General features: G+C 39.2%; 1 protein-coding gene, 1 long non-coding RNA gene and 1 pseudogene across 5 annotated transcripts; 2 read left to right on the plus strand and 1 right to left on the minus strand.

Moving 5' to 3' along the window:
- Positions 1 to 5117: 5117 nt before the first annotated feature.
- Positions 5118 to 13050, plus strand: LOC106005057. Its single transcript, XR_001178205.2, has 5 exons — positions 5118 to 6132; positions 8155 to 8213; positions 9571 to 9806; positions 10989 to 11117; positions 11546 to 13050. It is a non-coding gene; the product is annotated as an uncharacterized LOC106005057 (long non-coding RNA).
- A 20363-nt stretch (positions 13051 to 33413) lies between these two features.
- Positions 33414 to 33495, minus strand: LOC123390856 (annotated as a pseudogene).
- A 14680-nt stretch (positions 33496 to 48175) lies between these two features.
- IL6ST (interleukin 6 cytokine family signal transducer) lies at positions 48176 to 102168 on the plus strand. 4 transcript variants are annotated; one of them, XM_004744639.3, is made up of 18 exons: positions 48176 to 48414; positions 50190 to 50282; positions 66947 to 67033; positions 71963 to 72039; positions 76867 to 77172; positions 78022 to 78142; positions 82202 to 82368; positions 82880 to 83034; positions 84973 to 85132; positions 87002 to 87084; positions 87708 to 87918; positions 88375 to 88557; positions 90413 to 90514; positions 90694 to 90840; positions 91127 to 91267; positions 94437 to 94533; positions 96685 to 96766; positions 97499 to 102168. In XM_004744639.3, exons 4-18 carry the CDS (start codon positions 71976 to 71978, stop codon positions 98234 to 98236), a joined length of 2757 nt encoding a protein of 918 aa, XP_004744696.1. In that variant the 5' UTR covers positions 48176 to 48414; positions 50190 to 50282; positions 66947 to 67033; positions 71963 to 71975; the 3' UTR covers positions 98237 to 102168. The 4 variants fall into 4 exon arrangements, with proteins under 4 accessions (XP_004744696.1, XP_004744695.1, XP_004744697.1 ...); XM_004744638.3 differs by lacking the exon at positions 50190 to 50282; XM_004744640.3 differs by lacking the exons at positions 50190 to 50282; positions 66947 to 67033.
- The last annotated feature ends 22546 nt before the right edge of the window (positions 102169 to 124714 follow it).

Here is a 124714-nt window from a genome sequence, read left to right on the forward strand (position 1 = left end):
CTGAATCCTTTTTAAAGAGGAATAATGTCCTGTGGTATGTATATCCCACATTTTATTTATCTTTTTATCCACTGATGGATAATTGAGCTGTCTTTGCTATTGTGAATAATACTGCTGTGATCCTAAGTGTACTAATAACGGTCAAGTCCTTCCTTCTCATTCTTTTGGATATATAACTAAAAGTGCAATAGTTGGATCATATAGTAACTCTGTTTTTAATTTTTGGAAGAGCTCACATAGTGTTTTCCATAGGAGCTACACTTGCGATGGCCAATGCATAAGAGTTCCAGTTTCTCCACTTTCTTGCCAACACTTGCTGTTTTCTGAGTTATTGTCCCCTGATTTTTCATAGCCATCCTAACGAGTGTAGGTGGTCTCTTGCTGGTTTTTTTTTTTTTCCTTTTTTCTCGCTATGGTTTTGATTTGTATTTCTGATTACTGATGTTGGGCATCTTTTCAAGTACTTAGTAGCCATTTTTATATCTTCTTTGGAAAAATGTCCATTCAAGTCCTTGCCTTTTTTTTTTTTTTTTTTTTTAAAGAGAGAGAGAGAGAGAGTTGGGGAGGGGCAGAGGGAGAGAGAGAATCCCAAGCATCCTCCACCTACAGCATGGAGCCCAGTGAGGGGGAGGTGCTCAATCTCGAGACCCTGAAATCATAATCTGAGTTGAAATCAAGAGTCAAATGCTCAACTGACTGAGCCACCCAGACACCCCATTCCTCGCCCATTTTTTAGTAAGATCGTTTGGGGATTTTTGTTGTTGAGTAGAAATATATATTTAGATATTAATCACTTACCAAGTACATACATGATTTGCAAATATTTTCCATTTCTGTGAGTTGCCTTTTCACACTTCTGATAGTCTTTTGATGCACAAAACTTTTAATTTTAATAAATCCAGTTTATCAACTTCTTTTCTATGTTCTTATAACTGTGTGACAGTTATCTCAAATTTAAAAGTTGAATCCGACAAAATATGCAAATCATTCTTAACTCACAGATCACACAAAAACAAGCAGCATTTGCCCCAAAAACAGTTGTGTGCCAATCCATGCTACACAGTAGACATTGGAGTTATTCCCGCTGTTTCTCTGAAGTCAGAAACACCATCCAACTAAGCCCTCATCCTGCTCCTAACCCCCTACTTTGGGAGCTTAAGTACTCAAAATACTTAAGCCACATGCATTGCTATGTATATAATACATGTTATGCACATGGTTCCATTTTATTCCAAATATCAAGGGATTATCAAAAAAGTAGCTGCACTTTCATATTTAACTTTGAGAAGCCAACAAGGTTGGCTTTTTTTTTTTTTTGATAAAGGTTTTTAAATGCCTTTTGAAAGATTTGCTCTTAATATATATGTTCTATTCCTTGCCTTGAAATTCTTAGGATTTTTAGGATTTGAAAATTTTAGGGTTGACACCTTTGACAAGTCACTACCAGCTTTTTCCCTTCCTAGGATATCCCTCTTCCCCGCCCCACATCCTTATCCAGACTGCAGCCTGGTCTCCTATGGCTTCCCCAGGCAGCCTCTCCTTTTGTGTAAAAGCTCTGATTGTTAGAAAGTCCTGGTATCACTGCATTCCAAGGAGAGTTTTGAATCCCTTTTTAAAATTCAGCAGAGTGGGATTCCTGGGTGGCTCAGTCTTTTCTTTTCAACTCAGGTCATGATCTCAGGGTCCCAGGATCAAGTACCACATTGGGCTCCCAGCTCTCCTTCTCCCTCTCCCTCTTCTTGTGTTGTTTCTCTCCCTCCCTCAAATGAATAAATAAAATCTTAAAAAAAAAAAAGAATAGAATAAAATTGAGCACAGAGCCTTGTTTAAACGAGGTTTTTATAATGGTAATGTTCTAGTCCTGAAATAAGGAGATGACTACATACTTTTCTTTATGTGCTAGAATTTACCTTAATGTTACATGAATTCTTTTTTATATATTGAGTATTTTTATAATAACAAATCTGAAAAGGAGCAATTCATCATTCTTATTTCTATTAGAAATATTGTTATATAAAAGGCCTCCACACAAACTAACTCAGGGCTGTCTGGGGGATAGAAGAGAATATCTCCAAGACTACAACCCAGACCCCAGCCCCTGGGGAGTTTTCCCTGGCAGTCCAGCAGGCTCCCCACAGTCATATGCGCCCCCCCCAATCTCTTCTCCACAGGGCAGCCAAACTCATTTTTTTCTGAAAGTCCTATCTGATTATGTCCCTCTCCTGCATAAAACATTTTAATAGTCTCTCAACAGTCTGAGTAAAGAGCAAGCTGTCTATCACAGGCCACAAAGCCTGACACCAAGTATGTCTCTCACCTTGTCTTGTTGTCTGTCCCTGCCCTCCGTGTTCCGTGTCCTTAACTCCTCCCACGTGTCATGCTCTTGGAGGTGCCATTTTGTCTGCCCGAACACTGTTTCCACTGCACAAACCACTCCTTGTCGGGGGTATATGTTTTCTTTTCTCTTAGGTAAATATCTAGGAGTGAGATTGTTACGTTATATGCTAAGTATATGTTTAACTTTATAAGAAACTGCCCAGTTGTTTTCCAAAGTAGCCATACCAGAAATGGACAGCAATGTACGAAAGCTCCAGTTGCTTCAAGACCTTGCTAGCATTTGTCATTGGTAGTCTCTGTTATATGTTATATTTTTAACAAAGCATAGAATGATATCTGATGATGAGGTTCTACAAAAATGCATAGAGGATGAGTAACTCCTTTGAATTCATTTCAGTGAGAGCGCTTGATCTCCCTCCTAAGCCTTCATTGTAATAACCTTTCACCAAGCTGCTGTGAAAACACGGGGATTTAACATGATTAACCACAGAGATTGTTTTTCAGACTGAATAGATGAAGTACAGCAGCTTCAAAGTCTTCACTTAACATTTCTATAAAGCCCTGACCACGACTTGTCTGTTGGAATCAACGTGGTGAGTGTGAAGGTCACATGTGTGGAAATGTCACAAAGGGTGTGAAGACTTCCGGGAACGGAAATACTTTTGAAGGTTGGTTAACATATTTTCCAGATCATCTTCTGGTTTAACTCCTCAGAAGACTACCAGTGAATTCTTTTTTTTTTTTTTTCCTTAACACAAAATCTAAATGTTCATAAACACTTTAAGATGCAGGTACCTTTGACAACTCTAGTTTACAATGCTGAGTGTAAGTGTGGCTAATATTATACCAATTAAACGGCTGACATGCACATTGCTTGGGGTGTTTTATAGACAATTTGCTTTTTATGTCATCAGAATATTCCAGTGAGAATGTTTTTGACTCAGAGGTAATAGAAGCCTGGCTCTGGAGCTAGCCTTTGCTAAGGTAACATATTAATGAGTCATCAGAAGCTATAAATAGAATTCAGCATGAACTTCTGTCCACAAGTACACCACTGTTCCCACAAAAAGAGCTTTTACTAATGACAGGACATGGTCTGCTTGCCACTGTTGCAGCTAGGGGAGGGGAGGGTGGACATAGATAACCACAATCTTGTGGGAAATGTGCCTTGAGGAATGATTTGTCAAGGTGTCATTATGTACTTTCTTGATCTCCCTTACAGGCAGTGAAGAAGCACTTGTATTTTTTTCCTTAGGGATCATCACTGCATAGGCCAGCCAAGATTTTCAATCTCTCTCACATGGTAACTCCCAGGCGATAATCACCTTAAGGCATTTATTTATCTTCCTTCTCTTTGTCTCTTACCCCCACCCAGCATATAGTATAATAATCATATAGAGCAATAACGTGTGCCCAGGAGGGCACCATAATTATTTATTGAATGCATAGATGGATGGGTAAGCGTGTTAGCTTTATGCCTCCATTTAATACTCTGGAATTTTGACCTTTTGCATATACAAGTCAATAGAGTCAAGTCAGTTTCCTATGTAACACACATTATGTTCCCCCATTCAAAAATATATCTCCACAAGACTTCCTACCAAATTTTCTCACACTTTTGCCCTGCTGTTTTCTTCAGGTAATAGTGGGGATAGGATATAATATCACCTGCAAGTAGAGAGAGGGTGAACATGTTAAGATTCTGCCATTCACCACAATTTCACACCAGTTCTTAAGGGAAGATAGGATACAGGAAAAAGAAGGTTGAGGAAAGAGGAGTGGTCAGAAATGATGAAGTACATAGTCTTGCTGAGGTAGACAGCCACAGAGCTCTACACCCTGAAAGTCTAGAAAGGCACCAGGCTCTGGGGAAGAAGTCCAGGAAGGAAGTCAAAGTCTCCATACACACCCCCGCCCCCAAGTTGTCCCTCCTCCTCATGACTAAGTCTGTAGTATCTGCTCCTGGGCCTGCTCCTGCTCCTCAGCCTGAGGAAGCAGGGGTGACAGGAAAGGCAAAGTGTATGTGGAAGGCTGTAAATCCCTTTTTGCTCATTATCAGATGCAGTCTAGGTGGACAGGAAGTTTAGTCAGTGATTTCTTCCTTACTGGTTCCAGTCTGAACTGTAACCTCCTTGTGGTCCAACCCCCAGTTCCCACACCTCTCCTTTCCTCTTCCCAACATCATACAAAATAAACTTCTTCCAGGCCTTCCTTCACCTCTACTTTATTTTAAGTACAGTCTTGTCTGCCTTTCTTGTCTTCATGTTTCAGCTCATGAAACCCAATGGGGAAAAGGCAATGATGGCCAGGCAAGTGGAGAAGACAAGTGTCAGAAATCTGCAATATTGACACCAATTTATCTAAAGAGGTTTCCATTACAGGGAGAAAGGAAAGGTAGAGAAAAGACTCCCCTGGCAGACTGGGGCAGGATCCCCTGGAGCTAGTAATAAGAAAGCTGAAGTATGTGTTTTTCAGATTCTAAGACTTAGTACTCCCAGAGATTCTCAGAGCTTGGAATGACACGTGCCTTTTTTTTTTTTTTTTAAAGATCTTATTTATTTATTTGATAGAGATACAGTGAGAGAGGGAACACAAGCAGAGGGAGTGGGAGAGGGAGAAGCAGGCTTTCCACAGAGCAAGGAACCTGATGCAGGGCTTGATCCCTGGACCCTGGGATCATGACCTGAGCCAAAGGCAGATGCTTAATGACTGAGCCATCCAGGTGCCCTGACACCTGCCTTTCAAAAGGACTCCTTACAGCCCACTGGGGTGGTGGTTGAGGGAAACCCTGGGGATCTGAGCTCAACTCTGAGCTCCACTTCCCAACTACCTTCTTCTGTTGGCTTGTTCCTTCATTGACAGAGCAGCTGGGAACACCTGAATCCTGGAAGAGGTTCATGTAGGAGTATCCTTTGGTTTCAAGTTGGCTAGAAATACAAGAGACACAGAAAAGACAAAAACAGAAAGCATAAAGATATAGGGATGTCAAGGAGGGAAGCAGTCTAAGGCAGGATTTGAATAGGGAATGGAGGACCAGAGAGACCCAGAGAATCCTCTCTCTGTCTCCCCACTTCAGTGCTTACAGTGAAAGATAAATCCAGAACTAAGGTCACACATTTCACTCTCATATGCTTTGGACATAGCACTGGCGGGATGGTTTGGCTCATATCTGCAGGGCCAGCCATATGTTGGCTAAGTCAAGGTTATGAACATAAGGTCATCTGTGGCACATCTTGTGCCAATGTAATGAGGTGTGATCTATTCAAATGTTGCAAAAAGCAGTTTTATCTCTACTGATGAAAAGTAAAAACCCCAGAGGGGTAGGAATTGATAGCCACTCAATCCCAAGCACCCAAAATTATTCTGTACAATGTCTCAATAGACTTTGGGGTTGGTATGTCCTTGGTAGTCCTCCTTGAGAAGAATCTAGCCATACTGCTCTACTCCAGGAGAAGCTGACCTGGGCTTGATGTCAGTTCCTTAGAGCTCTGGTTAGACCAGAACAGAATTGTGATGACCTAGAATTCTAGGTCCATTTAAACTAGGAGCAGTCTCCAAGAAGGTAAACTACAGGTTTACCTTCTAACCACCAAGAATTATTAAGACTCCCCAGACTTTCTAAAGAGAATTCAGTCTGTTACAGATTCATGAGTTGAAGATGGGGCCCAAGTCTCAGTCTGTTACCCAGCCTCTAACAAGTAAGACATCTTGAGCATGAAACCCATCCAGATACAGCCTCCCAAGATCAAGACTTCCAAACTGAGAAACACCTGGGGAACATCCTTCTTAATTGAGGTAAAACTTACATAACATAACATTAGCCATTAATTACTTTAAAGTATACAGTTCAGTGGCACTTTGTACATTCAGTTTTGTATATCCATAATGTGTATCTCCTTCTAAGACATTTCCATCACCCTAAAGGGACACTCTGTAGCCATTAAGAATTCATACCTGAAAAGTAATCAGAGAGGGAAACAAACCATTAAAGATTCTAGGGTCCAGGAAATACACCGAGGGTTGCAGAAGGTGGGGGAAAGGTGAATGGGGTGTTAGGTATTAAGGAGAGATGTGTTGTGATGTGCACTGGGGGTTATATTACAGCTGATGAATAGTTGAGCACTACATCAAAGACTAATGATATACTATATGTGGGCTGACTGAACATAATAAAAAAATAATAATTCATACCTGCGGAGCATTTTAAAAGGCTCATGCTCTACTGACTGAGCTATCTGGGTACTTCTGAGGAGCATTTTAAAAGTAAATATCCCAGGACCCCACATCCAAGAGATTATAATTTAGTGAACATAGAAATATTTTCCACAAGATTCCAGGTATCCCATTCCTAGATATTCTCATCCCAGAAGAAACAAAAATGTATGTCTACCAGAGATCATATAAATGATTATAGCAGCTTTATTTACAGTCATTCAAACTTGCAATAACATAAATATCTCTCAGTTGGAGTTATAAAAACAAACTGTGATAAATCCCTGTAGTGGAAGGGTTCTCAACAATTAAAAGGAATAAATTTTTGATACAAAAATAAGGATGAGGGCAGCCTGGGTAGCTCTGGCTGTTGATTTCAGCTCAGGTCATGATCTCAGGGTTGTGAAATCAAGCCCCATGTTGGGCTTCAGGGAAGCGTGGAGTCTGCTTAAGATTCTCTTTCTCCCTCTGCCCCTCCCCCTACTTATGTGTGCACTCTTTCAAATAAAACAAAACAAAAAAACCAAACCCAAGGATGAATCTTTAGTGCATTATACAAAGTGAAGGAACCCACTGGCCAAACTATATTCCATTTATATGACATTCTGGAAAACACAGATTAGTGGTATTTTAGAGTCTAATAATGGAGAGCAGGTGGTTTTGGGTATAAAGAGACAGCACAGGAGAATTTGGGGAGGGGTAGTTAAACAGTTCTGTATCTTGACTGCGATGGTAATAACAAGTGTTTGTCCAAATGCATAGAACTTAACACCAAAAAATGAATTTTCCTCGATTTAAAGATTTTTATTCAGGGGAACCTGGGTGGCTCAGTGGGTTAAGGCCTCTGCCTTCGGCTCAGGTCATGATCTTGGGGTCCTGGGATGGAGCCCTGCATTGGGCTCTCTGCTCAGCAGGGAGCCTGCTTTCCCCTCTCTCTCTGCCTGCCTCTCTGCCTACTTGTGATCTCTCTCTCTCTCTGTCAAATAAATAAATAAATAAAATCTTTTAAAAATTTTTAAAAATTTTTATTCATTTATTTTGAGAGAGCATGCTTGTGAGCACACACAGGAGCAGGGGTGGGGGCAGGGACATATAGACAGAAAATCCCAAGCAGTCTAGTCTCTAGGGCAGAGCACAGAGCCCCATGTGGGGCTCAGTCTCATTACCCTGAGATCATGACCTGAGCTGAAACCAAGAGTTGGATGCTTAATCAAGTGAGCCACCAAGGCACGCCTTACTTTCTTTAATTTAAAAATAAATTAGAGGGGTGCCTGTGTTGATCAATTGGTTAAGCGTCTGTCTTCAGTTCTGATCATGATCTCAGGGTCATGGGATCCAGCCAGGTGTTGTGCTCCCTGCTCGTTGGGGAGCCTGCTTCGCCCTCTTCCTGTGACTTCCCTTGCTTTTACTCTCTCTCTGTCAAATAAATAAATAAATTCTTTTAAAAAAAATAAATTGGGTAACATTTATGATGTGTAGCCTGTTTGGGAAATGAGTACATAGATAATGCTGGTCAACCAAGTTATTCTATAACCCAATCAAATTGCACTTTGGACACCTGGGACCAGCCAACTTACCATTATATTTCTCTGGTTCTCATCACAGTATTTGGACATATCGAGCAAGTAGAAGTACAGGAGTATATTGCCATGCCCAAGAGTATGGTATGTATCTGAGTATTGACAAATCACAGGACATAGGCTATGTAGTGGTTCTGTTGCATGGTTTGCCAAACTAAAATCCCCATACCAGGGACGCCTGGGTGGCTCATTTGGTTAAGCAGCTGCCTTTGGCTCAGGTCATGATCCCAGCGTTCTGGGATTGAGTCCCACATCGGGCTCCTTGCTCAGCAGGGAGCCTGCTTCTCCCTCTGCCTCTGCTCGCTCTCTTCCCCCCTCTCTCTGATGAAAAAAAAAAAAAAAAAAAAAAAAATCTTTAAAATTCCCACACCAAATGTGGTGACTTTAGAACTTTCTTTAAAAATATAAGCTGTACTTTATCTCTTAGATTAGTTGTAATCAGAGTATTATAGAAATCATTTCCAGTAATGGAGATTAGAATGCAATCTATGAATTTTCCAAAAACATCATACTTGACAACTGAGACATTATACTTAACAAAACATCACATTTAACAATATATTTTTAAAATTAACCCAGAACCAGAAACCAAAAACAAGTTTTCATATGATCAATCACATGATCCTAACCAACTCCATGGTAGGCCATTTGGTTATTTTCCTAAAATTTGATGCCTGTTTCATATAAAGGAAAACAATGACAAGCACACTGTCACAGAGTCCTGGATCCCTTTATTTGTGAAAAAATCTATGGAAAACAAATGAAAATCATGGGCAGATGTTTATGTAGGACACCAGCCCTATTAGTTGTGGGACTAACCTGTGCTCAGTTTCACTTGAAACACACACACACACACACACACACACACACACACACACACACAGAAAACCCATATCCTGCTGTGGCTGATCATCTACTCAAACAAGGTGGCTAAAATACAAATAGAAACTCCCAGGTATAGGAAGAAAAGAAGCAAGAAGTAGGCAATGGTTAGATTAGAAGATAATGCTAATTGCAACTAGGAGACCAAAGGGGGAAAAATACCACAAAGCAAAACATGTAGTGAGGTAGATCCTATCTGGTATGTCTATCCCCGTAGAATATATTTTCTAATTTGCAAATCTCTTTGTCTGCCCTAATCTCAAGCTATTTCTAACACTATTGCTTCCTCATCAGTTTGCAAACTCTAGCTATAGCTCTCTCTGAAGCATTCTGTTCACATTGCTTCTTTTTTTAGAGCTGCTTATGCCCGAGAGGGAGGAAATGGAGCTACAAGTGTTTCCTTTCCATTTAAAACTGGCACTTTCTTGTAGTGGGGGAGGTAGCTGAGACTAGCAGCTTGCTCCCAGCAGCTTGAGATAACACTGAGTTTTCTTTCCTATAAGCCTCTCTTGAAGTCCTTGTGTTATAAATAATTTATAAATTTTATCACAACCTCCAGGAAGCAAGTTGGACCAATTTTCCTGATGCCAGATGGCTCAGCAGACTTTTCAGATGTTGCTACTCTGTTGTACATACCAGCTTCAGTTGCTCCACACCCCAAAAGTACATCCAGCTAGAAAGTGCATGAAAAGGTCATTATTTCATGGATTCCTCAGGCAAAACTTCCTCCATGAAGAAGGAGTTTGACCCTTCCCCAGAGACTGAGAAGAGGGAGTGTTCCTTCATTTTTGCCACGTAAGCACCTCTAAATGGGGAGGAATAGGTACAGGTCTGGGCACCTCGCTACAGGTGGGTGTTCAGTTATATATATGATCTATAGATACATGATGCAAAATAAAAATAATGTTGGGTAGTTGTACAAATTTGATGGTAAACAATGACTCCTCAGGAAAATTGCCATGTATGCTATTTAAGCCAGAATTCTTTTGGGTGTAAGTGACAGACATATGTGAACTAGGTCAGAGAGAGAAGGGCATCTATTGGTTCATATAACCAGGAAGGATGAGGAAAGGAGTGACTCAGAGGCCTGAAACCCCCAGTTCACTTTTCCTCTCTGCCTCTTGTTTCTGCTTTTCTCTTCAAGTGAAGGGCAAGGCAGGATTTGGGGCCCCACAGTTCAGTTTCACCAGCAAAGAGGAAAGAAAGAATGTAGCATGCTTGTGTACACACACACACACACACACTCCAATTATATTTGGAAGATTTAGACAGCATATTGGAGCAATGGGGTGCAAAGGAACTCTTCCCCCAAAGAAGAGGGAAAGCACACATATGGCTCTTGTGGGAATTGTGCTGAGCCAGAAATAGATTTTTTTCTCTTGAGGTTCCATATTCTCCAGAATACATTAACGTCAGTTTGAGAAGCACAGACATATGTCATATGGTATCTCTGATGGCCTCAAATCTGAAGACCCATAAAGATTTCTGTGGTGAAACACTCTTTGTTTTCTGGTGGGACATTTTGATGGATGGCAAAAGCATCAGGAATTTGTGGGAGAAAGAGTTAAAAACCCTTTTTAGGAAAAAAAATTAAACTCTGTTGGGTTTTGGGAAGAGAGAAAAGGATGAAAAGAGTAAAGTGAGAGAGAAATGTCGGCATGAACCTGGGCATCACATTAAAATATCCCCTATAGTGAAAAGACCAAAGAATCCCTAAAATTAGAAGATGTAACATTAAAGTTGAAATTTTTTGTGTTTCTGTGGTATAGATCCTATGACAATGAAAAATTAGGTGTTCTACAAAATACCATTTTCTTCCTGGGCACAAAACTAGACTACATTTCCCAGCCTCTTTTGCAGTTAGGTACAGTCATGTGACTAGTTCTAGCCAGTGGAATGTTGGCAGGAGTGATGCCACCTCCAGGCCTGGCTTACACAACTACCACCTTATGCTCCACACTCTTCCCTCTCCTGCAGGCTGGCTGCAGAAGATCGGGTAGAGGGCTCCATGACCCCAGCAGATGTTAGAGCCACCAGATGAATGAAACCTCTGTGAAGGACTGTAAGGATCAGACTCCTTGCCATCTCCATGGGACTATGATATGAGTAAGAGACTATCCTTTCGCTATTGTTAAGTTTATGCAGTAGAGACTTGTTATAGCAGTTGACTTATCCTGACAAGTGCAGACTTCATCCCCTACCCCCTCAGATCTTCAGAATACATTCAAATGCCCTGTGAGAGTGAGAGTTCTGTGGCAGTCATAAAGGAGGCTGAGTTTCACATGAGGGTTAGCATGGCATGGAACAGAAACCGCATTTACAGGAAGCAGTATATTCCATAATGGAAACCCATTGCAAAAGCAGGTGTTTGAGGCCAGAGGTGACCGTGAAAGCATAGACTCCCTGTGAATTTGCAGAAGTGCTGGAATGGGCTTTTAGTTCCACAGAGCATGGAATGAGGCAGGCTTTAGGAAACTTACCAAGATCTGAAGGGAATAACATGTGGATTATGTTGTTATTTTTTTGCGGTACAGGTACTAGGAGTGAAAAAAGTTTTTGAATCACATGTCAAGGATGAAAACTGGGTGGATGGATGGAAACTGGATGGATGCTTCTGACCACAAAATCCTGAAATAATACTTAAATCACTTGGATGCTTACAGAATCATTTTACCTAGTGAAATCCCTGATAGCTGAGTGGGGTCTGTTTAACTGGCTGTGAAACAGCTCCCAGCCTAAATTAGAAACTCCCCATTTTTGTCTCGCATTGTATGCTGTGGTTTTCCCTTAAGACATTAATTGGGTATTTATTATGGCATTAACTTTTTCAGTGTGTCTCCCCTGCTAGACTCTAAGCTGCATGAGGACAAGAACTGTGTCTCTTTCGTCCCCCAATATATACCTGGTACCTGGCATAGAGCCTGGCAGACATTCATGAATATTTGTTGCAACAAAACAAAATCTGTACCTGTGAGATCCTCAGACAAGCACCTGTTAGCCTCCGAGAATTCACCTTCTAACTTAGGTTGAAAATCAGATATTTTTTAGCTATTTGATAATTTGAAAATGTATTATTATCTTTATGTAAAGAAAAAATGGCATTTATCAAAGATGAATATGATAAGCGTTCTCATGTGAATTTTGTAACAGTGATAGCTATGTAGGTTGTTATTATTATTATTGATAATATCTGCTTCTCCCTAGAAAATATGTGAATCCGTTTCCCATGGTTATAGTCTAGTCTGAGTTTCAAACTTAGAATGTCTCTTTCCCTTCAATCCTGGCAGCACATTATTAAGTAAATAGCCTTTCTGGCTGAACCTCAGCTGACCTGCCTACTGGAACCTTTCTTATCAGAGTTCCAGGAATGATCACTTTTGTTTTTTAAGAATAAGATACTGAAAGAGCATAGTGATATCCTTTTTTTTTTCCCCCTGATGGCTTTGTATAAGTCTGGCAGTTCTTCCTCAAGTAGTACAGCTTAAACTCATAATTGTGTTTTTCCTCATCATTTCCCCCCTTCCCCTAGCCACTGGACTCCAATGTCCAAACTCCTACCTTCGTACCTTTGTAGAAGGTTTTAATCATTTTTGCAAAAGTTTATGTTCAATATACACTTACCCCTTTTCCTTTGTTTGCTTATAAGCTTTTGGGGCAGATTTCAGCAAATACCTACCAATTTTCTTTATTCCTTCATTCTGACATTAAGTCCCCAGGGTAATTATTGTTTTTTTAGAATAGGAGAAAACAATGAAGAAGAGTATCTTAGTTTCTGACACAAAGAAGAAGATGCAGATCTGTGGTTGGAATGCTTGGGATTTAATTCCGAGGTGACACTTGATCAAATGTTCAGCACAGTTAGCCCTCGGTAAGTAGTAGCTTCTTGTTAACTTGATGACTTTCCAGAGCCTAATAATAAGGAAGATTATAAAGACATTTCTAAGCTCAAAGGGAAAAAATGCCGTAACCTATAATTCGTATCACTGTGGGTCAGAGAAATGGGACATCTTGCTCTGGATCTACAGTCTAATAAACTTAAGCAAGCTCAGAATATCTTACTGAGTTGGTGAAGTTCACAGTGAAGCTGAACAGAAGTGAACTTTTGATGACTTTAAACATTGGTAGAGTCTCCAAATGTCATTTACTGCCAGTAGTGGCACTGTGCAATCCTGGAGCCCCCAGCAACATGTGGCAATTTTAATTCATTAAAACTAACTGAAATTTGGGGTGCTTTGTTGGTAATCATAAGAGCATGAGACTCTCTCTTGATGTCAGAGTCATGAGTTTGAGCCCCACATTGGGTATAGAAATAAATAAATAAACTTAAAAAAAACATAAATGAAACTTAAAATACAATTCCTTACATTTTAAGTACTTGGTAGCCATGTGTGCTATTGGCTTCCCTGTTGGATAGCACAGACCCAGAACATTCTCATCATCTCAGAAAGTTCTACTGGACAGTGATGCTGTCTAGGAACAAGTAAGTTAGAAAATTGTGCTAATGCTTAAAGTACATAAACTTATATGTAGCCCACAGTATCAGTATTTTACAAATGTTTAATTAGTATGTACACTTTTGTTTTGTTTAGTGTGCACACTTTTCAGCCCTTGAAGAAAAATGTGTTGAACTGTCCCTGTGCTAGCCACTGAATATTTAAAGCGGGCTTTGTGGTTGAAAGACTATGGCTGGTTTCACTTGCTGGGGAATCAAGTGCAGAAAGATGAAAATCAAAAGATTAACTCTTATCTTCTTGCAAGTGATAAAAAGAACTAGTCATCCTAGTTAGGGTTTTAGAGGCTGAGTAGGTATTTAGGGTTTGGGAGCTAGTCACTACTACATGAGCAACATCGCTAGCAAATATTTACCTCACAGTGAACAAACTGGAGCCATTAACCACCCTTTCTCAGTGTTCTGTGCGTAGAAATGAATGAGGCTGATAAGCAAGTATTTGTTGAGCTCTTTTTGTGTGCCTAGCTATATGAAGATACTAAGAAATTTTTAAAACACTTGCAACTGTATGTCTTGCATGAATAGACTTTCATCCAAATTTCAATAATTAGAAAAATTGTGTTCAGCCTATTCTGCTCATTAAGATTTAAAATAACAGTAATAGCCCCTAACATTGTTCAGTACTCATTATGTGCACCATGGTCGGTACTTTACACACATCCATTTAACCCTGGAGACAACCCTGTAAGGTATTTTTATCCTTTAATAAATAAGGCAGCAGCATTCAGAGGCATTGTCTTGTCTTCTGAGATCACACAGCTGGTCAGAGGCAAGTTGGCACTTGAGCCCAGATTTGTTCAACTCGGGAACCTGGTCCTTTAGCTGCTCCTGCATGTTATCCTTCCTATCCTTAAAGGCAGAAATGCTTCTAGCTAATTATCAGTTGATCAGAAAAGTAAACCAGCCCTTCCTTCCATGCAGTTTGCTTCTTGGGATTGCTTTATGTTACAGACTTACTATCTCAATTGAGCTTCTCAAAGGCTCATGTCCTCTGACCAAGCTGAGAATATACTCCCATATAGACTGTCTACTTTGGTGCATATACAATATGTGTAGGAATAATGAAAACAGTGTTGCCAGACTTAGAAAGAAGAAAAGATTCCCAGTCACATTTGGCTTTCAGATAAACAACAAATAGTTTTTTAGGATAAATAAATCTCATGCGGTATTTGTGTTTTTTCCAGCAACCCTAATTAAAGATAGATAGATAGATAGATAGATATAGACAGATAGATATAGACACAGAGAGAGATTCTACACTAAAGGAGTGAGTCACCCTATCATGTAATTTATAATAAATTTTAACAAGAACATGCCAAATTAAAGATGGCCACAAATGCTTTGCTTTTCCTCCCATTGAGAAGACCACTTTATTCCCCTCCTTTTGAATCTATGCTGGCCTCAGCGACTCCCTTGACAAATAGAATGTGGCAAACGTTACATTCTGTGATTTCTGAAGCTAGGTCACAAGAAGCCTTGCAGCTGCCAGCTGGGTCCTTTTTTTTTTTTTTTTTTTTTTTTTTTTGGTCACTGTTCCAAGATTTATTGTTTATGCACCACACCCAGTGCTCCATGCAATACTTGCCCTCCTTAGTACCCACCACCAGGCTCACTCATCCCCCTACCTGCCTCCCCTCCAAAACCCTCAGTTTGTTTCTCAGAGTCCACAATTTCTTATGGTTCTTTCCCCCCTCCAATTTACCCCAATTCACTTCTCCTCTCCATCTCCTAATGTATACCATGTTATTCCTTATGCTCCACAAGTAAGTGAAACCATATGATAATTGACTTTCTTTGCTTGACTTATTTCCCTCAGCAGAATCCCCTCCAGTCCCAACCATGTTGATACAAAAGTTGGGTATTCATCCCTTCTGGTGGCTGCATAATATTCCATTGTATATATGGACCATATCTTCTTTATCCATTCATCTGTTGAAGAGCATCTTGATTCTTTCCATAGTTTGGCTATTGTGGCCATTGCTGCTATGAACATTGGGGTACATATGGCCCTTCTTTTCACCACATCTGTATCTTTGGGGTAAATACCCAGTAGTGCAGTTGTAGGGTTATAGGGTAGCTCTATTTTTAATTTTTTGAGGAATCTCCACACTGTTCTTCAAAGTGGCTGCACCAACTTGCATTCCCACCAACAGTGTAAGAGGGTTCACCTTTCTCCACATACTCTCCAACACTTGTTGTTCACTGTCATGTTGATCGTGGCCATTGTAACTGGTGTGAGGTGGTATCTCAATGTGGTTTTTGATTTGAATCTTCCTAATGGCTAATGATGATGAACATTTTTTCATGTGTCTCTTAGCCATTTGTATGTCTTCTTTGGAGAAGTGTCTGTCATGTCTTTTGCCCATTTTTTGACATGATTATCTGTTTTTTGGGTGTTGAGTTTGAGGAGTTCTTTATAGATCTTGGATATCAGCCCTTTGTCTAGAGTGTCATTTGTGAATATCTTCTCCCATTCCATGGGTTGCCTCTTTGATTTGTTTGGCTGTTTTCTTTGCTGTTCAGAAGCTTTTGATCTTGATGAAGTCCCAAAAGTTTGCTTTTGTTTTCTTTGCCTTTGGAGACATATCTTGAAAGAAGTTGCTGTGGACAATGTTGAAGAGGTTACTGCCTATGTTCTCCTCTAGGATTTTGACAGATTCCTGCCTCACGTTGAGGTCTTTAACCTATTTCAAGTTTATCTTTCTGTATGTTGTGAGAGAATGGTCGAGTTTCTTCTTCTGTACATAGCTGTCCAATTTTCCCAGCACCATTTATTAAAAATACTGTCTTTTTTTCCATTGGATATTTTGCCTGATTTCAAGCTTTATTACAAAGCTGTGATCACCAAGACAGCAGGGTACTGGCACAAAAACAGACATATAGACCAGTGGAACAGAGTAGAGAGCCCAGATATGGACCCTTGACTATATGGCCAAATAATCACCTGGGTTCCTTTGAATGCTCTGTCTAGAAACCCTGAGCCACCGAGTAAGAAATCCAACCATCCTGCACCTTCCATGCTAGAGAGGACACATGTGTATTCCCTGGCTGGCAGTCCCTGCTGAGCCCAGACTTCTAGTCAACCCTGTTAAGACACCAGACATGTAAGCAAAGGCATCCTAGGCCCTCTAGACCAGCTTACCCAAGAGGTGAATAGCACCAAGTGCCTCAGTTGATACCACATAAAGTAGAAAAAACAACTGGTCAAGTCCTGCCCAAATTCCTAGCCACAAGATCATGAACTATAGTAAAAGGGAATTGTTTTAAGCCACTAAATTTTGGGGTCCTTTGTGATATAGCAATAAGTAACCAGAACAGAAGAAAACAAAACTATTTTATTAGTTAATGTTTTAATAATTAAGTGTACATAATGCTACAAGTAGGGTGTTCTTTCACATTAATAAGTGTGATCTCATTTAAATCAATGCCAAGACCATTCTTAATGGTGAAGCAAAAGAGATCTATCCATTACTATCATAAATGAAAGAATGATTACTCCCCAAATTACCATGTAGGTTTTCTAGAATTTTAGGCATATCTCAGTGAGAAGCAACTTTGGAGTCATTTACTTGTTTGGGGTTCTGATTCCTCTGGTGGCCCAGCCTGATATCCTCTTCACTCACCTTTTGCCCCATCCACTGCTGAGCAGTCTGTTTGCAGGTGAAACCTGAGATCACCTGCTTCAGCTGCTCCTCACCACTCTAGCTCTTCTGCTCTGGACCTGTGCACACAGCACAATGCCTGCAGCAGGCTGCTCGGCTTGGTACTGAGGACATGAAGTCTTGGCCATGAAACCTATGCTGTGGCACAGGGCCTGTGCTCAGAATGCCCCAGGCTTGGTGTAGGCTCATATATCACTACCTTGAATTTTTTAATACGTTTCCAACAAGGATTTGTAATTTTATTTGATCCTGGGCCTCACAAATTACGTATCTGGTCCTGCACCGTACACCCATGGAAAGTAATCCCTTGACTAGAGCTGCAAATCAGATCTGGTGGGTAGACACCCCTTTCTCTGTCCCTTGAATGGACAGTTCTGAGATTTGTTCTCCATAGTTGCATAGAAGATGTCCATCACCATGATCCCTAGTCTTGAATGGTCCCCTACAGTGGCCACATGAGAACAGTCATTTGTATCAGTGGCATTCCTCCTTCCCTGGGATCATTTCCCAAAATGCATGCAAGCCGGGGGAGCAGACTCCATTTTCTAGGAAGAAATCACGTTGTTCATGTCCCTTCCATGCCACCATCCTAGATACCAGGGCTTCAAACAGAAGCACAAAATGTCCTGACATCTTAGAGTTTACATTCCAGGTGGCAAACACACAGAAGATAAGTAAAGGATAAACAAAATTAATGTAGATTGTTGTGCCATGAAGAGCACAAATAAGATGCTGTGGCTAGGGCAGGGTAGGGATTTACGTATTGGATATGAGGCCTGAATAATGAGGAAGTGAATACATGCCAAGGACTGGAGCAAGAAAGTTAGGCAAAAGGAGTAGAAAGTCCAAAGGACTTGAAGTGAAATGCTCGTGGTATGTTCTACGGACAGAAAAAAGGCAGAGTGATGGGAGCCCAGAGAGCAAAGGAAAGAGAGGTGGTACAAGATATTGGAGTTAGGAAGGGACCAAGCACATGGGACCATGTTAAGGAGTGTATGTTTTATTCTAAGTAGTACGGAGAGCCACTGAAAGGTTTTTAATAAAGGAGTGCATTCTGATTTTGGTTTTTAAACTATTAGCCTGTGAGGAGAATGGATTGGCAGGGAGCCATTTAAAAAGCTGTTGTAGGAATCAAAGTGGGTGTTGCTGGTAGCTCCAAGGAAGGCAGGAGCAGGGAAGATGGAGGGGAGGGAGGAACTACATCAAGGAAGATGCACTAAGGGCCCTAGCACATGATTCAGGATCCTACCTTTTGACCAAAGACCAATAAGTTCTTACAGGAACAAGAAGCATGTTAGCAACTTCTCTCCTCATTGCAGAGGCTTTGGCCACTGCCTTGTCCTCAGGGAGGGAGGAGGGAGAGAAGGAGCAGGACTCAGGCAGAGGGAAAGGGAACAAGGAAGGTTGCAGATTACTGACCACAGTCCATCTGGAACCACTCAGGACCAAAGAAACTGCTACCCAGAGGCCTTCTATGCTGTTCTCAGAAAAGCACCATCTCTCTCTGTGCTCCCCTCCCCTCCCCCACTCTGGTTATTGTCAGAGTGGAGGGAACAAGGAAGGACAGATTGCTTTAGACATTGTGTCTTACACATATTTTCAGCAAGTGACAATATCCATAAAATAGAAATAGGAGATTAGTTTATTTGAAAAAAATTTATATTATTTCCAGATGATCTGATTATGTACCCAACTAACTCAAACAGAAACCATAAACCTTCTGCAATTCCTAAGAAACTTCTTCAGAGCTATCGAATACAAAGTATCCAGAAATCTGTCTATGCCCCATTTACCAGCAACAAGTTGGAGCATATGGAGGAAGAAACAAGTCCATTTATAATACAAAAATATTAAAAGCTATAGAAATAATCCTAGCAAGAAACATATAGGCCTATGTGAAAACAATCACAAAAACAAAAACAGCAAACCTGTAAAATTTTTAAAATAAAATCGTAATCAATGAAGAAATATTCCATGTTCCTGAAACAGAAATTAAATGATAGGTTTAATAAAAATTTAATTAAAAGGGTTTTTATGTGTGGGGACATGATAACATGATATTAAACTAAAAGAATAAGCATTCAGAAACTTCTAAAAAAATGGAAAGAGAAGAGCTATCAGGTATTAAAAACTAGAATAATTAAAACACTCAGGTTGATGCAAAAAATGGAATATTTAGTGAATCTCAAAACAGACCTTAGAACATGTAAAAACTCAGTTTATGAATGATAAGTTATGTGTTATAAACCAATGTGGGAGGAGGGCTGGATTTCTAACCATAAAAGCAATAGAAGAAATGTCAGAGAAAAATACTGTATTTGACCACATGGAAGTTTAAGCATTTAGATCATGAAAAAAAGTCATAGACAAACATTAAAAGCCACTTACAAACAGGGAATAAGATTTGCAGTATAGATGACATGCACGAGGTTAATATCCTTAATACACAAAGGACTCTAACAAATCTCTAACAAGAAAACACAAACAAGTAGGAATAGACAATTCATATACACACATACAAATTGGCCAATAAGCATAAAGAACTTTATCATCATCGGTAATCAAAGAATATAATTTAATGCAACAATGAAATAGTTTTTCACATATCAAATTGGAACATAATTTTTTTAAGATTTTTTAAAAATTTATTTGACAGAGAGGAAGATCACAAGTAGGCAGAGAGGCAGGCAGAGAGAGAGAAGGGGAAGCAGGCTCCCCGCTGAGCAGAGAGCCTGATGTGGGGCTCAATCCCAGGACCCTGAGATCATGACCTGAGCCAAAGGCAGAGGCTTAACCCACTGAACCACCCCAGTGCCCCAAAGTGGAAGATAATTTTATTTATGATAATAGACCAGCATTTATTGAGTACTTACTATATGACAGGCACTCCTATGTTTACTTGTAATATATCATTTAATTCTACAAAATAAGTACTACTGCTATCCCCACTTACTGGAAGAAAAACCAAGTCACAGAGCAGCTAAGCAAGTTTTCTCAGTCCACACAGCTAGGAAGTGGTCCATTTGGGGTTCAGTTCTAAATAGTTTGATTTGGGAGCCTATATTCCAGTGAGAAACGATTAGGCAAAAATCACTCTTGAGTAGATGTGTGGAAGAGGCACTCTTGACACCACCAGTGGTGGAACGAACTGGTAACTCTTTGAAAAGTGATTTGACTCCAAATATCAAAAATCTTTAAAAGTTTTGTGGTCTTTGGTCCAGTAACTCCACTTTGGTGATTCAATTCTAGGAATATTAGAGATAGAAATAGAGAATCATGTTAAGAATATTTGTTACAGAATTCTTCCCCCCGCCCCCAAACCCTTTACTATGGAATATTTATAAAACTGAAAAATTGGAAGCAAACCCAAGTGTCCAAGAGCAGAAAATCATTTAAATAAGTGGCATGGAGTCCTGGGTGTTATACGCAAACAATGAATTGTGGAACACTACATCAAAAACTAATGATGTACTACTGTATGGTGACTAACATGACATAAGAAAAAATAATAGATAAATAAATAAGGTAAGTAAGTAAATGGTAGTACATCCATAAAATATGGATAAATAAATAAGTGTGTGTGTATAATCTTTTAAAATTCCAAATGACATGGGAAAATGGAGTAAAATAGAATGTTAAATGAAAAAAGTAAGGTATAAAATATTGTATATATAGTATGGTCTGAGTATTCTAAATGTAGGACAGACAGACTTGAGGAAACACATCAAGATGTTCACAGTGATTATCTCAGAGAGGTGAAATTACAGGTAAACTTGATTTTCTCTTTATACTTTTCTGCACCTTATAAATTTTCCACAAGGATATCTGTAGAACTTTTTCTTGTAACCAGGAAAAAGCCAGTGGACATTAAACGATGTTTTAACAAAATTATTTGGAAAATTATTTTGCGTACTTTTATTCCTTTCAGGAGATAAACTGGATACTGGTTGAGACCTTGTCTGGTCAAACCTAAGAGCATCAGCTGTTGCCCTTGATCGTTTCTGTCAAAGGCAGAGCTGCAGAAGGAAAAGGACCACAACTCCACTTCTGGAAGTTAAAGTGAGGGCCTGGAACTACTGGATTGCCCAAGCTTTGAACAAGGGATGCCCACACTTAGAGGCCTATTGAGACAAAACAAAATAGATTTATTTCCTAAGCGCAGCCAAGGTCCAAATAAGATAGATTCATACTCTAGCTGTTTTCTTTTTTACTCAAACTTCAGAGGAATTGAAGCCAGAAGACATGAATTCAACCCTTCTTTTATCAGCTGTATGACTTTGGGCCAAGCATTTCATTAGGCTCTCTGAATCTTAAAATTGTCACTTCTCAAACAGGAATAATAAAAGTGCATGGCCAGTCAACTCAAATGTTTTCCATTGTGGGGGAGTCATTTGAAATTGAAATTACCCAGATGAAGGGAGATTATAATATAATTAGACCTTTCTCTCTGCCTGGAAGGACTGTCATTGTCTCTTGTCATAGGAAACACAGAAACTATAGAGAACTACAGGTGTGCTAGATACCAACACCATGTCCTTAGACTGATCTTCTGAAGTTCCACCACCCTTCTCCCAATCCCTTGGGCCCTCAGGCATGTGAGAGAATGTGAACACCGTTACTGAGCTACATACAGCTTGGCCACCTCTGCCTAGTTTCAGAGTGCTTCCTTCATGTGATCTGAATAGAGTTTTAATGCAAATAAGCATACTGTTTGAACCTCATTGGACTATGTTTGCTGTTAGTCACATGTTTGTCTCATTGGGGTGAATAATAGTTTGTAAATATCCAAAGCCTCACTCTTGAAATGTTGTTATGCCCTTTTTCTTTAGTTAATAAGTGTGAAGAGAAACTACTTACAAGGCAGCTGTGTATGTTTTTTAACCAAATGATTTTGCCCTATCAAGCCCAGATGGAGCAGGATCTAGGCTGCAACGGGCAAGGGTTCTTCAAGCATTCTCCAAAGTTGTCCCAGCAAATTCAGGAGGCCTGTGCCAGTTAATACACAAATTGAGAAACTTAACCTAACAAATGAAAGGGTATTGCCTAAGATTTTAGGGAGACAAGGTCTAGGCAAAGAGTTATTTAAGTCTGTAGACCTCAGTTTCTCCAGCTATAAAATGAAAGCTAGATGACCCTTAGGGTAATTTCTTTCTTTCTTTCTTTCTTTCTTTCTTTCTTTCTTTCTTTCTTTCTTTCTTTCTTTTTTAAGATTTTATTTATTTATTTGACAGAGGGAGTGAGAGAGAGAGAGAGCACAAGCAAGGGGAATGGGAGAGGGAAAGGCAGGCTCCCCACTGAGCAAGGAGCCTGATATGGGACTGGGTCCCAGGACCCCGAGATCATGACCTGAGACAAAGGCTCATGCTTAACTGACTGAGCCACCCAGGCACCCCCCTTTAGGGTAATTTCTAAAAACTATCAAGGTCCACTTAGTTTTTGACCCAAATTCCCACACTGAGTGTCTCTATCTAGTCAAGTACAATAAAATTCAATTTCTCCACTTTTCCCTGAGCTCTTTCAGGGAAAGGTGATCATCCTTGGGAGCTTAAGGGGATCCTTGCCCTAAGGATGTCTCTTTAAAGGTCCTCTAGCTTTTGTCTGCCTTCCTCCACACAGGTCAAGGAGTCTGCAGGCCAGAGGGTGCACCCACCAGGAGCCCACCCCATGCTCCCTATATTAGTCAGTTTGGACTGTCATAACAAAATATCACAGACTCAGGGGTGCTTAAATAACAGAAATTTAGTTTTCCACAGTTCTAGAGATGAGAAGTCTGAGATAAGTAGTGTCCCAGCATGGATAATTTCTGGTGAAAACTCTGTTTCTGGCTTACAGATGATTGCCTTCTGTCTATGTCTTCACATGGTCTTTCCTCTGTGCAGAGAGAGGGAGAAAACAAGCTCTGTTGTCTCATCTCAGAAGGACACTAATCCCCCAGGGCTCCAGCCCACTATCTTGTTCTACTGTACTTTCTTAGAGGCCCCACTTCTAAATAAGCCATAGTAGGAGTTAGAATTTAATCTATGAATTTGGGAGTTGGAGGCGTGGGACACAAATACTCAGTCTGTAATGCTCCGCCTCCTGAATGAGTTCCTGGTACCCAAGACAGTGGAATGTTCTGCCCAAAGAGCTCAGGCCACATTGCAGAATATCTACCTGAGATTTTCTTGAGCCAGGTGGCACACTGCCATCATTGGGATGGGTATGGAGTGGGGGTTCTTGGGTTGACCTTGGACACTGAGGTAGAAAGAAGAAGGAGAAGAGGGGAGGAGGCTAGAGGCCAGGGCCTGGGGGCCAGGGGCTGGACACTGGCTTTCTCTGTACCTCCAGGTTCTTGATTTTACCCGTCTTAATGATATGGAGCTCTGAGAATTCTGGATTCCAACCTGAACTTCCAGGTTGTTGAGAAGGTATATTTATATACCTTATATATGAGGTATATATTTATATACCTCAACAATCAATAGGAGGATAGAAAATTTTTAACAGTTTTTAACCTGATAACTTTTAAGTATTTAAAATATGGTAGGTAGGCTGCATAGTTTTTTTCTCCCAGTGCCCTACAGATGTGAGGGGCAGAGCTGATGGCAGGTTGTCCCACTTCCTTCTGGACTCCTTTTACAACTCCAGCTCTGATTAACTAGCCAGTGTTAATCAGGTAATGAAGTTAAGGAGAGTATTATTAGTCTGATTCTACTTGAGATCAGGTTCTTACCTCACTACTTGTTCTTACAGGAATCCTATGTCATGATACTTACATCATACTATTAACTAATAGTTAATCCAGGCTTGCCATGTGCCAATTACTGTTCTAAGCATTTTACGTGTGTTAACTCATTTGATTCAGCAACCCGTAAAATAATATCATTACTATCTTTGTATCATACAGAAGGATGTAGAAACACAGAGAGATTAATAAACTTGTCTATGGATTTGAACCAGACAATTTGGCCTTAAAATCCTGCTCTTAACCATTATGCTATAGCTTCCTCAAATAAGAGCTAGTATTTATTGAATACTCCATGTATACCAAACCCTGTGCTATTGCTAATACTCTGAGGTCATTACTGTCATTTCCTCATTTTGCAAGTGGAGAAAGTACTTTAGGAAGGTGAAGAAATCCCTCCAGGTATACACCCCTAACAAGCCGTGTTGGTAGACTTGAACATGGGTAATCCGGTCCCAAGCACATACTTTTAAACAGACCCATTCTGCTTATTTGATGACCTTTCCTTGAAGAACTCACAGGTAGTGAGGAAAGGCTGGACATATTATTGGGTCAAATGGTGACAGTTACCACAGAAGAAATTCATCTATGCTCAATGAAGAAATAGGCTGTTTTAAGTAATACAGCAATTTGAGGAAGTTAAATGGATTAAGATTGCAGGTCATGTTTCACATTGGGAAATACACTTGCATTTTTAGTTCCTGTGGCTTTGATATGAAATCTCAGAGTGAATCATTACCATCACATTCTGACTTTAAGCATGTCTTCAGTCGTAGTAAGAGTGATTTATTTCTCAGGAATTTATGACCTATTTGAAACAGGTAGGCTCTGAAGCAACTTAACCTTTGGGTCTCTGATATAATGGCTTCTTCCACAAGAAAGAATTTTGAATCTGCCTTTGAGTTTATCAACCAGGAGGCTTTTCTTATGATACCACAGTTTTCCTACTTTGGGACATTGCTCACATCTTCACTGATGTGATTGAAAGCTGGAAAGAAGATGATATGGAGAATGTTCCAAAATACATATCATCCCTCCTCGGTAGACTCATATCTAAAGATTCTCTCAAAGCCACAAAGGTCATTGAGGGTCAAAACGGATGACAGCACCTCACTCTTCTGCCCCAACTCTCATGACCACAACAGTCTGGCATGACATCATTTATGTTATTGTTGCATGGGTGGTTCAGTGGTAGAATTCTCGCCTGCCATTTATGTTATTGTTGTAATTGAGAACCCAGTGGATTCCCACAAGACTCCCATGAGACATCTTGGGTCAGGTGGCTTTGAGTGTTTTCCAGTCCCTTTGGCTAGTGTAGGGCCGTGTTTGTTGATCTTTATTGTCTTTGAAAACATTATTTGATTATGGGCAAGAGCCTGCCTAGAGTAGGTTAAAATATAAACTTATTGTCAATGCAAGAAGAGCGTTAGCTCAAGGTGAAAGGATGGCTGCCTGTATGATGTGATTTCCTGAGAAGGAGCCTATTTCACAGAACAAAAGTACAGCCTCTTCCCTCACACGCAGAGTCCTTCCTGGTTAATGTCTGACATTTCTATTGCCACACTTAACATCTTTAGCTAAATGGAGCCCTATCTATACTCAGGTTTATACCTTTCTTTATCAGAAAGGACAGGTATCTAAACAGTTATGTTCAAGTTATAAGTTTAGAATGCTATAGGTTAAGTTAGGATTGCAAATTTTACTGTGCATCAGAATCACCTGGAGGGCTTTTAAAAACATCAATTCGTGGACTATAACCTTGAGAGCATGTCTAGAGTTAGGCCTGAGAATTTGAATCTCTAATAAGTTCCTAGGTGATACTGATATGCTGCTGGTGTGTGAAACACTTTAAGAAAGACTGGACTGATGGCTCTCATGCTTCCTTCTCCACATTAACACTCCTGGTGGAGGATGCTGTCTCCTAGATCACCAGGACAGTGGCTCTGGCTGCATATTAAATGCACATGGAGATTATTTGACCGTAGAGTTGAGGGTCCATATCTGGGCTCTCTACTCTGTTCCACTGGTCTATGTGTCTGTTTTTGTACCAGTACCATGCTGTCTTGGTGATCACAGCTTTGTAGTAAAGCTTGAAATCAAGCAACGTGATGCCCCCAGTTTTGTTTTTCTTTTTCAACATTTCCGTAGCAGTTTTGGGTCTCTTCTGGTTCCAAATACAAATTTTAAGATTGTTTGTTCCAGCTCTTTGAAAAATGTTGGTGGAATTTTGTCAGGATGGCATTGAAAGTATAGATGGCTCTAGGCAGTATAGACATTTTAACAATGTTTATTCTTCTGATCCATGAGCATGGAATGCGCTTCCATCTTTTTGTGTCTTCTTCGGTTTCTTTCATGAGTGTTCTGTAGTTCTTTGAGTACAGATCCTTTACCTCTTTGGTTAGGTTTGTTCCCAGGTATCTTATGGTCCTTGGTGCTATGGTAAATGGAATCGATTCTCTAATTTCCCTTTCCATTTTTTTTTTATAAAAAAGCAACTGATTTCTGTACATTGATTTTTGTATCCTGCCACATTTCTGAATTGCTGTATGAGTTTTAGTAGTTGGGGGGTGGAATCTTTTGGGTTTTCCATATAAAGTATTGTGTCATCTGCAAAGAGAGATAGTTTGACTTCTTATTTGCCAATCTGAATATCTTTTATTTCTTTTTGTTGTCTGATTGCTGTTGCTAGGACTTCCAGTACTATACTGAACAACAGTGATGGGAGTGGACATCCTTGTCATGTTCCTGATCTCAAAGGAAAGACTGTCAGCTTTTCCCCATTGAGGATGATATTCGCTGTGGGTTTTTCATAGATTTTATGAAGTTGAGGAATAAAATATACAGTGGAAAAAAGATAGTCTTTTCAATAAATGGTGCTGGGAAAATTGCACATCTATATGTAGAAGAATGAAACTCGACCATTCTGTTACCCCACACACAAAGATAAACTCGAAATGGATAAAAGACCTCATCGTGAGGCAGGAATCTGTCAAAATCCTAGAGGAGAACATAGGCAGTAACCTCTTCGACATTGGCCACAGCAACTTCTTTCAAGATATGTCTCCAAAGCAAAGGAAACAGAAGCGAAAATGAACTTTTGGGACTTCATCAAGATCAAAAGCTTCTGCACAGCAAAGGAAACAGCCAACAAAACAAAGAGGCAACCCATGGAATGGGAGAAGATACTCACAAATGACACTCTAGACCAAGGGCTGATATCCAGGATCTATAAAGAACTCCTTAAACTCAACACACACAAAACAGATAATCATGTCAAAAAATGGGCAAAAGATGTGGACACTTCTCCAAAGAAGACATACAAATGGCTAACAGACACATGATTATCATTATCATCATCATTAGCCATTAGAAACATTCAAATCAAAACCACATTGAGATACCAACTTACACCAGTTAGAATGACTAAAATTAACAAGACAGTGAACAACAAGTGTTGGAGAGGATGTGGAGAAAGGGGAACCCTCTTACACTGTTGGTGGGAATGCAAGTTGCTGCAGCCACTTTGGAAAGCAGTGTGGAGATTCCTTAAGTTACCGTATGACCCTGCAATTGCAGTTTACCCTGTAAATACTAGATATTTATCCCAAAGATACAGATGTAGTGAAAAGAAGGGCTACCTGTACCCCAATGTTCATAGCAGCAATGGCCACAGTCACCAAACTGTGGAAAGAATCAAGATGCCCTTCAACAGACAAATGGATAAAGAAGATATGGTCCATATAGACAATGTAGTATTATGCCTTTATCAGAAAGGATGAATACCCAACTTTTGTATCAACATGGATGGGACTGGAAGAGATTCTGCTGAGTGAAATAAGTTAAGCAGAGAGAGTCAATTATCATATGGTTTCACTTACTTATGGAGCATAAGGAATAGCATGGAAGACAATGGGAGATTGAGAAGAGAAGTGAGTTGGGAGAAATTGGAGGCGGAGACAAACCATGAGAGACTGTGGACTCTGAGAAACAAACTGAGGGTTTTGGAGGGAAGGTGGAGAGTGGGATGAGCCTGGTAGTGAGTATTATGGAGGGCACATGTTGCATGGAGCACTGGGTATGGTGCATAAACAATGAATTTTGGAACACTGAAAAAAATAAAAGAAAAAAAAGCATATGGAACTTAAGGAAATACTTTAGTCAGGATTGTGTCTCAGACCAAAGAACCCAGAAACCTGGAGGTGGGGCCCAGGCCTGGGTAATTTTTTTTTTTTTAAGATTTTATTTATTTATTTGACAGACAGAGAGAGAGAGATCACAAATAGGCAGAGAGAGAGGTGGAGGAGGAAGCAGGCTCCCTGCCAAGCAGAGAGCCCAATGTGGGACTCGATCCCAGGACCCTGAGATCATGACCCAAACTGAAGGCAGAGACTTAACCTACTGAGCCACCCGCACCTGACCTGGGTAATTTTTTAAAAAATTCCACAGGTAATTTTATTTGATTATTTTTTTAAAGATTTTATTTACTTATTAGAGAGAGAGAGAGAGCACTAGCAGTGGGGAGGGACAGAGGCAGTGGGAGAGGGATAAGCAGACACCCTGCTGAGCAGAGAGCCCAGTGGGTCTCCTTCCTAGGACACTGAGGTCATGAGCTGAGCCAAAGGCAGAAATTTAACCAACTGACCCACCCAGGTGCCCCTCTGTAGGTATTTTTAATGTGTAGCCAGGGTTAGGAATCTTTGCTCACATGAGATCCTTTGGTGAGGGCGGGTTTGGGGGGGGTTGAATGTAGGAGGCAGAAATTCGTGTTTTAACACCCTTCCCAGACATATTTTTGATACATTCTGATGCGGTAATACTCCTGCCCATTTTTTAACCAGGTTGAAAATCTCCAGATGAAAATGTCCCAAAAGTTAAGACCTGGACATGGCATTCCCAAAAGTGAAATGGTCGGGGACACATACCTAGATTTCTTTTGTGATTATCATTTTCTCCCCCCACCCTCTACGCCCATAATTGTACAGGAGAAGGTCACATATCCAGTTGCAAGTTGGGAGCTGCAGTAAGATAAAGGAGTTGAAATAAACATGGTTGATTCCTTCTGTATCCTCTTCTCCTGCCCCTTTACTCCTCCTTCTTCTGTACTTGCTGGTACCTGGACCAGATGGAGAAACTCACTGGCAAAGACAGCCTCTAGCTCCCTGAGAACTTCTCATATCTGAGGCCTTTTGATGTCAATGACATGAACTCCAGAAACAGGTGAGGTCTGAGTGGGTATGATAGTAAAGGCCCCCTTGGGTCCCAGGGAGGCCTGGAGACAAAGGTGTGTGACCTCTTATAGTAACTGGATCAGAGATTAGATGTTGCTAGACAATGATGCTAAAACCCAAGGTTTCCATTCCGGTATTAACACTCCCTAAGTGACTAAGGGTAAGCCATCTGTCTTCTCAGAATTCCCCCCACGTATATGGTTAAGAAACATGTTAATTTATCTACTAGAGAGATATTGTAAGATCAGCCTACATGTTCTTACATAATCATAAAGCAAAAAAAGAAAAATGCTCATATTCTTTGGATTAGAATATTGGATCAGCCATATTCTTTGGATTAGAAATACTGCCATTTTTAACTTCATGATGTTTCTAGATGTCTAATTCCACCTTTGTAAACACCCAGGAATTCTAGAGTTCGTAATTCTGTAACTGTACTTGCAATACATGTACATATGATTCAGATTTCTGCATAACAAGCACTCCATAAATATTTGTTGTCTAAATGGTGGGTGATTAATCAATTGATTAAATGAAGACATTTTCAAAATCAGATGTACCACTAATAAATAAAATCACAAGCTGATTTTCTAAATGAGTAACTCAATGAATACTTCCTCAGCTGAATTAATTACCATGGTCTACAACAACTCTACATTAGAAATATTAAATATGTAAAATACATAATAAATTTCCAAGTTAATCAGTTTACCATTCATGCCTAGACTAAAATGGTTGCGGTCATACACCCAGAGTTGAGACCGCAGAAACTGAAAAAGCGACAGCTATGTTGGTGAGACCCAGTGATTCCTGCTGTGTTGTGACTGGAAGAAGGTAGTCCCAACACGCCCTTCCCTGCTCTACTTTTTCTTGTTTTTTTTTAATAGCATTTAATGCCTGCCAACATAGTATATAACTGATTTTATATTATATAAACCAACTAGTCCTTAGAGCTCACATTTGTATAGTGAAATTTCAATTTTCTTTCATCTTCTACATTTTCCCATATGTTCTCATACTTGATAATAAGAGCCTTCTGAAGGGCCCAGAAAGAAGCTCATCTTAACAAAATGCAAATTTTAGGTGGCCTTAAGTTTAACTGGCATACAATGTGTTTCTGAAAAATCAAAACCAAAATTGTGTTATGTATGGTACATGAGGATATATGGAATCTGGCTCACAGAAAAAAAATGTTTCCGTGTGTTCTGCATTGGTCAGAATGAACTTAGAATATTCTGTGTTCTGTTCTAGACAACATTATTTTGATGAGACAGGCACAAGCTGGAGTGATCTCAAAATGGGCAGTCTAGACAGTGAACTGGAAATGTTCTCACTTAAAGAAAAATTGAACTCACTGTGAATTTTCATTTTAAAGACTGTGTTAGAATGGGCATGACAGTTGATAGCTCTGGTATAGAAAAGGCAAGTACATGTAGTCTTGGCCAGCTCAGGCTTCTGTAACAAAATACCATAGACTAGATGGCTTAATGGAAATTTATTTATCACAGTTATGGAAGCCAGAAGTCCAACATCAAGGTGCCAACCTATTCAGTTTCTGGGCAGTGTTCCCTCCCTGGCTTGCAGATGGCCCTCTGCTCACTGTGTGCTCACATGGCCTTTTCTCAGCACTTGCAGAGGATAAAGACACCATCCCTACTAAACTAGGACCCCACCCAAATAAACTCATTTAATTTTAATTACCTCCAAAAATCCCTTTGTCCAAATTCAGTTACATTGTGGGTTAGGGCTTGAACATACAAATTTGGGGAAGACACAGTTCAGTCTACAGTACAGTCTGTTGCCCTCTAAAGTAAACATTTTGGGAGGCATGTCGTAACTCACCATAAGAAAGCTTTCTAACTAAAGCTGTTCAACCTTGAATCCAGTTGCCCACCCTCTGAAGCCGTGACCTTCCTATCACTGGAAGTCAGAATTCAGTTCAAAGAACCATTCTTGTAGTGATGTTGGGGAGGAGATTCCTGTAGTGAATGGACGTTTAGAACAGAAGACTGCTAGGGGCTCTACAATTCAAAAATTCTAGTATTTAAACTTTTAAATGTTGCTGTTCTACTAGATTTACCCCAAGTTGTCCTTCTCTTGAGGGATTGAAACCATATGTGGTTATTTTGGCATAATAAGAAAAGTTCAGTAAAAGGCTTAAAACAGCAAAAGTCAAACAATATTGGATTAAGTAAAGTTTCACAGTTCTTGGTTTTGCAGAAAGCAACAATATATCTATGATCCTCATCTGGATTAGGTGTGGATTTATGATTTTGTATGGGGTTGGGAGGAAGTGATTTAAGTAAATTCTTAAACTGCATCCCAATCACTGAGAGTTACCAGTTTCTTAAGAAACTCAAAGAGATCATTAGTGGATTCCATGAATAAGCTTAGAGGTGTCTAATGTGTAAAATCATTTCATACCTAGTGATTGGTAGCCTTTAGGCAGAAAAAGCCAAGAAAAAGAAACTAGATTAAGAAAGAAAAATAAGAATATTCTTTCACTGCTTTTCTTCCAGAAATTACATGGCCTCTTAGTATGACTGCCACATGTAGTAAATTTTCAATAAAAACTTTCAGTTCTGGATGAGCCAAAAATACTTGGCAATCAACACTATGTATTAATTCAGAACTCTGTTTTACTATGAGCTGCATTATGGTCAAAGTTTATAAAATATGGTATTTTACCTTAATATAAAATATGTTTTGTGTTTTCCTAAAAATTGTGTCAGTGAGCATAAGACAAATGAGTTAGTTGCTGTCGATGCCTTACTGTTTAGTAAAATGAGTTATACTCTTAAGAATGTTTAGCAAAACATTCAAAAAATATCCAAAAAAGGATATCAAAAGTTGTATTTATCATGAGGAGAGAATAGTTTCCATACAAATTAAGAGCAATGCTTCCAATACACATCAGTCAGGATCCAACAGCATAAAACATGGTTCATAGTGATGGGTTTTTTCCTCTCTCTCTCTTTTAGGTCCTTGGATGCGGGACAAAGATCTCCAAATTGGTACACATATTTTATTGATGAGTCCTAGTTCATTAGCCTGTGTTGACTTATAAAGAAGAATCTTTGACTTGAACTTGATCTCATGGCCTCCAGTAGTAAGGTAACCATGTAATTTATATGTGAAAATGACCAAGGCACTTTTGTTTTTTTTTTTTTTTTTTTTTTTTTTTTTTTTTTTTAAAACGAGATTCTTTTTTTTTTTTTTTTTTTTTTTTTTTTAAAGATTTTATTTATTTATTTGACGGAGAGAGATCACAAGTAAGTAGAGAGGCAGGCAGAGAGAGAGAGGAGGAGGAAACAGGCTCCCTGCTGAGCAGAGAGCCCGATGCGGGACTCGATCCCAGGACCCTGAGATCATGACCTGAGCCGAAGGCAGCGGCTTAACCCACTGAGCCACCCAGGCGCCCGACCAAGGCACTTTTGAAAGTGAAAGGGGACATAATTACACTAGTTTAACAGGGGTAAAAAGAAAATGTGTGGGCAAACCAGAATATTTGGTAACCATATCATAGGATACATTACAGGGTGATACCCCAACCTCTATTCTACCCCAAATGATACTCTAAGATAGTAGTCCTCAAAGTATAGTCCCAGACCAGCAGCACTAGCATCACATGGCAACTTGTTAGAAATGTAACCCCAGACCTTTGGAATCAGAAACTCTGAAGTAGACAGGGTAGCATTGTGTGGCTTTTAGGATTCCTCCCATTGATTCCAAGGAATGTTAAAGTCTGAGATCCACTGGTATAAGCCAGTCATAATATTCATTTCCTTCATCAGGGTTTAGAAACAGGAAGGTCTAAAGCGAGTTTGAGCCAATGAAATATAAAAAAAAAGGCCAGCTGGAGATTTCTGGAAAAGATAAATCAATCTATGTCTTGTTGAACAAGGGATTATATTGCCTTACGGGTTGAAGACAAACGATCTGGGAACTGTAGAGGAGACACTTGAAAAGACATTGGCTCTGTTTGGCTGCTGGATCAAGCTATCCAGAAGTCTTGGATGTGGAAGAATTCACTGGTTGAAGCCATTTCTGTTTCAACCAGGGGAAAGCATCCTTCCACACCAGCACTCATTCCCACTTGTCTTGAACTAGCCTTTGCAGGTTCTTCTCCTGCCTTTGCAGATTATCTTCTCCCACAATGCCATCCTTTCTTTCTTTTCTCCCATCTCTCCCTACCCCTTTTCTCATGTCAGATCCCCCCCCTTCCTTCAAAGTCCAGTTCACTGCCTCCCTCATAAAGACTCTACCCCAACTTGTCTCTTCTTCAGAATTCAATTTCAATTAGCAATAATCGCGCCTCGGATAAACCTCATTGGCTACGATACTGCCACTGCGCAAAGCTTCAGAATTCAATTTCACTTGCTTTCCGAAACACTGATCTGTTTTCATCATATACTACCTCTTACTACTGTGTCTCCTGTCAAAGCTCCTTATCATGTGCAAGGACATGGCCCCTGGCATTGGGTGTGACACTCCAGGATGCTCAGGAAATACTCAATGGAGATGGTGATTCCTCTGGTCAATGGAGATGAGGGACTGGCACCAGTTTCTGCCTTTGTTAGCAGGTACCATCCCCAGGTCATAGGTGTTCCTTGATTGTGACCACCACATCAAACCCTGCCTTGATTACAACTTGATTCCTACCTTGGCTAAAGCTAGAGTTAGACACCTTTATGACATCCATGAGTCAGAAACCCCAGGAACGAAAAGAGATAGGTTACCAGGTGAATGCTTGGCTACCTGCACAGAAGAGGACTTGAGGTCAGGTCTATGCAGTGAGTAGAAAATGGAGTTGCTGGACCATCCTTAGCATTGTTCTCGGGATTTGCTCTCTTCAGAAACTGGATACCACCACCTGAGTTGCATTGGTGGCAGGAAGCTACGAGTGAGGACGGATGTGAGCCAGAGATTACTCTGGCTCCTAAGAAGGCAGCATAGTTTACCGTGTGAGGAGGTGGGTTTTAGAATCAGAGCACCTAGATTTGACTCTTTGTAGAGCCTGCTGTCTACATGTAATCTTGGGCAAGTTATTTGACATCTCTGTCTCTCAGTTTCCTCATCTGTAAAATGGGGATACTAATCATACATTTTCTGACATGAGAAATACACAGGATTGTGTGTCTAAAACACTTAGCTTCCCCCCTGGTATACAGAAAGTGCTCAGTCCATAGTAATTCTTAGTGAGCCAGGCTCTTCAGGGCTCAGTGCTGGCTTCCCTCCTCCCTGTGAGCATGGGGGAGGAGGGCCTGACACTTCCCTGTTCAGAGGCAGGGCAGTGGGTGAAAGGTGAAGAGAGGAAACTGGAATCTCAAGGGCAGTTGGAGAAAGCAGGCTTTGCCCTGCCTTTCTGCAGCACTGAAGCTGTGGTTTAGCATCTGAATCTAAAACTGACCAGTATCCTCAGCACAACACTTTTCAACCCACCTTCCCCAGAGGCACTGGCACAGAGAGTCAAGGGCAAAGAGCGGAAGTGCTGGGGTTGCTACTAACTCCTTGCGTTACCTAGCACTTCCCAGCTTAGAAAGTTCTTTCCCATCTTTTCTCTCATTTGGCCCTCAGCTGGTCCTCATGCTGTAGCCAGGGATTTCCCTTCTTAGGCCCATTTTACCCATGAGGAATCAGAGTGATTGTGTGACTTGCCAAAGGCCGCGCAGTCAGGAAGTTACAGAGCCCGGACTCAGAGATGTTCTGACTCCAATTTAGTCATCAGCCCATCCCCTGCCCATATGCCCTGCACATGCAGTCAGTTTTCTAAAGAAAAGCATAATTCGTATGTTCTGCAGGTAACATTATTTGAGCCAGATTGTCAAATACTGAAAAGCTTCTCACCTCTCTTTCCAGGATCCTTTGCATAATGTTCGAATATGAATCTGGTTCCCAAGAAAAAGAGTGGACAGGTCTGCTTTCAGTTACTTAGTTATGCAGAAAGTATTTACTGTCATGCCTTAACCTGAAGGAGGAACCAAATCCTATTTCACTTGAGTGTTTGCCCAGATCTCTATTTCTTATGTAAGAATTCATAATTCTTTTTTTTTTTAAAGATTTTATTTATTTATTTGACAGACAAAGATCACAAGTAGGCAGAGAGGCAGGCAGAGAGAGAGAGGAGGAGGAAGCAGGCTCCCCCGATGTGGGGCTCGATCCCAGGACCCTGAGATCATGACCTGAGCCGAAGGCAGAGGCTTTAACCCACTGAGCCATCCAGGCGCCCCAAGAATTCATAATTCTTAAATAAATTCATAAATTCATGAATTTCTTATGTTAATTCAAACCCAAGTCCCCATATTTGACTGTCATGATTCTTTTCTTTCCCTTCATATTTAAGGAAGGAACCTGAAGTGTTTATGAAAATTGCAAGAGGACAAAATCAGATGGGAAGGTTTAGAGATCTAGGGTCAAAACAGTGTGAATTCACTGCAACAGGGAAGGATTCTAATAGAGCACTTGTTTGAAACAGAATCTTGGTATGTGAATCATCTTAAGCAAGCAACTCTGGTTTGGGACAGCTGATTCTTGTGCAGCAGTCTTGTTCTCAGACTGGCTAGGAACTGAAAATGTGGCCACCCATGGAAGAACAAGTCTTAGTCTCTTAGCCATCCATACCCACTGTTGTAAGTGGCATAAAGAGCCTGGACTTCAGGATATTACAGACCTGACTTAGAATCCTGCTTCTGAAATTTACCAGTTCTGTGGCCTTAAGTAACTTCCCTAGCTTTTCTGAGCTTTGATTTCCTTCTTTCTTTCTTTTTAAGGACTCTGTTTATTTACTTGAGAGAGAGAAAGAGAGCAAATGAGAGCAAGAGCCCAAACGAGGAGAGGGCCAGGGGGCGAGGGAGAAGTAGATTCCCTACTGAGCAGGGAAGTGAATGTGGGGCTCAGTCCCAAGACCCTGGGATCATGACCTGAGCCAAAGGCAGATGCTTAACCAACTGAGCCACCTAGGCACTCCTGAGCTTTGATTTCATCTGTAGAACAGGAGAATAGTACCAACCTTCCAGATTGGTGGGAGGATTAAGTTAATCAGTTTAAGTAGATAGAATACCTGGCACATAATGGCTGATTAGTAAATGGTAAGGATGACTTGTTTGTGTAAGCAGTTAACAAGAATTATACCATGGCAGTGGTTTCTAAACCATATCCTTACAGATAATACAATTGAATGATATCAGAAAAATGACAAAAATCCATTGGTTACACTCAGCCTGAACAATAATCCCTCTCTGACCTGATGCATCAGGCTTAGCCAGTTACTCAAGAACCTCACTCACTTGCAGACAGAAGATTCTGCGTCTTAATGTGACAAGATCACTTCAGGATTTAACATCAGATCTAGGCTGTTCCAAGGCATTCATTTCTGTCTCACATTTACTTGATGTGATCAGCTCTTATCATCCCTCTTCTGGCATTGACTATTTGTTCGAACCAAGGACTAATTGGAACTAATCGGCAAGTTCTAATTTTCTCAACTGCAAAGAAGTTTGGATATACAGTAAATTTTCTTTTTCTTTTTTTTGTATTTTTTATTTTTTACTAACGTATAATGTATTATTCGTTTCAGGGGTACAGGCCTGTGACTCACCAGTCTTACACAATTCACAGCACTCCCCATAGCACATACCCTCCCTAATGTCCATCACCCAGTCACCCCAACCCTCTACAGTAAATTTACTCTTTTAAGCTGTGATTCTGAAATCTAAAGAGAGCCCTGCCTTGACTACTTGCCCAATAGGTGGCAAGAACTAGAAAGGTGAAAAAAATCTCCTCATCTTTACAAAGGGCACCTACTAAAAAAATTGCTGTGTGTATGTCTGTATCTCTGTGTTTGTGTGTGTGCGCGTAAAGATCTGACATTTATGTTTTCATTGTTATTTTGAGACCCTAAACTGCAGACTCCTGCTTATCTATCATAGTTTATTAATCAGTATGTAGGCCATTCTGTGACTGAATTTAATAATAGTAATAATCATATAGCAATAATAACATATCTTCTCATTTATATTATTTTTCCACATAAAGCAACTTTTCATATATATCTTACTTAGATTTCATAATAACTTGCTGAAATAAATTGTATTCCCATATTCCAGATAAGGAGGTGGCAGTTTAGATGAGACAAGTAACCCACCTAAAGTTATAGAAGGAATAAGTGGCAGAACCATGTGGTCTTCTATCTCCTCATCCCCGGATTCCTCTCCAACCCATCGTCTTAAACAACAAATCGTTACTGATTGTACAAGGTGTCATGACTGCCTCTAGTTGCCTAACTGGTTGCTTCCACCAGAACCAGTAGCCACCCATCCCATGATCAGTGCCGTGCACTCTTGCACATAATGTGATGACTGGGAGTCTCAGAGACTGACACAAAACGTGAAGTCATCGGAAGGCACAAAACAGTAATTAAGAATTCTCTCTATTGGTGTTATTCCTTTTCTTCTGGAATGTTAGCTTCATAAATGCTTTCATAGATTTTCCTTTAAGGCAGCTTTAATGATGTGATCCATTTCCTTATGTAAGAAAGGCTCAAGAATATTGGAACTCATTACTTGCCTCAAAGAAGAAAATATTTTGTTTGGCACAATGTCGACTGTTGGCCCACAAGTTCAACCTGACTGTTCTACTTAGAAGAAGCACAAATGAGTTTAGATCTACAAATTCAGGATCTAAAATATTTTGGCCAAATGCTACAGAAATTGCCCCCTTACAAGTGAAAATTCCAATCAAAATGAAAAACACTTTGCATAGAGGCAACACTGTACATTTTTAGAGATGATTCCAGGGCCTGCTGAGGGTTTTCAAAGCTGTACAAGGGCAGCTTTTTCCATCCATGATCTGCCATACTTCTAATTAATTTTTCCCATTGTTTGGTCTTTTAACCCAAGGTAGCAAGTTTCTTATGTCATGAGGGAACATGTGTTGGTGTCTGAAGTTTTTCTGTTAGGGAATGTGGAGAGAGGGCCAAGTGGGCCAGATACTTCTGGCAAGTCTGAGCCTTCTGTCCCCTCTTCCTCTTCCTTACAAGCCAAACCCCAGAAGCCACGCAAAGAGGGGCTTGAGGCATAGCTGTAGGAAAAGCAAGAGTACCGAGGAGCAGTCTCGTATCTGACTCTTTCCAAGACCAGACCCAGGCTAATGTGAAGTTATCACACCCTCCAGCTATGTCTACTGCCACAATCTATATCTGTGGAATCTGTTGGAAGATTTCATTGAGCTAATAAAAGCATTATGAGTGTAGTCAGTAAAATGAGCTTTTAACAACATGGGAAATTGCTTAGGCCATAATGGTAAATGAAGAAAACAACACAAAAGGGATCTAGAAGTAAACAATATTCTTAGAAAATAAGATTTGAAGAGAACACACCAAAATGTATAACACTTCTGGACTGATAGCACTGTGGGCTACTGCTGTATCCTGCCCAGGATACATTCTCCCTCCAGGAAATAATCCCCTGTATTTGCTTCAGTGAACCAGCCTCCCCTCTTTCTCAGACAAGTGTCTTGGGTAAGCTGCAGAGGTGGGATCCAATGGACTAAAACTAATCATCTTATCTCATTCCCTCCACCATGGTTTGCACATGGACATGTAGCTGAATTCGAGTCAATGAGACATGAGGAAATGTTTGCTAGAATTTGGGGGAAAGGCAGACTTCACTCTTCTCTTATTAAAATGGTAAGTGATGCTGAATTTCAAACTGTACCAGTCATTCTGTTACTGTAGAGTGAAAGTATGGTAATAATGCTGGTGACCCCTGTGTAGAGCCCAAGGCTCCAGCTATACTGTCCAGTCTGAGGAAGGAGATGGAGAGAAGCCAGGTTTTTGGTGGCATCATTTGAGCCCATGGATCAAATCTAGCCTGGAGTCTCTGGAGTTCTCAGAAGTGGTATTGGGTTATTTTGTCACTTATAGTATAAGAAGCTCTAATTAATACAGAAATTGATACTGTTTTATTTTATTATTTTTTTGATACTGACAGTAATTTAAATTATAAAAGTAACTTTTCACTCTGTTTTTATAAATAGCTGTTCCCATAGTGTTTTAAGAGCACAGTCTTGGGATTCAAACCCCAGAGTCTTTAGTAGCAACAATGAGACCTTGGGATAGTAGCTTTACCCACTCTGGGACTCGATCATCCCCTCTTTAAAAGGGGGCTTGTATTTCAGCTGTGCAATTCAATTGCATAGAATTGTTGTGAGAATTGCTAATTAATCTATAAAACACTTAGAAAATTGTCTAGCACGGGGTGAATACTTAGTGTTTGTTATCACTCTGATTTTCACACACAGTAATCCCCAATGGCCGAGTATGATGGATAGAAAAGATTTTTCTTCCAATGCTCTCTATCCCATTACATTTTTGACAAGCTCAAAATATCAAACGTCATTAGAAGGTATTTGTGAAACAGGTGGTGAGGTGACAGTGTGGCATAGTGAAAGAGCATGATTTTGAAAGCAGTTAAGACAAAGGTACCAGTCCCTGGAAATGAATTTCTAGCTGTGTGGCCTAGGGCAGCTGTTGAAATTCTCAAAGATTTTGCTTCCCCATATATAAAATGGGAATGACAGCACTTTCCACACTGGTTTATTGCAAAGATTAACTGGGATATTAAGTGCCTATGATAGTGAGTTCCTGTCACACAGCTGGCACTCAAGGAAGGGCAGTATTATGAGTAGTTCTTTAAGCACTGAAAGTTTGTCTCTGATCAGTTAGAGCAAATGGCGTAAATTATTCCTATCTGGAAAAAAAAATCACTTTCTCTTCTTCTTAAAATCAAAATCACAGTCAAATGATTTGGAATCATTTTCTGTATATACGGTTGGATCATTCAGTCCACTGGGAGCCAGAGACCCTAGAGGTTTAAATATATACTGGGTTTCCCTTCTCCCACCTCCTGCCATTACACATAGACACATGAAAGGAATTGTCCATTCTTTCATTTCTTGTTTGGCCTTCATACATGCAGAGAATGGCATGGCTGAATTCTAATAAAACTATTTAATAAAATAGGATGCATGCTATATTTAGTCTGCAGACCCTCTGTCACACAGCTCTGCAGGCAGAACCAGAGCTGGACACACAAAGTTCAGTGCCAGGCAGCTTTTAAATGTTTTTCCCCCTTTATTTACCACAATCAAGAGTGTGGGCTGCCTTGAATGTCCCTGGAAATTTTCTACATGACCTCTGAGACTCCGTTCCCAAGTCACTGAACCCTTGGGGAAATGCTTTGTTTTAAGCTCTGGCCCGGGTACTTGAAAACAAGTTTTCATTGGGTTGATCTCTCCCCTCTTCTCATTCTTTACACAGCAAAAATCACGTTAAGGACAGCAGATACTCTGTATTCTAATTTAGGGTTTCTTACCTATGACTGTAATGGCAGATGTGAGAAGAGGAAGCATAGATTTGGGAGAGCTAAAAAACTTCCTTCTAGTATTCAACTATTTTAGTAAAGTTCATTCCAGATTATGTTTTTTCTCTTTGTACTCTTCATTTACTAACTTTTCCCCCATTGCTTCAGAAAAATGATCACAGCATTTGTAGGGAATAAAGGTATCAAACTCTTGGCTTTCAAATTCCAAAGGCTTGGTCAGGTACAAGAAGGATCTGGGCAGAGTGTTTGCTCACCAGTGTTCATTGCCCCTTCTGGTAACACCAGCCTCCCACCCATATCCCCCTGCAGGCCAGATAAAGACTTCCCTAGTTGGGGAGAGCATAAGTAGATAAATGAGTGTAAGCAAGGGAAGTAGAGAGAGTGAAGAAGAAAAGGACCCTCTACCATGTCCTTTACCTTGAGGTTAGTTCTCAGGTGGGGGAAAATGATGGAGCCTCATGATGATATTGGGGATCTGTTACTCTATGAAATCCTGGGAAGCAACAGCCTTGAAGTGTTTCCTAGCACACAGTGTTTTGACAGTAGTAAGTTAAAAATGGCCACATAGAGTGCTATTGAGTAGGGAAAGCTTAAGGCAGCCCCTCTGAATCTCCAGCAGCCCCAGAGAGGCACAGGTGAAGAGCTGAATTGCCCCTGGACCGTCAGGAAGGGCACAGGATTTAACTGACAAAGGGCGCAAGGGGTCTTATAACACTGAGTCACGAAAGTAGAAAGTGGCGTGGACTATGCACACCATGAGTCCAGGTGGGTCAAAGACAGAATCTACTGTGGTGGCCGTGACACCCAGAAACCAGAGGGGTGCCATTGTTGGTCGTCTCAACAGATTGTCAGGCCTTGTCAAGACTGAGGACAGAAGCCCTTTCCTACTGCCCCAGAAGTTAGCTCACTCTGGAGAAAAGAAAGTAGAGGAGATCATCTGGAATCATTTGCATTCTTTTGCTGTGAGTTTCTCATGGCCCAAAGCAGGGAGAAGAAGTCAGATATATTTTGGGGGGTGGAGATAATTCCCAAGATGAATATTGAAATATGGTAATCAAGTTGGGCAATGAAAGTAAAGAAGGCAATGATAGGGCAAGGGAACAGAGTAAAGCTGTCTTTTCTTGGCATAGGAACAGGAAACAGTATATTGGAAACTAGCCCAGGAACCATTAGCAAATTGGTAATATGACAGCCTGGAGTTGGAGGTTATGATAAAGATAAGTTTGGAGAAGTAAGTAGAGGGCAGGTAATAGAGGACTTTTATGACACACAAAAGTGGCTTAGATGATAGAAAGGCATTGAAAGAGATGATCAGATTTTCAGCATTGTGCATGATGGGTTTGAGGGTTTCATTCTGGTTGTTTATTCCTCCCTGACAAAACTTAATAATTTAAAATAACATTACGTATTACAGTTTTGGAGGTCGGGAGTTTGGGCAGGGCTCAGCTGGGCAATCCTTCTGCTCTGTGTGGCACTGATTGGCACCACAGTAGTATTCCTCTGGCGGTCGATCTGGTATGGGTGTTACAAGATGTCCTTATATTCATGCCTGGTAACCGGGCAGCTGGGCCCCTGTCCCTCGCCATGTCATCTCAGCCCTTGCCATATGGTCTCACAAGGAAGTTGGGCTTCTTCATGGTGGCTCAGAACTTCCACGGATCAAGGTGAAAGCTTCTCTTAAAGGTCAGCCCCTGAACTGGCATAGAGTCCTTTTTCTGTACTGTGTTGATCCGTGCCATACTCAAGCTTAGCTAAATCTGCTAGGCAGGGAAACAGACTTCACTCCATCCACAGAGAAGTATCAAAGAATATCTGGCCTTTTTTAACCCACTGCAGGGTGAGAGGATGTGAGACTGGGGTAGAGAGAAGTACAAGAGTTCTTAGAATCCCCAGTTCCCTAAGTATTCTTGTGCGAGCACTTCCAGATGTTCTCTTAACACCTTTCTTGTGGCACTAGGACATGGCTGTAATTGCTGGCTTATTCACCTCTTTCTCTCATTAGACTCTGAGATTCTCAAGACCAACACATGTTTCTTACTCAGATCCATATCTAAGTGCCTGGCACATAGTAGATGTTCAGTAATTATTTATGGAATAAATGAACTGGATAAATTGGACCAGTTGGGGTCCTCTCAATTCTTGGGTCTTGGAACACCAGAGCAAGCTCCTATTTGATATAATCCCCTTCTCCAGATCCAGATCTTCTTATTGACTTAAGAAATGCTGGATTTGAATGTATAAAGATAGCATTCAGTATGAACACATATGTAAATAGCTTTCAGCTTTTGCCTCCTGTGTTAGTTTTCTTTTGTGGTACAACAGATACTACAAACCTAGTATCTTAAAACAACACACATTATCTTCAGTTTCTGTGGAACAAGAGTCTGAGCACAGCTTGACTGGGTTCTCTGCTTTGGGTCTAAAAAGGCTCCAGTTAGGGGCACCTGGGTGGCTCAGTGGTTTAAAAAGGCTCCAGTTTGTTGGCTGAGGATGTTATCTTATCCGAGGTTTGATGTGGCAGGATCTACTTTTGTTGGCCAAATTCACTTCCTTGAGTTGTGAAGACTTCAGTTTAGTACTAACTGTTGGCCAGAGGCCATCCTTCATTTCTTGCTACATATCTAACAGCTCACAGTATGGCAGTCTGCATCATCAAAGCCAGCAAGGAAGAAAGAGTCTCTTCCCAAGAGAAGTATTATAATTTCATACAACATAGAGGCCAGCACATGGCAATTTGATTTGTCAAAGCTACAAAAGGAAGACACTAGTAAGATGGGCACTGTCATCTTACATAACATGGTCCTGTGCATCCCTTCTCTCATGGAGAAGAAATCACACAAAGAATACTGAGAAGCCAGAGGTCATAGAATTTATATTAAGAGTCTGTCTGTCATGCCCACTTAAAGCAAACTAAGGATTCTCATAATTTAAAACATGAGCTAGATTAGCTTTGTTCCCAGTTTCATTTGACTCTGACACTAAATTCCATTTATTATTTGTTGATCCTGGAAAATGATCAAACCTTAAAATTCTAAAGGAAAAACAGGAAGGACAATTTTCAAGAAATTCCAGCTATCTCAAGAAGTATATTTATTTAATTTTTGCCTTTTCAGTGGGTACTGCCAACTCCTCTTGAGGAGACAGACACACATTTGCCTAATCCAGTATTTAATACAATTAGTACCAAATCTCTATCCAAATTCTAGGCAAAAGCCTGGGAACTCTTGGCCATACAAGTCCATAAAATAAAATATTTTTTTTAGAAGTTCATGTTGGGGGGTACCTGGGTGGCTAAGTGGTAAAGCCTCTGCCTTCAGCTCAGGTCATGATCCCGGGGTCCTGGGATCGAGCCCCGCATTGGGCTCTCTCCCTGCTCGGGAGGGAGCCCGCTTCCCTTCCTTTCTCTCTGCCTGCCTCTCTGCCTACTTGTGATCTCTGTCTGTCAAATAAATAAATAAAGTCTTAAAAAAAAAAAAAAGAAGAAGTTCATGTTGGTACTTTCTTATCTGGTTTATCTGGTTTTAGTATAAGTATCAGACTTGGAGCCAAGGAATCTATTTTGTAACTGAAAAGTATTCTTGCCTATGAGGGTCAACAAAGGAAGAACCTTTGCTTCTCTAAAAGTTGTGTGAGAGTTAACAAAAGCAAAGTATGATGAAAATCCTCAGGATGACACTCTGAAGCTAGCCTGGGCTATTGCAAAGTTACAGTCCCAGTACCTGACTTCCTTTTTTTTTTTTTTTTTAATTTTATTTATTTATTTGACAGAGAGAGAGAGAGAACAAGTAGACAGAGAGGCAGGCAGAGAGAGACAGAGACAGAGAGAGAGAGAGAGAAGCAGGCTCCCTGCTGAGCAGAGAGCCCAATGTGGGACTCCATCCCAGGACCCTGAGATCATGACCTGAGCCAAAGGCAGCGGCTTAACCCACTGAGCCACCCAGGTGCCCCAGTACCTGACTTCCTTATCCTGTGTATGTGTCTGGGAAAACTATTGCATCTCACTGCTGCTCACACTTCTGCACCGGCCTTTCCTGCTCCCTGAAAGCCCAGGGCTATCTGACAGGGTTTCCCAGAGGTCTAGTGTAACAAGAAGCTAAAAGCCCTCTGCTTCAGTTTGCATCTATGTTTAACCTTTATTCAGAGTAGTATTTATTTCACTTCTAACTCTCTTGCTCTACTAGTTGTCCATTACAATGAAATAAAATAAGAAAATACTTATAACATTGAGAAGTTTCTGCTTAAATTCTCAATTTTAAAATAATAGCCATAAAACTGTTGTGTTAGAAATCAGAATATGGGTCACCAGCGGCTTTGTAATAACCAGAAGGAAGCAGGAGGGGTTTTTGGGAGGTGTTGGTCATATTCTTTTTCTTGATCTAGATGCTCATTATATGGCTTTGTTTGGTTTGTGAAAAACCTCCAAGTTGTGTTCTTACTGTATGCACAGTGATTGTGTGAAATTTTTGAAGTGGGGTCACATTATTGTTTAGTTTCATTGCTGTGAAGTGAGTTTGCCGTGTTTTTGAGCTTGGAAATTTAGTTACAACTTGATTTAAGTTCATATTTCATCCCAAACTTAGTAAGTAGATTATAGTATGGCTGAAACTGCTTCATTTTGAAATTTATTTTGAATGACTTTTCATTCTGCTTGGTGAATTAGATGCTATTAGGTTATAAAGATTTTAACACATACAAAACATTGTCCCCAATTCAACATTGATTAAATATTTAATTGAAAAAATTTTCTAAGGTATTTTATGCTAATAATGATAAATATAAAACTAGGGGACTGAAATTGGTAAAGAGTGGGACCAAGAATGCAGAGGTGGAAAGCTTTTAAAAGAATAAGGCAGTAGGAAAAGAAGAAAAAGGTATACACTTGCCTCCTAAGTTGGAGAAAAGTGAAGATTGCTCACAAATGATGCTACTGGGTTTTTCCACGGAATAATGAAACAGAACATCTAGAATAGATTTTGGGGTGGGGCCGATAGTTCAAGGAAGGAAAATAGTTAGGAAATAGCATTGATAAGGTAAACATGACTGAAAGTCAAGGGAATTGAAAATACTAGTGACAGTGCAGTTTAAAAAGTTGATAAAAGGATTCCCACAATTTAGGGAGATAAGCAAAGGTAGGAAATAACTGATAAATTTTCAGAACAAAGACTGGAGGTCACACTGAGGACAAACCATAGACTCAGTGGGAGAGAACGGGTAAAAGAGATACAAGAGTAGGTAGTTGTGGGTAGAAAATCTTAACAATTGAAAATGTTGCAGGCGGAGTAATTTCATTTGAGGACTGGATTCAAGGAGTGACTACATCTATGGGCTTCTGACAGAGATGAAGATGATTGGAAAAGAAAGATGAGAAATCGTGAGGTCAGGGTTCTGAGTCATGATCATGGATGCTGAAATCATTAGGCTGGGGCAGGACATGCAGATCCTTCCAAGGCTGACACAGAGTTTCAGAAACACAGTAGGGCACAGGCAAGGAAGTAAATGGCTGTCTTGGTCACTGCCAACTGTATGCAAATAGTGAGCAGGCAGAATTGGTCTTCAGCACAGATTACCTTTGTTATGTAGCATTTTTTTTCCTGGCTCTGTTCACCTGCTCTGAGTAACCTCACTGTCCTCATATTGCTCTCTCACTGTACACTTCCCTACTCTCTGCTTTTGATATATGTGAAATCCAAAATGATCCTAAGGCATACATGGAAAGTTCTTGATATGTCACTTTTCCCCACTTACTGTTGCATCTTGACAAGTTTTCTCATGACAAATCCTTAACTGAAAAGTGGTCATTTGAGGGCCAATACCCTAAAGAGGTGCCTGCAAACTAATAATTCCAGCCATGGGGGGAAGGGCTCTTTCTGTTTTGAAAAATCTTTCTCCAATATTAATTCATCCTTTTAGCCCACGACTTTAGCCATCCCCACAAAACGTGAGTTTCTTAGAAGTTAGGCTGGGTTAGGCCAATACATAGATACCCACAGAAGGAATGACTCAGTTGTTTGCTCTCTTGACCAGCGCACAAGACAGACTAGTGTGCTGTGAGATATTAATTCCCTCCATCTTTATTCCCTGTACTGGTGAAATATCATCATTTTCATTATATGCTTTGATGCAAAAGGTTTGGGAAACACTGACGTAAGTCATCCACGAACAGCTGATATTTATTGAGCACCTACTATATACTGAGAGTCTCATGTATTTTAACTCATTTAACCTTTGCAGCATTCCCATTAGGTTGAACCATTATTCTCATTTTGCAGATAAAGAAACCGAGATGACCTGCCTGCCATCACAGACATAGGAAGTGGCAGCACCAGGATGCAAACTCAGGGAATTTGCAACCAGAAAGTTAAGTACACTTAACCACTATACATTCCTCTAAATAAATGTTTGCTAGATCTAAATAAACAATTTAAATTTTATACGTTTGTTTTAAACATCCCTGTAAATGGCCGACCTAGAATACAGTCCAATCACACTGTAGGTTAGCGTAGCATGACAGGGAGCACCAAGAGCTGAATACAGTGTAGCTTTGTCGGTCTTACAGCACATCCCCAGGTTTGCTTAGGACTCCTTTATCACTAGACTCGCTTTTCCGTTTTTTTTCAAAAGTACTTCATCAACAACTAAGAGATCATAATTTGTTGTGTTTTCCTCTTTCTGAATCCTGAATATAATGAAAAACTTTGTAATTTTGTAATTGTTTAATTTATGGGTATAATTTGTTCAAGTCCATTAAGCCATTATTGCCCTCCTACAGCGTGCCATTCTTCCACAGGAGGCCCTGGCCTCGGGTTAACTGACACTGACACACACACACACACACACACACACCCCACCCCCGACCCCCCCACTCCTTACAAGTTTGTCATCTTGCTTTGGGGAAAAACAAACAAACAAAAAAAAAAAAAAAAAAAAAAAAACACAGCGAACCTGAAAGTCCATTCTCAGGCAGGGTATGTATGTAATGAAATTAGTTTTTGCTAGGTATTTTTATCACAGATTGGGAGGTACAAACCGCAAAGAACTAGTTTCTTGGCGTGTCACACCACCTCTGGGGTTCACTGATCAATCGCAAACAAACTCATTTAGTAACTTAAATATATATATATGTATCCTGGCAAGGTTCATTTATGCATGCCTTGGACTGAGGCCGCCGCCACCACGATCTGCAGGCATCTCGTGTGAAGTCACGACCATCGAGTCCTTCACTTCCCCCGAGAAACTCCCACGCCTCCCCTGTCCCCGAGGGAGCCTGGCGGTCCCTCGCGGCTCTGAGTCCCTCGGGGAAGGCCGCGAACCAAGGCCGCGGGACCGCAGCGAGAAGGGAGAGCGGCAGGCGTACAAAGTACCCGGGCCCCAGTTCACGACCCCGTTATTCCACGGAAAAATGGAACATTCCGCTCCTTCCGCCCGCGGAGGAGAGGTGGGGGGAACCCTTCGATCCGGTCTAGGAAAAACGACGCGGGCGCAGCCGCCGGAATCCCGGACGCCAGGAGCAGCGTTACGGGAATTGCAGCAGACTGGAGTCCCGCCCCTTCGCCGTCGGGTTACCGCCTGGCCAATATCCTAGCGCGCCAGGTCTCCCTGGAGCCAATCAGCATACAGTCCCTAAACCCGGGGGCGGGGCGCGGCGAGGGCGCTGCGGGGCGGGGCCGGGGCACAACGCCCCGCCAGGGGAGGAGGGCCGCGTGCCGCGTCTGCGGGAGGGAGCCGGGAGCGAGCCGGAGCCGAAGCGAGGTCTGGAGTGGCCCGCGGTTCCGCGCCGGGAACGCCCGGGCGCAGCTGAGCCGGGGGCCGCGACTGGGCGGCCGACAGACCCGTTCCGGCCTGGGACGGAGGGAGTCGTCGCTCTACAGACGCGGATGAGCGAGGCGCCGCGGCCTGAGGTGAGGAGATCCCGTGGCCGAGTGAAGGGCCGCGTAGAGGGAGGGTGAGGGCCGGGTCGGGGGTATTGGGGCCTGGAGAGCAGGCACTCGAGGGGGCCACCCCTCCCGGAAGAGGGGCACCCCAGTAATGTGCACGTCCCAAACTTGTTAGTCCAGCTGGGAAATCCCCCACATTCCTCCTTCCTTTCCGTGTTCACACACCTCTGAATTTGATTTCTACAAGTTTGTCACCTATATTCCTCAATCATAAGCGCAGACCTTACTTAAGCGCGCTCACACACACCCACACACCCTTCTTTGGCCCACGCCCCCAAATCTCCACTTTTTGCCCTTTTCTATCTCCCCTTAATTTGCACTAGCCTCTTCATATTTTTCTACCTGTAAATCAGTATCTCTTTACCAAAGCCATCTTTTAATCGTGAAGTTACAATGTTTCAACATGGTTGAAAGTTCGTTTTAATTAAAATATTTTAAACTAAACGCGTTTTTTTCTCTTTATCTCTTCTGTATACCTTTACATGTATCTCTTACATGTATCCCACGTAGCGCTGTATTTGAGAAGCACCAAATCCATCTTTAAAAGTTTACCCCTCCCCCTAGCTTAAAGGTTATTCCAAGTGGCAAGGTTCTTCTGTTTTTCAGTAGATGAACAGCATTTTATTCATAACTCCAGCTGAAAAAAATATCGCAGGTTAGAATTAAGACTTGCCACTTTGGTTTTTTGGGGATTTTTCCCTTCAGAAGAACACCCATTTTGGTTTAATTTGTGTAGTATTGGCATTTTCAGCAGTTACGCTGCTAGGAAATAATTAGTGATTAGAATGCCAGGGTGACTTCTAAAAGATTGGAGTCTTTGGTTAAGTCACTGCTGTAAACAAACCCTTTAGACTGTGTGACTGCCAGCTTCAAGTTGGAACAACTGTTAATTTGAAATTTCTGGCTCAGATCATCATCTGAGCTGTTCGCCATTATCTTAATTTCTTAGATTACTGATAATTTTCACTTGGAAGTATTTTTTTTTTTTTTTTTTTTTTTTTTTTTTTTAGCTATAAATGGAATTACACGTTTATGGAACCAACTTGATACTAAGTTGAATCGTGTTTTCCAGCTGCTTCTTTTGAGGGGTTATTTTGAACACTTGTTTTTAATCACAAGTGGAAGAAGAAAATTACAGGATGGAGAAAGTGAGAAAAAGGATAAGTTTTATAGTGGAATTTTTCCCTCTTCTCAAGTCTAATTGGCAATGCTATACATGTTTGTGTCTTATAGGTAATTTAGAATATTATAAATACTGCCAGCTAAGTTAATATATTTTCCTATGTAATGAAAAACATGCCGTGTTCTTTCACGTTTTCATTTATGAGTTGCAGTGTTTTCAGTTTATTTAAAATTTTTTTCCAAGGGAATTTGAGCTTCAGTTAATGTTAGGTAAGTGTTGATTATTACATATACCCGTGAAGTAAAAATTTGCAGTATTCTTTATAGAGAAGGAAACTGAGGGGCTGGGTCCCTGTGATACCTAGATCTGTGTAATACTAAATCCTGTAATCTCAGTTGATCATTTTGTCATGCTGATGAAATTCTTGTAAAGGATCCACCAGTACACTTTGGGAACTTGGGGACTTGATAACTGATCCTCAGAGAGGGTTTTTTCCCTATAGAAGCTAGAGTTTTCCATTTTAACATATCAGGACTCCCTAGTTCTATACATTTGCACTATCTCTCCTGGAGAAGTGTGGAATGTTCTCACAGTCTCCATTTCTTTGATTGCAAAGGTTGTATGATCAGAATTGAAGTTTCTACTCTTCTTACACAACAAATACTAAGGACTTAACTGCGGGCTACAGGAATTCACAAAGACATATAAGGTATTCCTAGGTCGTTTATAGAGTTTACAGAAATTGGACTGGCAGATACATGAAAAATTATGCAAGGCAGTTTTATTTAGAATGATGCAGAAATGTAGAATGTAGAAATGTAGAATGATACAGAAACTGCTATAGGTAATTAAATTAGGGAGTGATTATTTAAAGGTTGGAATAATCAAAGGATTGAGCAGAAGTCAAACTTGAAACCTTCGTGAGATTTGGATAGAGAAAAATGAAGGAAACTCAAGCCAAATAGAGGTCTATGTAGAAGGTATGTTAATTAAAATAGCCAATAGGTATGTAATACTTAATTTGTGCCAGTCATGGTTCTGAGCACTTTGCCCATATTAATTCTCTCAGAAGGCAAATGCTATTATCTTCCTTTTACAAAGAAGCCAAAACAAAAAGAGGTTAATTTGTCCAGTGCCACACAGTTAATAAGGGGTCGATCTGGAATTCAGGCACAAATAGCCTGGCTTCAGAATCTGAGCTCTTAACTGTGATGCATGTGTTTATTTCTTCATATAGTGTACTTGAATGGTGGTGACTCAAATAATACGCCAATTCTAGGAGGTCTTTTAAAACACTCTCAATTGTGCTCTGTGTGCCTCAAAGTATGTAGATCTGAAAATTTCAAGACATAGAAACAAGTAATCCAGTACAAGGTTAATCAGTCCTGTTACGGAACTGTACACAAGTGCATTGGGAGCAAATGTGTTTGTGGGAACTGGGAAATTCCACAGGAGAGATGATGTTTCATTGGAGTTACACAGTTAAAAAGCAGAGTCGGGATAGTGTATGTAGAAGCACAGACTCTGAAATAACAAAACATGTTACAGAAAGTCCAGTAGTTTATTGTGGCTTGAGCTTAGTCTGTAGGAGTGAGTTTAGTCTACAGGTGCAGGGAACGATAAAAAGTAGACCAAAATGTGAAATGGCATGATGAGTTCAAGGCAAATAAAAGCTTAAATATTTGCTTTGCATTTGGGAAGCTGCATAAATAATTTCACTGGATTGTTTGCTATTCTATTTAGATGTACAATGGAGGAGTAGCTTGAGGAAACAATAATTGAGTAGAGGGTTTTTTTAGAATAGACTTGATTGTTCATTGGTTGGTTTGTTTGAGGTGCTCTCTACACCCAACATGAGGCTTGAACTCAAAACCCCAAGGTCAAGGTCACTTGCTATATCTGATGAGCCAGCTAGGCCCTTCTAGAATAGATTTTTTTATTTTTTTCAAATTTTTATTTTATTAACATATAATGTATTACTTGTTTCAGGGGTACAGGTCTGTGATCATCAGTCTTAAGACAATTCACAGCAGTCACTGTAACACATAACCCTCCTCAGTGTTTTATCACCCAGTCACCCTATCCCTCCCCCCAACCCAGCAGCCCTCAATTTGTTTCCTGAGTCTCTTATGGTTTGTCTCCCTCCCAGGTCCCATCTTGTCTCATTTTTCTCTCCCTCTCGCCCCCAAATTCCTCATATCAGAGATCATAGGATAATTGTTTTTCTGTGATTGACTTTTGTTTAGCATAATACTCTAGTTCCATCTGCGTATGGCAAGATTACGTTTCTTTTTTATGGCCGCATAGTATTCCATTATATATACTTTTACATACACACACACACATACACACATACATATAAAATAACCATTCATCTGTTGGACATCTAGGTTCTTTCCATAGTTTGGCTATTGCGGACATTGCTCTTATAAACATTTGGGTGCACGTGCCCCTTGGGATCACTACATTTGTATCTTTAGGGTAAATACCCAGTAGTGCGATTGCTGGGTAGTAGGGTAGCTCTATTTTCAACTTTCTGAGGAACCTCCATACTGTGTTCCAGAGTGTCTGGACCAGCTTGCATTCCCACCAACAATGTAGGAGGGGTCCCCTTTCTCTGTATCCTCGCCTGCACCTGTCGTTTCCTGACTGATTAATTTTAGACATTCTGACTGGTGCAACGTGGTATCTCCAGGTGGTTTTGGTTTGTATTGCCTTGATGCCAGTGATGATTAGCATTTCTTCATGTGTCTCTTGGCCATTTGGCTGTCTTCCCAGAAATGTCTGTTCCTGTCTTCTGCTCATTTCTTGATTGGATTATTTGTTCTTTGGGTGTTAGGTTTGATAAGTTCTTTATAGATTTTGGTTACTAGCCTTTTGTCTGATACATCATTTGCAAATACCTTTTCCCATTCTTCGGTTGTCTTTTGGTTTTGTTGACTGAGTTGCAAAAAGCTTTTTATCTTGATGAAGTCCCAGTATTGCCCTTGCTTCCCTTGCCTTTGGCAATGTTTCTAGAGTTGCTGCCGGTGCTCTCCTCAAGGATTTTGATAGATTCCTGTCATATTGATGTCTTCCATCCATTTTGAGTCTGCTTTTGTGTGTGGTGTAAGGAATGGTACATGCTTCGGCATGTAGATATCCAATTTTCCCAAAATCGTTTGTTACAGAGGCTTTTTTCCATTGGACATAGAATAGATTTTAAGTACTGGAGAAGATAGGTTAGACAGGCACATGAAGCCAATTTTTTAAGTTCTAAAATAGCTAAATATTTGGCATTATTATTGACCCTTTAAAAGCTTTTGAAGATAAGAGTGACAAGTTAGGTAGGTTGATCCACCTGTAACCTCAGACTGATTCGGAGGATGGAAAGAGACTGGAAGCAGGAAGGCCATTAAATAGTAAGGTGATCCCATGTGCAGAAATGATGATCTTCATGGTAGAAGGTAGAAAAGAGACAAGTAGGAAAGACATCATGAAAGATGATTAGATAAGCTAGAATAATAGATAGCTAAGAGGCGGTGGTGGACCCCATTGATTTAGGTTGTTCAAAAAGGTGATCTTAGGTGGGGAAAAAGATAATTTTTTTCTTCCAAGTGAGTGCATTTGTGTCTGTATGTGTATAGCATGTATGTTATTTGTGTATTGTTTTTAGACCTATTTGAGTCAGAGGCAGAATATCCAAGACAAGGATACATAACTGGAATCAATGATCCCAGCCAGAATTTTTTGTTTGTTAAAGATTTTATTTGTTTGACAGACAGATCACAGGTAGGCAGAGGTGCAGGCTGAGAGAGAGAGGAGAAAGCAGGCTCCCTGCTGTGTGGAGAGCCTGATGCGGGGCTCAATCCCAGGACCTGAGCCAAAGGCAGAGGATTTAACCCACTGAGCCATCCAGGCGTCCCCCAGCCAGAATTCTTGAAATTATTTTGTTAGAAATAGTAATAGTTGAAGCTCTGTATCTTCATATGTTGGTATTTTTAAAAAGCAGTAGATTCCAAATACTTGGGTACTTCCATAGCCAGGAGGTAAACCCTAGGAGAGAATTCAGTGAAGGAGACATAAAGTAAGATAGATGAACAAATTCATCCACATGATACCATTATATAGAAAACAGGAGAAAAGAGAAATTCAAAAACAGACCTGGTCAACCATGTTCAGAAACATGATATGTTACAATGTCTAGAGTCTCTCTGATTCTGTGTCTTGTCTAGTATATCTTAATGAGATTTAATGAGAAATTAGTTAGCTAATCATGACTAACTAAGATAGCTATGTGTTTTGCAATGTGGCTGTAGTATAGGTTATTATTTTAAAGCTGCTTGTATACATACCCCAGAGCAGGAGCTTTATTTCTTTCAGCACAATAAATCTGTTGGCTCTATTAAAAATTTGGATGTTCTGCCTCCCAAGTTTTCATTTTTCGTTTACTCAGTTTCATTCTTTGCTCGGAAGTGGATTTGTTTCATCATTACTTCTGAAGAGTGCATTTCATATTGGTTGTCTCCACAGTCTGTTTTTGTTTGGATGTTCTTTGTTTGTATTCCCTTACCTCCATTCCCTAACAGAAAGTAAACTCATCAGAGCTGTGTTTCAGATATGGCAGCTCTGGTTTGTACACTGGCCTGTGCTGGAATTTTGCCATTGATAATCTTCATTTGACATTTAGAGTCAAAGGTGACATATAGCTCATGTGTATGCTATGTTCTCTGTTTAGAAAGGCCTTTATTCGCGTTTCATTTCTGGGCCTTCCTGGGTCCTTTGTGAATTGGGCTGTTCTCTGTGCTTCTGTAGCATTCTGTGCATGTTCTGCCTCTCTAAACTTTAAACTTAAGAGCAAGACCTGTTTATTTGGCTTCAACTGTATGAGTTATATTCCTTAAGCTGCAGTGAGAATGTAAATAGTCATCAAAATATTTTTTAGCCTTTTCATTTGTATGAAACAAGTCAGTGATAATTTGTAGGAGGACTTGCCTAACTCTGAGGTCTCTCTTTCTTCCAATAGTCAGAATCTAAAGATCCTTAATCTGGAGTGTATGTATGTGTAATGAAGTAGAACTCTCTATCTTTTTGCTTGTGGAGCCAGTTTTCCCAGTACTGTTTTAAATGGTCCTTTTCCCCCAGTGATAGGCGCTTTTTTTTTTTTTTTTAATCGGATGATTAAATTCTTAAGTATCTATGGATCTGTTTCTGGACTTTTTTTGCTTTATACTATTGATCAAAATATTCAGATGCAATGCCCCGTTTAATTACTATAATGTTGCATTATGCCTTAATAGATGAGTAGAGCAAGTTTTCTCTTCATCTCTTGAAAATTGGCTTTTGGTCATTATCTAATATTTTGTGTGACATTTTAAATTGGTTTGTAAAGTTCTATAATAAATGACTTCTTTGTAGTTTAAGTAAAAGTTGTGTTGCATTAATACAGTATTTTGTGAAGAACCAGTGCCTACCATGTATATTTTCTTTTCCATTTCATGGTATTTGACTAATGAGCTTTTAGTAAGGGTTTATGGTTTTCTGTATCAGGTTATTACATATCTCTGATTAGTTTTTTTTTTTTTTCTTTATTACAGTTTTTGCTGCTGTTGTGACTAGGATTTTTTATTTTAAATTTCTAACTGGTTATTACTAGTATGTAGGAGAACTATGTTTTTTGATGATCTTTTAATTCTAAGTAGTTGTGGTAGTTTGTCATTTGATTCCCATTCTATTCCTTAATAGATAGTATCATCTGCAAGTTTTTCTTTCTCCATTTTTATATATCATTTGTTCTGTTTTTGGTTAAGCCATGTAGAACAGTGTTAAGTGATGACTCCAAATATCTTGTTTGAATTCTGACTTCAATAAGACTGATCCTAATTTTTATTTTTTACTATGTTGTTTCCTGTGGGTTTCTGATAAAAGATAGTGGCAACAGCAACAAGAGCTGCACTGATAACAGGTTACCATTTATTGAGTACATACTGTGAGTCAGGTAGATTATAAGTGCTTTATATTTATTGACTTAATCCTCACAAAAGCTCTGGGTAATATGTGGGGTAGGTAGTGGTGGTATTCTTATTTTACAGATAAGGAGAATGAAAGGGAGGGATAGTAAATAACTTGGCTAAGATGTTTTACAAAAAGAGTTCGGATTTGCACACATTGGGGATTTGAACATAGGCTTGAATCCATCATCTTTGTTATACTTCATGAAGGTAAGGATGGTCTCTTTCAGTCTTCACTTTCTTACACTTTGTTACTTTCAAATTTTAAGTGAACAGTTGTTGAATATTATCAGATAATTTTCAAGCATCTTTTGGAATGATTGTATAGTTTTTTCTCTTAATACAGTGAGTAATATTGTTAATCTTTTGCTTAATGGACCATGCTTACATTTTTAGGTTTTTATTTTTTCTAAAGATTTTTAAAAATTAATTTATTCAAGAATAAAATTAATTTATTCAAAAATTAATTTACTCAAGAACATGAGCAGGATGGGGGGAGGGGGAGAAGAAGCGGGAGAAGCAGACTTTCTGTTGAGCCTGACTGGGGGCTCCATCCCAGAATCCTGGGATTATGACTTAGCTCAAGGCAGAAGCATAACATACTGAGCCACCCATGTGCCCTTTATTTTAGGCTTAGTACTATTGGTATTTATGGAGTTTTTGTTGTTGTTTTCATGTATGTCATGAAAATTAATTTGCAAATGCTTTGGTTAGGATTTTTCACACCTATATGCACAATAGTTTAACAATAGTTTTATTACGTAATTCCTGTTTGATTTGGTGTCCAAATGACTGCAACTTGCACTTAAGACCAAAAACAGGATAAAAGGAGGTAAGATTTACTCTCTTGACTGATAGAACCATAAAACAAACAAACAAAAAACCCACATGAAACAGTGATAATCAAGACACTTGACACTGGATAATGAAAAGCAGTGGTCTTGACAGATGGGAAACAAGTTAGATGAACCCTGTGATTGCCCTAGCCTACTACCTTGAGAAAGTTTCCAGTCCCTGGCACAGGTAGGTGGGGAATCCAGGATAAGATCCATGGATTCTCTTTGACCTGTGGAGATGGCTGGGATTACCAAAGGAGCTAGAATTCACAAAACAGTACTAGAGGGCTAAAAAGCTTCAGAGGTCCTGCTAAACTATTCATCTGAGTACTGACTAGTGCATGCATGTAAAGAAATTACTACAGACCAGGGAAAGAACCTTCTGGAGGGGTTGAAGATAGCAGTGCTTGGTGCTTCCATTGGATCAGGAAAGGTTCCTGTCCCCACCAGCCAGGTTTGGAACCATTTGACTCATGGGACGTTGGTTAGAGACACAGAAGGACCCTGGCTCAGTAGTAAATAAATTGGCCTGGAATAAGTTAAGTGCTGCTCCAATTCCACCCAGGGTATCTTTTTTTTTTTTTTTTAAGTTTTTTGTTTAAATTCCTTTTAACATCCAGTGTGAAATTTAACTTCAGGCGTACAAAATAGTGATTCAGTACTTTTATACTATACCTGGTGCTCGTCACAAGTGCACTCCTTAATCCCCGTCACCTGTTTCACCCACCCTCCCCTATGCATCTCCCCTCTGGTAACCATCAGTTTGGTTTTTATAGTTAACAGTCTGGGGGGGGGGCGTTGGGGTGGCTCAGTCAGTTAAGCTTCTGCGTTTGGCTCAGGTCAGGATCTCAGGATCCTGGAATCAAGCCCTGCATTAGGCTTCCTGCTCAGCAGAGGGGCTGCTGCTGCCTCTCCCGCTGCTCACGCTTTAAACTCAGATCTTTTTTTTGTTAAGAGTCTGTTTCTTTGTTTACATCCTTTCTTTTTTAACCTTATTTTGTTTCTTAAATTCCATATATGAGTGAATACATTGTCTTTCTGTGACTTATTTTACTTAGCATCATATTCTACAGTTCCATCCACGTCATTGAAAATGGCAAGATTTCATTCTTTTTGATGGCTGAGTAATAGTCCAGTGTGTGTGTGTGTGTGTGTACACATAGATACACACAACACGTGTGTGTGTGGGTATGTATGTATGTATATATATACCCATACACACCTGTCATCTTTATTGACTAATCAGTTGATGGACATGTGGGCTGTTTCCATGATTTGGCTATTGTAGGTACTGCTAATACAAACCTCAAGGTGCATGTATTCCTTTATATTAGTAATTTTGTATTGTTTGGATAAATACCTACTTAACCAGTATATCTTAAAAGGAAGACCTAAAAGAACCATATTGTTTCCAGGTACTTAACTGTGAAGAACCATATTGTTTCCAGGTACTTAACTGTGTCCTAGAATAAAGTTCAAACGTACAGACATAACAGAGACACCTTTGCTTGAGTTACTGGGTTTTGGCTCAGGTCTTGATCTCAGAATCCTGAGATCAAGCCCTATGTCAGGCTCATGAGGTGTCTGTTCCTCTCCCCACTGCCCTCATTCTTGCATGCTCTTTCTTGCTCACTCCAATGATAAATAAACCTTCAAAAATAAATAAATAAATAAATAGAAGGATTTAGAAATACAAAAAAAATCCAGTACAGATCCAGTAGCAAAAAAGGTGAAAGTCAGTGTCCATCATCCAAATAGGAATTATCAGGCATGTGTAAGAAGCATGAAAGTACAAAGTATAATAAGGAGAAAAATTAAAAGTAATGCAGAGCTCACATTAGATGTTAGAATTACCAAAGAAATTAGAAGTTACTTTAACTGTGTCCTATATGTTCAAGAAGTTAGTTACAGAATACATGCAAAAGACCCAGTTGAACTTCTAGAGATAATAAATATGTGTGAGATGAAAAATATACAAGTTAGGATTAATGTCAGAATAGATATTGCAGACGAAAAGATCAGTATGCCTAAAGATACAGCAGTAGAAATTATCATAAAACAGAAAAAACGGACTGGACACAATGAGCAAGGGGAACTACTTCAAGCATCCTAATAATACATGTTAGTAGAATTCTCAAGGGTTAGGAGCAAGAGGGTCAGAAATAAATTCAAAGAAACAGTGGCCTCAGTCTTCATAGATTTGATGAAAAATGTTTAAACCAGCAGATGCAAGAAGTTCAACAAACTCTTAAGTGCCAGAAACATCATAAAAACTTGACCAAGGTGCTTTATAATCAAGATTGCTCAAAATTGGTGATAAATAGTTAAAGAAAACTGACATGCATCCACAGGAGAAAAGAGACCTTTCATACAAAAGAAGAAAGATAAGGATGATAGTGGATTTCTCATGAGAAACAGTGCATGCAAGAACTTAATAGCTACATTTTTAAAACACTGAAAGAAAAATCTGTCAATTGAGAATCTATACCTAGTGAAAATACCTATGAAAAATAATAAAGAAGTTATTTTTAAGTATGTAGAAACAAATAATCCATCACCAGCAGACCTGCGCTACAAATAATAATAATAATCCTTCAGACAGAAGGAAAACATCAAATAGAAATGTAGACCTTAGATAAAAGATGAGAAGCTCTGGAAATGGTAGTAGACATAGGTATATACACAAGATATTTGTATTATAATCTCTCCTTTAAAGCGATTTTTAAGGGGTGCCTGGTGGCTTGGTAGGTAGAGCCTATGCCTTCAGCTCAGGTCATGATCCCAGGGTGCTGGGATCGAGTCCCACATTGGGCTCTCTGCTCAGCAGGGAGCCTGCTTCTCCGCCTCTCTCTGCCTGCCTCTGTGCCTACTTGGGATCTCTGTTGAATTAAAAAAAAAAAAAATCTTCAGAGTGATGATTTAAGCAAAAACAACAGTAGGGTTTACAACATGTATAAAGTACATCTGAAGTTTATAAACTATGTAAAAGTAAGTTGTATGCCAAAAATAGCATAAAGATAAGAGGGGAGAAAGAATTTATATACTCTTGTAAACTTCAATGTGCATGAGGTGCTATAACATCACTTGTTACAAAGATGGGTAAGTTTACGAAGTAAACTAGAAATCTTAATCACTAGGATAACAAAACAATTAATAGTTTACAAGCCAAAAAGAAGACAAAATGGAAATCCTAAGAAATGTCACCTAACACAGATGACAAAAATAGAAGAAAAGGGAGAAAAGAGATAAGTAGGTAGAAAAGAAATACAAAGCTGTGAGCTTTACCTACCTATCAATAATAATAAATGTTGGTGGCCTAGATTACTAATAAAAGCAGAAATTGTCAGATTAGATAAACTATATACTCCCTACCAAAACAAAACACAGCAACAAAAAACCCACAAAGCTTTAAATATGAAGAAAGAAACAGGTAATATACAAAAGAACAGGGAAAGAGTGTACCATAATAATACTAATGGAAGAGAAGATGAGAGGTCTATAATGATGTCAAAAGTAGATTTCAGAGTGAAGAATATTACCATTAGTAAAGAACATCATTGCACAATGATAGAAGAGTCACTTCATCGAGACCTTACATTTATGTTCCTAATAAAGCTTCAAAATAGGGCAAAATCTGAAAGAACTGCAAGAATAAAGGGATTATCAATACGCCCCTTTCAATATTTGATAGAGGAAGTAGACAGAAAATGACTAATGATATAACAGAAGATTTGAATAACACTATCAACCAGACTTGACTGACACTTAACACTGCATCCAGGAGCAACTGTAGTGGTTTTTTTTTGTTTTTTTTTTTGTTTTTTAATTTTTTAATAAACATGTATTACTAGCCTCAGGGGTACAGGTCTGTGAATCACCAGGTTTACACACTTCACAGCACTCACCATAGCATATACCCTCCTCTATGTCCATAACCCCACAACCCTCTTTCTAGCCCCCTCCCTCCACCCCCCCCAGTTTGTTTTCCCCCCAGTTTGTTTTGTGACATTGAGTCTCTTATGGTTTGTCTCCTTCCCGATGCCATCTTGTTTCATTTATTCTTTCCCTGTCCCCCAAACCCCCACATTGCATCTCCACTTCCTCATATCAGGGAGATCCTGTGATAGTTGTCTTTCTCCAATTGACTTATTTGCTAAGCATAATACCCTCCAGTTCATCCATGTCGTCCCAAATGGCAAGATTTCATTTCCTTTTTTTTTTCCCAAAGATTTTATTTATTTATTTGACAGAGATCACAAGCAGGCAGAGAGAGAGGAAGGGAAGCAGGCTCCCTGTTGATGTAGGTTCTCTCCACAGTTTGGCTATTGTGGACATTGCTGCTATAAACATTTGGGTGCACGTGCCCCTTTAGATCACTGTTTGTATCTTTAGGGTAAATACCCAGTAGTGCAATTGCTGGTTGGTAAAGTAGCTCTATTTTCAACTTGTTGAGGAACCTCCATGCCATTTCCAGAGTGGTTGCACCAGCTTGCATTCCCACCAACAGTGTAGGAGGGTTCCCCTTTCTCCACATCCTCACAAGCATCTGTCATTTCTTGATTTGTTAATTTTAGCCATTCTGACTGGTGTGAGGTGGTATTTCATTGTGGTTTTGATCCGTATTTCCCTGATGCCCAGTGATGTGGAGCACTTTTTCATGTGTCTGTGGGCCATCTGGATGTCGTCTTTGCAGAAATGTCTGTTTATGTCTTCTGCCCATTTCTTGATTGGACTATTTATTCTTTGGGTGTTGAGTTTGCTAAGCTCTTTATAGATTTTGGATACTAGCCCTATATCTGATATGTTCGTTTGCAAATATCTTCTCCCATTCTGTGGTTTGTCTTTGGTTTTGTTAACTGTTTCCTTTGCTGTGCAAAATCTTTTGATCTTGATGAAATCCCAGTAGTTTATTTTTTGCCCTTGTTCCTTTGCCTTTGGCAATGTTCCTAGGAAGAAGTTGCTGCCGCTGAGGTGGAAGAGGTTGCTGCCTGTGTTCTCCTCAAGGATTTTGATGGATTCCTTTCTCACATTGAGGTCCTTCATCCATTTTGAGTCTATTTTCATGTGTGGTATAAGGAAATGGTTCAGTTTCATTTTTCTGCATGTGGCTATCCAATTTTCCAAACACCATTTGTTGAAGAGGCTGTCTTTTTCCCATTGGGCATTCTTTCCTGCATTGTTGAAGATTAGTTGACCATATCTGGGTTCTCAATTCTGTTCATTGATCTATGTGTCTGTTTTTGTGCCAGTACCATAATGTCTTGATGATCACAGCTTTGTAATAGAGCTTGAAGTCCGGAATTGGGATGCCACCAGCTTTGGCTTTCTTTTTCAACTTGGAGGTCTTCTCTGGTTCCATATAAATTTTAGAATTATTTGTTCCATTTCTTTGAAAAAATGGATGGGATTTTGATAGGAATTGCATTAAATGTGTAGATTGCTTTAGGTAGCATAGACATTTTCACAATATTTATTCTTCCGATCCATGAGCATGGAACATTTTTCCATTTCTTTGTGTCTTCCTCAATTTCTTTCATGAGTACTTGTAGTTTTTGGAGTATGGATTCTTTGCCTCTTTGGTTAGGTTTATTCCTAGGTATCTTACGGTTTTGGGTGCAATTGTAAATGCGACTGAGTCCTTAATTTTTCTTTTTTCTGTCTTACTGTTGGTGTAAAGAAATGCAATGGATTCCTGTGCATTGATTTTATAGCCTGACTTTTTACTGAACTCCTGTACAAGTTCTAGCAGTTTTGGGAGTGGAGTCTTCGGGTTTTCCACATAAAGTATCATATCATCTGCAAAGAGTGATAGTTTGGATTGGATATTTGGATGCCTTTAATTTCTTTTTGTTTGATTGCTGAGGCTACAAATATTTCTAGTATTGCTAGAAATACTTCTAGTATTGCTAGAAATATTCTGCTAGAAATACTTATAGTACTATGTTGAATAGCAGTGGTGATAATGGACATCCCTGCCGTGTTCCTGACCTTAGTGGAAAAGCCCTCAATTTTTCTCCATTGAGAATGATATTTGTGCTGGGTTTTTCATAGATGGCTTTCCACCTGTGGTTTTTAACTACACACAGAACACTGATTTTCAAGACTTTCTTAAGTAAATATTTTTAACAATATTTTTAAGCAAATAGATCAGTGGAACAGAATAGAGCAGAAATTGGGTAGAGCTCCCAGGTGAAATCAGAGTGCCTCCTAATTTTGTAAAGTATTGTTAGAACATAGCCACACCCATTTGTTTATGTTTTATCTATGGCTGCTTTTGTCTGCAACAGCAGATGGTGTAGTTCAACAGAGACATTATGGTCTGCAAAGCCTGAAATACTTATTCTCTGGCCCTTTACATAAAAAAGTTTTCCCAAGCATGGAGTAGAGAGTATATAAATAGACCCACATATACACGGACAACTGATTTTTGATCAAAGTGTAAAGGCAATTCACTTGAGAAAGGACAGTTTTTCTACAAATAGTTCGGAAACACTTGGGTATTCCTGTGTAACAAAATGAACTTGAATACCTACCTTTACACCATGTATAAGAATTACCAACATAGTTGATAGACCTAAATATCAAACCTGAAACTATAAAACTTCTGGCTAGAAAACATAGACCCTTGAGACTTGGCATTCAGCAAGGATTTCTTTGATACAGTATCAAAAGGAGTAGTAAATAAATTGGACTTGATTAAAATGAAAATTTCTGCTGTTTAAAAAAGCATGGTTAAAGAACGGGAAGATAAGCCACAGATTGGGAGAAAATACTTTAAAAGGATTTTCTAATAAAGACTTTGATCTAGAAACCTATTTTTTAAAACTTCTAAACATAATGAGAAAACAACACACCCAATTTAAAAATGAGCAAAATATTTGAACAGACCAACATCACCAAAGAAGAACATGAATATATACCTACCATAGATACAACCTGGCTTGTCTGTTAGGTATTGTCCCAAGAGAAGTGAAAGCTTCTATCCATGCAGACTTGGGACTAGTTAGATTACACTATATTTATTTCACTAATACATCATGCACCTGCTTATAGCAAGAAAGTTGATTTAGCAAAGATACTGAGGTGCTCACTATGCTGGGTGTGATTCTTGATGCTAGGAATATAGAAGGGAACAAAGCAGACAATTTCTTACCTAATTTGCTAACATTCTGTTTTAGGTACACAGATAATGTTTTGACAATGTACTGGTTTCTCAGGGCTGCTGTAACAAAGTGCCACAAACTGGGTGACTTAAAATAACAGGAGTTTATTTTAAGGTTCTGGAAGCCAGAAGTCCTTCTGGAATTCTGGATAGAATCTGTTCCTTGCCTCTTCATAGCTCCTAGTGGTAGCCTTTAGTCTTGACATTTCTTACCTTACCCCTATAGTCTCTAGTGCATGCCTGTGTTGTCACATGGCATTGTGCCTATGTGTGTGTTTTTCATAATTTCATACTGTATTAAGGGCCCACCCTACTCCTTTATGGCATCTTAACTACATCAGCCACAGCCCTATTTCCAAACCATCATATTATGAGATACTGTGGATTAGGACATCAGTATATCTTTTGGGAAGAAAACACAATTCAACCCATAACAGCCAATAAGATAAGTAAACTATTTTACTATAGTCTGCAGACCAAATCTAGGATGCATCCTATTTTATTAAATAGTTTTATTAGAATTCAGCCATGCCATCTGTTCACATACTGTCTCTAACAAAGTCTACCTAGTTACAACAGATACCTTAATTGTGACAAAACCTAAAATATTTATTATCTGGCCCTTTACAAGAAATGTTTGCCAAGTCATTTTAGAAATTGTAAAGTGCCATTGGGAAAAAATGGGAAGGGGAGATTAGTAGTACTGGGTGGTCAGGGAAGACCTGTATGAGAAGGTTGAATTTGAGCAGATGCTATAAGGAATTCATCTTTATGTATTAACTTAGAAAGACGTCCAGATGTAGTAAGTGAAAAAAGCAAGTTATGGCACATTTTTGTGATCCAACTTTTGTAAAATAAGAAAGTATGTATTTATGCAGTATAATGTAATATATGAATAGAAAATTTTCAAAATTACCTACCAAATCGTTCACATTAGTTACCATGGTGGGATTATAGGGGACTTCTACATGATGTATTTTCAGCTTCCGTTCATTTGAAAATTTAAAAATTACTTCCTTTGCATTTTAATATCATTGTAAACTTAATTTCTTACATACTATTAAATTACATCAAAGGCTTAATATGTGTGAAACAGTAATGGAGGATTCAAAAGGAGTTGAACCTCATTGCCTGTTTGTTTTTTTGTTTCGTTTTTTGTGTGTGTGTGTTTTTTAATATTATGGTAGTCACCATACAATACATTATCAGTTTTTGATTAATTCATTGATTCATTGTTTGTGTATGACACCCAGTGTTCTGTGCAATACGTGCCCCCCTTTAATACCCATCATGGGGCTAACCCATCCCCCTACTCCCTTCCCCTCTAAAACCCTCAGCTTGTTTCCTGGAGTCCATTGTCTCTTATTAAGGTCTCCCCCTCTGACTCCCCCCTTCATTTTTCTCTTCCTTTTCCTAATGTCCCCCATGCTATTCCTTATGTTTCAGAAATAAGTGAAACCCTATGATAATTGACTTCTCTCCTTGACTTACTTCACTTAGCATAATCTCCTCCAGTACCATCCATGCTGATGCAAAAGTTGGGTATTCATCCTTTCTGAAGGCTGAGTAATATTCCATTATATATCTGGATGATATCTTTATCCATTTGTCTGTTGAAGGGCATTTTAACTCTTCCCACGGTTTGGCTGTTGTGACATTGCTGCTGTGAACATTGGGGTGCATGTGGCCCTTCTTTTCACTACATCTGTATCTTTGTAGTAGAGCAATTGCTTGGTCATACGGTTGCTCTATTTTTAACTGCCACACACTTTTTCCAAAGAGGCTGTACCAGTTTGCATTTCCACCAACAGTGTAAGTAAGAGGGTTCCCCTTTCTCCACAATCTCTCCAGCATTTGTTGTTTCTTGCCGCCTTCATTTTGGCCATTCTAAGTGGTGTAAGGTGGTATATCACTGTAGTTTTGATTTGAATTTCCTTGATGGCTAATGATGACTACTACTTCATGTATCTGTTAGCCCTTTGTATGTCTTCTTTGGAAAAGTGTCTGTGTCTTCTGTCCATTTTTTGACTTGATTATCTGTTTCGTGTGTGTTGAGTTTGAGGAGTTTTTTACAGATCTTGGATATCAGCTGTTTGTCTGGAGTGTCATTTGTGAATATCTTCTCCCATTCCATAGGTTGCCTCTTTGTTTTGTTGACTATTCCCTTTGTTCTGCAGAAGCTTTTGTTCTTGATGAAGTCCCAAAGGTCATATTTGCTTTTCTTTCCCTTGCCTTTGGAGACAAGTGTGTCTGTTTCTATGCCTGTACCATGCTGTCTTGATGATCACAGTTTTGTAATAGAACCTAAAGCCATGCATTATGATGCCTCCAGCTTTGGTTTTCTTTTTCAACATTTCCTTGGCAATTCGAGATATTTCAGGTTCCATACAAATTTTAGGATTGGTTGTTCCAGAACTTTGAAAAATGCCATTGGTATTTTGAGTGGGATGGTGTTGAAAGTATACATGGCTCTGGGTGGCATAGACATTTTAACAATGTTTATTCTTCTGATCTATAAGCATGGAATGTTCTTCCATTTTTCTGTCTCTTCTTCAATTTCAGAACGTAAGTGTTCTGTAGGCTTCCTTCACCTCTTTGGTTAGGTTCATTCAAAGGTATCTTACAGTTTTTGGTGCTATTGTAAATGGAATCGCTTCCCTCATTTCTCTTTCTGCAGGTACATTGTTGGTGTATAGGAGGAGAGCAACTGATTTCTATGCATTTATTTGTATCCTGCCACATTACTGAATTAATGTGTATGACTTCGAGTAATTTAGGGGTAGAGACTTTTGGGTTTTTCATGTCATCTGTGAAGAAAGAGAGATTTCTTTGCCGATTGGGAGGCCTTTTAATTCTTCTTGTTCTCTGGTAGCTGGGGCTAGGACTTCTGGTACTGTGTTGAAGTTATCCTTTACATTTCAAAGGGGAACCACCATTAATTATACTAGAATTTAACTTAGTACTGAAATTTAACTTCAATTTTTATAATGCCTGTGTGCATAAAACAGTATGGTAGTTGAAAAGCAGTAGCCTTAACTGCTAGTGAAAGGTAAAAGGTATGATTCTCCTAAAAATTTGCTTTGATTCCTTTTGTCAAATTCAAAAAATGTCCCATTCATGTTTCTGTGACATTACATGAACATCAGGAAAGTTTGGAGTAGGCATGGGAGGGGCTGATAATGTTCCTAAGTATTTTTCAAAACATCAATAGGATGTTTAAATATTGTTATACCAGTGTTTATGGGATCGTTTTAGACTGAAAGTCAGAAGGTACCTGAATGAGATACTTTCAGGAAGGCTTATCGCAGGCAAGGATTTAAGAGGAATGCATGTAATAAATATTACCAAAGTCAGCTTTCTGAACAAGGCTCTCCTCTCTCTATAGTGAGACTTAATGAAAAGAGCATGACTTTTGGAGGCAGAAGACTTAGTTTCAAGTCCCTGTTTCTTCACTTCCTAATTTTGTGATTTGGTAAGTAACTTCACCTGTCAGAATTTTTTTTTTTTAACCTGTCAGAATTAATCTTTTGTGAAGTTTCAGTAATTAATCCTTGCCATTCGAAACCTAGTGTATATGTACAACACAATGAGTGGACCGTAAGGTAAACTACAGACTCAGTGGAGGTTAAAGTGTGTCAGTGTGGGTTCATCCTTGGTAAAATATACTATTCTGGTGAGTGATACTGCTAAATAGGAGAGGCTGTTTAGCCTCTGTGTGGGGGGCAGAGGTGTGTGGGAATTCTCCATACCTTCCTCTCAATTTTGTTTTAAGCCTGAAGCTCTTTATTAAAATACTGATTCCTGCCCTACCAACCTCCTATTCTAGGATATTCGGATGATCAGGTGAAGTAATTTATATAAAAGCAGTTGTGTAATGTAAAATAGTATATAATGTACAAGTGTTACTATGAATTAACAATTAGTAATAATGGAATAGAGCAGAGTTGGATCATTTTTAAAATAATAATATAATGTAGGTATAACTGTCTCTCTGAAAATTTATTGAGTATGGTATATACTCTGTATATAGTATATATATACTACAGTATATATAGAGTATACTATAGTATATAGTATAGTATATAGTATATAGTAACACTATAATGTGTATACATCCTACCGTATTGGAATTTTCTTCATCCTGATCCCTGCCCAGCTTACTTAGTCAACAAACATTACTTTGCCTTCTGTTTGGCAATCGTAGTTCATCTACTATTTTAATTACAAGAGCAATGTTACTATGGTAACTAAGTTTATATTGACATTCTTCGCTCCAATGAAATCTGTACCTAAATGTATTACTCATGCCTTTTCTTTTGTTTTTTTGTTTTGTTTTGTTTTTATTTCATTTGACAGATCTCAAGTAGGCAGAGAGGCAGGCAGACAGAAGCATGCTCCCTGATGAGCAGAGAGCCCCATGTGAGGCTCCATCACAGAACCCACCCTGAGATCATGACCTGAGCAGAAGGCAGAGGCTTAAGCCACTGAGCCACCCATGTGTCCCTACTCACACTTTCTCATTTTGTCCTTGGGTCAAAGTAAAAAGAAAAAGACACTCAAAGATCACAATCCATAAGTAACAAAGAATTTATAAAGGCCAGAAGTATCAAGTATTTATCAGTTATAACTCCTGTACATTTTCTCCCACTTAAGAAATCCATGGGAATGAAAATGAACAAGAATGATAAACTATAGGGATAATCTTGATCTGTTCTAATTTTTTAAAATCATTTGTAAATTTTATTCATTTAACAATAATAGTGAATTAGTTCTGATGTGCACTTTTCAGCACATTACGTGTTGAACCATCACAGTTGAGGAATTGCCACTCTAGAAGAACCACTCATTGTGGAATTGGAATAGCCTTGCCTATATCTGTGGTTAGCAGTTTCATAGAATCTTCTTTGTTTGACAGATGAGAAGTAGGCAAAGAGGCGGTGGGGTTGAGGGGGTCGTGGGAGCAGACTCTCTGCTGAGCATGGTTTCATAGAATCTTCTAAAATAAGATGCAAATTTCAAGAAAAATTGTATGCCATATGTGGTTATAATATATGCATGGAAAGTTCTACCAGAGATGTAGGAGGATAATGCTAATAATGGAATTTTAAATTTAGTATGTACTGTCAACAAAATGAGAGGAACAGGATGCCGTGTACTATCAATTCTGTCCATTTTAAAACAAATAAGCCCCAAAATGAAGTTGACTATATTGCGTTTAATATTTTAGGTAGTGCTACTGTCTCTTAGGTTGGGACTATGATATTAAGTTCCTGAAGAGATGTTTCTTCATCTGATCTCAATGACAATCCTTTAAAAATTAGGACATTACTTTAGGGCGCCTGGGTGGCTCAGTGGGTTAAGCCACAGCCTTCGGCTCAGGTCATGATCTCAGGGTCCTGGGATCGAGTCCCGCATCGGGCTCTCTGCTTGGCAGGGAGCCTGCTTCCCTCTCTCTCTCTCTGCTTGCCTCTCCGTCTACTTGTGATTTCTCTCTGTCAAATAAATAAATAAAAATCTTTAAAAAATTAAAAAAATAAATAAATAAATAATAAAAAAAATAAAAATTAGGACATTACTTTAAAAAAAAAATTTTTATTATTTGAGAGAGCACACAAGCCCGGGTAGGGGCATAAGGAGACAGAGAAGTAGACCCCACTGAGCAGGGAGCCTGACTTGGGGCTCAATCCCAGGCCCCTGCATTGTGACCTGAGCCAAGTCTAAGGCAGATGCTTAACTGACGGAGCCACTGAGAGGTGTCTCAGGAAACATTACTTTCCAACTTCCAACTACTAAATTGTGAAACCTATCTTTTTGCCTGTTACCTACTGTGTTTCATGGCCCTGCTTAGATAAATCTAATCACTTTGCGGTAACTGTAAATACCTTTATGGGATCTCTTGTGTCAGTTTTGTCATAAGAATATAGTGCATTCATAGAAAGATTGCCAGTCTCTACAGTGTGAACAAGATACTTGATTGGTATGGGTGATCATTGTGTAATTGCATACTGCTCTCCCAACATGATCAGTTATTTTCTTCATTTTGTTTTGATGAGCAGTTGAATGATGTGGATTTTTCTAATATGGGACTATGAAAGTTAGGAAGTAAGAAATAAAACCAGTGGAGGAAAATGGTTCTTGAAATTTCATTCTTTTATCATTTACCCTGTAACAGTTGTTTAAATAGTTCATGAGCAGATTATTATAGAGTGACTTAACGTTGTTAGGGAGTACATAAAGTAAGTTAGTACTGAGATTTAATAAAAGAACACTGTATCCCAAATGCAGTACTGTGAAGCCCTGTTAAGAAGTTCATGGTTTTATTTGGGGGAGAGAGTTTACACATCAAGTATTTTTTAATGCAAATTTAGTTTTTGACTAAGTACTGAAGTCACATGGTACAACATTGGAAAGGTACAGAGAGTATATGGTAGTGTCTCCTTCCTACTGTGGAATCTCATCCAGTAGCAACCAGTCTTTGAATTAGTATCCTCCTTGAGGTATTTTATGCATCTATAAGGAGATGAGTGGGGTTTTTTTTTTGTTCCTCCCCACAAATAAATACACTGTTCTCTACTTCAACAGTATTTTATTTTATTTATTTATTTTTGGATGCCATTACACATCTCTAGGTAGTGATCTAGAACTTACTCATTTTTTTGGAGCTACATGTAGGCTGTATTTGGATATACCATTATTTAACTAGTCCTTACTTGTGCATTAACCTTTTTTATTAAAAACAAAGCTATAGTGAATAACCTTATGTGTGTGTTGCTTTGCTCAATTCTGTAGGATAAAATACTGGAAGAATTATTAGATTCAAACATAAAATATTTAAGTTTTGATTGATAATGCAAAACTGGGCATATATCTTGTCTGGGTTCTTTTTTTGTTTATAATTGAGCTCTGATTTACAAAGAATTCAATTTTTAACTCCTAGTTTATTTGGAAGGTTATGCCGTTTACACACTGTAAGTGCAGGAAATAAGAATGCCTTTATGTCATGGTCTCAAAATATTGTGTTGATAATTTTTTACTTTTCATTATATTTTTGCCAAATCTAGAAATGATATTGGGCTCGTTTTTGTTTTGTTCACTGTTTTTACTAAGTATAACTTACATGCAGTAAAGTCCACAGATCACAAGTTTATAGCTCAGTAAATTTTTAATGACCATCTAGTTTATAGAACATGCCCAGCATTCCAGAAGTTCCCTTCTGCTCTCTTTCCCCATCCCCCATAAAAGATAAGAACTGTTCTCTATCACCACAGATGACATTTGCCTAATTTCGAACTTCTATATAAAGGGAATCAAGCATACTTTGTGTCTCATTCTCTTTTCTCTTAATAGGAAATTGAGTCATGTTGTTGTGAGTACCTGTAATTAATTGTGATTGAGTTACTTGAATTTTTCTGTTCTACTGTGTTCGTGTTTGGTTGCTTCTACTTTTCAGTACTTAAACTTGTATGAACATTCTTGTACGTGTCTTTCAGAGGAGTGAAGCACTGAACTTTTTTTTTTTTTTTTTTACTATGTACCTTGCCTGGGTAGATTTTGTTGGTTTTTAATTGAGGTCTAATTTATAAAGAATAAAAGTTGATAGTTGGGTGGTTTTTAGTTTGGGACTGTTACAAATAAAGCTGCTATATGAACATTTGAGTATAAGTCTTCATGAGGACATGTATTAGTATTTTTAGTTCTCTGGACACATTCTTAGTGAAATATGTATTAACTACTATTACGTACATTTAACTTGGTAAAGAACTGCCAAATCATTTTCCAAAGTGTCTGTATCATCTTGCATTCCTTTCTGGGGTAGTTTTAATTTGTATCTCTCATTATGAGTGGGGTTGAAAGTACCATTTTTTAATGTTTTAAATAATTTGTATTTTCTTTCTTAAATTACCTATTCAGCTCACCTTACTGCTTCTTCTAGGTGTTTGAATATTTTAGTGATGTGTAGGTATTCTTCATATAGTAGGGGATTTTTTTTTGGTCATGGTATTATGAATTACAAACTTTCTTTTCCATTTTGGCAAATACTTTTTGAGATTGCTTTTGGTGGGTTTTGCCGTATGTCTCTCTGAAGTACTGTCTCACACAGTCTTTACTAATAATTTACTAATAATGTAAATCTTCACATAATAAACAAGATTGCCCTTTTAATTAACCTTAAAGTATAAATTGTGTTCCATCACTTTTGTATGTAGCCATGACTCTGTTGGGAATAAAGAAAAACATTCTGATGACTTAGATTTGTTTTCTGCATGCTCATAAAATTTTACTACCTTTTAGAAGAAGATGCCTATCCGGTGAAAACAAGAGCTTTAGGAATTGTGTCTTTACTTACTATGTGTAATAAGAGAAAAAATAATAAAAATAATACTATGTGTGTCTTTTACAGAAATTAATGCAAGATGTTGACATTGCAAACTTGGATAGTGCACGTGTTGTTTATTTTCTTCACCACTGAATCTGTAGGTAAGGTTCATGAAATAGACTACCTCCCAACCTCATAAATTTGTTTATGTATTTTTGTATAATTATATAATTAAGCTTATGCTTCATAATTACGTAATTATATTAATGTTTCTATTCTTTCTAGGGTCATTATTGGGATAATAATGCTGCTGTAACCTAAAATGATTGTGAAATGTAAAAATATTCCTGATAAATTATAGTACGAGTTGAAACAGTCTCCCAGTAAAAATGCTGTTTAAGTATACTAACGATAACTTTAAGGTGGGGGGGAATACATTGCTGGTTTTTTGGGCATTTTTTTTAATACATAGGAGAAAATCTATTAACCTTCAGCACTTCACTTTTTAATGGCCAAAGGTGTCACTGAACCGCACTGTGTTAGTGATAGGTCTGGAATCCACAGCCTCATCCTTGAACTGGTTGTTACTAGTAGACAAGAGATAAGTACAGAAATTAAGAGTAAATGTTTAGAATCTTTAAACAGTTTGATGTAGCTATGACATCCAAGCATGCCATCACTGGACTTAAAGATATGGTATAGAGCAAAAGTGTAAGTCTGTGAAAGATTGGGGGTAAAAAACCAAACCGATCTTTAACCACTGGTAGTTTTAGAAGCACTGCTGTAAATGAACCCCTTTCAAAATCTAGGAATGCAACTTCTTTTTGAACACTTTAAGTGACATAAGACTTAACTTTGAAAATTGTTGTTATTTAGAAAATCTTTTCCTTATTTTTGAGCCCAAATTTTCCTTGTAACTTTTTCCCATTATCCCTAATTCTGGAGTAGTTCCACTTTTTCTTCCCACTGTTCAACTTTTAGAAAATACTGAAGGACTGCTTTCATGTGTCTCTAAGGCCTCTTTTGCCCAAACTAAACTTACCAAGTTGTCCTAAAAATTCTTCATAGGACTTGGCTTCTAACCCTGTACATGTTGATTACCCTCCTGATTCTTCTCTTGGTTGCTCATAGCACATTCCAAATACAAGACCATCACACCTCTCATACTTACCAGCTATAGGACTTAGGCCAGTTACTTGATCTGTGTCAGTTTCCTGATGATTTAAAAAATCACCATAATAATTGTTCCTCTCTCCTAGGGGTATTGTGAGAATTAAATGAGTTACTATACACAAGCCATCTGAACAGTGCCTGGCCCAGAGTAAACATTATAAAAAGGATAGTAATTATGTAATTGTTACTGAGGTTTTAATGAAAACATACTTATGAAAAAAAAATTAGTTTATGTACCAGAACTGGACATGGTCTGAGTAGAGTGATTTTATTTTTATTTTGATCTGAGCATCATTCTTACTCAGCATAGTATTTGGCCAGCTAAGATAAACTGTAGTTTCAGTTAAGTTACTTGTCAGTGAAAAGTCTTAGGTTTTCACATGAATTCCTTCAAGCCATTTCTCCCTTACCCTATATTTAATCTCAGCCTAAATAAGAGAGATTTTGCTCTCTAGCAAATTTCATTATATTAGTTTTGGCCTTTTGGTCTAATCATATTAACATCCAGTGTTAGAGATCTTTCATAGCCTTGTCCTTTGCTATTTGGTGTGTGTGTGTGTGTTCTGCCAGATTATTGAAAAAAATGTTCAAAATAACAGAAGTAACCTTACTGCTGCCTCACAAATTACTCTAAAACTTCATGGCTTTAAATGACAATAATTTACTACTACTCACAGTTTGTGTGTGTTGGGAACAAAGTTGGGCACAGCTGGACTATTTCATCTTTGCTCTATGATGTCTGGGGTGGGGAGTCACTTGGAATATTCAAAGATTGGGGACTAGAATCATCTGAAGGCACTCTCATTTATATGTCTGGTATTGATTCTGTCTGTAGGTTAAGGGCTTTGCTAGGCTTATTGGCCAGAACACCACATGTGGTCTCCCCATGTGGCCTTGGCTTCCCCTGCAACATGTGACTGAGTTCCATGGACAGATGTCCAAGAGAAAAAGAATGCTGGTTGAAAGTTGTATTCTTCTAACGATCTAGTTAGTCATACAGCACATTCCATTGGCTTGGGCAGACCTAAGCTCCCACACAGATTTGAGGGCAGGAAGGGAATATTGAGCCCATTTCTTTGTGGAAGGAGTATCAATCACATTGTAAAAAAAAGTGGGATGCGGTAAATACATAGGTGTGACCGTATTTGGAAAATAACAGTCTGCTGTAAGGACTGAAAACAGGTACTTCGGCATACTCCATTGAAGACCTCTGTCTCACTGACTTCTTTTTTGTAGAAGTTTATATATGAGTAATCAATTAAGGATGTCTTTTTTGAACCTATGAAATTTCTGTGTGTGTAGATCAGTAACAGTCAGATACCAGCAGTTCTGTCGTGTTCAGCTGTTACCTGTTAAGGTATACTAATCCACATTTCATCATCTTGTCTACATGGTTCCAACTAAGTTTATCAAATGGCTTTTTTAAATTAAAACATTTCTCTCTCTACAATTTAATCTCAAATAGCCTGGTACCCCTGTAAAAATGGGATTAATTTGGCATAGGACGCTTTTAATGAGTCTTTGTTTTCACTCTGGAACATCTGCTCATGTCTAGTATCTCTCTCATTCTGTGTGATTAAAAATGAATACTGAGTCTGTAGTTACATCTTAGGTTATTTAATATTCTAAAATATATTTCATATTTACTATTCTTTATTACTTTAGAGAAAGTAAGTAAAACAGGAGTGATTTTACCAAGGAAGAAAGTGAAGTCTAGGGATTTGGAAGGACTGGCCCAGTATCACAGGGTAACTTAATAAAATCCCACAAGATGAAGCTCCATATATTTGGAAGTGTAAAGAAGTATGTGCCCTGGGCACATATTAGACATATTAGACATGTATAATAATAGCATGGTCATATAAACAGCCCACCTTAAAAGTTTTGAAACAAAGAAATCCACATTCCTACTCTGGGCATTATAGATTTGATGAGATGTTCCAGGATTCCATTGGAGAGTAAAGTTTTGACTGCAAAGAAAAAAAAAACTTAAAAGTACAGTTTTTAATTCTTCCTGCTGACTTTGAAAGAATCTTCCATACCCTGTCAGCGTGACTTGATTGTCTTGGAGAGTAGTAATAATTGTGATAGGCTTATCATTACTACTGGTGGACTTTCAAATACCAGGCATTATAATAGGTGCTTTATGTAAGTAATTTTAATCTCAACTCTTCAAGATAGCTTTTTTATTACCGGTGCCTGGGTGGCTCAGTCTGTTAAGTGTCTGCCTTTAGCTCAGGTCATAGTCTCAGGATCCTGGGATCCAATTGCACATCAGGTTCCCTGCTTAGCAGGGAGTCTGCTCCTTTTACCTGCCATTGCCCCTGATTGTTCTCTCTCTCCCTCTCTCTCTTTCTCTTTTTTATTAAAAAGATAATAACTTCATTTTCCAAGTGAAAAACACTGAACCTCAGGATAGGTTACCACCCAGAAACCCTTGGCAAAAGGATTCACTAGGGAAAGTTGCCTTGTGTTTCTGGGCAGTGAGGCTATAGTCAAGCCAAGTAGTTAGGATTTTATCTTGATGGTGTAGGCAGCCATTAAATAATTTAAAACACGGAAATAGTATGATCATTTTGAATAGTAACTCTGATAGCAGCATGTAAGATAAACTGGAAGGAGGTCAGACCATGGTATAATGGCCTCAGCTTCAGCAGGCAAAAGGGACTGGTGAGAGAAAGGTTGACAGACATCTTAATAGAACCAACCAGACTGAGTGCAATACTATGAAGTTGGAAGAGGTATTGAAGGCAACTATAAGATATCTGGCCTCGATGACTGGATATAAATAGTGCTGTTAGCAGAGGTAGAGAAATAAGAGTAAGTTTGAAAGGGATTGTGATACATAGAAGTTTTAGATGTGTTCATCTTTTTTCTGTTTTTTAAGATTTATTTGAGAGAGTGGGTACCTAGGGGGAAGCGCAGAGGGAGAGAATCTCAATCAGACTCCCCACTGAGTACAGAGCCTGACGTGGGGCTCGATCCTGCAACCCATGTGATGACAACATGAGTCAAAACCAAGAGTCAGACACTCTTAGAGTTGGGCTGCTCAGGTGCCCTTTAGATGTATTTATCTTAAAGTACTTAGGAAGGATTTCAAGTGGATATGTCTTGCAAGTTACTGAAAAGAAGAGGAAGTTCGAGCTGGAGATAGGGATTTAGTTGCCATCAGCATGGAGTTAGGTGATAGTTGAAGCATACACTTCTGGTATAGTTCTTTCTACGCAGGCTGATTTTGTTTTGTTTTTAATACGGGATTTTATCCCATTTATTGTTAAAACTAATTTATTTGGCCATCTTGTTCTGTATTCTTTATGTTCTTTGTTGTTCTGTTGCTCTATCCTTTGTTGTTTGGAATTTTGATAAATGAACATTGTCTACTACCTTCCCTGACCCCATCCATACCCCCAACACCATTCGGAACTGGAGAGAACAGAGCCTACCACTGCTGCTTTGCTGGAAGGTGTAATTTAGACCCTGAGTCTGAATCAAAGAATGGGATTGGTGGTAGAGTAAGTGTGAATCACGCTGCAGGCAGTCTGTGTTTCCTAAAGCAAAGTCAGAATGTTACGCAAAAAAAAAAAAAAAAAAAAAAAAAACCTGAGGCTTACAGAGGTCTTTTTTTCATCAGCCTTGTAATTTGTATATTTACAAATTGAGGCACTGAATTCTGGCTATATTATTTTTTCACTGTGTAATTCTTCTTCGCTGGCTTTAAGAGATATTTTAGTGAAGATTGAGGACTGCATTGATAAATACCATTTTATACCAGAATAATTCAGTACATTTTTCTATTTTCCCTTGTTCCCTTTCAGGTGAACTTCTAGAGCCATGTGGTTATATCAAACCGGAATCTCCAGTTGTACAGCTTGGTTCTAATTTCACTGCGGTCTGTGTGCTAAAAGAAAAATGTATGGATTATTTCCATGTAAATGCTAGTTACATTTTCTGGAAAACAAACCATCTAACTGTTCCTAAAGAACAATATACCACCATAAACAAAACAGCATCTAGTGTCACATTTACAGATACATCTTCATTAAATACTCAGCTGACTTGCAACATTCGTACATTTGGACAAATTGATCAGAATGTTTATGGAATCAGAATAATTTCAGGCTGTAAGTTTCATTTTGTTTTTGTCTTATTTCAAACTTTGTTATGACTGTTGAATTCCACTTGTAATGTCTCTTAGTCTTTATGAAATGCAGTTACTTGTTGGCTTTATTGACTTTGAACATGCTTTTTTTAAAAAATAAGTTTCGAAGTGGAAGTCCATTTGCATTACTGCTGTACAAAAAGCTTGAAGAGTAACATATCCTGAGAGTCAAGTATCTGTTTCCTAGAAAAATGTTTTTAGATGAGACCCACAAAAAACAGTTCTTGAATTGAAATTTGTCAGTATATCCATAGTAATTTTCAGTACTCTTTAATTGGTGAGGAGATCACATACAAAGCAACTATCTGAAGGTGAGTAAAGACTGGAGAACGTCCTGTTGTGTCAGAGTAAACTTAGTCTGATCTAAGAGAAGCTTGTCAAATTTGTGGATCCCAAGACCATAATTTTGGTATTTGCTTTTCCTCCAACAGAGTTTAAGAAAACAATAGGAGGATAAATAAAAGTAAATCATTTGGTTCCATTTAAATGCTTCTTACTAACATGCAGTAATACTTAATAAAATACACTTCATGGGGAATTCAATACTCTTAACTAGTTACAAATGAAAGTTGATTTTGTGTAGAAAATTAATCTGAAACATGCTAGTTAGTTACAGAAAATGTATATAAATATAAAAAGTACGAGTTTAAGTAGAAAAGATGAATTTTTAGTCCCTAGTCTTTCACTATGTCTGGGGGTGTTTTGTTCATTTTTCATCTAATTTAGTTTGCTGATGTCTTGGGTAGTATATAAATTACATGTTATTTGTGGGTAGAAAGCTTTTGAAAATTGCACATTTTTTCCCTTTTAGTGCCTCCAGAAAAACCTAAAAATTTGAGTTGCATTGTGAATGAAGGAAAGAAAATGATGTGTCAGTGGGATCCTGGAAGGGAAACATATCTGGAAACGAACTTCACTTTAAAATCTGAATGGCAAGTTTTTAAGTTTTTTGTATGTTGAACTCAATAATTTGTCATTTGTGCTAGAGTTTCTGTTTCTTAAGGTAGAAATAGTAAATGCAGATTTTTGTCTAAGCTTTTATTTTAGAGCATCTGAAACAAAATTTGGAAAGAATAGTATAATAAATTCCCATGTGTTCATCATCCAGCTCATGACCAGTCTTCTGTATACTCCACCCCAAATTATCTTAAAGGAAATCTGAGACATCATATCATCTTACCCATAAATATTGTAGTTCATACCTCTGAAAGATAGGGATACTTTAAGACACGTAACTGTATACCATTATTATACCAAAATATAACTGAAGAAACTTCGATAGATTGTCCCATTTTCAGTTAGTTTCATGTTTACTCAGATGTTTCATGAATATATATATAGACATAATTTTATAAATTTTTTTGAGTATAGTTGACACATAATGTTAAAACAGTTTCAGCCATACAGTGTGGTGATTGAACACTTGATCTTAGGCAGTGCTTACCACAAGCATAGCTTCTGTCATCACATAACACTTTTAAAATGGCATTGTATTCCCTATGCTGTGACACAAATATTTGTATATATTTTTACGAGTCATCAAATCACAATCTCCATGCATTACAAATTGGTTTTTATTTTTTAAACCGTAGATTCTGCCTGGTTTTCTTTTACTTTGCAATTCAGTCATTAAAGTAACTGTTAACACATTGTTTAACATAGTCCTCTTTTTTTTTTTTTTTTTGGCCTTAGAAATTTCTATTCAGTCTAGACACTTGATCAGATTTAGGTTTTTTGTTTTGTTATTCCAAAAGTAATTCGTTGAGTTCATTTTTGTGAATCATACAAGATAGGGGATAATTTCATTCTTTTGTAGGTGAATATCCAGTTATCCCAACACTGTTACGAATTCCCCTGGGCCCCTTGTCAAATATTTGGCATAATCAATTGAATTATGCTTGGGTTTATTTCCAGGCTTTTAGTTCTTTCCACTGGTCAGTCTATTTTTAATGCTAGTACTATATGTTTTGATGACTCTTAACTTGATAGTATAGACCAAAATCAGGAAGTGGGATGTTTTCCAGCTTTATTCTTTTATTCCTCAGGATTTTTTTTTTTTTTGACTGTTCAGTCATTTGTGTTTCCACATAAATTTTCGAGTGTTTTTCTTTACTTTTGTAAAAAATTACCATTACAATCTTGATAAAGATTGCATCGATTCTATAGATGGCTCTTGGTGGTATTAATGTTTTAGCAAGATTAATTCTTGGAATTTGTGGGCATGGGGTACCTTTCCATTTATTGTGTTTGATTTCTTTCATCAATGTCTTAGAGTTCAGAATAGAGATCTTTTACCTCCCTAGTTAAATGTATTCTATTTTCTTGTTTCTGATGCTTGATAGTTTCAAACATTTTGATTTTTGATTTTTAGAAAATTCATTGTAAGTATATAGAAGCACTACTGATTTTTGTATTTTAATTTTGTATTGTGCAACTTTACTAAATGCACTCATTAGATCTAACATCTTTTGGTTGAGAGCTTTTGTTTTTCTGATACTAAGATGGAGAAGTGGTTTCAGGTACTGTTGTCAGCTTGATCCATTCTTTATAAAAGTTTCCCTTTTTTTTTGTAAAGACAGGTTTTGTTTATTGGACTTGGCTTTGATATGATTGACACACACTGCAGTACATAGTACAAATTGATCTTAAACAGTTCTTGACTGCAGTTTTTATCAAAAGCTGGAAGAACTTTGCAGTGAATGCTTATACAGATCCATCTTTAGATCCTATAATTAACATTTTACTGTGTTTGCTTTATCACATATGTGGTGTTTATGCATACTTCTCTCCACCTATCCATCTTTTTTTTTTTTTTAATGTATTTCAGAGTGACTTGCAGGAGTTCGTATATTTCACCCTTAAACACTCCAGCATTTACATTATTAAGTAGATGTAATTATACATTTACAGGTATATTTTTGGTTTTTGGTAAAATTTATATGCACCTTTAAATATAACTTAGATACCTGAAGCGTTATCAGTCAGTGACCCTTGACTAGTCTAGTTACGTAACTTAGACCTTACCAAGATACAAAACATTACTCATACCCCAGAGAGTTCACTCTGCTCCTTCCCAGTCAGACCTACCCACCACCCTATCTCACCCTGTCCCACAAAGCAACTACTGCAGTGATTTTTCTCCACTATAAATTCTTGTTTGTTCCTACTGTCATGTAGATGTAATCATACAGCATGTATAGTCCCTAGCATCCTCCAAAGATGAGGGTTCCCCCCCTTCATTACGAATTCATACTGAAACACATTTTACATGTTCAGTCCATTACTATGAACTTTCCTTGATGCTTACATTGTCCCATCTTTGGATAGGAACCTGCTCAGGTTGGCTTTTCCTTTTGACTTCACTCACTAGTCTTTGATAGCTGTCTTCGACAGCTTCCTTCCTTTTTGATATGACATGACTTTGCAGATTCATCTTAGTATATATGTCCTTCCCCAGGCCAAGAATCAACCATTTCCCAGGTAGCCATGGTTCCATTTAATAGAAAATACTGATTAGACTTCAGTCAAGCTAGGGGAGCTTACTGCTATGGGGTTGTTCTAGGGTTTTACAGTAGATACAGCTAGGCAATGTTTTTAAGGTAAAATACATCATGCACTAATACTGATATTTCCAGTTTAAAATCTGGACTACCTGTTTTTACTTAATTTCATCCATCTAACATTACACCTTCTGTGCTGAAAACCTTAGTCTCCAGCAGCACCAATATAGTAGTTCTTTGCTTTATCTCATAGTAAGCAGCACCTGCAGAATAGCAATGCCAATATCAGCATGAACAGTGAATACTAAAATGAATTTTAAGATTGTTTTTCTTCCCCTAAGGATATAGTTAAATTACTTTTTTTGTGTGTGGGTTTTTTTTTTTTTTTAAGATTATTTATTTATTTATTTGATGAGATCACAAGTAGGCAGAGAGGCAGACAGAGAGAGAAGGAAGCAGGCTCCCCGCTGAGCAGAGAGCCCGATTCGGGGCTTGACCCTGGGATCATGACCTGAGCCGAAGGCAGAGGCTTTAACCCACTAAGCCACCCACGTGCTCCTTAAATGACGTTTTAAAGCTACTTAAAGGGGTGCCTGGGTGGCTTAGTCGGCTCAGGTCATGCTCAGGTCATGCATGATCCCAGCGGCCTGGGATCACACTCTGAATCAGGCTTCCTGCTCAGCAAGGAGCCCGCTTTTCCCTCTCCCACTCCCCTTGATTCTGCTTGCTCGCTCGCTCTCAAAGAAATAAAATCTTAAAAAAAAAATTACAAAAATTAAGGCACTTAAAATAGTTTGTGTGTTAAAGCACCAACTCAGTACAAGAGTTCATATGTTTCATTTTGCTTTTGATTTTTAGGAATTCTTTAATTGAGAAATAATTGATCTACAATATCCTGTTTATTTCAGGTATACATCATAGTCATTCATAAAAGTTAACCTGTTCGTGGTTTTGACTTAACCTCCTACTTTAAAAAAAAAGTGTGTATATGTCTTTTTAATTGATGCATAATTTAAAATTGAGTAAATAGTACCACTTGAAACTTTTTTCATGATAGAAATCAGAAAGGGTTTGACTGGAAAGAGACTAAGGGAGTTTTCTGGGGTTGACAGAAATTCTGACCTTGTCCTCCTATCACCTCCTAGTATATTGTGCTTAGAATAATCGTAACTGCTTGAAGAAGGACATTGAGGGTCCAGTAAGGATTGTTTCAGGAATGGAAAGAAATAGTAGTAAGGTCACAGGAAATAGATGATTTTTAGAGATGGGTCATCGGGGATAGTGCATATTATTCTAAATGCAATGTTCTTGGTGTAAAATTTTGAAAAAAATGTTTTAAGATACAGCTCAAACTCCATTTTAAAGGGACGCCTAATAGTTCTTAAGAAATTTTATTTTAAGCTGTAACAGTCTGGGCCTCATCAGGTAACCTTTTTCACAGTAATTTTTTAAAATCTCTTTTTAATGCAGTTCTTCCATTTTTGTATTTAGGGCAACAGAGAAGTTTGCTGATTGTAAAACAAAACGTGACACCCCCACCTCATGCACTGTTGATTATTCTCCTGTGTATTTCGTCAACACTGAAGTCTGGGTAGAAGCAGAGAATGCCCTTGGGAAAGTTACATCGGATCATATAAATTTTGATCCTGTAGATAAAGGTAGTTAGAAGCCTGAATTTGAGAATTTACTGGGGTATATACAGTGGCCTTTTTCTATATACAGAAAAAGGGCTAACTCTTTTAATGATTTTTATAAATTTGCTTTAATAACAACATTGAAAATCTGGAAAAATAATAATACAGCTGTACTACAGTGTTTTTGACTTAGAATGTTACCTGCTAGTATTTATGCAATTATCAAACGTTTTACAACATAGCAATTAGAGTATACATGTTTTGTTTTTATTGTCTCTGTCTTTACATACATCATAAATCTTTGTCTTTTGATAACTGAACCTGAAAAGATTAATAGGCACATAATAACTTGACAAAACTACAATTTCTTTAGAAACCTTTTCATTATAATAGTATGACATTGCATTGTTTTCAAAAATAATAGTTCATTTGGTAAGAATAAATATGAAACAAAAATAAGTAGTACGTTTTGAGTTTGTATAAGAAGTTGTAAAAATGAACCATGATAAATATTCGGATTTATTTTATTCTTCAGTGAAGCCCAATCCACCACATAATTTATCCGTAAGCAACTCAGAGGAACTGTCCAGTATCTTAAAATTGACATGGATCAACTCAAGTATCCAGGATTTTATAAGACTGAAATACAACATTCAATATAGGACCAGAGATTCCTCAGTTTGGAACCAGGTAAATTGCAAGTTACTGTTTATGCAAATAGTCTCGCAACCCTCTAACCTAAAAGTCTGAATATCCTAAGGTTGTGGTTACATGAAATACTTTGCTTGATACCTCTTCTTGATCTGTGTTTCACGTAGGTGCAAACAGGAAGACATTCAGATTGAAAATACAGTTTTGCAAAAAAAAAAAAAAAAAAAAAAAGAAAAGAAAATACAGTTTTGCTTAGTACGGTAGCTTTGAAGTATGGGAGTGATACCAGGTGGTAAGGAGTAGTACTTTCGATGGGAGGTGAAAGGAACACAAAAAATGAGCAAATAAAGGGGGGGAGTACATAAAGAGATTATTTGGCTAAGTAGAGCAGGGGTTGGCAAACTAAATCTGCAAGCCAATTTCAGCCAGCCATCTGTCTTTAAAAATAAAGTTTTAAAATATTGTCTTTGGCTATTTTGTGCTGCAGCGGACAAGTTGAGCAGTTGGAACGGAGACTGTCTGGCCCACAGCCTAAAATACTCACTATCTAGTTAGCGCGTTTTAGAAAGCATGTCAACTTTTTAGTAGAGGAAATAGTAGTTGGGGAACTTAAAGACTGAAAAGGAACAGAAGAGTATACCAAAGATGATGCTGCCACCAAAAGAAGTACTTGGAACTTTTAAAAAAGACAATCACCATAGCTTGTGCTCCCCGTAATATTTGTCACAACTTCATTTGTCACTAACACCGTGCTTTTTCTTTCTCTTGTTGCAATAATGAGCTCATAAGGATTTGAGCTCATGATTTTAATACTTCTGCTCTCCATTCCACTTACAGAAGGACTGGTCAAAATAAAATTAGAAAAAGCAACAAATGAAAATGGATTAATGCTTCATGTTAGACAGTATACATACCTGAACTTAAAAGTATTTTTTGAGGGCGCCTGGGTGGCTCAGTGGGTTAAGCCGCTGCCTTCGGCTCAGGTGATCTCAGGGTCCTGGGATTGAGTCCCACATCGGGCTGTCTGCTCAGTGGGGAGCCTGCTTCCTCCTCTCTCTCTGCCTGCCTCTCTGCCTACTTGTGATCTCTCTCTGTCGAATAAATAAATAAAATCTTTAATTAAAAAAAAAGTATTTTTTGATATCACAGAAACTTAATTCATTAATAATAACAAAAAAATGATACCTGCTTTGTATTCACTATTGAAATATCATAGTAATGAAATTCCATAGTAATAGAATTAGTTATTATCTGTATTCTCTCTTCCTGAAAACAAGTTTTGTTTTTCTTGATTGGGCTAGATACCTGCCTTTTTCCTATCCAGAGTTGCACTCTGCTCTTCCCTACTGTGCTTACTCTTATCTTGGAATGCTGACCTGTATGGATTTCATCTGTGGGTTCACATGCTCTCTGGTTTCTTGGTGAATATGGTTAAAGGAAGCAGGGGATCTGGCAAGAGAGAAAAGTGAGATCAGCATATTTATTTTCCCTGCTTCCTCCTGGAGCTGCCCATTCTCTCAGCCTAAGGTCACTGCTCTACTAAAGTTAATCCTGTCTGACCCTCTTCTCCCAGTTGCTGTTGCCAGCCCTTTTGGCCTGGGGGTAATAACAGTTCCAAGCCCCTGAGTAATGACCACTATCTAAGGTTTCCCTATACTCTGCCCATACTTGCTTTTAAAACCCTTCTTGAATTGAATTCTAATTGGAGTATACTATCTTTCTTCTGCTGAAACTCTAAGTGTTACAGGCCCAATGGAAGAAAAATAAATAAATGAAGGATTAATAATAGATGTTTCCATACTTTGAAATATACTAACTTCACTAACTCAGACAGCTTTTTGATTTGCATTTATATCTCTCCTGAGCTTGAATTTATTAGTCCTGTTTCATTAAATGAGTTTCCAAATGTTAGGGAATTTAGGACAGTTAAAATAAATACATGGATTTTTTTAATTAGTTGATCTGCTTTGATTTCAGATTCCTCCTGAAGATACAGCATCCACTCGATCTTCCTTCACTGTCCAGGACCTTAAACCTTTTACAGAATATGTATTCAGGATTCGTTGTATGAAGGAAGATGGTAAAGGCTTCTGGAGTGACTGGAGTGAAGAAGCAAGTGGTATCACATATGAAGATAGTGAGTAATTAAGATACATGAGGAAATAAAGTTTTTGGAATTAGGGCTATGAATTGTATCTGGTTTTAGTAATGTAGACCACTCCTTATTTTATGACCATTTTATTCAAACTTGTATTTTACACTTCTGTTCTAACATCAAGATGTAAAATGTGCATGATTGTGTTAATACATGATTCCTCATAAAGAAGATGCCCAGGAATGACCATGAGAAAACCACTGAACTAACAGTTAAGTCCAGAACACTTTATAAAGGATGGTAGTTCAAAGATACCCCCAAAAGAGAATCATATCCTAACTTCATTAAAGTCATACTAACAAAATATACCATAGTCACTCACTGTCAGAAATACATGTGTACTATTACTTGTTCGTTTCTACCAGCACTTAATAAACCCCTGGAAAAGAATCCTAGAGTTTTGGTTTATTTTCATTTTTCCTTTCCCCACCCCCCACGATCATACGGGGCATAGAACATAGAATCCAAAAGTCATAAAAGGGTATATAGGATCCAAGGTAAGATCTCCTGCCCACAACAGTTAAAATTAGTAATTTCTTTTGTAGCAGTCAAGAATGTGGCATACAGAATTTTTTCTTTTTGAACAGTTTTATTCCATAGTTTCATCCGTCAGGTGTCAATGGCAACAGCTCTGGGTTTAAAACCTCCTGTACCACCACTGTCCCTTCACTTCCGCTTCACTAGAGGTTAGATAGTGAAGAGAGAGTATCAAAGGCAGAAAAGTAAACTGCCTTTTCCTCTAGATTTTCTCTTATTCTCATAAGTGACATGAAAGAAAGTAGTTCTGCTATTGCTGATTTGAGGGTCTTCAACTGGATTTCTTTGTCTTGGCTAGGAATTCTTAAACTGGGATCCATGGGGCTTTGCAAGCTGGTGGGTCAGTTGCAGAGGGGAAGTGGGGAGGGTGGTTCCTGAACTCAAGTGTGGGCAAAATAATAATGGCTAGTGCCTGTGTGTGTTTTTTTGGGAGGGGAGATGGTGGAAATCATGAACCATTAGATTAAGCAATTCTTCAATTTAATGAGTGATTCCTCTAGGTTCTTTTTATGTTAGGAAGTCTTTTTGGACTATAACACTTCATTATAGTTTCTTGGTCTTGATTTTGTATACTCGAGTTGTGTATCTGTACTGGCAACCTTGTCCCCAGCCTTGTGTCCTTTTCTCTGTTATGTCCTCCATAATTACCTCTTTATAGTAAATCACATCATTGCTTAGACTTCCTTTTTTACTCTGTTGAACCATAGCTTAAACTTGAACCATACTGCACTTAAAAAATTCTAAAAAAAATCAGTTGATTGCATAGGAATTTTTAGAACCTAATTTATTAGCATTTGATACTTGTTTTATAAAGTGGATTTTCATTTCTCATGTTGGTGATTATGACGGCAACACTGCAAATTCATTTTTATTGTATCTTGTCAACAGTCCTAACGTAAGGTAATAAACTTAGCCCACATTTATTCCATTTATGTTGTTTTATATTCATACATATACACACAAACACACACATTTAGGAGTTTAAAGTATTTAAACATAATTTTTCAGTTTGAGTTTCAGCAGTAAGAAGTGATCCATCTTGGGTTGTACCTTAGAATATGTATGTAGTTTTATAATTTCATGACTAGAAGATATCTAAATATAATCTAAATTACCAGTATAATCTAAATTACCAAGTGATCTATTATCCTGACTAAAGGAAGACCCAGGCATAGCATTCTAGAATGGGGAAAATGGTAGTTTAAACAGTGACTAAAGGGCAAGAATATTAAGAACAAAGTAAGAGAATAATTTCCAAGATAATACTTTATTGTTAAAAACTTCTATTTTAAAAAGTTCATGTCATTTTTTTAGGACCATCCAAGGCACCAAGTTTCTGGTATAAGATAGAGCCATCCCATACTCATGGCTATAGATCTGTACAACTCATATGGAAGGTAAAAAAAAAAATTGCATGTTTATCTTTTGTCACTTAATGTAAATACATTTTATATGACATATGAGTGTAGTTTTTTAACTTAAATTTTGATTCATCTCAGTATCAGGAAAACATTTGACAAATAGAAACACAAAGCTTTGTATATATTACATAAACTGCAGGTTATATCTGTTAAGCATTTGTGAAAAGTTCTATGAGAAGGATTTTGTCTGTCATTGAACTTTCCTGAGTGTCTCATGGAAAACAATTTTTAAAGGTTTTGAGTAATCAAAATGTATTGCCAATAATAATTGTTCTTAACTCTGTAAGGCTGCAAGCATGTCCATACTAAAAAAAAAAAATACTCAGGAATAAAATACAATTTAGAGCCAGATAGCCACAGTGTAGGTACTAGATACAGAACTAAAAGCTAATGAAATCGTGCTACTTTTCTTCCTAGTCAAAGTTACAGGTTTATTCTTTCTTACTATGTAGTAGTTTACTTAAGGTAGTGAATTGTAAATGAGATTGCAGGTACCTTTTTTTCAGTTAAACATTTAGAGGTTTTACATAACAGCAGAATTTGTGAACACAGAGAAAACTGATTAACTTTTATTAAATTTTTAAAATATTTTATTATAGACATTGCCTCCTTTTGAAGCCAATGGAAAAATTTTGGATTATGAAGTGACTCTCACAAGGTGGAAATCACGTTTACAGAATTACACAGTTAATGAAACCAAATGGACAGTAAACATCACAAATGATCGTTACATAGCAACTCTCACAGTGAGAAATCTGGTTGGCAAATCAGATGCAGCTGTTTTAACTATCCCTGCTTATGACTTTAAAGGTTTGTGTCTGTGAGATGGCATCGACTTAAGGATGGGAAAAGGTGGTTCTTAAAGTAGAAGATACTCTGAGGCATAGTACATAGTTAACTTACGTGAACAGCCAAGTAATTTGTTTTATTCTTAGGTGGCTCACTTAAACTTTGAAGTAAACTGCTTAATTCATTTCAGTCTTTTCTGATTACTTGGTTTTTAAGACTATGGGATCCATGTATGAATATGACTTAAATATATTGTTCATAGCTTTCAAAGAAGGAAAAGGCCATTTACATATAGAAAACACTTGAATTTTGAGAAAGGAAGAATTTTAGTTGCATAAATTGTATGTAAATTATAATGTGCCTTTATTCATGGAAATCCATATTATCATATGTTACAAAAACTGATACGTAAAATACCAAAATTGCAGATTTTTAATGCTCACTTAACCATATTGGTATTCAACCTTTGTTTTAAAGCTACTCGCCCTGTAAGGGATCTTAAAGCGTTTCCCAAAGATAATATGCTTTGGGTGGAATGGACTGCTCCGAATGAATCTGTAAACAAATACATCCTTGAGTGGTGTGTATTATCAGATAAATCGCCTTGTATCCCAGACTGGCAACAGGAAGATGGATTAGTACACCGCACCTATTTAAGAGGTATTCCTGGTTAGAAAAAATTTAAGTTGATATCCTTATGTCTTACTCTTCAGACAGATTTTTCTTCTACGTATTTTTTGTGCGTTACAGATGCTGTGGTCCCCTGAAAAGTTAAATCTAGTTTGCCACATGTGTGACTCTCACCAAGTCACATCAAACCTCGTTCAGTTGCAGGGTCTTTTTATGGATAGAGTGGGGTTAATAGTATTTCTCTTTATAGTTAAGGAACACTTAAATTGTAAAGAGAAATATTATATGACCTCTGCCTGTAATTAGTTGCATTCTTTCTGTACCTGATTTAACTCCCTCATCCTGCAGTGAGAAAATACTTTTCCGTAGCCTCTGAATGACTTAACTCTTAAAGCTGTTGAATAGGGAAAGCGGAATTAGAACAGATTACTTTATGTCTTTTAACTGGAAGTTGTAATGGACAGAAAGTAATGATGTTGTAGAGCTCCAGAATGGTGGATTACCCTGTGTTTTAAGGTACAACTTAACTGTGTGGCTTTGAAGTGATAAAACAGCTTTAAAGAGAAAACATTTAGCTTGCATGTGCCACGCCTCTTCCTGCAAGTACCGCAGGATAACCATTAGAATTCAGCTGTGAGTAATATGATTAATTAGAGAAGCTATAAACAAGGACGTAATCAATCTGCCATAAGGTTTGTGAGTTTGATTTATAAAACAGGCTATTTGGCTCTCCTTACCCTCTTATTCAATAAACAATTTTAATAAATGTGGTTTCTTCTCAGCCTTATCAAAAGCAAGGTAGAGCTAAGAGGGAAGACCTACATTGGTAATAACTAGACAATAGAAATGTTTTTAAGATAGCATAGCATAATCTGCAGAGACAGGTTGCATAGGGAGCCCTGATAGTTCATAGCTCTGATAACATCACTGTATTAAAGCAGAATATAACACTCATCATCTTGTTAATACTGAGTCATCAAGAAAAAGTAAAGTTACTCTGTTTAAGAAAGCAATGGACCATATAATAACTTTACAACTTTACAAGTAATATTTAAGGAAATAAAAGTTCCTATTGAATGATAAACTTCAGTAAAATAAATATTTTCTGATGTGGACAGGTCAAATTCTGTAAAAAAAAGAACTTAAAAATTTTTAATATTGTGTATCGGTAATAGATTATTTTGTTAATTTGAAGAGATCAAAAGAATTTATAAATAATAAATAATTTTTTTTTAACTTTTGGGGGGAAATAGTACTAATTCTTTTTTTCCCAGTGACCTGACAAACCAGGGCCATTTCCCTAGCTCTTAACAGTGGGTCTTCAGGTAGTTCTCCAAGAATTAGTTAAAATATACAAACACTGTCGAACTATAAGACCAAGGATAATTTGAAATCAATGTTTTATTGTAAGTCCTGGATAATAATACAATAATTACTTTAACTGACAGTATATTTTTTTATTTCCATGATACTGGCAATAAAAGTAAGCTTTTATTTAACTTTTACTCTGTTAAGCTTGAATCCAGTACACACAAATCAATGCTTGATTTAAAAGCTGCAGTTCTAGGGGTGCCTGGGTGGCTCAGTGGGTTAAAGCCTCTTACCTTCAGCTCAGGACATAATCCCAGGGTCCTGGGATCGAGCCCCGAATCAGGCTCTCTGCTCAGCAGGGGAGCCTGCTTCTCCCTTCTCTCTCTCTGCCTGCCTCTCTGCCTACTTGTGATCTCTGTCTGTCAAATAAATAAATAAAACCTTAAAAAAAAAAAAGAATTAAAAACTATAGTTCTAAAAGTTTAATAACCATGAAATTATAATGTAAAAATAAATAATGGAATTACACTTTTATTATGGTGGAAAAAATGTTTCTCTCCTTTTCTTTCTTTAGGGAACCTAGCAGAGAGCAAATGTTACTTGATAACAGTTACTCCAGTATTTGCTGATGGACCAGGAAGCCCGGAGTCTATAAAAGCATACCTTAAACAAGCTCGTAAGTCCAAACTCATTTTCTTTGAAATGTGTTGTTTGCTATTAACAAAGGTGTTTTTTCTTCTTAAAATAAGGGTATGTGTTACAGTGTTCAAATAAAATAACGAAATTCTAGTGAATTCTAGTAATATACTGAATTGTAATGATTCTCAGTTATCAAATACTTTTCTTCTATTCTAGCACCTTCCAAAGGACCTACTGTTCGGACAAAAAAAGTGGGGAAAAATGAAGCTGTCTTAGAGTGGGACCAACTTCCTGTTGATGTTCAGAATGGATTTATCCGAAATTATACTATATTTTATAGAACCATCATTGGAAATGAAACCGGTAATAAAATTATCAGTTATTAAAAATTACTGGTTTTTTTCTTAAGCTTTCAAATATTAAGTCTTTCTTAGAGTATATTATCATCAGAAAAGAGGCACCTGAGAATTTGTCTAATGGTTGCTTTTGTGGTCCTATTAAAGAAATACTGTGTTGTGCTTATTGGAGAAGAGTGTGTCAGAGATATGAAAATTATTTTCTGAATACTTTTTGCGTTTTTAATACTTTTTCAAAAGCTAAATCAGAAACACTGAGCAGTTGAATAAACCACACTTACGATTTCTTCTAGCTGTGAATGTGGATTCTTCTCACACGGAATATACATTGTCCTCTTTGACCAGTGACACTTTGTACATGGTACGAATGGCAGCATACACAGATGAAGGTGGAAAGGATGGCCCAGAATTCACTTTCACTACACCAAAGTTTGGTAAGTAATGTTGGCTCTTTCCTTCTTTTTCGTTTTAAAGTTTGATCAGGCTAAAAGCAGACTTAGATTCATAGAAAAAGCATTTTTCATAAATTACGGTTTTTGTCTTTATCTGATTTTGATGGTTTCTTTAAACTATTAAAGCTCAACCTCTGTTACTTCATTAACAGCTTCTCACTCCTTTCATCTATATACTCCCTAAATGCTGAAAGAATTTTTGTATCTTTCTAAGTGGGTTCATATTTTCACTGGCAAAAATCAAGTGTGGTCTTTCTTCCTTCTCTTAATCCTTTCTATAGGCAGATTGCTGGAAAGATGAGTCCACCCTTCCACACTCTACTTCTGTTCCTCCAGCTCAGTCTTTGACTTCCTTAAAACCAGGCCGCCAGCTCCCACTCCACTGAAATCTCCCTCACATCCCTCAGGGATGTCTTCTTAGTTATGATCTCCCTGGCATGCTTTTTAGTCTTTTTTCTGTACTTCTCAGCATTTGAGTCTGTTGGCTTCTCCATCCTCGAAACTGCCTCTTGGTCCTTCTATGGAATAGCGCCCTCCTGAGTCTTCTCCCGCTCTGGTACTTCCCTTCTTGGCCTCCTTTTCACTCTTAAAAACAGTATGTATTTTCCAGAGCTCTGTTCTCCGCCCTATTTTATTATCTGCCTATTCACACTCCCTGTGACTTCAGCAGTCCTCTCTCTCCTTCACAAATAACATCTCTTTTCCCTGACAAAACCATCCAGGTCTTTGCCAAAGCCAGAAATTTAGATAAGGTTGTAGTAAATTTTCCCCTATCTTTTTTGCTTACATAAGCCAAGTATAAAGTCCTGTTGATCATGCCTTCTAAATTACTGCTTTTGCATGCCCTTTGATAATCTCTTCCTTGACCCTAAGCTTCTCAGGATTTTCTCCCATCTTTTTCTGTCTTTTCCTAATGTGAGCTTTTCCTATGTGAGCTTCTTACCTTTTGGCTGTTCTTTAGCTTCCCTAATGCAGACTGAAGCTGCATTCATTCTTTTTTCTACTACATTTTGAATCAGTATAGAAATTATTATAATTGTATTTGTAATGTCCACCCCCAAGTACCACCACAGTGATTGATAAGTAGAAACTTAATATTCCTGATTGATTGCTGAATGAGAAAATGAATGAGTAACTACATAAAATAGATAATAAAAGATCTGAGCTTTGCTGTGATATCCAGTAATATACATAGTTTCTGGAATAAGGTTTGTGGTGATATGTTAATAAAATATATGTAACAAGTAATAATTGAAATTGATCTTCAAAAAAAAAAACTTTTCAAATACTACCCTATTTGTGAAAGTAACATTCTGTAGAGCAGAAGAAAAATCACTCCTAATCTCTCTTCTAGAATAATCTTCTAACATATTGTGTATCCTTCTAGTATTATCTGTGCATACATTTTTTTCCCAAAATTTAGAGCATAGGATTTACTTTATTATCTACTTTTTTCACTGATCTATCTATTGTTTTGATTGTGGAACTATTATGGGTTCTTACTATAACATGTGGCTTGCTCCCAAAGGACCTTACAGTGTATTTGAAGAAATGCAGCATAAGCAAAGTAATTGAATGGAAAGGCATTTGGGCCATGTAGGCAGTAAACAGAGGAGGAGGAGGTTAAAGGTAATTAGGGTGACTTTTATCATCAAAAATTTTATAAAGGAGACAGTACTTGAGCCTCAAGGATAGGATGTGAACAAATAGGAAGAAGAGTGCATCTTAGGACAGAATGAGCAAAGGCCCAAGACATAAAAACATAGTAAGTTAGCAGCAGTACAGAAGAGGTTCTGCTTGAATTTGATTTGGTATAGATACGAATATATGAAACCTGAGCATACAAGTAACTAGTATTTGCCAGTCTACGGTTTTTTCCTGAGCATTGATCTGACTTACTGATTTTTAAAGTCTTCCCATGAAAGACTAATTAGGTGGAGACTGGAGGAGTTAACCAGAAACAATTGTAAGGTCAATCATTAAAAAGTAACTCCAATATAAACTATCCAATTAGTGATTCATTTGATTAAGTAAGCCCTCTTTAAAATGCAGATTAGGGATCATCTGCTAATTAGAAATCTTAGGCTTACTGATTTTTAGGTGATAACTATTCCTACTATTGCCACTCCTTGTATTTAAGATTCTTTTTTTAGTATATGTGCTGCCGAAAGTGAGCTCAAACTTTTCTTGTGTTGTATTTAAGATTCTTTAAAAATTCTGGGTACCGGGGTGACTCGTTAAGTGTCTGCCCTTGGCTCTGATCATTATCCCAGAGCCCTGTCCAGTCCGGCCTGCTCTAGCTCAGAAGGGAATCTGCTCTCTCCCTCTGCCTTTCCGCACTGCTCGTGCTCTCTGTCAGAAATAAATAAACAAGATCTTTAAAAAAAAAAAAAAAAATTAAAAAGTACAATTCCTTAGCCATTTATCAGATATGCCTTGGTTGTTTTTGTTTTGTTTTGGTATTTATTTATTTATTTATTTATTTGAGAGCGCACACAACGGGGGAGGAGGGCAGGGGCACAGAGAGAGGGAGAAAATATCTCCAGCAGACTCCTTGCTGAGTGCAGAGCCTGACTTAGGGCTCAATCCCAGTGCCCTGAGATCATGACCTGAGCCAAAATCTAGAGTTGGATACTTAACCAAACCATACAGGTGCCCTGATGCCATCTTTTTGAAAATAGTAAATAGCTACTAAAATTTTTGCCTGAACCTTTTATTTTTATTCCTTACAGAGGAGCACATCTTTAGTTCAGTTACTAAGATCGTTTTACAACTTCTCTACTTCTCCTCAGTACTCACAGATCTCAAAGATAAGCTTTTGTTAAGATTGTGCTGAGGGCAGATCATAAATGTAATAAATGGTTAGGTTTGGGAGCTCTAACTTACTGAGTAGATTATCTGTCCACTAAACTAAACTTAAAGTCATTTCATTCCCCTAACCAACATACAGTTCATGCTTACCCTGTGGCCAGGTTACTGTGTAAGGTATAAAGGGCTAGAAAAGCAGGGAGAAACCAGCCTTTTAAGTTAAAAACGCTGTAAAAACCAGATGGTATTTCATCTGTTCAACAATCCTCTGGCCGGGAAGTTGCATTATTTGGGTCAACATAGGCATTGACCATTATTTTCTACCTTATCCCTTTGTTTTTAGCTCAAGGAGAAATTGAAGCCATAGTTGTGCCTGTTTGCTTAGCGTTCCTATTGACAACCCTTTTGGGAGTACTGTTCTGCTTTAATAAGCGAGACCTGTAAGTACCCGTTTTTATTTTTACAGTTTTTCCGCTGGATTTATGCTCTGTCTCCTCCCTCAACCTCTGGCTCCAAGTAATTGATTTGCCTTCTGTGACTGTAGTTCTGTCTTTTCTAGGATTCCATATAAATAGAATCAAATAATACATAGTCTTTTTATATTATGTCTTGCATTTCACCTGTTCTTGAGACTTAGTGTTGAATATACTTCTTTTTCCTATTTATTGAATAGTAGTAATGGGTCTTTTCATGTGCCATTGCTATATATTCTTTGGTGCAGTAAATCTTCTGAAATCTTCTGCCAGTTTTTACATTGGGTTGTTTGCCTGAATGCTGAACTATAAGAGTTCTTTACATACTCTGATTACAGAATTATTCTCAAATGTGTTTTGGAAAGTCTGGTCTTGTGGCTTTGCCTTCTCATTTTTTCATTGTGATTTTAGAACTAAAGTTTCTAATTTTGATGAAGTTTATGTTCTGCATAGGAAATCTTTGCCTAAGTCAAGTGTCATGAATGTGTGTTTTCCTTTGTTTTCCTCTAGAACTGTAATCACTGTAGTCAAAAGTCTATGATTTGTTTTTGTGTATGGTCCGAGGTCAGGGTCAGGGTTCATTTTTTCCCCCCATAGATTCCAGCCTTACTTAGTGAAATTTACTTACCTACTTTTTGCCCCATTGTATTGCCTGGATATCTTTGCCAAAATCAGTTATCCATGTATGTCTGGATTTATTTATGGACTCCGTTCTATTCCACTGATCCATACATAGGTCAGTTATCCTAGTACCATACTATCTTGTTACTGCTCTGTGGTAAGTTTTGAGAGCAGTTAGTGGAATTCTTCTAATAATCCATTTTTCAGAATTATTTTGGCTAGAGTAAACGGATACTGATCTGAAAAGGAAATTTCCTTGGGGTGGAGGGGAACCCAGTACATGTTGACTGAGATTTTACTGAATCTGTAAGTCAATCTAGGGAAAAACTACAATCTGAACAGGCGTTTACATCTGCATAAATCACATGTCTTTCAGGGGTATATTGGTTTTAATTTTCTTTTGCAGTATGTAATTTCCAGTGGGATAGGCCTTACACATCCTACATTAAATTCATTACTAAATATCTTTTATACAGTTGTAAATGGCATTTTTATCTTCTAATTCTTCATTGCTAGAAATAGAAAGCAATTTTTTAAAGAACTTAGTTCTTGTATACTTAGTTCTTGGATATAGTCAACTACTCTAGGACTTTTTTGGATTTCTTAGCATTTTTGCTGCTCACCAGTGAAGATAGTTATTCTGATGTTTTCAGTTATTTTTCTTGTTATACTGGTTAAGTAAAACTTTGCATTATCACTGGTTTTGGGTTTTTTTTTTTTTTTTTTCCATTATCACTGGTTTTAAGGGAGAAAGCATTCAGTCTTTTAGGATCACATGGGATGTTGGTTTTGTCAAATGCTTTTTTTGTCATCTATTGATCATACGATTTTTGTTTAGGATCTTAACTTTATTGCTTTTTATATTATACACACATTTTATAGTTGTTTCCACAGGAGAGTCAGTCAGGACCTTATTACTCATCTTTATTTTTATATTTGAACTTATTCTCAAGGTGACTCACTTCCTGTGTACTTATATATACTTAAGGATCTCTCACTTAGGGTTAGAAACTGTATTAAGGTAAATAAATACTCTGGTGAAAAATCAAGTTTTTTCTGGTAGCTATGTAAAAACTTATTAAGTGGTTTAGTTGGAAATTGAACATTAGCTTTTGTTGTTGGGGAAGGGGTATACTGTAAAGCTTTGTGGCTTTCCTCAACTTTTGTTTCTTTAAATTGAACACTTAACAGTTTTTTATTACAGCTAACTTAAACTCATGTTTAGCATATATGCTTAAAACATACGGTTTTAGGGGCGCCTGGGTGGCTCAGTGGTTAAGCCGCTGCCTTCGGCTCAGATCATGATCTCAGGGTCCTGGGATCGAGCCCCGCATCGGGCTCTCTGCTCAGCAGGGAGCCTGCTTCCTCCTCTCTCTCTGCCTGCCTCTCTGCCTACTTGTGATTTCTCTCTGTCAAATAAATAAATAAAAAAATCTTTAAAAAAAAAAAAAAAAAAAACATACGGTTTTACAAACAGCGTATTTCTTTTCTCTTTAGAATTAAAAAGCATATCTGGCCTAATGTTCCAGACCCTTCAAAGAGTCATATTGCCCAGTGGTCACCTCACACACCTCCTAGGGTAAGATAAAATGTCTCTGACTTGTTTATACATGGGCATGTTAGGGTAGGTTTCTAGAGTTAAACCAAATGGTGAGCCCAGATTGAGAAATAAATGGTAATAAAGTATTACACAACATATTCTGATACTCCCTACTTCTGTTTACTTGATGGAACTTTGAAAATAGAAAAGTTGATGTGTAAATACTGCTCTCTGGTAACTGTGTTGTAAGGCAAGCATTTTATATAGGCTATTAAAATGAAATTGAACAGTATACCAGTTGAATAACTGCTGAAAAGATTTCTAGACACCTGAACTCTTCTAACTACCTTAAAGTTGAAATGACTTAACATAAAATTCAACAATTATTAGAAGGTAGTAAAGTTAAGATCTAGAATACATTTTATGAGATTTAAGTCATTTGAGTCTGTCTATCCTGGTAATCCTAGGCTCCATAGTCTAGTAAGAGAAGTAATCTTTGTACACCAACCTGTAGCTTATCAAAATTGAACACCTGTATTGATTAGGAATTCTGGTAAAATACATTGATTGATTCTTCTCAGAATTACTCCCACAGTACCTGCAGTTCAGCTAGTTGACAGGACCTAGTGACCCCAAATTATGTCTATCCCATGGGAATTTACTGAGAAGCTTCAGAGATGCATTTCTCTGTGGCTTTAGACTTTTACCATATGTTTCAGAGTTTGAGTAAACGTATGCCAGAGTTACTAATACAGTTTCTTTCTTTCTTAGCATAATTTTAATTCAAAAGATCAAATGTATTCAGATGGCAATTTCACTGATGTAAGTGTTGTGGAAATAGAAGCAGCAAATGACAAAAAGCCTTTTCCAGAAGATCTGAAATCACTGGACCTGTTCAAGAAGGAAAAAATTAGTACTGAAGGACACAGCAGTGGTATTGGAGGGTCTTCATGCATGTCCTCCTCTAGGCCAAGCATTTCTAGCAGCGATGAAAATGAGTCTGCACAAAACACCTCGGGCACCGTCCAGTATTCCACAGTGGTGCACAGTGGCTATAGACACCAGGTTCCATCGGTCCAAGTCTTCTCAAGATCTGAGTCCACCCAGCCCTTGTTAGATTCTGAGGAGCGGCCTGAAGATCTACAACTGGTAGAGAACACAGAGAGCAGTGCTGGCAGTTTCCCCAGGCAACAGTATTTCAAACAGAACTGCAGTCAGCGTGACACCAGCCCAGATATTTCACATTTTGAAAGGTCAAAGCAAGTTTCATCAGTCAATGAAGAAGATTTTGTGAGACTCAAACAGCAGATGTCAGATATTTCAAAGCCCTTTGAAGCTGGGCAAATGAAAATGTTTCAAGAAATTTCTGTAGCAGATGCTTTTGGCCCACATACTGATGGACTGGTAGAGGGATTTGAAACAGTGGGGATGGAGGCTGCAGTTGATGAAGGAATGCCTAAAAGTTACCTACCACAGACTGTCCGACGAGGTGGCTACATGCCTCAGTAAAGACTAGTCCTGTTACAGCTTCAGCAGTACCTGTAAACTAAAGCTGATTTTATCTGTTATTTCAGGTAAAAATAATCTTCACTCACTGAAGATGATCATTTGCCCTTGAGGACAACAACAGACTGTCCTTCCCCCTGGGCAGTTTCCCTTCCAGAATATCTGGGATGATTCTTCAAGCACTACATAAACTGACTTCATCCTCTGAATAGCTGAATGATACTGTGCTGTTTCAGGATGTTTGCACTGAAGAAAAACAGAAAGCTTGTCTCAGATTTGCAAAGTAAAACTTTGTTTTGATAGCTAGGAAACAGAGGGTATTTAAATAATAAGCAGTGATAAACTTAGTACGGCTACTGATTCTAGTGAGAACAGGCACCAAATAAAGTGGCTGAGATAAGATAAAAAAAATTAGAAGAGTGAGATCTAGACACAAATGACAGTGTAGGGAGAGCTATGGGCGGCATAATTATATGAAGCCGGCATTTTTTGTCTGACCAAAACCAGTCAAAATAGTGGGTCTAATTAGAATATTGCCAACAGGAAGTAATAGACATTCTCTTCCATTGGCAATGATGCTGCCTATTATGAGACAAAGGGAGTACAAGTCTGAATATTTATCATTAAGCAGTCTAACAGATTTTCAAGATCTGCTTTTTATCATTCATAAATTCAGCAAAGTGCCCAGGTAAGAGCTACGAATGAATGCCAAACTATGTTAGCCATTTTAAAAATTCTTTGCCATTTATTAAGACCTTAATTGTTTTTTTAAAGACCTTCATTATTTAACATTCTTCTATATATATGCAAACATGACCCTTTTTGTTAATACTAGAGAACTTGGTTGATGAAGCGCTCTATACAACGTTACATTAAAACATATTTTAAGGTGAAGACACATACTTTGTTTTTATTTTTAAGTAGGCCAAGATTTGAAGGTTTTTTTTTTTCTTCAGTGTTTGAAGCAAACTAAGAGGAGATGGGCACTACTAACAAAATAAAGCATCATCCAAAAACACAACATGTTGATGTTAGTAAGTATCACAGAGCATACCCTATTGTAAAGGCACTTAAATGAAGGGACAGTATTTTAGTATCTGCCAGTTCTGAGGTAGATGGGACTGACTTCTTCTACACTGTGATTTAGATATTAAACCTGCTTTCCGGCAAGTTCTGTTCTTCCCAGAGCAAGGTAAGCTAGGGCTCCAGATTTTAGCACTTAACCCCACTTTCACATTTTTGCCATACCCTGGCCACCACATTTGACAAGGAGGCAGGGCTAAAGACAGGAACAAGAAGTTATGAAGAAATTTTCATAAATCATTAGTGGTCGACTAGTGGTGTGTAGTACATTTTCAGAAGGTATGTTTGGTTTTCTGTATTTGTCACCAAAACCAGGCTAACTTCAAAAGAAGGAAAGTTGCTATACATTGACAGTTGAAATCTAACTCTACTCATTATGCTCTGAGAATATTGTTCATAGTAGACCTACTGTTCGTTAGACGTTATCTTTGTATTCTTGCCAGCTGTGTTTCAGAGCACTTGCACACACACGGTCTTTTTGAGATGGGGGAGAAAAGACCTGGGATTGGCAGAATGACAGGATGAGAAATACATGAGGAAGACCGAGAGAGGCCGAATAGGGACAGAAGGACCCCAGCGTCACACTACAAGATAATGGCACCATGACCATTTAGATCTCGTCAAAGCCTGATCCCATCTAGGACATTTATCTTGCTAAGAATCTGTCCAAAATTTATACCAGTTTTATTTTTCATTCTCTCCAAGTAAATAGTCCTATTTGTAAAATTGTCACCTCTGCCAGTTTTAAAAAGAATTCTGGTGTGATGTTTGTATTTGGGGGCACAGGGGCAATTAGAAAACGTAAGCTTATAATCTAAGGGAGTAAGAATGAAGTCCTTGCAGAAAGAACACTGACTGTAGAAACAAATCTATTGAAACTTGCATAGAACATGGTGCCCTGAGTGCCCCCCCACCCCTGCCGGGTGCAAGAGCATTTTAGACATTTAGTTAAATAAACCTTGAAGAAATAGCCCTATATTTGATTACAAATATGTGATGTACATGCTTGCCTAACGAGAAATGCATTCATGAAACTTGTTTACAAAATTACTTTCCTAAGCCAGGTCTTAGGATGATTGTGGCCTTTAGATAATTTGTTTTGTTTGGAGACATAAGTTGTAGTTTACTTAGGCAGAGAGAAGTCTAGTTTATATGAAAACGAGTCTATATATAAGTTAGTGGATGTGATTCCCACTAAATCTTGAGTATCCAGAAATTTCCATTAAAGTAATGCTGGCACATCCTCTCTATGGACAAAACTAATGCACTGCTTCTGATGCTCTTGGCCTCACAAAGGAGTGTGCCACAGGTGTTGCCATTGCAGTTTGACTGTGAACTGGTGTGTTTGGTCCCATACCCTCATCCCTTACAAAGGCATAATGGTGAGCAACTGTGGGAAAACTCCCAAACTTAAAATGCATTAAAATACTAACAAAAAAATAAACTTGGATCAGTCAGCACTGAGGAACATAATCCAGTATGTAAGTAGAAAGAAGTAAGGAAAAAAGCAAAACCATTCACACATTGCGTTCACATCAGTTCTTTACCTAGCTGTTGAATTAATTTCAGCCTTACACATTAAGTTGCCTAATCTAGCTCACTGTGAAGTCCAAGGTTCATGAAGTAAAAATGTAAGACATTTGTTTATGAAAGCTCATCCTTTAAGAACATTTAAATAGTTTCATAAATAGAAATAAAAAATTTTTAAATATTATATCCACAGGGCTAAGTAGTTAAAATCAGGAGAAATAATGTAGAAGTAGGATAATTCTATAGTTCTCTAAAATTTGTTAACTGGCGTTTATCAACCAAGTATAAATGAAGTAGGAGAACTCTTCCTCCATTCTGTTACATTCTACGTCATTGTCCTATGTTTGGTTTTAAGAAGAAATTTCCAAACTAGATGTTACCTTTGTTGAAATGGGTAATATGTCAATGTAATAAGCTATATCTCAGAAATCTCAGAGCCCATGGGCTCAAGCCCCATGTTGCATGGAGATAGTACTAAAAAAAAAAAATTTAAATAAAATTGGTCACTCACGGATTTCAAAGATGATGTAACCTAGCAACTTACAGCCTCTTTCTAATGGTCTTCTGCCAGCAGAAAAAATACTCCTTTTCAGAATACTTACAAACAGAATTCAGATACAAGTCAAAAAACAAGCTTTCCAGAGCCGAATGTACTATCTCTTCGATAAATCTTTTTGTGTGTGCTACTAGCATGCATTAGTGTGATATTCTAGTATACAATGCATTAAAGAAAAAAGAGAACTTGGTGTGAGCTCTACTGTGTTTTTTTTCCCTAAATTTTTAGGAGCTTTTTTGCAGTCAGCAGCTCCTTCAAGTGGATTAGTTGGACTTCATTACCCATGCTTAACCATTGATCATGATGAAAATGCATTGAAGACCCCTTAAAGACAAGCTTTGTCTGAACGGTAACTACACGTTTCAAATACTGTAACATGAATGCCAAAACGTGATGTCAAATGGACATTTTAAAGGCAGATATGTGAATATTCTGTAGTCTTAATATGTTTATTGAATATACTCTGAAAGTGTGCAATTTGCTAATACTACAATACAGTGATTTTTAGCATTAGGTGTGTATCCTCTGTGTATCTTTTTAAGTGCAATCCTTCAAAGTTCACTTGCTGTTTTACTCCCACCTCGTCGACTTAACATAGAAGGCTTGTGTAGAGAGGGTATTGTATTTTTACCTCTGTAGTGAATTGCATGTGCTAGTTGTTACCATGACTATTGGTCTTTATGTTGACATAACTCTAAATGTTACTGTAAACGTTCTTATGTATCAGCTCTAATCTTTGAAGTAAATTTAAGAAATCTTGTTTAAATTTTTTTCTGTGTGTGATCACTAGAGTGATGTCATTATATGTAATGTTTGAGGTAACAGTATTTGTCACTACTGCTGTTGGGTCTTAGTGTAAACTAGATGCTTTCAGAGTTCAGTGGCTTTTTAAATGTCCATTTAGCATAATGGAATCGGTTTCAGAAGAAAAGCAATATATCATCTTAATAAAATAGAATGGACTGAGATTATAAATCAGAAAACTGGTTAATGAATTTTCCAAGATGAGTTCGGGAATCCTAGCACTATACCACCCACCAGTGGATTAATCCCCCTCCCAAGGCACCCGCCAAGTACAGAGGTACTGCGCCATCTAGTGGCTGGTCTGTAGCCACAATGCTGAATCCCCTTAAAACAGACATGGAGCCAATTGAGCATCCATTGGCTGCTACTCTGAGATTACTTAGTCTATGAACCTAAGTACACGATTCCACTTGGAAGAAAATTCTGAACTATTAGATTTGCACATACATTGGAAATTTATCTAAAAAACGCACTGAGTCAAATGCACAAACCAAGTTAGTTAGCTTTATCCCTTTACATAATGTACTACAGGCTACAAAAATCTGGCTTTGAGCTTACTGGTCTATGTTTAAAATTCTTCATTTGGCTCTGACTCAGCTTGGCTTTACTTCTTTGTGGTACCTCTGGTCTTAACCCTGATTGATAGTCTCCCAATATATCCTGCTTCCAGAAAGATCATATGGTCTCATAGGGTCATAGGCTCTCAGAGCATTGTTTACCTAACCCAGGGGCAGAGAAGCATCTTTAGCTTTCGGTTTAAGCTTTTTTTTCTCTGTAAAGTTACATAAAATACTGCAGCTTCAAAATACAAAACAGTACAACAAACTGTGTGTATGTGCATGCACGCACATGAGCTTATTTAAGTACGCATTTAAGCTCCATGCTTTGGCACATTCCCTCGAGTGAGCAGAAGAGCGGAACCCAAGCAGACAAGAGTGCAGGGAAGCACAGGGGAGCACAGCCCACCAAATCCAGGTCAGCAGTTCATGGCCCTATTGGTGCCTGGTTTCTCAACAGCTTAAAATAGTTCTATCTCCACTGAGAAAAATCTGCCTTTAAATGCAAAGTTCACTTATTTTTACGATTATTTTCTCCCAATGGCTACAGATTAAAACCAGATGAGACTGGAAAGCTGAGTTCCAGAAATCCTTGGTCATCCAAAACTTCAATACTGTACTTAGATTCTTTGTCATAATGGTTATATCCCTTAACATAGATTTTTCTATTAACTAGACCTGTGTCATTCTTGAGCTTTTCCAAGCAAGACTTATCTCCTACTTGAACAGTGTTTATTGATTCCTTTATGCATTTGTATGAAACTGCATCCTTACTAGGAAAACATGGTGAGATACAAAGGGGAATCCTCAAGCATGAAAGTAACAGGGGGGTAAACAACCCCATCTCAGATGAAGTGTAGCATTCCAAGGGCCTCCTCATCCAGGGGCATGTCAAAACAATCCTTCAGAGACGGAGTAGCCAGACTAGCCCACTGATCACTAGCTTAACCCCCACAGCATTCGTTCAGATACTGAGACCCACCTTTGGACTCAGTCCACACTTCCTTTGACAAAGAGTGTTAATGAACGTGTCCATATGCTACAACCATTAAGTGTGCACCTCCGTCTCATCCCTGTAGGAAAATTTTCCGTGCAGTGTTGGCTACATCTGTGAGAAGCTTGTGGTCTAGTGACAGCTTTTACATGAATCACTATAAATTTCTCGAGTTGGTTCTGCAAGCTTCCAAGAAGGGGGATCATGCCTTTAAATGAATGGCCTAAAAGAATACTTAAGTAAAAAGGTGCTCAAAGGCACTGAGATTCTGTCAACCGAAAACCTAACTGCATGAGGACTCAAAAGACCAGAAAGGCAGCCATTTTTCACTCTCAGACAAAGTCAGTGTTGATTTGGCCCCTTGTTCAGTCGAGACTTAGGAACACCTGGATTCCAGCCAGCATCAGAGCCTAGCTAAGGACCCCTGAGAAAGTAAAAGCTCCACGTTGGCGAATTTTGACTGGGAAGTACTGGCTGCTCATGTTTGCTGGGCTGCGTGTTCGCCGCACTCCCAAGGTAGTTCTCATTATTTACTGGGGGTCACAGGCTGGTGCAGGTGTATCAAGGTGACCACATATGTACTACCTATGAAATACTCATTTGGGTCCATAAATACTCATTTGAGTCCATAAATCCTTAAAAATTCCTATGACGTAAGCATCAGAACTACTGACAGACTCAGGTTTAACAACTTGTTCGGGGCCATATGGTAGACAAATAGCTCAGTGGGGGTTCCAACTCTTAACTTGACTGCAAAGCCCATATCCTTTGCTGTGTATGCCATCTGTCCTCAGTGGCGTTTAGTGAAAACCTTGCTCATCAGCACATCCGCGGCCAGCGTGCACGGTAACTTGCTCCTGTCTCATAGACCTTGCCAACTCTTTGTGGAGTTTCTCTCCCCCTCCTCACCACTGCCTCCCCATCACCAGCTACTGCCCCCGAGCTTCTCTATCCCCAGCAGTGAACTCAGAGCAGTGTTTCTTCATCAGGATCCCCTCAGGCCCTCGTCTGAATCAGCTTAGAAGCCACCTCACAGCTCAGCTCATGCATTTGCTCTAAACATGTATAGTAACACCTAAAACAGAGGTAGATGCACAAAGGAAAAAGAAAAAACAGGAAGGGAGGACGGAGGAAAGAGGGTAAATACATCCCTCCTTCCTCAGCAGAATGCCTTTTAACACAACTCCTACAGTTTCATCTGGCCCAAGAAAAGTCCTCTAATGGTGGAATCGGGCCCACTGCAGCTCTTGACCAAAGGGTCTGGGGGCAAGACACCTCCTGAGTGCTCAGATCACACACATCCTATTCCAGGCTGTTCTGCCACAGAATGCCCACATCTGCTGCCATGTGCACCGATCCGTCCCCGCTTGTCAACCTCTGGGGCCTCCCTCCATGGTGGCTTCCAGCTGCTCCCACCCATCTGCTGCTGATCCACTAGGGAGCAGCACTGGCAGCATGAACCACCAACTGCTGTCCACCTTCTCTGACCCCATGGCTAACATTTGCATTTCTGGATGCATCATCTTCCTGGTCCTGCAGTGCCTCTCCTTCCAGAGATAAACTCACTGGTTGCTGGAACATACTATCTTCTCTTACCTCCCAGCCTATGCACATGAATTTTTCTTCTAAGATAATTCTCCTAGTCCTCATCCCAGTCCCTTGTTTAGCTAGAAAATCCTGACCTATTAATGAAAGAGAAACTCCAATGATCATCCTGGGAGAGATCTTTTATTCTTCTCTTTCTCCCCAGACTTAAGGGTGGTCTGTGTCTCAAGACCACACTGCTGGCCAGTGTTTGACTCCCTCTGACCTAGGAGCCACACGTCCTAAAGGAAGGCTCCTGCTTTTAGCCCTACACACCAAGGGCTTAAAAGCTTTTTCAAAGCAACACAGACACTCGGTAAACTAAAAAATAAAACTCAAAAAAAAAAAAAATGTAGCCAGGATGGATCCTTACAGATCATCTTGTTTCACAAGGGCCATGAGAAGACAGACCAGTGACTGTTCCAAAACCACAGGAGGGGAAAAGTCCATTTGGGAAAGGTTATAGCAAAAAGACAACAGTCCTGTCCTCTAAAGTTATTCTAGAGAGAGATGAAGTCAACACGATTAGCCTCAGCCTTAAAAAAGAATGCATCAGAAAAGGCATGTTAAGTACAGAGTAGGGAAACCAGGTTCTTGGTTATCTCGGGGCTTGAATATAAGGCAGCCCCCCATACAGAGTCATCTCCCAATTTTCTGGTGAGAAGATCTAAAGATTTTTAACATGAATGTATACATTTTATAAATGTTGATTAAACAGTTGCATCATTAAACAGAACCCATCGCTGGTAACTTTAAACCAGACAATATCCGAAACACAAATACAAAATACTGATTTTTCACTCATACGTATGAAATAATTCTATCCAAATCTTTGCATGCTCGTGGCTGACAGCATTTTTCCTTATCATCACTAGTTCCTCTTTTGAATCATCAGCACCGTTTTCCAGGGCTCATCCCTGTCACTGCCATGCAGTCGTCAGCGACACAGCTGCTACTGCAGTCTCCCAAGTCCTGAGTACCCACTTGTGTCAATACTAAGTTTCTCCATCTACCTCAGAAGTGCCTGTATAACTGCTTATCCATTTTTCTTTTTAAAAGGGCCGTTAAAAAACTTGTTTAAAATGAAATCCTGTCTGTTTCACAGTGGGCTCAAGCCACGGGCATCATGACTAAATCTTTGGGTTTTGCCTTTGGCTCCTTTTATGGCAATTCTTCTGGACATCATCACCACAGCTCCCAAACTAAGCCTAATTGAGGTCATTTTTATGAATGGGTCTTTCCCAAACACTCCCATATTTAAAGTAGTTAAAGTAGTTGAGAAAGAGTGTGTAATGAGAGAAACTTTGCAAGGAAGTTACTATTAAGGGACTCCTCCTTTTCTGGGAAATGATTGTAGGGAAAATACTCATTTGATATTCAGGCAAAATTCTGTCCATCAGGAAAACTTTCCTGGGAAAAAAAAGAAAAAAAAAACTTTCTATAAAACTTTCAAGTGATAGATACGGACGAGTCAGAGGAGAGAGACCAGTATATGCACACTGTTCTCAAGTTAATGCTGCCTCACTGCTCTGGGTCAGATTCAACTATAATTCTTTTTGTAATATGAGATTTAAATTTCAAAACCATAATATGAGATCAAAATTTCAAAAGGAATTTTGTTGACCTGTCTAGAAACACCCAGATACTACCTGCCCTACCTCTAGCTCACAGCCAAGAGTGTGATTTTCTCAAGCAAGCAAGGACCTTCGGGGTCCTGACACCATTACTCTCAGGCCAGCCACCATCAGACTGATCTGCAATCCACAGTCATATGCCAGGGGGGAGATTATCCTGTACTTTTTCTAGTCCCAGGACAAAAATAGGAAGGTCTTCTAATCCTAGATCTCTGACCTCAATTGAGGAAGGCTAAAAGAATATCCAATTGCAACCTTTTACTGAATTCAAGTCAACATTTGAAGGGGATTCTCTCTTCTCCAAAAGAAACATGGAAAGCAAACCAGCCGCATTTCAAAGCAATAAGGCTCTACAAATACTTCTGCAGGTTAGAGTCTCCACTGATCCCATGATAATCCAAGGGTCAGGATTTAATGATGTTGGACATAGGACAAATGGGGTAGTCAGAGATAAAGTGAGCAGGACAGACAGGAGCTTGGGGACAGGCTGTGGCCTGTGGCCATCCTGACACTCAGGATACATGAGTAAGGGAGATAGCGGGGGTATGTGCATGGCTCTGGGGGTAAGCTGGGGATGCCCTTGTTCCTGTCCTGCTTGGAGATGGTAGAGCTCTGGGCTTTCTGTCATCACACGAGACAGGGAGTATTCCAGACTCTTCAAATGGGCAAGTGGGGTAACCATGACAAGGTTATTCTAGCTCCTGACTGAGGAATGGACGAGAGAGGGTAAACTGGGAGGGGGGCGGGGGACAGTGGAGATAACAAACGGTTACAAAAAGTTTCATTGATGGTGATGAAGACTAACGTAGGCTGCTTAGTCCTGGAGGAAAACAAGAAGGCTAAGACAGCTCACCAGACATCCCAGAAGCACACTACCCATCAGGAAAGAGGTAAAGGAAGTATACATGGTACATGAGCCAATGAGGTAAGGGACAGGTTAAAGGCTTTTTGATGCTGTGGATAATGTGTCCAAGGAGATACACCCTGCAGATAATGAATGAAGCTTAAGGATCTAGGTTTATGACACCAGGCCCTATCTCCCCTCTTCAGTACTGGCAGGTTTCTGTCTTGGGGAGGCAATTTTATTGATTGCTGGGGCTCATGTTTATGCCAGGTCTCTGGCTATGCCCACTAGCTGGTGAGGGTGAAGCCAACAGGATGTAAGGGTATCCTGGGTATGACTAGATAAGGAATCTCACAAGGGTGTCTCCGCGTAACCACTAATGGCAAAGAGCTGAGAAAGAGCTCATTTCCTTTTTCAACACAATTGTAGTTTATATCCCTGCCCAGTCAGTATCTGCCTTTACCCATCCTTCCTATGTTCCAGCATCAACCACCTAGCCTTTGAGGTGACACACTGTGCTGACACTACAGGCCTCACCTGAGGGTCTATTTGTAGAAAGCATCAAAAAAGGGGATAGGAAACTGGAACTCCTGCCCCATCTCCCCAGGTTTTCAGTCACAGCCAGGTGCATACCCCATCCAAATTCAGCCATTCCCAACTACACACACTCTCCCGCAGAAATGAACCAACAACACAAATTTACCCATTAGGATCAGCACGGACTTTGGAGGCACAATAACTTGGGACCACTTCACTGACCCTCATTTACCTTATCTATAACAACAACAAGAAGCATACAGCAACCAACTCGATAACCTCTAAGACATGGATAAATTCCTAGGAACACAAAACTACCAAGACTGAATCATGCATAGAAAAAATCTTACGCACTGATCATTAATATGAAGATTGTATCAATAACCCAAAACCTCCTAAAACAGAGAAGTTCAGGACCAAATGACTTCCCTAGTAAGTTCCGCCAGTCATACAAAGAAGACATACTAGTCCTTCTGAAACTTTCATAAAAAAAATTGAAGAGGAAGGAGCACTTCCAAACTGACTTCACTAAGGCCAGTATTACCCTGAAACCAAAACCAGACGATGACAGTACAAGAAAATTAGAGGTCAATATCCCTGATGAACATAGATGCAAAAATCCTTAGTAAGTCTATAGCTGTACCACCCTGAACATGCCCAATATTGTCTGATCTTGAAGCTGAGCAGGACCAGTTAGTACTTGGATAGAAGTGCTGAATCACTATACTGTACACTTAAAACATTACACTGTATATTAAGAAATTAGAATTTAAGTAAAAAAATTTTTTAAAGTTCTTAATAAAATATTACCAAATCTAATTCAACAACACATTAAAAAATCATACACCATGATTGAGTGGGATTTATTACAGAGATGCCAGAAAGGATCAACATTTTGACAGAAGTCAATGTGTGGTATGACAGCCACACCAAGACACATAGTAATTAAAATGGCACAAATTTAAAAAAGAGAATCTTAAAATCAGCAAGAGAAAAGCAACTGGTTATGTACATGGAAGCCTCATAAGGCTATCAGCTGATTTTTCAGCAGAAATTTTGCAGACCAGAAGTAACAAGATACATTCAAATGTGAAGAGGAAAATCCAATTATCAAAAATGCTCTAACTGGCAAAACAGTCATTCAAAACTGAAGGAGAGTTGGTTTCCCAGACAAACAAAAGTTAAAGGAGTTCATCACCATTAAACAAGCCTTATATTCTATGCAAATTATGTGGAGGGGAAGGATTACAAATGTATTACTTTCATAATGTGTTCAAATTTAAATGACTATTAATATAAATAACTACGTTATTTAGGACATAATATATGAACATTGTAACCGCACAACAAACCTATTACAGATACATAAAAATAAAGCCAAGCATAACACTAGAGAAAGTTATTAATCACAAAGAAGGAGATTAAGAGGGAAAAACTATGAAAACAACCAAAAAACAATTAAGAAAATGGCAGTAAGTACATAATAATTAAGTAAACATACTTCAAATGTAAATGTTGTAAATACTCCAGTCAAAAGACACAGGTAGATGGAATGGATTAAAAAAAAAAAAAAAAAAAAACAAGACCCATCTATATGCTGCCTATAAGAAACTCACTTTATACCTAAAGACAAATACAGACTAGAATGAAGGAAAGGCTAAAGATATCTTACTCAAAATGAAATGAAAAAAATAAAATAAAAATAAGCTGGGGTACCAAGAGTTTTATTAGATAAAATCGACTTTTTTTTTTTTTTTTAAAGATTCTATTTCCTTATTTGTCAGAGGAAGAGAAAGAACACAGGCAAGGGAAGTGGCAGGCAGAAAAACAAGCAGGTTCCCTACTGAGCAAGGAGCCCAACACAGGACTTGAACCCAGGACCCTGGGATTATAACCTGAGCCAAAAACAGATGCTTAACAAAATGGGCCACCTAGGCATCTCCAAAACTCTCTTTTATACAGACTGTAGAGGAGGAGTTAAGATGGCAGAACATCAGGTAGCCCCTAAGCATCCGGCGTCTTGTCCCTTGAGCACAGTAGATAAATACCAAATTATTCTGAACACCCAAAAAATCGTTCTGAAGACAGTACAAACTGCACAACTAGAGTTAGAAACAAAAGCCACATCATCGAAGCCAGAAACTGTGGAGAGTTGACCTACGGGAGAAAAAAGCTATGGGTGCTGCAGAGGGGAGGGAGCCTTGATCAGAGATAGAGAAAGTGTGAAAGTGTGTACAGGAGATCGCACTAGGGAAACTCTACCCCAAAACTACTGCCTGGGAAAAAGAGAGGAACTGACTACTGCAAGTGTCGCAGCAGGCGCGACAAATCGACCAGGAACATGAGGGTAAGAGGATGGTGAAAAGAAATTAAGAGACAAAGAGATGGGGGCAGGAGGGACACTGAGGAGGATGTCCAACAGTGCCGATTTTATTCCACATCTTACAAGCATTTATAAGGCAGACCACAATAGAAGGAGTAACCGCAAGTTCCTATAACAAGTTTTACATTAACTACAAACAAATCTCCTGATGCAGGGTAGTCATGCCTAATGCCATTAGCTACTATTGATACAAGAAGTTACAATCAACCAGGGAGTGGATTATGGGAAGTACAGGAACAACAAGGACCAACTAAGAATTTATGACCCTGACTACATTGCGTGTGGGAAGTCACGTAGGCGAGCGCAAGACACATAGCACAGACCCTTTCTCAGTGCTACTCAACCTTTCCTGTCCGTAACCCTTTATTAAGGCATTTGGACTTAAAGGGAGACACAAGTCAGGGCCTGGTTTGGTCCTCCTCATCTCAAGCCTTATTGTGGCTTCTAAGTGCAAGTTTTTATAAGCAGTGAAGAGCAAAGTCTGAAGCTCTGCCATATCAGGGTGGTGCCTGGTGCGTTTAGTGGCATTCCAGTGCGGAAGATGGGTAGAAACCCAGGAGTGGGCAGCCAGGTGAATCACACGGGCATAAAGATTTCCCCTACCTGGAGTGCATTTGGGAGCACTGGAATGGCCCCTCTGGGGACAGAACAACTAGTGGTGCCAAAGTGTCAACCTGTTCCATAGCACAGGAATTTAGGCACCTTGGTGCTGGCTTTTTGCTGTGCTTTACCATAAATTATGAACCACTACATGGTCATGTGACCATCTTCTGAGATGCTCTCACCACAGCGTAGCAAGACCCTCCCACAAAGGATCAGTGCTTGTCCATGCTACCAGATCCCCCAAATTTTGGGAGTTTTGAAAACCAGCTTCATTCAACACAGGAGAACTATGCTGCCTGGCCAGGCACATAGCTCAGACACAAATAGGATGAAAGCAGGGATCTGAAGGAAGCTGGAGACACTAGAGGGGTGACTGTTTGCTCTTCTGTGAGGGCTTTCTGAAGAGTGGTAGGTGTGAACTCCTTACTCCAAGAAGGAGAGAGCAGGCCAAGACCATTTCCCCCCACTTATCAGCACTGACCAACTTCAGTGAGCAACAAAGTGCCACCCAGTGGAGGCTGGAGCCACTTACACCAAGTCTGGCCACCCTGAGCCCTGCAGGTCCATCTTTACTAGGACAAGTCAGCCTGAGAATCAGCACAGCAGGACCCTCCCCCTGAAGATCAACACAAACTCCTTACTTGCACCACTTACTGATCATAGAGTGCTGCAAAGCTTCACCTCTAGGGGAAATAGGACCTCGCTTTTTTTTTCCCCCTTTTGGATCTAGCTTCTTCTAACAAGCAGACGGAAACACATCTCATTCAAAACTGCCACACAGCAGACAAGGTCCAAACACATCCCCCACCCCACCCACAGCAGGCAAGGAGCAACTCTGCAAACACAGCAGCAGAGTGCACACCCTGAAACACCTCCGGAAGCACCAGGCCCCAGACAGTATTGGACCTCTTCCTAATAGAGCCATTACTCTCAGGAGAACTATAACAGACTTTCCTCATACACACACACACACACACACACACACACACACAGTGACCTAGACAAAATAACAAGAGGGAGGAATTGACCCCAAAAGAAAAAAAGGGAGTAAGTAATAGCCAGGGATTTTATCAATAAGTAAAATGCCTGAACCAGAATTTGAAATGACAATAAAGAAACTAGCTGCACTTGAGAAAAGCATAGAAGACTCTAGAGAATCCCTTACTGCAGAGATAAAAGAACTCAAAACTCGTCAGGCTGAGATAAAAAATGCTATAGATGGGATGCAAAGCCAACTGGATGCAATAACAAAGATGACAGATGAAACAGAAGAACAAGTCAATGATCTAGAAGGTAAAATTATGGAAAATAATAAAGCTTAAAAAAAAAAGGGCAAAAACACTTTGGATCATGAATGTATACCTAAGAAATTCAGCGATTCCTTAAAAAGTAGTAACATTCATATCATAGGAGTCCCAGAAAAAGAAGAGAAAAAGAAGCAAAAAAAAAAAAAAGAAAAAAAATTTATTTGAGTAAATTATAGCTGAAAACTCCCTAATCTGGAAAAGAAAACAGATACCAAAATCCATGAAGCACAGAACACTCCCATTAAATTTAACTAAAGCAGGCCATCACCAATATACATTATCGTCAAAATCACAAAATTTGCAGAGACAAGGAAAGAATCCTGAAAGCAAGGGAAAAAAATCCTAACCTGCAATGGAAGACACATCAGGTTTGCAGCATAACTGTTCACAAATTGTTACCACTAAACCAGCCCTGCGAGAAATATTAAAGGGGACTCTTTGAGTGGGGAAAGAAAAGACCAAAACCAAAAACCGCAAAGGAACAGAGAACACCCCCAGAAATACCAACTTTATAAGTAACACAAAGGCACTAAAATCTTATCAATAATCACTTTGAATGTAAATGGACTAAATGCTCCAATCCAAAGACATAGGATATCATACTAGGTTAAAAAACAAGACCCATCTATATGCTGCCAACAAGAGGCTGATTTTAGACCCAAAGACACCTGCATATTGAAAGTGAGATAATGGAGAACCATCCATCATGCTAATGGATGTAGAAAGAAAGGCAGAGTAGCCATACTTGTATCAGACAAGTTAGATTTTAAACCAAAGACTGTAGCAAGAGATGAAAAGGGCATTATATCATAATTAAGGGATCTATCAATCAAAATTTAACAATTTTAAGTATGTCCCCAACTTTGGAGCACCCAAATATATAAATCGCTTAATCACCAACATAAAAGAACTCACTGATAATAACACAATAATAGCAGGGGAACTTAACACCCCACTTACAACAACAGACAGATTATCTATGTAGAAAATCAACAAGGAAACAATGGCTTTGAAGGACACACTGAACCAGATGGACTTAATAGATAAGTGCAAAACATGTCATCCTAAAGCAGCAGAATACATTTTTTGTTTTGTTTTGGTTTTGAGGGCACAGGGAACATTCTCCAGAATTGATCAAATACTGGGACTAAAATCAGGTCTTGACAAGTAAAAAAAGATTAAGATCACACCAGGAATACTCTCAGACTGCAATGCTATGAGACTTGAAATCAACCACAAGTAAAAATTTGAGAAGACCACAAATACACGGAAGTTTAAAAACATTCTACTAAAGAATGAGTGGGTTAACGAGGAAATTAAAGAAGAAATAAAAATACATGGAAGCAAATGAAAATGAAAACATAACAATGAGGTACTCTGCAAACTATAGAACACTGATGAAAGAAACTGAAGGTGACACACACACACACACAAAATGGAAAGACATTCCACGCTTATGGATTGCAAGAACTCTGTTAAAAAAATATCTATAGTACCCAAAGCAATCTATACATTTAACTCAATCCCTATCAAAAGACCAATGGCATCTTTCACAGAATTAAAACTAACAATCCTAAAATTCATACGCAACCACAAAAGACCCTGAGTAGACAAAGCAATCTTGGAAAAAGAAAAGCAAAGCTAGAGGCATCACAATTCCAGACTTCAAACTGTATTACAAAGCTGTCACAATCAAAACAATATGCCAGCAACATAAAAACAGACACATAGATCAATAGAAGAAAACAGAAAACTCAGAAATAAACCCACCATTCTATGGTCAATTTTTCTTCTAGAAAGCAACATTAAGAAGAATGAAACCAGACCACTTTCTTACACCATACAAAAATAAATTCAAAATGGATAAAGACCCAAATGTGAGAGCTGGAACCATAAAAATCCTAGAAGATGGGTGCCTGGGTGGTACATATGGTTGGGCGTCCAACTCTTGGTTTTACCTTAGATTATGATCTTGGGGTCCTGAGATCAAACCCCACAATGGGGTCTGTGGTCAGCATGGGGGGACTCTCTTTCCCTCTCTCTGTCCCTCCCACTCATGTTCTCTTTCTCATCCACATGCTCTTACTCTCTCTCAAATAAATAAATCTTAAAAAAAAAATCCTATAAGTTAGCACAGGCAGTAATTTCTCTGATATTAGCCATAGCAACTATTTTTTAGATAGGTCCCCTAAGGCAAGAGAAACAAAAGCAAAAATAAACTAGTGGAACTCTGTCAAAGTAAAAAGCTTCTGTACAATGAAGGAGAAAATCAATAATGCTAAAAGGCAACCTATGGAATGGGAGAAAATATTTGCAAATTGCATATCCAATAAAGGGTTATTACCCAAAATATATAAAGAACTGACACAACTCAACATCCCAAAACCAAATAATCCAATTAAAAAATAAGCAGAACACATGAAAAGACATTCTCCAAAGAAGGTATTACGGAATTGGGCCTTGCAATTGGCCTCTCCCTCAGCAGGGAGTCTGCTTAAAGATTCTTTCCCTCTGCTCCTCTCATATTTAAATTGGTGATAATAAAATGTTCATACTATCCAAAGCAGTCGGATTCTATATGATCCCTATCAAAATTCCAATGGCATTTTTCAAAAACAGGACAATTTTCACATGGTTAAAGAACCGCAAAAGACCTCAAAATAGCCAAAACCATCTAGATAAAGAAAGCTGATTTCCAGATTCCAAACTGTATATAAAGCTACAGTAATCCAAACAGTATGATATTGTCATAAAGACAGACACACCCATCTATGGTACATAAAAGAGCCCAGAAATAAACATATGCATTCAAGGTCAATTAATTTATAACAACAAAGGCAAGAATATACAGTGGGGAGAGGACAGTCCCTTCATTCAATGGTTTTGGAAACGCTGAACAGCAGCATGCAGAAGAATGAATCTGCATACTGCCTTACACAACACACAAAAATTAACTCCAAGTAGATTAAAGACTTGAACATAAGACCAGAAACCATACAACTCCTGAACTGAATTCATTTAAGCTCCTAGTCCACTTTGCACCACAACCAAACTTTTTTTTCTTTTAAATACCTTATTTATTTAACAGAGAGAGGGTGCAAAAGAGCACAAATAAGGGGAGGGGCTGAGGGAGAAGCAGGCTTCCTGCTGAGCAGGGAGCCAGACCAGGGGCTCCATCCCAGGACCCTGAGACCATGACCTGAGCCAAAGACAGACATTTAAGTGACTCAGCCACCCAGGCATCCCAGAAAATTCTAAGAATCTTAAGCACAAGGACTGACAGTAGTAGGAATATTAAAAATGAAACTGATGGGGCACCTGGGTGGCTCAGGTCCTGATTTTTGGAGTCCCGGGTTCAAGCTCCCTGCTCAGTGAGGTGGCTGCTTCTCCTTCTCCCTGTTCCTGCTTGCTCTCTACCAAATAAATAAATAAAATGAAAAATGATTGTTGAACTCACCTCATGGAGTTATTAAGAGGCTTAAATGAAGTAGGATCCATAAATTTGAGCATGGCAACTGGTCCATAGTAAGTGCTCAAGAAATAGCAGTGTTGGTAACATAATAAGGTAGGAAGAAAGAATATAAAATCTGGATTTCTAAGTTTCCTTTTCCTTCCTAATATCCCTCAGAGAGGCTGAACATGAAAGAACACACAATGAATGGGAGTATTAACTTATCAAGAGGGGAGAACAAGTCCCACCACTGTTGTTCCAAACATAATGTTAAAGGAGTTGAACAGAGAAGGAAAAGCAAGTACTCACTCCCCGCACAAGGACAAACCTCCTGGCATGCCTTAAAGTGACAGCTAGAGGCACCTGGGGGGCAGTGGCAAGGCCTTGGGTTGGAGAGGCCAGCAGCAATGCCAGTGCCCCTTAGGTCCACCAAGCAAGAAAAGAACAGTGAAAAGACCACATCGTGCAGGGAGAGAAGTGCTTGATAAGAGGTAGGGTGTGCAAACAGGAAAGGGGAGGGCAGTGGGGACGCTGCTGCTCTAATTCCAGGAGAGGCAGGAAAGGCTCCAACAGTGATCAATGTGTCAGAAGGACAGGAGGAAGGGATGGAGAAGAAAGGGTATTGAGGAGGTAGGATCATCGTGTGTGATCGAGTGGGGGACAGAAGGGGGCCACAACAGCTGCTTTACCAGGGTACAGGAAAGGAAGGTGAAGGGGCAAGAGGAGTTGGGGACCTCCCCAATACACACTGGATTCAAAAATGCCCATGCAGCACGTGCGAAGGGTCTAGAACAGCAGAGAGCTGGCCTACAGGCAAAGGCTGGAGAATCCTAAGCAAAGGTGGGACAGTGTTTTCAATATTCCTACCAAGAACACATCAGGAATCGTCTTCTCAGACCTGAACACTACCAAAGGAGAGGACAATCACTAACGCCTGTTGAGGCAAGGACCACAAGCTTGCAGCAAGGAACCCAGCTGGCCTGAGTCCCCGAACCTCACCATCTCCAGAGTTGGTCTCCGCTTCTTCCCCGGAGCCCCAGATTACACCCTGAACTCCCCCAACCACGAGTGACCACTTCCCCCTCCGCCTACCACAGGAGACCTCCTCGCCCTCGCCCTCGTCCTTGTCTCCGTTTGATCACGGACACCGCCCCACTTTCCCCGTCAGCTTGGTCTACTGCCCTCCTCACCTCAGCTCCGCCAAGGCCTGTCTCACCCGGTCACACTCACGGGCACGTGACGTGCTTCCCGGGAGAAACCGCGCTGCCTGCCCCTCCCCCAGGCCGCTAGAAAGGGGCAGACCAGCGCCGTGACTGACCAGCTCTCATCACTGCAAGGCCGATTTCTTATCCTTGCTTTACCGAGACGACCCTGCCTCACATTCACTAAAACTCTGACCGTTCTAAGAAACAAGACCATCACCAGCAATAACCGCGTGTGTTATTCACTGGGCTCGCGCTCTGGGCCACGCCCTGCGTTCAGCGCCCATCATTCCTTCGCTGGATCTCCGCGGAACTGGTCACAGGGTTACTACTCTCCCCCCATCAGTTTACGGATACAGGAACGGAGGTCGGGAGGTTCGCACCAGGCCGCAGACCAGCCGGCAGCAAAGTGAGCGTTCAAAGCAATTCAACGCAAACGCTTCTGCCGCAAACGCTGTCTTAACGAGAGGGGGCTGCTCTTACAGGGCTGCCGCGGGAATAGGAACACAATCTGACAGACGCGCACAGAATACCTGCTGCGTGTTAAAAACACACATGCTGGGAGGCATCCGGGTGGCTTGGTCGGTGAAGAATCCTGCTCATGATTTCGGCTCAGGTCAATGTCCCAGGGTCTTTAGATAGAGTCCCCCTCAGGCTCCGTGCTGGGAGTGGAGCCTGCTTAGGACGGTCTCTCTCGCCCTCTGCCCCTCCCCCACCCTCTCGCCAGCACGTACAGGCTCGCTCTTTAAATACAAAACACATGCTCTGCCTCTTTTTTTTATGTTCAATTAGCCATCATTAGTTTTTTTTTTTTTTTTAAGATTTTATTTATTTATTTGACAGACAGAGATCACAAGCAGGCAGAGAGGCAGGTCCCCCCCGCTGAGCAGAGAGCCCCATGCGGGGCTCGATCCCAGGACTCTGAGATCATGACCTGAGCCCAAGGCAGCGGCTTAACCCACTGAGCCACCCAGGCGCCCCAGCCATCATTAGTTTTTGATGTGGTGTTCAATGATTCCTTGGTTAGGTGTAACACCCAGTGCTCATCACAATACGTGCCCTCCTTACCACCCATCACCCTGTTAACCTCTCCCCCACCCTCCTCCTCTCTGAAACCCCCAGTTTGTTTTCCCGGGTCCATAGTCTCTCATGGTTTTTCTCCCTCTCTGATTTACCCCCCTCCAGATTTCCCTCCCGTTCCCTGTGGTCCTCTGTATCTTTGGGGTAAACACCTCCTAGTGTAATTGCTGAGTCATAGGGTAGCTCTATTCTTAACATCTGAGGAACCTCCATACTGTTTTTCCGAGTGTCTGCACCAGCTTGCATTCCCACCGACACTATAGGAGGGTTCCCCTTTCTCCACATCCTCACCAACATTTGTTGTTACCTGTTTTGTTAATTATGCCGTTCTAGTTGGCATGAGGTGGTATCTCGTTGTGGTTTTGATTTGTATTTCACTGATGGCAAGTGATTTGGTTTTTTTTTTTTTTTTTTTCATATATCTGTTAGCCATGTGTATGTCTTCTTTAGAGAAGTGTCTGTTCATGTTTTCTGCATCTTTAGTTGCTCAGTCTGTTCGCCTTACCAGGATACCTCCCAACCTCCCAGCATCCAATCTCTGAGAGTTCTCTTTTCTGTCGCCTGCCCCTGACACTCCTGTTGGGTGGCTGGCCTTCTCCCCCTCTGTGCAGAGTCAAAAGTGCCTAAAAGTTACACATCCGACAGGGAAATCCTTGGCAGTGACCGAGGGGTTTAGGAGTGAGAACACCCAGGTCCCTTGCCTTAGCTGGTAACACACTCTGGAGTCCCAGTCACTTACCTCCAGCATCCACCTCGCACGGGATCAGGCTAGGACTGGCCTCCAGAGGAGTTTAAAATCCTGCTTGATCTCGTTTCTTCCCCTTCCCTATAAACCTTCCTTCACTCCTTTACTAGTTTCTCCTGGAAATGGTCTCCTCGTAAATAAGTTGCACCTGAATTTATGTCTTAGGGTTTGCTTCTGGGGAATTAACCTGAAATACCATCCCAACGCCTAATCTGTGCAGATGCAGTCTTCAGTACTCTAACTACATGGGTGGGCCTTTATTTGGCGTGATGGTGAGCAGGTGCGAACAAAGGCCCCAAGTGATTGTTGAAGGCAGGCTCACACAAAGGCTCAGACTCATTCAGCAGCCCCCAGTTTACCAAACTCAAAAAGGGCCCATCAGCATTACTTGTTTATGCGTTCCATTTAATAGCCAGGCTGCAGTTAGAAATGTGAAAGGAAGAGAAGCTACACTGAAATCCCATCAGCCCTACAGGTACAGTCCTTCTTCCCCACCCACAGCACGAGCTGACTCCTGACCCCAAGGCCTTCCACTGGGAATCACTGTGCCTCGGAGTAAACAGTGTTGCCCTGTTTTGTTGCAGGTTCTGTTTTCAAGATACCCACCTTCCTAATCAAGATGTCAGCAGTTCCTAATTGGATGCCAATTGGGTATTTTCATTTGGAACACTCTCACAGAATATTCTATTCTCCAGCGCTAGAGGAGCTCTATCGAAGGCCAAGGAGATTTTCAGGGACTCACAAAAACATACACACCCTTTGAAAAACAATCACTGGCCAAAACCAAGAAAAGAGCATTGCTAATTGGAAATGAAGGATATTTAAGTAAGTAGTTAGAAAACAAAATAACTTCATTATTTTAGAAGTTATAAAAATGTTATGTTGTTAAAAAATTTGCAAATTCGATTAGAATAGATAGATTTGCTCAAGTCGTAAGAATCCCTATAGACACAGGATGATTGCTAAGAAATGTAATCATAAAATGGGGTGCCTGGGTGGCTCAGTGGGTGAAAGCCTCAGCCTTTGGCCCAGGTCATGATCTCAGGGTCCTGGGATCAAGCCCCATATGGGGCTCTCTGCTCGGCAGGGAGCCTGCTTCCCCCTCTCTCTCTCTGCCTGCCTCTCTGCCTACTTGTGATCTCTCTTTCTTTCTCTCAAATAAATAAATTTTTTAAAAATTTTTTTAAAAAGAAATGTAATCATAAAATCAAGTTATATATAAAATTTCAAAAACAAAAACCCTTACAAAATTTTTATGGAAAAAATATTATAATTAATGTGAAAGGTGGATACTTCAATATATTTGACAGTATGTGGGCTCCCTAAGGTCGATGAAAGCTCTCAGGGGGCCCAGATTTTAGCATGTTTCTCATCTCCAACCAACACGCCTCAAATGCTGAACCACAATTCTGGCAGACCAGCCAGAGAACAACCTATTCTTCTTCCTGTTGCAGCGGATGGGACACTTGATGAATCTAATCTGAGGGGGCCAGTCAGAGCCTCCAAGTGTGAAAAAGGTTGCACACAGTAGGCTTTGCCAAAGGCTTGGCAGGCTGCGGTCTGTTGGGAGGAGCAGATGCTCAGGGAGCCTACATCATCCTAGGAGATGCAACAGAGTAAACCCTGAGATCGCTGGTTCCACACCCAGCTGGCTCAAAGGCAAAACCAGGTCAAAATGGACACTGGCTATGAGGGGGAAGACAGAGGATGGAGTGTAGCCCATTTTGTTGCTGTTGTTTAAAAAAAAAAAAAAAAAGAAGAAGAAGAAGAAAGAAAGAAAGAAAAGAATGAAAGTGTCATGGGATGATTTTCTGTGACACGACCAGGTGTACAGAGGGGAGCCAGCTGGGGTTATACAAGGAGCATCATGGGAATAGGGAGGGACACTGAAGCCTTACTAGAGGCTGATGGAACCTCAGGAGCAAGGCTGCCAAGGAATGGGAAGTAATGGCCATCCTTACGACCCCAGCTGATGTTCCAGTTTAGAAGCTGATGGGAAGGAATCACTCAAGGGGGAGATGTTGAAAGTTCAAGAGAGCCGGAGGGAGGGTTATGCGTGAGCAGGGCCACCTCCGCCTCTGAGACCTTCCCAGAAGTCTGACCTGAAGGGGAGAAGAGACATGGGCTAGTGCATCCTCCAAGAAATTGGAAAACATGGCATCTGCTGGAAGCCCTGAGGGAAGACCCTGAGGCAACCTGAGGAGCTGGGAGTTTGAAAATGCTGCCATGAGGAATCAAATAGAAAGAGTGAGAAGCAAGGTGAGAGGCCCAGCTGAATCCCTGGCAGGAGTAATTCCTGCTGGTTCCTGCTCTCCTGTAGCTCTTCTGTGTGTCCCCTAAGCAAGAGACTGCCTTAATCTCTGACAAAGTTGGATATTTATATTTGAAGTCCCATTTTAAGCATCTGAGTGGGGGCACCTGGGTGGCTCAGTCAGTTGAGCATCTGCCTTCAACTCAAGTCATGATCCTGGAATCCTGGGACAGGAGCCTGGGACAGGCTCCTTGCTCAGGGGAGAGTCTGCTTCTCCCTCTGCCCCTGCCCTACCCTTCCCCTCCTTGCTCTCTCTCTCTCTCTCTCAAATCCATAAAATCTTAAACACACACACATGCCTGAGTGGGTAAAACTTTAAAATAAGTATAGCTTTACATGAAAACGTTATTATAGCTTTATTACCTGAAAGACTGAAATACAAATGCATTTACAGTAAAGCATTTTAAAGGCTGTTCTCTTTATAGTAAAACCCTGTTTTCATACTCTGCATAGGAGGACAGAACTGCCAGGCACATGTATTACAATACTATATTGACTTATGAACAATATGTGGAAAAGACAACATGCAGAGCATACAAAGAGTGGTGCCCTTGGTACACAGGTCCCATCTTTTGCATTACTACAATCATTCAGAATATTCTGCATGTCCATTCTGCCTTACACATTTTGACTTTCATTTCAAAGTCCAGGCCTCAGGCTACTTTCCTGTCATTTTACCCCACACATACAGTGAAGTTGGGCAGGACAGAGAATCCCACTCCTAAAAATGTAATCAGAAGTAGGGACACCTGCATTCCCTTGAATAACCATCTGAGGCATGTGACTGTTGGCTTCGTTGCTCTTGTGGAATCAGTCCCTGTGCCCTCCTCCTATATTGTTCTGAGTAGCAAAGGGGAAGCATTTCCAGACTTTTGCCAATGTGGACTGGGGCTGTTTGTGCTTCTGAGCAAACTCTTTCCCTGCCGACCCCAAGGTCTAGTAAAAGCTGCAGAGAGACAAGAACTGCTAATGATGTGTCATACTCAGTCCAGATACCTTTCCCCAAAAAGTGCCAAGACGCAGATAATGACACATATGATAATTACAAATAGACCTTGTCACTAACACAAAACACATCAATGCGAAATTTCTTTTTAAATGCCCTACAAACACCACATATTTTAAACAGTCAACCAAATGACAAAGTCAACCGGTAGTTGTAAAGTTCGGCTGAGGACATCAAATGTCTAGCAGCTCACCTGCTCTCTCAGTGCCCCAGTGGCTTGGAGGTAGAACATTCTGCAGTGTCAACAGGTGGACAAGTGGTAGTAAAATACACACGGGAAAAGTCCGCCTTCACTTAAGCAACACAAAAAACGATGAAGTGTCTCTAGCTATAGCCAATAAATTGACAAAATTCAATTTATACCAGTAAATGGTTGATCATCATTAACAAGAACAAAGGAGGCCCCAGATACCCCTGGTGATACTGCAAATCATTGTAGCCTTTTTTGGGGGGACAGAGTTGTGCAATATGTGACATTGTAGCCTTTTTTTGGGGGGACAGAGTTGTGCAATATGTGACAGCAACTATAAAATTTGACCCAGCAATTCCACCTTTAGAAAGAACCCCTAAGGAGTTAAGACAAAGGTGGGAAAAGAAAATGCTATACAAAATCAACATTTACTGATGGTGTTCTCTATACAAAGAAGACATATAAAACAATCCTGTCAACTAAGGGGCCTTAGCAAACCATAATATGAAGGCACACCATGAAGTTCTGAGTGTTTATTCAAAACACTACCACAATAAACTATGTTCATGCATGAAATTTTAAACATGGAATAGTAAGGGACAATGAAGCTAAAATACAGTAGAATCAATATATAACATATAAGGAGGTGAACATGTATATTAGAACACACAAATCATATAAGGGACTAAAAAATGATACAGATAACTCGTATTTAGAGATTTTGTTTGTTGATGGTGGTGGTAGTGTTACAGTGGAGTCCAAAACAAATTTTAAATTTACAAAAAAAAAAAAAAAAGAATGCCTGGGGACAATGAGTAGGACCCACACAAGTGGGCAGAGGTAGCTCAGCTGGAATTTCCAAATCTCAATCCTACTGAGGTTTGGGGCCAGATATTTGTTGTGAGCATGGTTTGGTGCATTACAGGGTCACTACCAGCACTGCTGACTTCTACCCACTAAATACCAGCAGCACCCTCTGAAAACTACCTCCAGGCAGCGTCAATGTTGGACAGAGTAACCTGTACCAAGAACCACTGGAGGGGCATCTGGTTGGCTCAGACTTTAAGCTGCTGCCTTTGGTCAGGTCATGATCCCAGGGTCCTGGGATTAAGCCCCACTTTGGGCTCCCTGCTCATCAGGGAGCCTGCTTCTCTCTCCCTCTGTCTGCCATTCCCCCTGCTTGTGTTCTCTCTCTCTCAAATAAATAAATAAAATCTTAAAAAAAAAAAAAAAACCAACAACAAAACATTGGAGTAAGTGATAACAAACAATCAACTCACCACCTGAGCTATGGGCAGTTGTGAGGGCTGGGGCCGGGAGCCAGTGTGTGCCCTTCCTACAGAAGCAGTCCCCACTCAGAAATCCAGAACTACCACAATGTGACTTTTTCTTTCTTTAGCAGCTAATTCAAAGTTAAAACACTTTATGGGCCAATGCTGTGCAGTCCGAGCCTTGTGTCTGTGGGCTGCCCAGAGTGAGCGAGCTTTGTCTGCACAGGGCCAGGTGGTGAACATTTTAGCCTTTGTGGGATAAATTCTTTCTCACAACTAGTCAGTTCTGTCTTTGTGGGAGGAAAGCTATCACAGACAATATAATAAAAAATGGGCGTGGCTCTTTTCTAATTAAGCTTTGTTTATGGATACTGAAATTAGAATTCCATAGAGTTTTCACATGTCATTAAACATGAATCTTCCTTTGATTTTGTTATCCAGCCTTTAAAAAATATCAGCAGCATTTCTCGGTCAGGGGCCTTGGAAATAACAAGGCCCAGATGTAGCCTGAGGGTCAGTGTGTAGACAGCAGGCAGTAAGTAGGGCTGCGCCAAGAGAGGCTGCCAGAAACCCTCAGCCAGTGCCTGGCTTCCCCCACACAAGGGAGCAATAGCAGCGGGCACCTGGGACCCACACGGGATGCCTCTGGGTTCCCATTTCCCTCTCCCATCTCCTGCCTCTTTTCAAAACCCAGCCGCCTCTCCCACTTCCCCCATAGTGTTTGTCCTGGGTGCCTCCTGAGAAGCCACAATGAGAGTATCCCTCCCCCCCTTTTTTTTTTCTCCAGCCACAGATTGGCTTTTGTGCCA

The sequence above is a fragment of the Mustela putorius genome, unplaced genomic scaffold (assembly GCF_011764305.1).
Source record: "Mustela putorius furo isolate JIRA1106 unplaced genomic scaffold, ASM1176430v1.1 tig00000145_pilon_pilon_pilon, whole genome shotgun sequence".
NCBI classification, from domain to species: domain Eukaryota; kingdom Metazoa; phylum Chordata; class Mammalia; order Carnivora; family Mustelidae; genus Mustela; species Mustela putorius.

Coding starts and splice junctions, on each gene's coding strand:
- IL6ST (XM_004744639.3), top strand. CDS start 71,976: ATGTTGACATTGCAAACTTGGATAGTGCACGTGTTGTTTATTTTCTTC. Junction 78,143..82,201: donor TTCACTTTAAAATCTGAATG/GCAAGTTTTTAA, acceptor TTTTGTATTTAG/GGCAACAGAGAAGTTTGCTG. Junction 87,085..87,707: donor CTGTACAACTCATATGGAAG/GTAAAAAAAAAA, acceptor ATTTTATTATAG/ACATTGCCTCCTTTTGAAGC.